Genomic DNA, 144,179 nt, shown 5'->3' on the forward strand with positions numbered 1-144,179 from the left:
TGATGCTCGTCATTTGGTTTTGCCGCAACAAAAGTTAAAAATAAAGATCTGTCCAACCTGTATTCATTGGGACATCCGATCAAACGAGTTCGCTCACTGCTATATTTGCCAAAACGGAGTGGTTAAAAAAATAGTAGTGGCGGTGCACGATAATCCCCTTGATACTAGGTAGAGATTGGTCTGATAAAAACTGCGGCAAAACTAATCGCTATCCCTACAAAAACACTAGGTCTTGTTATGGATGCTGATTCTGCATCATCAGCTACCTCCACGCCTTGTACACAGCCGGTAGGGGAGCAGAATGTGGACTTATAGAATGACGTGGAAATTGGCCGGACTGTCGCAGAGCAATACGTCATCTCCAAGCGCTGCACCGGCTCGGTCTGAAACCACGCTCCTTGAGGTCCCCTCAGTCGTCTACAATTTCAGTTTAGACAGACACCGGCTTCATTTAAAAGGGAGCAATGGAATGATGACTCCTGTAAATTTGCAAAAAATGCAGTTGTCTTAGTAGATGGCCAGCGCACAACCCATTCCATGCCACAACGTCCCCATTTTGTATTAAATAATGACCTTTTATATCGGGTGGCAGATCATGAAGGAGTGGTAAGGTCACTGCTCTTAGTTCTATGGACTTACCGGTGACAAGTCTGTGAACTAGCTCATTCCTACCTCCTGGGAGCCCATCTGGGCCCCGAGAAAACATTAGAGCGAATTAAGCTCCGATTTTTTTGGCCAGGGATTAATGAGGAGGTCCGCTGTTTTTAATGTCCTGCCCGGAATGTCAATTATGGTAGATTCCTAGGAAGGACCATGCTCCTTTAATCCCTTTACCCCTAATTGATGTCCCATTTGAGCGTATCGGGGTTGACCTGGTGGGACCCCTAGAACCTTCAGCCAGAGTACATAAATATATAATGGTCCTGGTGGATTATGCTACTCGATATCCTGAAGCTGTTCCATTACGTTCAGCCACTTCCAAAAATATCGCACGGGAGTTAGTAGGAGTATTTGCGCGAGTCGGAATCCCTAAAGAAATCCTGACGGATCAAGGGACTCCATTTACCTCTGAGACGTTCAGGGAGACAGCTAAGTTACTTAAAATAAAACATTTAAAGACCTCTGTATATCATCCTCAAACAGATGGTGTAGTCGAGAGGTTTATTCAAACTCTTAAACAGATGTTACGCAAAGTAGTCAATGAGGACATATGAAGTCATATGAAGTTAAGGAGAGGAAGGGTCTGGTCGATTATTTAGTTATCCAACCTAATCGTTGACCTAAAGAGCGGATTAATCATGTCAATCTGCTGAAACCATAGAAGGAAAGGGATCCCGATCCCTCCTCCGGACAGCCCTGCTTGCTCTTCACTCATAAATTACACCTTAACTTCGGTGATAATTTGACTCGCCAACAACAACAGGAGCTCGAAGCAGTTATCCTGTCTGTCCCAGAGGTAGTGAGTGAAATTCCTGGACGATTCTCCCAGATTGCGCATGACATAGTGACGAAACCAGGGGTTATAGTCAGGGAATGCCCATATCGGATTCACGAAGCAAAAAAGGCAGGAGTGGAGTTAGAGATCGAACGAATGCTGGATCTAGGTTTGATAGAGGAAAGTTTTAGTCCCTGGTCCAGTCCAATCGTGTTGGTCAAAAAGCCGGACGGAAGATGGAGGTTTTGCAATGACTTCCGTCGGCTTAACCAAGTCTCCCAATTCAACGCCTATCTGATGCCACGAGTGGATGACCTCCTGGAGCAGCTAGGACATGCCAAAAATTTGACTATTCTTGATATGACAAAGGGGTACTGGCAGGTTCCCTTAACGGACTCCGCAAAGGAAAAGACTGCATTTAGCAACTCCTAGTGGACATTGTCAGGATTGTGTACTTCCATTCGGATTACATGGGGCGCCCGCTACCTTCCAACGTCTGGTGGACAAAGTGCTCCGACAATATTATTCGTACAGTGCTGCCTACTTGGATGACGTTGTCATTTATTCCAGCACATGGAAGGAACATCTACTGCAGGTTGGGGCTGTATTACGGGCACTAGCGAATTCCGGACTTCGTATTAATCCAAAGAAATGCTATTTTGGATTGGTCGAAGCCAAATATTTAGGTTACCTAGTGGGCTGGGGTTACGGTCAAACCACAACGCTCCAAAATAGATGCCATTATGAATTGGCCTCATCCGATAACTAAGTGGCAGGTACAAGCATTTCTCGGCTTAGCGGGTTACTATTATTGGTTTGTACGCCAGTTTTCCGAGAGAGCAACGCCCTTGACAAAACTGACAAAGAAGGGGAAACCTAATCACGTGGTTTGGGATGATAATACTGACGCTGCATTTATTGACCTTAAGTAGGCCCTTACGTCAGCTGCTATTTTGAAGGCACCTGACTTTACATTGCCTTTCATTCTCCAGACGGATGCTTTGGACACATGTCTTGGTGCCGTGCTGAGCCAAAGTGTCGATGGAGTGGAACACCCCGTGATGTACCTGAGTCGGAAACTGTTGGACCGAGAGACCAGGTATGCAGCAGTGGAGCGGGAGGCCTTGGCAATTAAATGGGCAATTACGCAGCTGAGGTACTACCTCCTGGGTCGGGAATTCACCCTGGTGACTGACCATGCACCATTACAGTGGATGGCGTTACACCGGGACTTGAATCCACGAGTCACGAGGTGGTTTTTGGACCTACAACCTTATGTTTTTGGTTGTTTATCGTCGAGGTCTGCTGCAGGCCAATGCTGATGCCTTTTCCCGGTGCAACGACCTCACGAGCAGGTACGCCCGACCCGATGGGTCTGGGCTGAGGGGGGGGTCCTGTTTCGGCACCCAGACTGACATCACTTCCTGTCCTGGCACCCAGACTGACGTCACTTCCGGGTTACAAGACATAAAAGCCTCCATCTTGGCTACTTCAAACAGTTCAGTGTGGAACTCGAATACACAGCATCGCTGTAACCAAAATAATTCTTTGCAGCTAGGAACAATATACGGGTGGCTGCCCCAATTTTTTGAAAGTTTTGAGACTCGTTCTTTTACAATATATATAAACATTTTTGATGTTCATTGTATATTTTTTATGATTTAACAGTTATATACTGTAGATTTTAATTCTAAGTAAAGTAAAAGCTTCGCCACCACCTGCTTGTAAGGAAAATCTATTCTCTATAAACAACCTAAATTTAAAGAGCAAAACCTAAAGTTTAGCAAAAATGAAAACCAAAAAAAAAATTACACTTAGGCTGGAGAAAAAAAATAAAATTTGCAGGGTTTCTAATGCCAAAAAAGACCGCCCAGTCTCCACTGGGCATTCTACCTAACATAAATGCTCTCAAATCAGTCCTTTTGGTTTTCAGGTTTCATATGATAGTATTTGATGATGTTGGTTTCATGGACAGACATGACACCCACCTTCAGTCCATCAACACAGTCAGCTGCATGGTGCCTTGATCAGGTGGTGGTTTGAAAGATCACCACTACAGAAGAACAGGAAAAGACAGCAGAGGATAACAGAGATTAATATGGATTGTAGATTCCTGAAGAATATGATAATTCTATGTCCATATAATCTATCAGGAATACTACTAAAATGCAGCTATGAAACACACCACAATAAAATAATTGGTTTTTAGAAGGTTTTTAAAATGATCCACAATACTGTCCTGGATAATTTTTATAGTATTTTTGGTGCATAACAGCAAAAGGACACTTCATTACTTCTTTTAAGCTTGGCTCTTTGAATTATAAACAGACCACCATTCGAAGATCTAAGGTTACAACTTGGATTGTAGAGGGTAGGCATTCCAAAATATAGGACGGAGCAAGACTATTTGTAAACCTTTAGTAGTATTTTAAAATCAATTGCGAAGGACACGGGTAACTAAATTAATGACACTAAAACTGGTGAGATGTGCTCAATTTTTCTTTTCCTAATTAAGATTCTGGGTGCTGTATTCTGCACTAATTGCAGCTGATTGATGTCTTTCGTAGGTAGACCTGTTAAGAGTGCACTACAGTAATCTAGTCGATTAGAAATAAAAGCATGAACTAATTTTTCAGGGTCTTGTAAAGTTATAAGAGGTCTAACTTTTGCTATAAGCCTTACATGAAAAATGCAGACCTAGTAATTACTTTAAAGTTTAGGTCAGAGTCAATAATTATCCCTAAATTCTTTACATCCATCTTGACTTTTAAACCTAAGGGATCAATTTTATTTCTAATACCTTCACTATATCCATTTTTGCCAATCACTAAGATTTCTGTTTTCTCTTTATTTAGCTTGAGAAATTTACTATTACCGTATCGGCCCGAATTTATCACGATCCATTCATTTTTCATAAAAGAATTCAAAGAATTCCGCCGTCGTAGTGATAAACCGTTCCATTTCGTCATTCTTTTACACCAACCCATACTTGCTTTAAAGTCCGTTTTAGGGATGTTTAAATTAGCATCCTCTTCTAACGCTTTAAATTTTATAACTTCACAGGATATTGGGAATCCTTCATTTCGCTTTTCTATTACGAATTTTACCACTTACTGCTCAACTTCTTTAAACCTTCCTATTTTGGGTCCACTAAAAGATTTTCTTGAGGAATTTGCATTCATATATTTCGTTAAATCTTTTCTCCAGAGATGGACGTTTACTTCTGGAACTCCGTATTTCCTTGAAGCTCTCATGTTGTTCATTCTCTCTGCCTCGTTTGCAACCATAATCTTAAAATTCATATCCTAGGTTCTCCTGGTACCTTTATTTATTTGTCTCGTTGATGAGCCTTTTTTCTCAACACTACTAGTATAACTCGCACTCATTTTTTATGGGCAATAAAGAACCCGCCGCTAGAGCAAACATGCAAATTACTACTATAACAGTTGCGAGAGACGTGGACTACACTTATCTGTGAATCATAGACACAATAGCCACTTGCTGGAAGCCAGCGATTCCAACGGAGCTAGAAACTCTCGTGCAGTCTCATGTACTTGAACCGATCCGAACTATACCGAACGCTGCACGCGCGACCAACATGCAGGTCGGTCGGAGGCATAGGCGTACTAATAAGAAGAGTTGTTACATTGAATTGCCTAGTCCTCGAATTTAACGCGAGTCCACTTTTGAATGGGAAATACTTAGTCAAAAAAGGTTGCGTTGTATTCGGGCCAATACAGTAATCCATTCAGAAATACAAGTAAAACATTGGATCAGTGAGCCAAGAGTGTCAGGGATTGTGGTAGCTCTTCCGCCTTCTGCTTTGAGATAATCTGACCTAATGGAAGCATGCAGATTGAAAAACGAAGCAAACCCAGAATACATCCTTGTGGTACACCATATACAATATCATGGATCTCCTTCGTACAATCACAACAACTAACAAAGAATTTCTACCTGTCAAGTAAAACTGAAACCAATTTAAGACTGCTTCTCATTGTCTAAGGTGATTTTTAAGAATATTGTGATCTTTGGTGTCAAATGCTACACTGAAGTCAGAGAAAATAAGAACAGATATACGACTTCTGTCCGCATTACCCCGCAAATCATTTACTACTTTAACCAGTGCAGGAATAGAATGACAATGGTCATGTCACAGAAATTTCCATTCTATCAATAAACTTATAACAATAATAATATATAAAAAAATATACTATTTTATTAATTAAATTAATAATTACTCACATGTAATGTAAAACCATTTAATAAACATAATTTTAATATTGTTAAAGGAAGCAAAAAAATTACATGATGGGATCATCCAGTCAATGATGCCCACAACACATACTCAGCAACTATCTAATAATTAACAATAATTCTTTACATTTATATAGCTCTATTCTCACTACTCAAAGTGATTTACATAGTGAATGGGGAGCCACTTCAATCACCACTAATGTGCAGCATCCACCAGTATGATAAGATAGCAACCATTTTGTACCAGCATGGTCACCACACCTTAGCTGTTAGGAGGTGAAGGGGTGAGATACAGTTAGCCATTTAAGCCATTTAGAGACAGGGAATGACTAGGGGGCCAGAATGACTAGGCTGGGGTGGTGGGCAATTTAGCCACAACATAAAGATACACCTTACTCTTTACAAAATATGCTGAGGGATCTTTTATGACTGCAGACAGTCAACCTCGATTTTATGTCTCATTCAAAGGATGATGCCATTTTTACAGCACAATGTCCCCATCACTGCACTGGGGTATTTGGATCTACATTGAAACCACACTATAAGTGTTCCCTGCTGACCTCAACAATACCTCTTCCAGCAGCAACCAAAGCTTTTCCTGGTTGGTCTCCCATCCAGGTATTGGCTGGTCCCAAACATGCTTAGCTTATCTGACTCTACAAAATACTTCAACAATATTTGGGTCCTCTAAGGTTACAAATGAAGCACATGCAATGAAAACAAACAGACTGATTGAAAAATTATTATACACAAAAGTAAGTACTGTAATTTAACTTTATGCTTAAAAATAACTGAATGAAGTTTAGGCAATAGTTGGGTGTCTTCAACCAATCATAAAACCTATATCATGAACCTCAAAAAGTGATAAGCTGTATATATATGTTGCATAGAAATGACGCAGCATCCCAGTACACTAATTTTATGAATTTTTTCTTACCAAGGACTGTCCTAACAAGCAACCATAGATTGTTACACAGATGTTAGCACATATTCTCCCCACATGCACATATTATTTTATGCAGAACTTTTGCCCAACATTAGACTCCTTTCAGACTCAAGAATATCACATACACTTAATAAAGCTCTATCCCAGACAAAATGTAAGAATAATAATTACTATAACTATCCCATTTGAATGAAAAAAACATAAAGGTACTGATATTCAAAACAATCTTCAAACAACTAAATGTTTACTAAATTCTAATAAATCTGCTATTTTTAAATTTCCTGTAAGCATATGTTTTGTATTGAAATAAAAATTTGTCAGGATTATACGTTTTTCACACTTTTGACTGATGTTAGGGGCAAGGCCATAGTGATGCTCCATACTTCATACTAGCATCTCTTTTTAAAGGTTATTAGGAAGTTCAGAAAACAGACAGAAGGTAAGAAAGACATTTAAGAAGATGTAAAAATAGCATTCTTATAAAAAAAATAGGCTGAAGTAAATAGAAAGGTGTTAACAATTTCATCATTTTTTGTTGCTGGAGATAAAATCAAATGTCTATTAGTCCCATTGTTAAAGGTTTTTGTAAATCTTTTCCACATGTTATTGCAAATTTCCTTATTTGTAACCTCTGTAATTAGTAGGTCCATAAATGAATATATACTTTACCACGTATCATGTATATTCACCCTACCTCTGGGTGCTTGCAATCCCACTTTACAGCCAAAATAGTTTACATGTAGAAGCAGTATTTTGTAAATTAACATTACAATAATTTTTATTATATTCCTTTATTCCTTCCCCAGTTTCATTTCATTATTTAAAGTGTTGTGGGATTTGGTCACAATGTAGATGACATTCTGTTCCTTTATTAAATGGAATCTCATTCTCTCTAGATGCAAATCACAATTCTTTTCTAAAAGGGCAATGCTGCCTTTGTTCATTGGCATGAGAGAAATGTTAAGCACCTGTTTTATCAGAGTGCTTCATCAAAAATTCTCCTGGTATCTGCAGGTTCCTCATTTTCACAAATGTCTCCATTATGATGTCTTATAATATTGCATGTGCTATTGTACGATCTAAGACATATCAATAAGTGTGATTTGCAGTTTTTAAACAGATTTTATTTGCAAAATGTAAAGAATAGCAAAAAGGCTTGTAATCATAAAGCATTATAGAATGAGTAAAAAAACACTTGAGTAACATGTTGTTTCTACCAAGCTTCTTCCAAAGTTTGATGGTATTTAGATTCAGAATTTGTCTCTGTCCCATGAGGCAAATGGTGAATTCCATGCTAAAAGTTCTGTAATTTTGAAAATTAGTAGAAATAAGAAGAAAATATTTATTTTAAATGTTTGCAGGATGCCAGGTATTAATGTTATTTACAGTAATCTAAGTAAGCTACAGATCATTTTAAATGTAGTATTCAGATTTTCTCTCCTCTTTAATATATACCAACTTTAACAAAGGCAAGGAAACACAGATTGTCACATATGTGAGCTTGGGAGATAACTTCAATGCTCATCTAATGGTGATTCCACCCAAAGTCGAAGGTTGGCACTGATGCCTAATGCTTTTTCTCTACTTTCTTCTGCAGGCGTGACAACTGGCGACAGAAAGATGAGTGACATTAAATCCGGTCCCCTGAAACCACCTCTATTGTGGACATTTGTCTGAAAAGACATGATCACTTCCTTTTCAATCTGCTTTATTTTTTTACCAATTATACAGTGTAAGAAAGCACAAAGAAATTCATAAAGGTTCTGTGGCACCTGTAGGCAAACTCTGTATCCTGTAAATAGCGCAAAAGGCGCAAACAAATGTGTGTTAACGCTGCAAGACTAATCCTGGTGAATCAGTCGAACCTCCCGAGGATGGTGTTTATTCCGGTTATGATGGTTTCTTAGAGGAAGAGGCGGTTAGAGGTGGGTTGACTCCAGACTCCAGAAGTGACGTCATGGATGTCGGCACATCAATCTTCTTTTCTGCAGAGGGGAAATAGGAACAGAAACCATTATTGCTAGGGGCCCTCGGTGGCCTGGGTAATATTATTATCTAACCTTGTTCTCCAAGCGTATGCACATGACAACAGGATCACTGGCTTATGCACCAACCCTTTATGATCTCTTTTGCCTACACTGGTATATTTAGGAGGATTTCCAACTGGTGAATGTTAGAATAAGTGCAACTAACCCTTTTGGTAGATATCCTAATAGAGATGGTGAAGGCTTTGTGGGCTCAGGTGGGCAACCAATAGACTCAACTCCCTGAGTCGTGAGCAACATGGATGTCTCTCTGTGAAGAAAAAGCATTATGGCCCTAATTATACAGCTTTGCCCAAAGGAGCTACCTGTCACCACTGGGAACACACAGAGTGGGCACACATACTTTATTGAGGAGGCAGCTGGAGACTATGATCAGCTCAAAGCTGAGATCCTTGCCTTCTACACTGTGACTGCAAACCAGTGTACTCCCAAGCATTTGAGCCATGGGTGAAGCTTGGACATTGGCTCAAACAATTGGTCAAAACCGCAGAGAATATGGTTGACATTGTCACTCACAACTATCTTATGAATGCTTTCCCTGAGTCTCACACCTGTCAAATCCACAGGCAAGTGCTGAAGTACTTATCAATAGCACCTGATGACTCCGACTCTTTCGATACGCTAACACAATGTCTTACTGGTATTTCTGAATGGATGAATAGTAATTTTCTCAAACTAAATAAAGAGAAAACTGAAATTTTAGTAATTGGCAATAGTGGATTCAATGAGGTTATCAGAAATAAACTTGATGCACTAGGATTAAAAGTTAAGACGGAAGTAAAAAATTTAGGGGTAACCGTTGACTGTAATCTGAATTTTAAATCATATATTAATCAGACCACTAGGACAGCATTTTTTCACTTAAGAAACATAGCTAAAGTTAGACCTCTTATATCATTGAAAGATGCTGAGAAATTAATTCACGCTTTTGTTTTCAGTAGACTAGATTACTGTAACGCACTCCTCTCAGAACTACCCAAAAAAGACATCAATCACTTGCAACGAGTGCAGAATGCAGCTGCTAGAATCCTAACTGGGAAAAGAAAATCCGAACACATTTCTCCAGTTTTGATGTCACTACACTGGTTGCCTGTGTCATTCAGGATTGACTTTAAAATACTGCTTATGGTTTATAAAGCCTTAAATAATCTCGCTCCATCTTATATATCGGAATGCCTGACACGTTATATTCCAAATCGTAACCTTAGATCTTCAAATGAGTGTCTCCTTATAATTCCAAAAGCTAAACTTAAAAGAAGTGGTGAGGCGGCCTTCTGCTGTTATGCACCTAAAATCTGGAATAGCCTGCCGATAGGAATTCGCCAGGCAAATACAGTAGAGCACTTTAAAACACTGCTGAAAACACATTACTTTAACATGGCCTTTCTATAACTTCACTTTAACTTAATACTGATACTCTGTATGTTCAATTCTTCATAATAACTATTCACAGTGGCTCCAAAATCCATACTGACCCCTACTCTCTCTTCTGTTTCTTTTTCCGGTTTCTTTGTGGTGGCGGCCTGCGCCACCACCACCTACTCAAAGCATCATGATGCACCAACATTGATGGACTGAAAGCCAGAAGTCTATGTGACCATCATCATCAGGTCCTTCCATGAAAACCCTAAATACAAAGTGGACTGTTTGACTTATGTTAGGTAGATTGCCCAGAGGGGACTGGGCGGTCTCGTGGTCTGGAACCCCTACAGATTTTATTTTTTTCTCAGGCCTTTGGAGTTTTTTTTTGTTTTTTCTGTCCACCCTGGCCATCGGACCTTACTTATTCTATGTTAATTAATGTTGACTTATGTTTATTTTTTATTTTCTATTCATTTTATAAAGCACTTTGAGCTACATTTTTTTGTATGAATATGTGCTATATAAATAAATGTTGATTGATTGATTGAAGAACATGGACTCACTTATTGAAACCGTCAAGGAACTCAAACTGATCTTGTAAGTCAAGCATTCAGAACACCCCAAAAATCACAAAGCAACAAGCCCAAGAACAAATTCCCACCTCTTTTGTGCTGTTTCAAGTGTGGGGAGGTGGATCACATCATCCCAAGTTGTCCACACCTAAATTTACAGATGGAGTGCAGATGGGCCCAGGGAGGAAGGTGTTGTGCTTTTGCTAACCGTCTCTCCTGTCCATGAACTGCTCTCACTGCTATGAACTCCTAGACCAGTCTTAGATTTATTCATGGAGAATTTTGTGTTGTATCACTCTACCACTTGCGTGTCATGATGTATAGCCCTCCTTTTTCAGTCATACTGGAGGGTGACTCGGCCAAAAGAAACAGCTGGGAAGTACAACATCCAACTGTAAACACAATGGGCCTAACCATGGATGGGGAAATCCCACTCCAATCTGTCTGCACACCAATGTATTAACCTGCCTCGAGAGAGGGCTAACATGGCCACCCAATACGAGGTAGGTGAAGTCCCGTTATCACATTCTGATGCCTCTACAGAGGTAACAGACAAGACATTATGGGTTGAAATTATGCCCCAGAAGGCTGTGGGCGATACTCTTTCTGAATTACATTTTCAGTTCTAGCAGTTGTTGGCCTCCTTTAAACAGACACAATGTAATAATGATTTCCTTTAATTTGCCAAGAATGCAGTTGTTCTTGTGGATGGGTAAAGAAATTCACACGCCGTGCCACAAGGGTTGCATTTTGTCATTAAAAACTATTTGTAATACAGTATCAAGTCTCTATGGGGTTCTCACCCTTAGAATTATTATATGGTAGACCACCCTGGGGCCTATTAAACATTCAAAAAGATGGTTGGGAGAAAGAGGTCTTCACTTCCACTATTATTCTGAAATATATTGTGCATACAAGCAACAGATTTGATAAAGTCAACCCATTTTAAAAGAGAACTTGGAATGTGCACAAACAACACAGACCCAGTTATATAATCATGACTTAACCCTCCAAGAGTTCAATCCCAACAATTGAGCCATGGTACATGGTACATCTTGAACCCTAAATTACTGTCACATTGGAGGGACCCTATTAGATCAAATCGAGGAAAGACTTGGTGCATCGACCAGCCAGGCAGATTTATCATGCCAACTTACTGAAGCAGGAACCTAAAATAAAACTGGAAGAAACAGAAACCTGGTTAGCCACAGTCTGTCTTTGCCCATACAGAACACCTGAATTTCAGCACTTATTTGATGACACAACAATGACATGAGCTGGAATCAGCCACCCAGTCCATCCTGAAAATAGTGGCTAAAAAACCAGGAAGGAGCTCTCTGGTTGCATACAACATTGTTACTGACCTGGGAGTAGTTGTCAGAGAATATCCATATCGACTTCCGGAGGCACAGTGAATGGAAGTGGAGCTTGAGATCAGGCGAATTCTAGACCTTTGTGTTGAGGAGAGTTTTAGTCCCTGGTCTAGTCCTGTCATCTTGGTTCCAAGTTCGATGGCAGTTAGGCTTTTGCAATGACTTCCACCGGCTTAATGAAGTCTCCTGATTGAATGCATTCCCTTGATTGAAAAAGGAAAAGACCACTTCAGTACCCCTAGCAGACGCTGGCAGTACTGTGTCTTCCCATTTGGATAAGGCCCCACAATTCCTTTAGTGTCACCTACCGGCATGATGTTATCTATTCCAGCGCATTGCAAGAGCATGTGTAGTATATTCAAGCTATGCTATCACACTATGTGAAGTGTAACACTTCAGATAAACCCAAAAAAATGTTTCTTCAAGCTAATCGAGGCCAAATATTTGGGCTACATGGTGAAGGGAGAGATGGTTTGAACAAAGTGATCCAACGTTACCGCCATTTTATATTGGCCTCATCTGCAAGCAAAGTGGCAAGAGCAGGCTTAGTTAGGACTGGCAGGGTATTATAGTTGATTTGTCCCTCACCTTTCTGATAAGTCCACACCTTTGACTAACCTAATAAAAAAAGCACAGTGAATTGAGATGATGAAAAATAGGTTGCATTTTGTAACCTAAAGCAGGCCCTCACATCAGTACCTATTCTGATGATTCCTGCCTTTTTTCTCCCTTTTATCTTCCAGACTGATGCTTCAGAAACAGGTCTAGGTGCAGTGCTGATTCAAAGCGTTGATGGCGCTGAACACCCAATGATGTACCTGATCTGGAAACATTTGGACCAGGAGACCAAGTGTGCCACAGTGGAATGAGAAACCTTGGCAATTAAATGCGCCATCCAACAGGTGATGTGCTACTTTCTCAGCCGAGAGTTCACTCTTGTCACTGACCATGTAACCCTACAGTGAATGACTTTTCAAGAGGATTCAAATCCTCACATAACTAGGTAGTTTTTGGACATCCTGCTGTTTAAGCTCAATGTTCAACAGTGCCATGGCCAATGTCAACGTCAGTGCTGTCTCTACTATATATGACCTGTTGGGAGCTTGGGAGACAACTTCATGGTTCTCCTAATGGTAATTCAACCCCATGTCAAGGGTTGGCACTGTTGCCTAATGCCTCTCATTTCTTCTGCAAACCTAACAACCAGCAATGGGAAGATAAGTGAAATCACTTCTGTGATCTGGTCCCCTGAACCTGCCTCTTCCACCTTATTAGCCTCTTAACCAGCTCCACTGCCATCTTGCTTCAGTCGAAAAGACATTACCAATTTTCTGTCAATATGCTTTTTTATTTTCCTGCCAATAATGCAGGGATCACTGGCTGGTGTCTGAACCTTTTATGATATTTTTATCTTAAAAGATAAAGATTAAGGCTGATGAAACCTGTTTAGTCTTGAGTAGAGGAGACTGCACCAGGACCTAGTTCAGATCTTTAAAATTTTCAAAGGCTTTGAGATCCAGCAGAATTCTTTCAACTAAACAGTGAATCATGTAGTTGAGGACAATAGTAGAAATTAAAGAGAACTGCATTTACAACTGAAGCCATGTTGCTCTGCTTTGCTCAAAGAGTTGAAGGAATCTGGAACAAACTACCAAGACATGTACATGTACCTTGACAGATATGTAAGTATATGAATGACATATTGGGACAGCTTATCTATTAGCTAAGGTGCTGGGAGAAAAAACTTTGTCTAAGCTAGCAGTAAGGTGGGAAAATTCAGCACACAAGATCACTGTCGAACACAACAAATGCACTTTGGCGAACTTCACAGATCAACACTATTTAAGTTATGTCTTCATGCAATTAAAAAATTAAGGCTCTCCAAGTTCCTTCTTGACAGAGACCCATAGTCACATAAAACCAGCATGATTATACATGGGCTTTTCAAGTTAGTAAATTAACACACTCCATATTTAAAGAGCAGGTGTTTTTTTCTGCAGTCAGATAATCTTTTTATATATATATATTGTGTTGCCTACTTTAAATATATTACCTTTCTTTGTATAAAACTGGTGCAAGCCAATAAATGAACTCATTCTCTAGAAAGGTGTTACTGTTCAGAGTCCTTAGTTTTTCAACTGAGTTCATAATGACTTAACACACTGAAGTAAACCACTGTGGGATTTCACATCATCCTTATAACGATATAAATTATATACAAAATTATGACGTTTTTCATATTTTTTTCCACTGAACAATTACTATCCTTGTTCTATAAAACCATATAATTAAATGTAAAAATTACAGTGGTGTGAAAAACTATTTGCCCCCTTGCTGATTTCATATTCCTTTTCATGTTTGTCACACAAAATGTTTCTGATCATCAAACACATTTAACCATTAGTCAAATATAACACAAGTAAACACAAAATGCAGTTTTTAAATGATGGTTTTTATTATTTAGGAGAAAAAAATCCAAACCTACATGGCCCGGTGTGAAAAAGTAATTGCCCCCTGAACCTAATAACTGGTTGGGCCACCCTTAGCAGCAATGACTGCAATCAAGCGTTTGCGATAACTTGCAATGAGTCTTTTACAGCGCTCTGGAGGAATTTTGTCCCACTCATCTTTGCAGAATTGTTGTAATTCAGCTTTATTTGAGGGTTTTCTAGCATGAACCGCCTTTTTAAGGTCATGCCATAGCATCTTAATTGGATTCAGGTCAGGACTTTGACTAGGCCACTCCAAAGTCTTCATTTTGTTTTTCTTCAGCCATTCAGAGGTGGATTTGCTGGTGTGTTTTGGGTCATTGTCCTGTTGCAGCACCCAAGATCGCTTCAGCTTGAGTTGACGAACAGATGGCCGGACATTCTCCTTCAGGATTTTTTGGTAGACAGTAGAATTCATGGTTCCATCTATCACAGCAAGCCTTCCAGGTTCTGAAGCAGCAAAACAACCCCAGACCATCACACTACCACCACCATATTTTACTGTTGGTATGATGTTCTTTTTCTGAAATGCTGTGTTCCTTTTACGCCAGATGTAACGGGACATTTGCCTTCCAAAAAGTTCAACTTTTGTCTCATCAGTCCACAAGGTATTTTCTCAAAAGTCTTGGCAATCATTGAGATGTTTCTTAGCAAAATTGAGACGAGCCCTAATGTTCTTTTTGCTTAACAGTGGTTTGGTCTTGGAAATCTGCCATGCAGGCCGTTTTTGCCCAGTCTCTTTCTTATGGTGGAGTCGTGAACACTGACCTTAATTGAGGTAAGTGAGGCCTGCAGTTCTTTAGACGTTGTCCTGGGGTCTTTGTGACCTCTCGGATGAGTCGCTCTCTGCGCTCTTGGGGTAATTTTGGTTGACCGCCACTCCTGGGAAGGTTCACCACTGTTCCATGTTTTGGCCATTTGTGGATAATGGCTCTCACTGTGGTTCGCTGGAGTCCCAAAGCTTTAGAAGTGGCTTTATAACCTTTACCAGACTGATAGATCTCAATTACTTCTGTTCTCATTTGTTCCTGAATTTCTTTGGATCTTGACATGATGTCTAGCTTTTGAGGTGCTTTTGGTCTACTTCTCTGTGTCAGGCAGCTCCTATTTAAGTGATTTCTTGATTGAAACAGGTGTGGCAGTAATCAGGCCTGGGGGTGGCTACGGAAATTGAACTCAGGTGTGATACACCACAGTTAGGTTATTTTTTAACAAGGGGGCAATTACTTTTTCACACAGGGCCATGTAGGTTTGGATTTTTTCTCCCTAAATAATAAAAACCATCATTTAAAAACTGCATTTTGTGTTTACTTGTGTTATATTTGACTAATGGTTAAATGTGTTTGATGATCAGAAACATTTTGAGTGACAAACATACAAAAGAATAAGAAATCAGGAAGGGGCAAATAGTTTTTCACACCACTGTATATGAATTATTTTCAAACACAAAACAGATAATTACAATTAATTATTTCTAATGAATTACAAACATGCTTAATTTTCTTATTTTGGCTCTTACAGTTGGCTTGACCAAAGGATAATTGCAGGTGTTATTGGAGGAGTCAAACTGAAAGAATTCTATTGTATTGACTCTGGACAGAATTTTTTATGTTGTTGTCTCAACAAAAGAAGGGCCAGACTTTGATGGCCAATGACAAGTACAAAGCATAGGAGGCATTGTAATTTTTTAGAAACAACTAGAATTCCTGTCTCTTTCATATTCATGTCATTTCAGTCATTTTAAAAGACGTTATTTTGACTGCTAAGGCAAAGAAATGAATATTAGGCATGTCTAATACCCATTACTTATGGTACTGTATAAAAATAGGTCTAATGAAAGCATAATTGCACAAAATTGTTGCTAGAAGAGAGAGAATTGCAATTTATATTATAATAAAATTCCATAACAGTGGCTATATAGGAATGCAGATGCAAATTCATATCAAGAAATGGTCTCTTTAAACAGATTTTATACACAACAACAACAACAACATTTATTTATATAGCACATTTTCATACAAAACAGTAGCTCAAAGTGCTTTACACATTAAAGAATAGAAAAATGAAAGACATAATTATAAAAAATAAATCAACATTAACATCGAATAAGAGTAAGGTTCAATGGCCAGGGGACAGAAAAACAAAAACTCCAGACGGCTGGAGAAAAATAAAATCTGTAGGGATTCCAGACCATGATACCGCCCAGTCCCCTCTGGGCGTTCTACCTAACATAAATGAAACAGTCCTCTTTGGATTTAGGGTTCTCACGGAAGGGCTTGATGATGATGATGGTCACGTAGACTTCTTCCTTTTAATCCGTCCATCATTGTTGGAGCATCATGAAGCTTTGAGTAGGTGGAGGTGGCGCAGGCCACCACCACAAAGAAACCGGAAAAAGAAACAGAAAAGAGAGTAGGGGTCAGTACCGATTTTAGAGCCACCATGAATAGTTGTTATGATGAATTGAACATACAGAGTATCAGGATTAAGTTAAATTACGATTAAAATGAAGTTATAAAAAGGCCATGTTAAAGTAATGTGTTTTCAGCAGTGTTTTAAAGTGCTCTACTGTATCAGCCTGGCGAATTCCTATTGGCAGGCTATTCCAGATTTTAGGTGCATAACAGCAGAAGGCCGCCTCACCACTTCTTTTAAGTTTTGTTCTTGGAATTCTAAGGAGACACTCATTTGAGGATCTGAGGTTACGATTTGGAATATAAGGTGTCAGACATTCCGATATATAAGATGGGGAGATTATTTAAGGCTTTATAAACCATAAGCAGAATTTTAAAGTCAATTCTGAATGACACAGGTAACCAGTGTAGTGACATCAAAACTGGAGTAATGTGTTCTGATTTTCTTTTCCTAGTTAGGATTCTAGCAGCTGCATTCTGCACTAGTTGCAAACGATTTATATCTTTTTTGGGTAGTCCTGAGAGGAGTGCGTTACAGTAATCTAGTCGACTGAAAACAAACGCGTGAACTAATTTCTCAGCATCTTTCAGTGATATAAGAGGTCTAACTTTACTTATGTTTCTTAAGTGAAAAATGCTGTCCTAATGATCTGATTAATATGTGATTTAAAATTCAGATTACAGTCAACAATCACCCCTAAGCTTTTTACCTCCGTCTTGACTTTTAATCCTAATGTATCCAGTTTATTTCTAATAGCCTCATTGTATCCATTATTGCTGATCACTAAAATTTCAGTTTTCTCTTTATTTAACTTGAGAAAATTACTATTCATCCATTCTGAGATACTAGTCAGACATTGTGTTAGTGAATCAATAGAATCAGGGTCATCAGGTGCTATTGATAAGTACAGCTGTGTGTCATCAGCATAGCTGTGGTAGCTCACGTTGTGCCCTGAGATAATCTGACCTAACGGAAGCATGTAGATTGAGAATAACAGCGGACCCAGGATAGAGCCTTGTGGAACACCATATTGGATATCATGTGTCTTGAGTTGTAATTCCCACAACTAACAAAATATTTTCTCCCTGTCAGGTAGGATTCAAACCAATTTAAGACACTGCCAGAGAGGCCCACCCATTGACTAAGGCGATTTCTAAGAATGTTGTGATCAATGGTGTCAAATGCAGCACTCAGATCTAAGAGGATGAGAACAGATAAATGGCCTCTGTCTGCATTTACCCGCAAGTCATTTACTACTTTAACGAGTGCAGTTTCTGTGCTGTGATTTGTTCTAAAACCTGACTGAAATTTATCAAGAATAGCATGTTTATTTAGGTGGTCATTTAACTGCATAATGACTGCCTTCTCTAGAACTTTACTTAAGAAGGGCAGGTTAGAGATGGGTCTAAAATTTTCAAGAGCGAGGGTCAAGATTATGTTTCTTAAGTAGGGGTTTAACTACAGCAGTCTTAAGACAGTCTGGGAAGACCCCAGTATCTAGTGACGAATTTACTATGTCAAGAACATTATCAATTAGCACGCCTGATACTTCTTTGAAAAACCTTGTTGGTATCGGGTCAAGGACGAGGTGGAGGGTTTTAATTGAGATATTATTTTTGTAAATCAGGTAAATCTATCCTAGTGAAAGAGTTTAATTTGTTTATAACAGGATGTTGGGGTTTAGGGGATCCTTAGTGTTGGGGAGATATACTATGTTATTTCTAATATCATTAATTTTTGATTGAAAATACAGCGACAGCCTCACAGGTTTCACTGGAAGCACTTAGGAGGCATTCCTTTGAGCTACCTGGGTTTAGTAGGTGATCAATTGTTGAAAATAAGACTCTAGGATTACTAGCATTGTTATTTATAATATTAGAGAAATAGCAGCGTCTCTCAAGACGGACAGTGTTATTGTATTCTGTTATTTTGACTTTTAATATTTCATGGTGGATAGTAAGTTTAGTCTTCCTCCATTGACGCTCAGCTCTACGGCATGTTCTCTTTAAATCAGACACTCTTTGGGTCTTCCATGGTATACAATGCTAGAAGATTTTTTCACTGTCTTTTCAGGTGCAACTATGTCAACAGCAGCTCTCACTTTAGAATTAAATCTTTCCACCTTACTATTTACATTGTCCTCGCTATTATATCTGGCACTATAAACGGACTGATTGCTTAAAATGTTTGTAAGTTTTAAAGCTGCTGCGAATCAAAGAAGCGTTTTTAACAATATGCTTCTCATGAGTGTTTTTATCATTATTTCTATATTAAAAAGTAGAAGAAAATGGTCTGATAGACCAATATCAATGATCTGTTTTATATCAACTTTCAGTCCTTTAGTAATCACTAAGTCTAATGTATGACCTGCTTTATGTGTAGGCTGATTTATGAGTTGTCTCAAATCAAAAGAATCCAGGAGGTTCATAAATTCTTTTACTTTTAGATCACACTGATTATCTATATGAAAATTAAAGTCGCCAACTATTAGGAGTGTGTCATAGTTAGTAATTAAAATTGACATTAAGTCAGAGAATTCCTCAAAAAACGACGCGTTATATTTAGGAGGTCTATACACGGATAGTATTAGAACTTGAGAATCTCCATGAATAACAACGGCGAGATACTCAAAGGACTTGAACTTACCAAAACTGACATCTTTACATTTTAATCGCTCGAGTAAATGTTAGCCAATCCGCCCCTTTTCCCTGGCGGTTTGAATGAGTAAAACTGTAATCCGGAGGCAGATTCGATTAAAACTGACGCGCATCTGAATTCAGCCATGTTTCATTTAGTGCAATAAGATCTATTTTTATCACTAATAAGATCGTTGATAAAAACGTTTTGTTAGTTAAAGCTCTGACATTTAATAGTGCCATATTTAATGTTTGGAGGTGCAGAGATGAGTACTATGTGCGTTATTGTTATTTGGAATAGGAACTAAATTATTATTATTAGCGCTCTGTGTATATTTTTGTTTAATCTGTGATCTGTTTTATAGTTTTAATACATTGTTCCTCTAAAATAGTGATTTTAATTAGATTATTGGAGTTTATGCCGTATTTCCTAGGTTTTCTACGTGCATTGAGATTGCTTATTACAGTATTAATGGTGTGAACTTTAACGGAAGACTCTATTAAACATTCATCATGTCCTGGCACAGCAGTATTATTTCGGAAGGGGTTAAGAGCAGAGATAGATAGTCAAGAAAAACGAATTACCTTCGATATGTTTTCGGAGAGGACCCGGCGCGAAACTGTTCGGATGCAGGCCATCACGCTTGAAGAGACGCGCCTTTCCAAAAGAGATTCCAATTGTTGATGAAGCCGACATCCTTCTTCTTGCAGAAACCCTGTAGCCAGTTGTTCAACCCTAGCAGACGACTGTAGTACTCGTTGGATCGTCTGACGAGAGGTAGTGGACCCGAAACGAAGATCTTTGCCGATGGGGTCCTCTCCTTCGTGTCTCTAATCAGAGCTGCGAAGTCAGCCTTCAGGATTTCTGATTGTCGGTGCCTTATATCGTTTACGCCGGCATGCAAGACGATTGATCCAACTGCCCTCTCCTTGTGTTTCTGTAGACTGCTGGCGACGTTTCATTACATCTCGGACACGAGCACCGGGAAAACAAGAAACAAACGATTTTGCATTAGGGCATGCGACATTAAGGTTTCTAACGATGGAATCACCTACCACTAATACATCACCAGGTGCTGAAGGCGAAATGGGGACGCGGAGAGGGTCAAACCGGTTCTGAGATAAAATGCTCGCCTGTGCCGATGGAGGTGCTCTGGCCTTGAACCCCCGCCTGCATAGCTGAAATCCACCGAGGTCAGCAGCGGCGTCGCTCCTACGAGACGCGGGGTGAGGTCGGCACAACGCGGGGTTGATGTTTCGCCGGTTCCAGATGGCAAGGACGGTTTATCCAACAGCCGGGCCTTCAGATTTCTCAGGTATTTCCGTCGGGACAGGAGTTTCTGAATCTTTTCATCAAGTGCTTGGAGTTCCTCAATTACGATTTCAACGCGAGTTACCCCACTGTCGGCCATTTTCTACTTCGTGCCCTAGGAGAAATGAGAGAGAGAGAGAGGTTAGAGAGAACCACCTGAAGACCCATAGTAATTATTATTAATTATAGTAATTATCACAGTTACAGCATATCAAATAAGGCCTTTAGCCACTTCTAGCTAAACTTTTGATTATAGACAACACATTAATGGCCAATTTGTGCACAAGGAAGAACAAGCCAATGCAGTCTGCTCCCTGGGTCTATAAGGTTACTGAAAAAGCATCAGTGTCAGGCATAGATCCCTACTAAAGTGTCTTGCTGCAAGCAGGGATGGCTGTAAATACTGTATGCATGTGCCCAAAGTTGAGATGGAGGATGTAAGCTTTTTTGCCTTTCAAACTCACAGACCCAGGCCAACATAAAACTGTGCCTTTCAGAACCTCAGAGAAAAAAAAATCTACAAACTGTGTGACTAACTTAAAGAAATATTTTCAGACATCATATGTTTCAGGTGAGATAAAACGACTGATTATTCCCCATCATTTTCATTAATTGATGGTTAAATGTTTTATTGTCCAAAGTCAACGCTAATGAAAGTTTGCTTTGCTTTCTCTTGCCTTAAATATTTCTGGACATTTTTTTCCAGAAATAAACTCCATAAGTCACGAATAATATAAAAGTGATATGTAATTTTAAGTATATATGTAGTTTGTTCAGATTTATCCTTTTCACATTTACATGCATTCACAGAGTTCCAATCCTGGACACAGATAGGCCTTACCATGAAGAGGCAGCTTGGACTGGTTCTCCACATTGTTTGAGGTCACTGCTTGGAGCATAACAGGAGCATATTTTGTTTCCGATACATATGTGCAGATGCTTCATACTTTCTTCTTCCATCAAGAAGAAAAATGTACACTGTACATAGTAATAAATCTTTTATTATTATTTCACAGTGTGTCCTATGTTTTCTGATGAAAAGCTTTTTTAAAGCTTGTTTTAAGAACATTGCAGGGCACATAGATAATTTACATGCATGATTAGCCATTAGGTGCTTAGCTTGCATTGCACAGTGATTAGTGTTATATATCTAGCATTGCTCATAATACTGCAAGTTTTTTTTTGTTGAATTTTTTAAAAACATGCAGGATGGAAATCTTGTAGTGTTTTTCAACCTTTGTGGCTTTGGGGCCTGTTTTTACCTTTTTAAGTCCACTAATGACCCACAAACACAAATGGAAACAATTGAAACAACTGTAAGTGGAAGAAACAAGTGTGGATATAGACAGGGAAAAATACAGCATTGCACTGTGGGAAGGCTTTGGTTTCAATGCATCTCAGTATCTGAAATGGCATTTTTTTCTCGTGTGCCTGCAACCCAGTGATGTCCACATCATTAACTATCTTACAACAGGCATGTGTTAAAGTTATGCTACAATTCTGTGATGTTACACTGGCCTCAGAAACCATTATAGAAAAAACGTTTCCAACGGCAAATTTCCAGGAAAATATTTGGAGAACAAGGTCAACAGCAAACACAGCATATGCGTTGCAAAAATCTTTAGAGAATTGTGACAATCAATACTAATTAGGACTATCTAGTCTTTATTCTAAGCTCTAATAAAAAAAGCTTTAAGAAGCCAGGGGACTATCATATTGTAAGAAAGACTGTCCACATGACAGACAAACTTACACACATCTATGAATGCCATTTTGCATTCTCAGTAAACCTAGAAGTCTGATTTTGTGAAACTGAAAAAAAATAAGTAAATGAAAATACATACGATAAAGTAAAGAACATTTACAGACTTGGATACTAATTCTTCTTTAAATACAATGTTATGCTACATAACCATTAGTGCAATACAGCATTAATTTAATAACAATTTTAACACATATATATTAATAATTTAGAATAAATAATTTATATATTAATAATATATTAAAAACAAAAAGATTTTTGTAGCAATTACTGAGGTATCTAACTTAGAATATGTAAATGAATCAGTAGTTTAAGGCATAACCAAATATGCACATGATACTAAAATTTACTAGTTTGTCTTTGCACATTATAGTCAATATTGACATATTTATTTATTTATAATATGATAGCAGTGAGACATTTCTGAACACAATGTTGCCTACTAAGATTAGTGACCTTGTCTTGTGGTGTTGTGATGTAAAATAAGGGTATGTATAATCTTTATTTAATAAGTAGCATTTGAAGGAAGAAGATGAATAAAGAAATCAAACTAATAAGACTGGTTAACAAGAAGTAAATTAAAAGGTAAATCTCTCTCTCACTAAATAAAGTTTCAGTGTGATTATTGGTAGTTTGGGTTTTGGGTCTGCTTTTAAGCATTGTATTGCTTCTTGCAATAAAAAACAACACACTTGTCATGATTGTCATGTTTATTTTATTTTGCATTATCTTTTTGTTTTTTCCTAGTATTGTTGTTTAATTTCAGGAGTTTGCATTAAGGAGAATTCATTTATGTCATAACTTAAATATTTAATATTTTTCACATCTCACTTTTTGTTGTTCATTGGCACCATTGTGTTGCTGCTCCATTGATATATGACATCATGACCCATTGCTGGATGGGTGGCCCAAGATTTCACACTATGCGATGACATCAAGGCAACAAGTCAAAAGTTGGAGCCGCATATTTACCAGTGTCCAAGCAGTGGTCTCCAACTCCGATCCCAGAGGGCCACAGTGGTTACAGGTTTTCATTACAGCCCTTTTCTTAATTGATGACCAGTTTTTGCTGCTAATTAACTCCTTTTTCTTTCATTTTAATTAACTTGTTTTTAAGATTTGTTCCCCTGAATTTCTTCATCTTTCCTCTGAATTGCTTTGTTTCTTTCTTTAAATGACACTCAAACAGAAATGAAATGTGAGTGAGCAAACAGAAGACAAACTCAGTCAAGGTCTCAACCTCCAACTAATTTTACTCCAACCAGTTGTTTAATTAGGTGCTGATTCTTGTTGTTACATACATCCGTTCTTTAATTTCATGACTTGTTGCTGCTCTCCTTGTGCAATAGCATACATTTCTGAAATTATTGATTTTCTTTTTTCTAAGAGCACTGTTAAAATATTTTGGGGACCTGAGCAGATCAACATTCCTGAGACCTTCATTTTACTTTCTTTTCAGATATTGCACAACGAACACAATTTGCTGGTCATGTTTTGCCTCATTTTGTATCTCATTATTGTTTGGCTGCTAATTAAGGAAAAGGAAACAATTAAAAGGGGTCTGAGTCTTTAAGGGCAAGTCATTTAAAATTAATTCATAGAAGTTAATTAGCAGATAAAAACAGGTCACTATTTAAGAAAAGGGTTAGAATGAAAACCTGCAGCCACTGCAGCCCTTCAGGACCCCTGACCCAGAGTTGGGGACCCCTGATTTAGAGATTACATATTAGGATTTCAAAAAAGATATAGGAATCTTTTCAGGATTTGAATTTAAGAATGATTAATGAAATACAAGCATGTCTAGTTATTAGGATCTGGTGCCAGATCTTTGGTCTCCCTAACCTTTGTTATTTGTTCTCATCTCCTGGTCTCTCCCTCATAAATATACTCCATTTTTTTTTTTTTTTTTGACAGATAATAGTTAATAATGTTAAGAGGGGAGGCCTTGTCATCATTTGATTTATTTTATCAAATGTGGTCTAGAAACCTCTATTATGAAAAATAAAATGCAGTTTTAGATATGTATGATTGAATGATTGAGGTTTTAGACTTCCCATTTAATATTTGATTTTAAATTGTTAAAAATTGACAGTAAATTCCAGTTATTTTCTTTGCCCAGCTATTTTCTTTGGTTACTGAGAAGGGGAGACCATGATCCCCTTTCCCCAGACACTTTCCTATAATTTTGCATGGTACAGAAGTAAGACCTATTGATATGTAATTTCTACAATCCTATTTGTGTCCCTTCTTGAAGATTGGAGTCACATTTGCAACTTTCCAGTCCTCAGGTACTTCTCCTTTCTCAAGCGACTGTTTAAATGAGGCTAATAAAGTTTATAGACACCTTTCATTTATTTTAATAGAATTAGTAAAATCCCATCGAGTCTAGGGGTTTTATTAGTCTTTAACGTACTGAGGGCTTGAAACACATCTGTCTCTTAGATTTTTCTGTGAAGTCAAGAGTTTGTTTTTATTTCTGCATGAGGCATTCTATTTGTTTTTGCCTTTAAAAAACTACTTGTGTGAAACATTTGTTCTGTTCATTTTCTGTTTCCTACTTATTTTCAATTATTTCTCCTTATGTGTCCCTGAGGTTTCTTAAATTCCCTTTTATAATTTTTTTCCTAGAGTTGTGCTCAAAACAGTGCTTGCTATTTGTTTTGGCTCCACTGGCAATTTCTTTTTTTCAGGTTCACTTTGGACCTTTCTTGCTGTGTTGTGCAGTATTCCTCTAAATCAGAATTATTTCTCTATTCTTTAATGTTCTTGTGTGGTGATTTGTAACATGCAGATGAATAATTAATTGTTGCAAAAAGCTAGAGTTTCTGTGAAAGTGTATCATAAAAAGATATTTTTTATATTTGGTATCCCCCATAAACAGACATTTCTTTTTGAAGAATATATACATTGTGACTGCTATGTCACATTTCTTCCTATATAGGTGATATAGTAATTTTTTTTTGCTAATAAAGAAACCAGTTTTAGGTTTTCTTAATAGTTATAGTAATGCCAGACATTTGCCTACTTCAGAAGGAAGACATCCTCTCTTTCAGTTTGTAACCCACAGATAACCGTCTTGTGGACAGTGAGAAATAACTGAAACATAATATATAAACCATTCTTCGTCAAGTTTCTGACCCAGAGTTTACGGCAAACTTGTGAAATTGTTCCCCATATCATTATAAAAGAGGTCAAGACTTCCTGTACTATGAAGCCTCCCACTGAAGAAAAACTAGATCTGCTCCAGAGAAAGCTTTGCCAAAATTGGAATATATTAGACAATGTACTTATTCTTTAAGCAATCTTCATTTGTCTTGTTTGTTGGTGTAACCAATTCCTCATTTCAGTAACTTACGCATGCATTGTACTGTACATGCTGTCTTTGGTAGTTGTATACCACCACACGTTTAATCACCAGATGAGTTAGTTCCTTTTAAAACAGACATGAGATCTGGCCAATTAAATGCCTTATGATTGAGAAGTTTATAAGTTTGTGAACAAGTGTGCTGGCTGTGTATGTTTGCTTTGACCATGTATGGAGAATGTGAAAAAATTGCTACAAGTGAAAAATGTAGCCCTCAGCCAAAGAAAAAAAAGACTAGTATATCCAACTATGAAAGAGAACGTGATTTTGTAAATTATAGTACAGCAGTCAGTGACATGCTGTGTATTATGGTTTGCTTTGTAAAGTGCCTTAGCTGATGAATAAATAATAACAATAATACTAGCATGTTACTCTTTAAAAAAGAATTGGATCTGAAATTGAAATTGAAGTGTAATTTTATGTTTTGAAGAAGAACACACTGCCTTAAATAGAGATGGTAAAGAAGATAGAAGCAGCAGTTCAACCTTAAATTACACCTGTCGTGTTTGTGGTTGTAGGTGTTATCACATGATTAGCTTGATCAGCAATCCCATAATCCATAGCACATATTTGAGAAATGATTTGTAAAAGAAATCCTTTCTTGTTTTAAGGGATTAATATTGGTTTTGTACAAGAGTTCTGCACCGCTAATTAAAGAAGTCCAATTTTAATTGGCACTCCTTCATAGTCAGTATTAAGAATAAAACTGAAAAGTGATAATTGTCTTGGTGCTTTCTAAATGTTGTCTGCCTTGAAATTATAAAACTAAATACACACCCCTGCTTATAATAATGTCTGTCCCAGGAGGCTGAATTTTATTAAAAATATATGTTCAAAGCATGTTCAAAATTAAATAAATCTGCAGGGCTAAAATTCCTTGTGAGAAGTTTGAGGGAATAATATGTACTGGATCAAGTAAACAATACTGCTTTACTGGCAGTTTAGAAATATCACAAGAAAGAGAGTAATCTCTCTATTATAATAAAAAAAATCTTGGGACGAGACGTGACTTTTTAAAAGACTTTTTGGAATGAAGTCCCGTGAGACGTAGACTTTTAACATGAGATTCTTTCAAGTCATGCCATGCTTACAACCTTTGGAAGCAAGTCCCCCAAAATGGTGACTTTTGCTTTTAGATTCTTTCAAGTCACACCCTACTTACAACCATTTTCAAACAAGACCACAGTCATCTAACCTCTCAGTTGTGTGAATGCTTTTGCCAGACACACTTCCTGCGCTCTCAGCTCTTATAAGGTTTTATCAGGACAATAATTTTATATGTTTTAGACAAGTCAATGACTAAGCAAAGAAGAAAGAGCAGGGAAAAACATTAGAAAAAGTCGGGTAATTTATCAGAGATAAACGATATTCACTCACAGGCAGATATACGTTGTGTTGTCACGATGTAAGTCTAAACACGGAATCAAAATTCAATGCGATCTTGAAGAAAAGTTAATTCTAAATATTGCTTTTACTGAAGTTTTAAAGTAAAAGTGAAAATAATGCATATGCAACAATTCCCATGAAAATAACAATCTCTTTAAATTGTATATCCAGTTAACCAAACCCGGGGGTGGGCGAACAAAGCAAGCAGGGAACACAGCCCCCTTGTCCTTCAACAAATTAATTTTCATAACATGGTTGTCTGGTGTCACACATGTTCTCCAGGGGGATCACATTCCTGGCATTTCCTCTGGTCAGAGCTCAATAAAAAGATGCATCACCATTAGAAAATGTCTCATTCAGACCAGGGCCTTATACAGAATGGGACTCCAACGTGACCTGAAGAAGAATTCCCACCAGAGAAAACCTTGCAGGCAGTTATAGCCTGTACTTTCAGTTGTGCCCTTGTCCAATGTTTTTTTCTCTTTGCTTTGTTTTTCAAGAGATTACACTAGTTTTATGCAATGAGGAATTGGAGCCTCTGCCAAAATTAACCTTAATTTTGACTTATTGACTTATTTAACCATTAACATCTTTTGATTTTTTTTTTTTACAAAATAATAATTTAATAAATGATTTGAACACTTTATTTATACATTTTTAAAAACCTGTGGATAATGCTCTTAATTGGCTATCCTATACCAAAGTCATCTGTTTAGAGCTCCATATTCTATTACTCTGTTTAACATGACTTGTTCTTTGTCAGTATTTACCAGTAAGTATACTAACCTACCCTTCCTAAATATGGCATTTTAACTATGCTACGTCAGTCAATCTCATCTACAGTTTCAAAAAAATAGTAAACCATTACTATACTACAATTAGACCTGAATTCAGCTTTAGTTGATGAAAACTCAACCTAAAGTTATGCTTACTGTTAAAGGTAGATCACATCTCTTTTGAGCAAAGGCAAATTTAGTGTTCTATTACTGAACTGTATCTGCAGCTCAAGCTGTTATTGATTCTTAACCAATAACTTTTAAGATCATTTGACATGGCTTCTGGCAGCCTAAAACTCATTTTAGAAACTGATGATTTTTATTTTAATGTGAGCATTTTTTTAACTCCTGCATAAATGAGATGTTATTTTTCCTTTAGCTCTTTTTGTGCAGCTTGGCACCTTGTGAATAAAGAGCTCTTCAAAGTAATTGATTGATTTCAGTGGTTGTGGCTACATCCCACAATGTTGCTTTGTGGGTTTGCACTGGCCATCCCTGCAAATGTTTCTCTGATGGGTGGTTTACAAGTGATGGTGCAGGCTAGCTCCACATTACCAGTTGCACCCAGGAGTCTCTTGAACCTGCTACCATTGATAATGTAACCAAGGGATGAGCCAGGCAAATGAGGACACTCACAAAACAAGGGTTTCTGCAAATGTGCTAAAGCACTTTTATTAAAACAATCACAAACAAAACAGCATTCAAAATAAATAGTGCAGTACTTCAAGTTCAATAAATAAATAATCCATTAAAATAGTGCTCATGGAGGTCAAAAACAAGTCCTACAAATAATCTTTTAAAAATGAAATTAAAACTCGAGGCAAGAGTCTACCCTTTAAAAACAAGTCCCAGTGCTTCACTTTAAAATCAACATCTCCCCGGCTTACCTTGTTTAGATCCCGCAGCCTGGAGAGACGTCAAACAAACAGGCACAGTCAACCTTCTGCCACAGGTCTGGGTCCCTGCTGTCTAATGGCTCCCAGCTGGGCTTCCAATCCAAACCTCCTTCTCTACCAAGACTTGGGTCCCTGTAGCCATCTGTAGCCCTGACAGGTGACTACAAGGTGGTATCCAAGCATCCCTAACTCCCACTGCCTTCCCGGACTTAACGCAAGAGCGAGTTCTAGGTCACACTCACACTAGTTCCCTGGTCACTCACCTAGAATGACCTTCCCTTCTCCAGCTCCTGAGCGTTGACCGTACACTTCCACAAGGGACTCACCTCAAGGCTGCCTGTCTCTTCATCCTCTCACTCATACACTGGCTTTCTCCTGTTCCTACGCTTCTGTCCATCCTTTTCTTTAACCTCCGTTCTTTCTGTTCCTTTTTCTTTTCATTTTTCTCTCTTCCCTTTCTGTCTCATACAGGCTTCTTCTATACTCTGCTGGCACATTTGAGGCACAAGCGTAAGGAGCTGCCTTCACCTTGGCATCATTGAGATGCCTGACTGATCTTCCCGCCTCCACATGTGTATGCAGCGCGGTCAGCCAAGTACCTCAATTAGACGCAGAGTGAAAGGCACTCACACACACCTGTACCCATGTGGCATCTGCAACTTCTTGGGGCATGATTATTTATTTAAAATTAGCCACCTATTTTTAAGCTGATGACCTGCTATGCCATAACAATCAGCTGAGGTCTGCAAGGCAAAGCAAGATTCTCCGATGAATACTAGTATACTGCTACACATGATAAAGTCTACAATGAGCAGAAAGAAAAGGATGAAAAAATACAGCCCTGCAGAACACCACTGTTCATTCCAATAACGGGTGGTACAACTGTTCTCCTTGACTTGGCACCAAGACATAAAGTACAGACTTCAGGGGCCTGTACAAAATGTTGTGTTTGCAAATTTCCATGCTCACATTGAGATGTATAAAAACTAAACCAGTGTCAAAGCAGTGTTACTGTTTTTGTGTTGTTTCCTTTTCTTTTTTAGATTTGCATCCATGATGCAGGCTTTGTCAAATACATCATAATTAATTGAATATCTTTTACAGATTTAAGGCACTTGATTGTTATTATTGTCTAACAATATAATGGTGCACTGAATGGCCAAACTATCATGGCTGCTTTAGCGTTGTTAGAAGACATTGCAAATGGAAGAATTAGAAGAGAGCACGTATTTAGCAATCATTCTGATTTCTTGTCCCATTATGATGATTGACTTCTAACTTGATTTAGAATTTCAAGGCCTAGCCTCTTAGAGTTGTGTGGGGCTGGCTTTGCTTAGGCAGACTTTGAGGAACTGTACTCTAGCTGTTCCTTTGAAAGCTGTGTTCACCATCAGGTTTTTAACCACAGGAGCTTTTCAACATGAATGGCTGACTGATTGGGTATTTCTCAGTCATCACTGGGTTGCGCCATGCCAGCTTTATGGGATCGTATTATCCGCTTGTCTTCCAAATATATAAGATTTTCGTACCCTGTGGTTGAACAGGCAAACATCATAGCTCAATTCGCAGCTATGTCTGGTTTTCCCAATGTAATTGGAGCAGTCAACTGCGCATACGTTGCTAAATACCTTCAGAGAATGAATTTGCCTATGTAAATAGAAAGCATTTTTACGCTATTAATGTGCTGCTGTATAGTCCACAGAAAGTGTGTCACATTGTGTACCTGAAGAGATGCGGTATGATGAACCTGCTCCTGACTCACCAAATGATCAGCCAAATTGGACTGCACTACAACTTTGTTTGAATGTAATTATTAGAATGTAAAAACAGGTAATCAGATGCAGCATTTATTTCAATATCATATAGTACAACCCTTATATTCCTTAGTTCATTGGTCACATCTCTTACAGCATCCACTATTGCATTTTATGACTCCAGAACAGCGTCCGTTAGCACACGGCTAGATGGTCTCCTGGCAGTTTCTGAGGCCAGAGGTGTGTGAACAGACAGCTCCCAAAGATGTGCTGGGCATAGCAGCACCATCATTGCTTCAAGTCACATATCCAGCACAGGAGTCAGTTTTTGAAATATTGTTTGAAACAGAATAAATAGTAATTACTACCACATCTGTTGCCTGCATGTTTGTCTTATTAAAGATGCAAATTACAAGTAAGGATAATGGCAAGCGAAAAAAATTAAAACTCACCTTCACCCATGGTGATGTCAGAATCCCCCTCGCCCGCTTGCAAAATGCCAGTCATTAGTGTCTTGCCAATTATTGCAGCAACTCGCTACCTAAATGATGTGAGCCCCTGAATTCCACTATCTCCTCCAGTGGTGTTGACACTAAGAAAATGGGCTGTGACTCTTCTTTTCACGGACTTTGATATCTAACCACTTCTTATTTATTTCAGGCACTGTGTGAATTACTGAACTTGTATTTTTGAGTGCCTTCAACACTCTATGCTTCTCAATAAATTTCCTTTTGTTGCTTATACCACTGCTTAAGCCACCAAATAGTATGTTTTTTTCCTTGCCTCCACTTTGCACTTGCTATAATTCTTTTTTACACGTGCTTTTGCCATTGTCTTTTAACAGAACATTGAATGTAGGGGGCTATTTGTATTGATTTGCATATTCAAATAGGTGAAATTCTGGGAGGAGTCGGGTTGGGGCTGTAGGCACATGCATGTACATTAAAATTCACATTGATTGGGATTCACAGTATAAAAGGAAAATGCGTAGAACTTTTCTTACATACAGTGTTATGCATCTGAATCTTTTTGTGCGTACTCACATTTCTAGTTTTGTTCATATGCCATGTTTTAGTTTGAATTCTATGCAAGGCATTAAACATGAGGCCCCAGATGTTGACAAAAATGCTTTGTAATGCTTTGCTATACATATGGGTGATAAGCCACATTGACTCCCTCAGTATGCTGTCAAAGGATTTCTTGAAGTCCACTATATTGATCACCAGCGATTTCTAAACCTCATCAGTCTTCTCAAGGATGATACATTGGGTGAAAATCTGATCATTGCATAACTGACATATCAGAACCTTGCTTGATCTTTACTCAAACTTTTCTCAACCTTAAATAAATAAACAGTTAAAGAGAAAACAGAGATTTAGGTCATTTTCAAACCGTGATCTTGCCCATTTTGAAAGTAATGTCCTGTAATCAATGTGACTCATGATCACTACATAGTGATCCTCTTAAGATTATACTTTAGTAACTCAACCTATATGGCATGTAATACTCAGAACTATGGAGATGGAATAAGGGTAAATGAAAGAGGTCAGAAATACTTTCATTTCTCATTTTGATGTCAAGAATAATAGTCAAAATACTATAAAAAAAAATATTAAATGTATCAATTTTTTCCTTGTCTGAAATATTCTGTTAATATTTGTCTAGAAAGTAACACTCAAAATGATTTCTGAGACCAGCCTCTTTTCATCCCTAGGCACAATTTTACCTTTCAGGTTTTTTAAAAGTGGCATCATGGTGATTTTGCATAATTTTTTCATCTTTGAAAACAGCTTTGAAAAGTGTCTCTTTTCTTGGATGTCTTGATTTTTGCACCCTTGCAAAAGGGAACTTGTTCTTTCATATTTACTGGTAATCTGTCTTGTAAGTCTACTCATTCCATTTCCCATCAACATTCCTAGTATCCAGGTCTGAGACATTAATTCTTGTATATCATGTATCAGATCTTCTTTACCTTTAAAATAAATTTGCTTTTCTAATATTCTTTTTAGTTAATTGCTTTAGATGGGCCTGAAGAAGAGGGCTTTTAATCCTTGAAACACATTGCACACCCCCAACCCCACCCCCATTGAAAAGGTCAAGTGTTATTATAAAGCTAAGGAAGGGACATTCACTCCTCAGAAGATGCAAAGGACACCTACTACGTATATATTGAATGACTCAGGCGCCATTGAGAGTGGCAGCCTTTCCAGCAGCTCCGTGTATGACTTTATCTTTCTACCTTTTTCTCTATTTTCTCTATTTCACTGATCACTCCTACCACTTTCTTTTATGTGGAGTCGTTCCCTGGACACTTTTTACTACTATTTTACTACTTGGACGTGGATGTTTACACGCTGAGACTGGTCTATTCAGGTAGTCAACTTCAAGTACTGAGAACAAAGGCCTGTGCCGGTGTGGTTCCCCATTTTCCCGACGAGGTAAAATGGTCGTATCATGGCAGCAGAGCCGGTGCTAACCTAAAAGTGAGGCTATCGAGAAAGTGGCGATACAAGCCTTTGGTGCCTTCTGTGATCCTGGGAAATGTGAACTTACTACCAAATAAGATCGACAAACTGGCTGCGCTGGTGACAAATGTCAGGACCAACAGAGAATGCAGTTTGTTGTGTTTTAAGTGAAACGTGGCTAACAACTAACATCCCAGATGCTAACATGGAGCTACCCGGGTTTAGCACAGTTAGAGCGGACAGAGACACAAATTCCTGCGGGAAGCGTAAAGGAGGAGGACTCGCTCTCTATGTGAATACAAGGTGGTGCAACTCTGGACATGTAAACATCAAAATCTCCACTTGCTGCAGGGAGATCGAACTGTTGGCTTTTTTTTTTTTTTATTAATTTTATTACAATCCATACAAAGCAATCAAGATTTTACAAAAAGAGAAATTGAATTAAGAACAGATCAATCCCCACCCCTGAGAGAGAGAGAGAGCAAGCCAAATAACGTTAAATTTAAGGCTTGTAAACATACCTAATTTAAAAAAAAAAAAATTTCTCTGTGCTTTATGAACTTATTTTAAAATATTACTGATTAGATCCTGCCATGTTTTGAAAAAGGTCTGTACAGATCCTCTAACTGAGTATTTGATTTTTTCCAATTTCAAATAATATAACACATCGGTTTCCCACTGACTTAAAAGAGGAGAGTTTGGATTCTTCCAGTTTATCAGAATGAGTCTGCGTGCCAAAAGTGTAGTGAATGCAATCACAATTAGTTTGTCTTTCTCCACTTTAAACCCCTCTGGAAGAACCCCAAACACAGCTGTTAATGGCTTAGGAGGGATTGTGAGTCCAAGGCTGTCTGACAGGTAATTAAAAATTTTTGTCCAGAATAATGTTAATTTGGTGCAGGCCCAGAACATGTGATCCAGTGAGGCTGGGACTTGGTTGCAACACTCGCAGGTTGGATCATGCCCTGGAAACAGTTTGGAGAGTTTTAGTCGAGACAGATGTGCTCGATATATAATTTTGAGTTGTATAATTGTATGCTTTGCACATATGGAGCTTGAGTGAATTCTCTGCATTGCTACTTTCAACTCCTTTTCTGATATATTAATTGAGAGGTCTTCTTCCCAGTGTACTCTTGGATCTTTGAAAGGGAGGGATTGTAAAAGGATTTTATATATTGTAGAGATGGAGTCTAACTCCTTGAAATTGAGCAATAATTTTTCCAGCATGGTTGAGGGTGCAAGATGAGGAAAATCTGGAAGGTTCTGTTTAACAAAGTTCCTGATTTGAAGATAGTGAAAGAAATGTGTAGCTGGAATGTTAAATTTGGAATGTAATTTTTCATAGGATGCAAAGACGAAGAACTGTTGGCTTTAAGTCTGCGTCCCTATTACTTGCCCAGAGAGTTTTGGACACGTCATTGTTGTTATTGTTTACATCCCTCCTCTGGGGGACGTGGAGATAACGGGTGACATCATCCATTCCACTGTTGCTATACTACAAGCGAAGCACCCCAAGGCACTTGTGCTAATCACTGGAGACTTTAACCATGTGACACTGGACAAAACATTACCTGCCATCTCCCAGTATGTAGATTGTAACACCCGGGGAAATAGGACTGCTGACCTACTGTATGCAAACGTTAAAGACGCATACAGCGCCACCCCACTGCTTGCGCTTGGGAAAGCAGATCATAATCTGGTTCTGTCTGCTTCAGCCTCACTACAAACCAAGAGGGAGATACTTACAACCACACGCTCATTCAGGAAGTGGTCCCCTGAGGCATAGCAGGTTCTGAGAGACTGCTTTGGAACTGTGGACTAGGATATCCTACAGGTATCATATAGTAAGAACATTTAGGAGGTTGTTGACTGCACTACTGACTACATTAACTTCTGTATGGACATTGTTGTTCCAGTAAGAACAGTACGCTGCTATGCTAACAACTCCTACTTGGACAGAGGCAGTGGTGCTGTAACAATTATGTTTCTGGACTTCTCTAGCGCCTTCAACACCATCCAACCTCTGCTCCTTAGGGACAAGCTGACAGAGATGGGAGTAGATTCATACCTGGTGGCATAGAATCGTGGACTGTCTTACACAGAGACCTCAGTATGTGCGTCTGTGACATTGTGAGCAGCAACACAGGAGCGCTGCAGGGGACTGTACAACTCGGAGTCCTGCCATGTGCAAAAGTTCACTGATGACACTGCTATCATGGGCTGCATCAGGAGTGGGCAGGAGGAGGAGTATAGGAAGCTACGCAAGGACTTTGTTAAATGGTGCGACTCAAACCACCTACAACTGAACACCAGCAAAACCAAGGAGCTGGTGGTGGATTTTAGGAGGCTCAGGCACCTCATGGACCCCGTGATCATCAGAGATGACTGTGTGCAGAGGGTGCAGACGTATAAATATCTGGGAGTGCAGCTGGATGGTAAATTGGACTGGACTGCCAATACTGATGCTCTGTGCAAGAGAGGACAGAGCCAACTATACTTCCTTAGAAGGCTGGTGTCTTTCAACATCTGCAATAAGGTGCTGCACGTGTTCTATCAGACGGTTGTGGCGAGCGCCTTCTTCTACGCGGTGGTGTGCTGGGAAGGCAGCATAAATAAGAGGGATGCCTCACACCTAGACAAACTGGTGAGGAAGGCAGGCTCTATTGTAAGCACGGAACTGAACAGTTGGACATCCATGGCAGAGCGATGGGCGCTAAGCAGGCTCCTGGCAATCATGGAGAATCCACAGCATCAACTGAACAGTATCATCTCCAGACAGAGGAGTAGCTTCAGCGACAGACTGCTGTCACTGTCCTGCTCCACTGACAGACTGAGGAGATTGTTCCTCCCCCATACTATCGACTCTTCAATTCCACCCTTGGGTAAACATTAATATTATACAAAATATTGTATTTTATACCTGCATTTTTATCACTCTTTAATTTAATATTGTTTTTTATCAGTATGCTGCTGCTGGTGCATGTGAATTTCCCCTTGGGATTAATAAAGTATCTATCTATTTTTCATCTGTATTTTTCAATAAAACATTTTCATTTATTTGTTGGTCAGTTTATTTTTTTACTTAAGTTTTACTTGATTCATTGGTATTGATAACTATTGTGTCTTAACATTCCAACCCTTCTTTGTTGCTCTGTTTTTATTGTTGCATATACATTTATTTTCATTATATCTTTTTGTGTTTTCCAGTACTTTTGCACTGTTTCTTTTGTTGCACTTACAAATTGATTTTGAAAAAACTTTTTTATTCTGTTTTTCAAGATTGCATTTTTATTTTAAAGATTTTAAAATGTTTCAGAATTTTTTTAATTCAATTGATTTAGCAAAAAGGTGGAACATCATAAGTCATCACTTATGTGAAAATGGCCGCCTTTTCTCTTTAGTGGTACTTTAAGAACAAAGACTCTAACCTTTATGGGGAGTTCTCTTTGTACCATTTTGAGAAAATCTGTATCAAGCTGATCCTGGGAGTCACATTATGCAACTCATAACACTTTTTACATCAATGCTCACTTACAAAATTAAAACATACTGTATTAAGATGATTTAATGTCCTATGGCTCAAATCTACAGGATTAAAGCAAAATCTCAAATTCATAATAAAGCTTTATAATTTAAAATTCCTTCGATATTTCTATACAGTATTACTTGAACATGTTAGTAATGGAGTAATCTGAAAACAGTTCATTCAACAAAGTATTTGCATCATTCTTTTAAATTCTATTCCCAGTAGTTGTTTGTGTGGAGTTTGCATGTTCTCTAGTTTCAATTCCATATCCCCTATGACCTTGGTTACCTTATTTCCTGTGCCAAAACAGAGGACACAAAAATATAAAATTTATGTGGGTGGTCTTATATAAGAGCATTTGCCTCCTTTGGAATGTTTCTCCATTTAAGTGCAGAGGACCTGGGGGTTGGTACTTCCACAAAAACCCAGACAAACTAACAGTTTTGCAAAAACCATTAGCACACACAGATAAGCATCTAAAAGATGATATTTCTGGGTGTTTCCTTTTAGGAGAAATATAGTTCCCAAGTTGGAATAAGTTATTTTGCAATTGTGGCGTTTTAAGTAACCGAAAACTATATTGATATGATATTAAAAGGCGATATCTCTCCCATAGTGATACGGCGGTAAAAATCACATAAGAGAAAATAACTTAGCTTTCTTTAATGATGATTTACACGACATTACAGATGAGGAAGCCAAATATCATGACAATACCAATGTGGGATCTTGATCTATACAGTCTGCCATTTTTCGTCGCTGTGCTGGAAGGCTTTTCAGGATAAATGACGATATCAGCCATCCATCCGTCGGCTTCAAAGTATTTGGCTGCTGTCCAAGCCTTTTTATGTTGTCTTCTCCACGTGCAGGCCCTTGCGTCAGCAAATAATCCATTTCTAAACAAGGAAAGAAGATCCCGTGCTCACTTCCAACAGAGGAAAAAATAGCATACACCTGTGTTTAGGCAGCCTACACATTCCTCAAGCTGTCACCGTTCATCTTGTCCTATGCTTGGCTAAGCACTTCTAAATGCTGAGAGCCCTTTTGGCCTGGCCTGTATATGTGAATAGATTATAAAATAATTTCTTTTACAGAGAACAGTGACATTAAACTTACATTCTTATTACACCTGGGAAACCTGGACGTCTGGTAATCCTACCTATGACATGCAGGATAGGATAACTGGTGACTAAATTCCTGGGCATAGATGTCATCTTGCATGTGCCCTACAATGGACTGGCACCCTGTTCTGGGTTGTTTCCTGTCTTGTATCCAGTGCTGCTGGGATACACTTTAATGAATATTCCACTGAAAGTTATATATTTTTATATATTACTTACCTCGTGTACTGTAGTTTGTAGTGATGATTGAGAAACATGTTTAATGTCATGTTTTCATGGAGAATGGAGACTTGTGTTGCATAATCCACATGTCAGTTTGAAGATAGGACACTTGACTAATGAATGTAGGGGAAGAGACTTGTCTTCAATTCAAAAGCACAATTTCTTTTAAACGGGCTTCCGGTTTGTGGACTATTACCATTGTCCAGAGGGATTTAGTTAACAGTTTGTTAGGAAAAAAAGCTTTTTGTTTTGCATATTGTGTGCACACAAATGGAAGACTCAACGTGTGAATTATTCAACACAAGTAATGGGAGATTGTGTCATGGACATTTTTGGTATTGTTTGTGTTATTTGTTGTGTCCAGTGTTAGTCTCCATAGGCTCCCATTCTATCAGAAATGTTAACGCTGTTCTTTATAAAAACTTGAGATCAAATTTTTTCTCAGGTATTACTTCAAACCACATGTGGTACATAACATATTAAAAACTATGAATTGGATTAAGTGGGTTTGATTGGGTTGTAAAGTTCCAGAAAGTGTGTCTCTCCTAAACTATGGTTTTAATTAGTAAGAGGTTGTATAACACAGTGCGATTTTTTATTACTTATTAGCTCTGTGTTGTAGATGAGTGTGAGGTTTTTATTTATTAGGGTTAGGTTTTTATTTATTTATTTATTTATTTTTAATTTTATTGAAATCACACAACATTCCATACAAACAAATTGATTTTTACAAAAATAGGATTGAAAACAAATAAACCCCCACTTCTGAGAAAGAGAGCATGGCCAGCAAAGTAAAACTTAAAGCTAGTAAAAATGAGTAAATAGATTAATTAATAAGTGAATAAGTAAGATAAATGGAGAAGAAAAAGAAATGGGAAGAGAATCTGCTTCCTCAGTACTTTAAAAGCTTATTCTAAAATGTTATTGATTAGATCCTGGCAGGTCTTTAAAAAGTTCTGCACAGATCCTCTAAGTGACTTTTGATTTTTTCCAATTTGAAATAGTATAAAACATCAGTTACCCACTGACTTAAAAGAGGAGAGTTAAGATTCTTCACATGAGCAAGATAAGTCTACGTGCCAATAGTGTAGTAAAGGTAATTACAATTTGTTTGTCCTTCTCCACTTTATGCCCATCTGGGAGTACAACAAACACAGCTGTTAATGGGTTAGGAGGGACTATGACACCAAGGCTGTCTGAAAGGCATTTAAAAATTTTTGTCCAGAATGATGCTAATTTGGTGCAGGCCAAAAACATGTGACTCAGTGAGGCTGGAACTTGATTGCAACGTTTGCAGGTTGGATGTTGCTCTGGACCCATTTTGGACAATTTTAAATGAGACAGATTTGCTCGATATATAATTTTGAGTTGAATAATTGTATGCTCTGCACATATGGAGCTCTAGTGAATTCTCTGCATTGCTGTTTTCCACTCATTTATATTGAGTGAAAGATCCTTTTCCCAGTGTCCTACTGGATCTTTGAAAGTGAGAGACTGTAAAATGGTTTTATATATTGCAGAAATGCTGTCTGAGAATATTTTTTCCAGCATAGAGGGAGGTTGGAGGTGAGGAAAAGTGGGCAGGCTCTGTTTAACAAAATTTCTAATTTGGAGGTAGTGAAAGAAATGTGATGCTGGAAAGTTAAATTTGGAATGTAATTGTTTGTAGGATGCAAAAACGTTGTCTATGTACAGATCTCTTAAGTGATTTAATCCCAAATGTTTTCCAGATATTAAAAACTGCATATGTTTGCGAGGGTGGAAAATGGTGATTCTCATGCAGAGGTGCCACAAATAAAAGCTTCTCTGTTTCAAAATATTTCCTACATTGGTTCCATATTCAGATTGAGAGAAGCACAATTGGGTTGTTGGGTTGCAATAACTTGTATTTATTGGGGCACAAAGCAAGGAATATAAATAAGTACTGCAGGATTTTATTTCTATTGCATACTTTGTATGTTCATCTATCGTGTCCATGTCCAGGTTTTTATAGCTCTTCATGTTTTCTGCCCAGTAATAAAATTAAAAGTTAGGTTGAGCCATGCCACCTTCTTCCTTTGGTCTTTGTAGGGTCGCTCTTTGGATACGTGATTTGAATTCCAAATAAATTAGGTTATGGTTGAATTTACTTTCTTAAAAAAATGATTTACTAATGTATATTGGAATGTTTTGAAATAAAAATAGAAGCTTCAGAAGGATATTCATCTTAACAGTGTTAATTCTTCCAGCTTAAGTGAGATGAACTGTTGACCATCTATCCAAGTCTTTCTTAATTTTTTCCATACAGATGGCGAAATTTTGTTGATAAAGAGCTTTATGTTTACTTGTGATGTTTACCTCTAGGTATTTAAACTGATATTCAATGACAAAAGGGAAGGTGTCCAATCTAATATTGTGTGATGAGAATTCACTGGAAAGAGCACACTTTTATTCAAATTAATTCTGAGACCAGAAGTCTTTTGAAATTCTGTTAAGAGTTGTTAGGACTGCAGGCACAGTATTTTGTGGATCTGATATATACAGTACCATATTTTCTGTTCAAGTCCTTCTCTGATAATCCTCTTTACCTCATAAGCATTTCAACAGTGAACTGCCAGTGGCTCAATGGTGATTGCGAAAAGCAGTTGTGATAAGGGGCATCCGTGTCTGGTACCATGTTGTAGTTTAAAGTAGTCTGAATTACTGTTGTTAATACAAATTAAAGCTTCTGAATTGGTATACAGTAGTTTGACCCATGCATCCAACGATAATAAAATCTCTTGGGTGTTTGACTTTGTGGGTGAATATATTACATTAAAAAGGTGTTGAAGATTGGAAACTGCATGTTGGCCTTTAATATTTAATAAATTTAGTTTGATCTTGTGATATTACCGAAGGCAGCACTTTCTCCGTCCTTCTAGCTAGGACTTTGGAGAGTATCTTAACAGCATTATTCAGAAGTGAAATTGGTCTGTATGATGCACATTGTAATAAGTCCTTATTTTGTTTCGAAAAGGCAGTGATTAATTCTTGGCAAAAAGTTTGAGGTAGAATTTTTTTGTCTACAGCTTCCGTGAATGTTGCTAATAGAAGGGGAGCTAGCTGAGTGTGGAATTTCTTATAAAATTTCCCACTCTGAAGTGACTTAATAGCATCTAGTAATTCTGATAGTGCCAAAGGTTTATCCAATTCATCTGCACTGAGAGTATCTATTTGTGGTATCTGTAATGCATCCAGAAATGCTTTAGATTGTGTGTTGTCTTCTTTAAACACAGTAGAATATAAGGACATGTAGTAGTCTCTAAATGTGTGCATTATATTTTTAGGATCAATGATTTTGCCTCCGTGTTGGTGATTGCTGGGACTGCATTACGAACTACTTTTTGAATTTGTTGAGCTAAGATCTTATTAGCTTTCTCTCCATGTTCATAGTAATGATGTCTTGAATTAAAAATGAGTGTGACGATGTGGGTTCCACTCCATGCTCCAGTCTTGCTTCTGGGAGCTCTGAACCCGACACCGTCGGTTATGTTACAGATGAGCTGGACAGTAAGGCACAACAATGAAGCAAGGGGATGGTGAAAAAGTGCAAAGTGCTTTTATTAAAACAACAAAACTCAAAACAGTGTTCAAATGAATAGTGCTTTAGAAAATCTTCAAATAAATAATCCAATAAAACGCTGTGAATTGTGGAGGTTAAAAACACGCTAGAAAAAATCCTTTAAAAACAATGAGGTTAAAACAATGGCTGGAAGCAGTCTTTTAAAACAAATCCCGGTGCCTTTCTATTGGTGACTCCCCTGCTTCTCCTGTCCAGGCTATGCACCAGGGGAGCCACCCTACCTGCAACTGACCTTCTTACAGCCTTCTACCGCTGGTTTGTTCGCCTCGCCGATCCCTGGCTCCAGTGGGCTTCACCTGACTGTGACTTGGGCTCCCCAGCCTGAGTCCTGCTGCCTTCCCAGCCTTATGCGGCAAGCCATCCTCCTTCCAGGTAACTCCCACTCCTCAATATTGCTCAGCAGAAGCAACCACTACTTTCTGCTCCCGGGGTGCTGGCCAAACACCCAGGCTCACCGTTCAGCTGCAGGTGCTCTCAACTACAAGCACCTTCACTCATTCATGCACCAGCTTTCTCCTCCCTACTTCCTGTCCCTTCATCCATTTTTTCTTTCTCCCTCCCTAGCCACCTTGCGCTTCTATTTTTTACAGGGACGTGGATCAGGTGTGGCAATTAGCAGCTCCCGCACTTAAGCCAGGACCGCCCGCATCACAAATTTACCCTGAACCACTCCGGCCACACATACCACGCCCCCTATCTAAGACACGAGTGTGGTGACTATTTATTTTAAAAGTGGCCTTTTGGATTTGAGCTGTAGACCCGCTTCACCACAATGAGTTGTTCAGTTTCTTTAGTTTTGAAGAGGTTGAGTTCTGAATACAAAGCCTGTCTTTTCTTGTAAAGAACCTCACTTGGACACCTGGCATGTTCTTGATCTATTCTAGTAATTTCACTGGTTAGCTCTGATACCTTCTTGGTTTCTAATTTATTTCTGTGGGAAAGATATGAGATAATTTGTCCTCTTAAGAAGGCCTTCAGGGTTTCCCAGAGTATTCCTGCAGAGACCTCTGAGGATGTATTTGTCTCTAGTAAAAAACTGATTTGTTGTTTGTGTCGGGATTTTAGCATAGGACAGAGGAATCAAACAGAAAAAAGGGGGCAAAAAAGGAGCTAATGGTTTTGTAGAGCTAGATCGTGCTGGTTTGGTGAGAAACTGCTCCACTGAGTGATTGCAAGAGTGGAGGAGGTCTGAGTGAAAGGTACACAGAAAGAGAGAGAGAGAGAGTTAAAGGAGGCAAGGTCTGGTGACCAGGAGCTCATCAGACTTATTGCTGAAGCACCAATGGAAGCAAGGATAGGGTGCTGGATCGTCGAATGAGGCAAGAACTCACTGGCCTCAGGGAAATGTGGCTAGGAGTCTGATGAGTTTGTGGTCACTAGAGTGCTAATGGAGGCAAGCATGGGGGCACTGGAGTGCAGATTGAGATGAGTGTCAGTGGCCATAAGGATAGCTGAGCCTAGGTGGCAAGATGAATGAGAACTCATAATTTTGATTTGTTTTTTTGGACTTGAGTTTTCTTTTAGCCTTGGTTTTACAGTATAAATGAACTTTTATTGGATTATTTATATTAAGAAGCACACCATTTTGTTTTGAAAACTGGAAATTTTTTTAGGAATAAAATTACTATTGCACTTTGCACCATACTCTTGTTGTGTTATAAGTCCTCATTGCTCTGGTTTATCTCAGTACATGACTATTGATGGCCCTAGGTTCAAGAGTGACAGGGACAGTTGCTCTAGCCAACCTGTACCGTCACATGACTTTGTTAACTCTTACAGTTTGGTTTTACAAAAAAGTATGTTTGTTGTATTATATAACTTCTTTTGTAATGCATAGGTTTATAACAAATAAAATTTTAATTAAAAAAGACAATGTATGTATTAACATATAATGTGCAATTTAATCTGCCAATTTTGAACCTTTTTTTTTTTAAATCAATATGTACAATGATTTTTTGGCCAATATAAACATCAGGCTTCATTTTTTTTTTACCCATCATTGTATTGATTTATTACTTTTATAACATTCAGAATAAGCACCAACACTGTTGTGTTTGTGATGAATTGTTAAATTGCTGTTTTTTTCATCTAAGGACATAAGCTGCCCAGTTTGAAAGTCAGCTATCTGTAATTTCAGTTTTTAAGATCACATAAGAAAAAAAAATAACAGGGCACAAAAAACAAACAGAATACGCTATAATTTTGTGCTTAATCTTCAGTTTGATGATGTAAGTCTTTAGAAGGTGAATTTAATTGTACATTTCATGGCAAAACAGTAGTAATAAGTTGTACAAAGGACAGAGAAGAATGATAAACTATGGGTGGAAAATTCAACAATGATCACATTTTTTCCGAAGCCTGCTGCTCTCTTGTTCAAAGAAAAACCCCCCGAAGCTTCCTTATTAACCATACTGAATGATCTGCAGTTCTCTTCATTTCAGATTTAAGAAGAAATTGCTGTTCAATTAATACTTTTGTTAAATTTGATGAAGATTTTAAAGGAATGGAGTTTTTAAGATGTGTTTTGGATTATTTTATAATATAATTTTGCAAAAATATAATGTTTTCTTAAATCTATATAAACCACTTTGGGGTCTTTCTGTTCTACACACATCATTTGTTGCATTCAGATTGTATTGAACATATCTACTAGAAGTCCTGGTGTGCACAAAGCTTTCAGTACATATTATATAAGTATGCATACATAATGTTTGAACAAACTTCAGATGGTAGCATTAGTATAAATTTCAGTATTCAATATTTCAGTATGACATAACATGTTAACTGTTAATAATTTGCAACTGTCTCTTAACAGATACTGTATACTTTATTAACTGTTGTGAAAGAATCAGTTTCAACACACTGCAAAGGTTTGGGGCAGCCACCCGTATATTTTCCCTGGCTGCAAAAGGTTTAAAGAAAACAAGGAGGTGTTGTTTGGTTGAGTTCCAGGATTGAACTGAACTGATTTGGAAAGATGGAAGTTTTATATGCTGTGAAACAGAAGTAATGTCATTTGACCGGAAAAGGAAGGGATGTGAGTCTGGGTGCTAGAACAGGAGTGACATCAGTCTGGGCGCCGGAACCGGAAGTGACATCAGTCTGGGCACTGGAACCGGAAGTAAAGTTAAACCAGGCACTTTTCCCCATATTTGGTCTGCAGGAAATAGGTTTAGAGCACCCTGCCACCCCCAGGGTAATTACCTTTACTTGGTCCACTCAGCTTGCTACTAGTTGCACGTGTGTGACACTGTGTGTTTCTTAAATTTAAAAAAATCTAGGAATCTGGCCTTTTTCCTAAATATTTTTCTGTCATAATTGTAAATTTTCCAGGATATGTCTTGACAACTCAATGTACTGTAGAAGCTTCACACAAACACTGACCTCATAACTTGTTCTGTGTCTGTATAGGTTTGTCCATCTATTTGTCTTTTAATTGTGTTAATTTAGTTTGTCATTTTCTATCACTCTCTATGTTGAGCCCAATAGACCCAGAGCCACCCAGTGCTGCAGGTGACAGAGTTACTACTTATGGCCTATTTAAGGCCTTAGCAGGGCCCCAGGTGGCGGTATTTCCTAAGTGTCCTGACTCAGCAGTAAAACAGATAACTAGTTTCTTGAGTTAATCCTGGAGATGCACACAAAAGGAGTTTGCATGTTCTCCCCGTGTCTGCATGGGTTTCCTCCGGGCACTCCGGTTTCCTCCCACAGTCCAAAGACATGCAGGTTAGGTGGATTGGCGATTCTAAATTGTGCTTGGTGTGTGTTTGTGTGTGTCCTGCGGTGGGTTGGCGCTCTGCCTAGGATTGGTTCCTGCCTTGTACCCTGTGTTCGGATTCAGCAGGTTGGAAAATGGATGGATTCTTATGTTAATACAAGGTTTTATTCTTTGCCTTCTGTCTATTTTCCATTTTATCTGTTGTTTTTGAAGCATTATTTTTAGTGTGTTTTTTGTTTTTATGTAGCTTTGGTTAATGATGCAATGTTAATTTATTGTTAGAATTTAAATGGTGTATTCAAGGTGTTTAAACATATTCCTTGAGGTGTGTAGGTGGAACCACAAGAGACAGGTCCACCTTGATATCACTGATCCTGGGACAGCCCTCCGTTTTTATATTCTGGTGGAAGAGATGGTTCCAGTGATGCATTATCGAGAATTGTGGAGCTAGCATTAAGTAAGTACTATTCTGATTTACAGGTTTGTGTATTTTTCTTTTTGCTTTAATTTTGGACTCTCATTCTTTGGTTTGTGAAGTGATCTTGTCTGCCTTTCCAGGCATATTCCTTTTTGGATTAATTTGTACTTTTTCCTGTTTTGCCATTTTTGAGCTTTGTTTTTTATACAAATAAATGCTTAATTTCTAGAGATTTTTCATCTGCTTTTTCATTCAAGTTTTTTATAGTTTCTCCTCACACATGAAGGGCATTCTTGAGTATTTTGAATATTTAAGATTTTTTTTTTTACTTTTAAAGCCAGTTCCCAATTGTGAACCTAGGAATGCCTAAAACTTGCCTATTGCCTTTTTGGGTATGACACAGTGGGGTAAGGCTTATTTCGAGAGGCAGATTTAGTGAGGTTCTGGTCTGACCTGTTTGTTTTTGAAGCCTTAACATCTTTTTCATTATCTTGGGGTGCAGAATAGTTTTTCCTTTTTAATTTTTTTTTTCACATTAGAGCACCAAAACCAGTTGGTACGTCCCTACATTTGGTGGTACTGGTAGAGACATTAGGGGGAAGAAAGAAGAGTTTACTACAGAAATTGATTGCTCCGAAGAGAAGACCAGCTTAAGGCACTAGATACCCAGATGAAGGTGAAAAGAGCAAGAGGACACCAGGTTTGATGTTCGAATATACTTAACCAATGCTTACCAGTCAATGGAAAATGAAATATAGCACTTCTGCCAAAATATTCCACTAATACCTACAGGGACAGGAAAGGTTGCAGTATGAGTTCCTGAAACAGAAACAATTAGGGATACCAGTGCTATATCAATTACAGCAACTGTGGTTGGGTATTGAGTGGCATTGACAATTAATAGTTGAAAGCTGCTCTTTATGCTAAACTATCTGTCCTCTGTAGCTCTGCCTGTGTAGCAGTAAAACAGGACAAACTTTAAAAATCAATAAAAAAACAAGTTTAGCTCTTTATGCTAAACTATCAACACCAGTCTGATTTTATTATGATGCATATTGCATATTTTCTGTTAGGCCAATAAACTTAATGTCACTGCTGAAATACTACTGTTTCCATAAGGCATGTCATATATTAAAAGGAATTTGCTACTTTGAAAGCTCAGCCAACGATAAACAAAAATTCAAAGAATTAAGACGGGTTCCAAAACTTTTTCATATGACTCTGTTTGTTTTGTATTGCTTTTTGTCTGGTGTTTCTGGTACATACTGTATGTTACATTGACAATAACAAACATAATTATTATTACAAACATAAGTAATTAAGTTTTAAGAGGTAAGTGGTCTGGGAAATTAAGTCATTAGTATGGGCAAAATAAAGAATACGCAATGTAAAAGCAGAAAAAACAGAAAGAATAAACTTCATCTGAAAAAAATAATAATAAAACATATTTTTTAGAAATCCTGGCTCCTAAATATCCTTTGCCTAAAAAGAGTTTTGGAACAAAATTTTTAGAATTTGCCTTTTAATCCAACACAACACACAAAGAAATGCATTCTTATGGGTGTGTAATAGTAATAATACTTATTCCCCAGGCTGCAGTGTATGTATACATTAGCTGTTTGGTCATACCATCTTCTTTGATCCTTGTTTGCTTGAATGATGTGTTGAAGAACCATTTTAGACAACATCACTATCTTTTTCCTCCTCTTTAAAAGTTATATACTTCTCCCAGAGTTACAGATAAAAAATTAAGTTCCCTGATATTAGAGCTGCATAAAAGCTGTTGTTATTTGTCTGGCTTTTATCTGATGAAGAGGAAAAGCCTAAGGGTATCATGAAGTATGGTCACAAATTACTAGAATTTATTGAATACTAGCCTGACTTTTCTGTAAGGGCTAAATTATGTCTATGGTTATTCTCTCAAAAGGCACATCCATCACAAGCAAAAGCATTAAAGAAGATTTAAATGTTTCCCTACCCTGGACTTTATATCACTGTACAAAACAGGCTAGTAAAACAATTTTGCTGTTCTTTTAAAAGGTTTCGCAATACCTAAACGTTGTGCTCAAGGTATACTATTAACCAATTCCAATACATTCTTCTCTTTGAGGCAACATTAGTTGTTCTTGACCCTCCTTTTGCCGATATATACTGTAAACCTCTTTTCAACAAAAACCTCTTGTTTGTGTAGAAGCTCCCCAATTCTGCTTCTACTCTTTCCACTTCTGAAAAAATTTGACAGTAATTTCCTAAAATATTATCATGTCTTTGCAGTTGTCCAAGACCATGGAATACCTCTCAACAAACTTTCATGGCTACCTGTTTCTTAATGACATTTCTGTCTTTGACTATAGCGCAGTTTTTCATTTGTTTCATGCTGCTTGTCTTCTCTAGTTTTTTTTTTTTCTTTTTTCTGGTTCTGGCTCTATTTTTATATTGAATCAAAAGCTACTACTACTTCAAGGAGCAATTGAATCTTCTTGTTTTTTATTCTGTGACCTAGTACACACCATGTGACAGGATTTTAGGACATACAATAGCTCAACTAACAAGGAGTAATTGTTCTGATATCAATACGTATGGAGTCAAATTTCAAATTTATTCCATTGATCTGTTGGCACTAAATTCTTATGAATTAAGATCTAAGTGCTCCTTGTATTGGGTAATGCACCTACTACTTCTTGAATCATTATATTTTGAATCACCATTTTAACTCTTTTACTTCCCACAGATCTGTCCCTTGGTTAGGCACACAACATAACTGAACTGACTTAGATACAGTAAAGCTATGTATGGGTTTAATATGCTCCTCTTGACCACAGTTAGCTATAGGATTATTAATGGATTCATAAATTTGACCACATGGATTTAATGCTGCTATATAGAAGTGCCAACTTGTGGAGGCAAAGGAAAAACAAAACTTTTACATGTGTTTATTAGAGGAGAAGGTGGTTAAGAACTGACAGCAATATCCACTGAAGGCAGGACTTCCGGTGTAGTATGCATTATTGACTGGACTGGAGCAAAAATTAACAAATATCAAAGACAATAACATTACCCAGAGGGAGAAGAAGTAAAAGAATCAAATTAAATCAGATCAGATCAGCATCTATTATGGCCATAAAAGAAAGTGGAGCTTCAGACAAACCACTTCATCTACATGCCAAATAGGAAATTCATTTAGTTGACCACAGATGTGCTCGTCAAGGTTTTATTTTTATGGCACAGTGAGGACTGTTAAAACATTTTACAGGGGAAAGGTGCTATATTAATAAAATGCATTTTCATTATTATTATTCATAACAATATTATACCCAAAATCTGTTTCAGTCAATCGAACTGTTAAAATCTGGACTATTGGGAGTGGTCACAATGTAATTACTCTATGATTGTTTGCACTGTGGTATTTTTTTTTGTATGGGGAGCATTTCTGCCTAAAAGTCATTACTAGAATGTTTGTTTCTTTTTAAATTATCTACTATATAATAAAACGCTACTGTCTGTGTACTGTATATCCATTTACTTAAGAAGCTTTTTTTAGGCATTTTTTAAAAGATGAGCATACACATATGAACAATTTCTTCATAGAGACTGACCAGGAAGAGGAGGAAAAACACAATCAGTGTTTCCCAAGAATCAAAGAACATGGCTCCTTACATCTCCTGTGTTTAATTAAAAATGCAGTCATGCTAACTATGAGAGGCTGTGGGCCGAGGGGAGGGAAGAGCGTGACGTCAGGAGTGGGGATTCCGTTCGAATTGGTCAACCTCTGGCCACGTTTTGGAGTGTATCTTGCCTCCGCTTAGCTAGTGATACTTGTTTGTTTATTGATTTTTAAAGTTTGTCCTGTTTCACTACTACATAGGTGGAGCCACAGGGGACAGATTGTTTAGCATAAACAGCAGCTTTCACCTATCAATTGTCAATGCCACTCAATACCCAACCACAGTTGCTGTAATTGATATAGCACTGGTATCCCTAATTGTTTTTATTTCAGGAACTCATACTGCAACCTTTCCTGCCCCTGTAGGTAATAGTGGAATATTTTGGCAAAAGTGCTATATTTCATTTTCCATTGACTGGTAAGCATTGGTTAAGTATGTTCAACATCAAACCTGGTTTCCTCTTGCACCTTTCGCCTTCTTCTGGGTATCTAGTGCCTTAAGCTGGTCTTCTCTTTGGAGCAATCAATTTCTGTAGTAAACTCTTCTTTCTTCCCCCTAATGTCTCTACCAGTACCACCAAATGTAGAGAGGTACCAACTGGTTATGGTGCTCTAATGTGAAAAAAAAATAAATTAAAAGGCAAAACTATTCTGTGACACAAGATAATGAAAAAGTTAAGGCTTCAAAAACAAACAGGTCAGACCAGAACCTCACCAAATCAGCCTCTCAAAATAAGCCTTACCTCACACAGTCATACCCGAAAAAAAGCAATAGGCAAGTTTTAGGCATTCCTAGGTTCACAATTGGGAACTGGCTTTAAAAGTAAAAAAAAAAAAAGCAAAAAAAACCTTTAAATATTCAAAATACTCAAGAATGCCCTTCATGGGTGAGTAGAAACTGTAAAAACTTGACTTGAATGAAAAGGCTGATGAAAAATCTCTAGAAATGAAGAATTTATTTGTATAAACAAATAAAGCTCAACAATGGCAGTTACGAGTACATGCATTCAAATCAGCAAAATTACAAGGGCACCCAAATTTTTGTACAGCCAGTTTTTCACATTTGATTTAATTTCATACAACTAAATACCGCTTCACTAAAAATCTTTGTTCAGAAAACACCCCAGTCAGTACTCAGATGTTCCTAGAAAATGAAAGACATACCACTGTTATCTTTTTGTTGAAAGTAGAGTAAATTATTATGCAGGCTGAGAGGGGTTCCCAAACTTTTTCATATGACTGTATGTGTGTGTGTGTGTGTGTGGGTGCTTGTACGTATGTGTGTGTGTGTGAGTGTATCTGGACACTTGACTTATCTGATTGGTCAGTTTGGCTTTGTTGGATCAGTGGAACAGAGTTAAAAAGGAGTTAAAATGGATCATTTCAATGACAAAAAAGCAAATAGCATAAAGCGATGTTGGGTCACTAAATATTATTGAGGTGCAATAAGAGTTTCCATCAAAGACAGGAAGTATTCACAAAAATACAAATGATATTTTCTTAGGGTATAATTGATGATAGTCAAAAAAGAGACAAAAGGTGAGTAAGGTGCATTGAAATAGCAATCAAGAGAGGAGGCATCAAACAAGATATGTTGAGACACCAAAGGATACCATGGAAAGGTGTTCATGCAACACAAAAGATGCACATAGCTCAGGAGATATCTAATATCAAATATTTTAAAATATATTTTATTACCTTCTTTGACAGATAATGTAGCAAGTATAATATATTCATCTGTGTGCCACTAAATTTACATTAAATCATTGTTTGTGTTATATTTCAAGGATGAGAGGCAGCAATTGGCCTGATTTCATTGTCTGAGTTTTGTTCCTTACAGGGTTCAACAAAACTTCAATGTGCTTTTGAAGAGAATAAATAAACTCTGCTGCCCATTTCAACCTACCCTGAAAGGTATTTAAACCTGTATGTATCAGCTGAGGTGGAATGGCTACTTTCCAACCTCTCCAGTAACCTTAGTCACTTTTCACCTCTCTCGTCTCTCTTTCTCAATCTGCCCAAACTCCCGTGTTCAACTTAATTAAGTGGTCATTTGTAAAGAAAAAAAAACATTTACAGGAATAAATATTACTTTTTAATCATGAACAACTGGAGTTTTAAGAAAATTAAACTATTTTAGAAAATCATATCAAGTTCAATAAGTACAGAATGCCATGTCTATGCCTTGCCATATTTATATGAGCATTAAAACTGTCTGTTAGGATTATTATATCATAAATCATAGCTTATAAATTACTAGCCTCGGTACAGGTTTAATAATAAAATAATTTTAAAATATTTGCTATCTCTTGCCCTCTGTGTACTTTCAGCACATTTCCTCTGTTTTCATATGTCTGAACCACTCTTCACCGGCACTCTCTTTCTCAAGCACATTCCCGTAAAGACTGCTTCTCAGACTTAGGCATTATTTTCGAGGAAACTTTCTCCCCTCATGTCCAGTTTTATCTTTTCTGACTTTGATGACCACCCTCTCAGCATGTGGTTTTACTGCTTCTCGTATGTCTCACACTCACACTTGCATCACTGAAATCAAGCTGAGCAGTCACACCAATGTCAGATTCACCTGTGAGATTGCTCTGAGGAGCTGTACACAGAGACCTTGGTGTTTTATTGTATAGTAGCTGAAATACCCAGCATTGCCCTGGAGGAAAATAAAAGGTCTTTTTTTTTATTTAATTGTTTGAGAAAAACATAATTAAAAAAATACAACTTTAAAAATAAAAATAAATTAACAAACAATAAACCTGGGTTTGCCTCCCGGGTCCTCCCTGCGTGGAGTTTGCATGTTCTCCCCATGTCTGCGTGGGTTTTCTGTGGTGAGCTGGCGCCCTGCCTGGGGTTTGTTTCCTACCTTGTGCCCTGTGTTGGCTGGGATTGGCTCCAGCAGACACATGTGACCCAGTAGTTAGGATATAGCGGGTTGGATAATGGATGGATGGATAAAGACTCACTAATGTGCTTGTCTTGTGGTGTTGCATGTATATTATCATTCAGTTGACACTCGGATCCGGCCAACTGTATTTAATTTGAAAAGCAACAGGAAAGTGCTGGTGCTCAAACATAAAGAATGCTGGCAGTCATCTAAAGTTCGCCCTTGTGTTTTTTTTAATTGTTTGAGAAAAACATAATAAAAAAACACAACGTTAAAAATAAAAATAAATTAAGAAACAAAGACTCACTAATGTGTTTATCTTGCGGTGTTGTATGTATGTTATCATTCAGTTGACACTCGGATCCGGCCAACTCTATTTAATTTGAAAAGCAACAGGGCCACGGTGCTGCTCAAAAATAAATAATGCTGGCAGTCGCCTGGGGCCTCATGTATAAACGGTGCGCATGCACAGAAATGTTACGTAAGAACGTTTCCACGTTCAAATCTCGATGTATAAAACCTAAACTTGGCGTAAAGCCACGCACATTTCCATGGTATCTCATAGCCTGTTGTACGCAAGTTCTCTGCTCGGTTTTAAAGACCCAGTGTCACAGCAGTGCTACTGTTCCTGTGTGGTTATGCTTTCTTTTCCTGACGCGGTTTTATAAATACAATGAAATTAACAGCATAATATTTATTAGTTTAATGTAGCTGATTGTAATTAACCAGTAACAATATAATGGTCCACAGAATGGTCAAACTATTCTAAATACCATAACTGCTTTAGCGTTGTTACTCTCACTGCACCTTCTCCTTCTTTCAGATGCTCCCATTAGGGGTTGCCATCTTTTTCCGTATTACTCTCACTGCACCACTCAGGGCAGCTGAACGGAAAGAGAATTATCAGTATACAGCATCAAGCACATGCTGCCTCAGCCATGCTTCCTTTTTGAACTGCTTCTCACACTGCAAACCTTTCAAACCTTTCCTGTACGGATCTCGCAGTTCAGAAAAAGTTTCATCCCAAGAGCTGTAAACGCACTCAATCAGTCCATCAACTGCTCCTTGTAGAACTGTCTGTAATTATAAGTACAATCACCTCACTGTAAACAATATTGCACAACCTGAGCCACTTTATAAAGCGTGTATTTACCCATGATGACAATATAATTTTTAAGATGAAATGCAGCAAAATATATTTATTATATTATACAGATAAAACTTTAACTTAATTTAAATAATCTATATTGTTAATAATTAAAGGACACGGTGTTGCTATGCTAGCAAGGATCTGGCGCTCCACTGACGATTTTTCCTCCTGCCTTGCACTGTATGCTTCACTGGAACTAGTGTGAAGGATAGAATAATTAAACATGTACTACGAAGATATTTCAATGTTACTTAAAAGTTTTGAAGAATCAATGTTATAAGCTTACAGATGGCTTAACGTTTATTACAGAGCTGATTGTGTGGAGATCGGTTACTTGGAGAAAGAAAAGGAAGGACAGGAATTGGAGGTTAGTATGTTTGAAAGAGACAGTACTGCAGGGGTGGCCTTAGGGATGTGCAAACTGTGCACCTGCACAGGGCCGCCAAGCCAATATATATTGAATATAAAAGAGAAAGAGAAAATAACGACACAGCTAAAAACGCAGCAGCCAATTTCGGCAACAGTTAAACGCTGGTGTCATGAGCACAAGGCGGCTATGTAGTGTCCGCCATGGACGTGGCCATCCGCCGCACATGAGATACCATATTGACATTGGCGGGCGAAGGGGCCACCAATTCTTTCTAGGCCATGAGCCTAGAGATCCCCCCAGAGTACTGCTGCAATAAATTATTTTATTGAAGGTCGCACGCTACCGTGTTTCCATGTTTAATAACGTGCTTTAACTCCTATCATCATGAAATTTATATCACGTATACAGTATATCTCAGTATTTTAGTTATTCAGAGAGCTGTAATATCATGAATGTAATGGATTTGGTGTCTCATTGGAGGAAGAGAAAGCCGGTTTAAGGACGTAGTAATTCACACACATTAAGCACATAGAAGAACACGTACAAAACAAAGCACTATTTTAATTATGATGTGATTTGAGAAACTGGTTAATTAAACGATTTTAAAATGAAGTTTATGATGTTCTACTTTAATGAAAAAATAAACTACGTGATTAAAGTGGACATTTTGAGATTAAGGTTGACATATTTCATGCTTTTTCCCCACTGTGTGCCTTTTTTTTCCTCTATATCCTAATAAGCTTCCATATGACACTTAGATGGTGGGATATGACTCGCCTTTTCACAGCTACTTTGATATCTGACAACTTCTTTTTTATTTCGGGCACTGTGCAACTTTGTGAACTTGAGCTTTCGAGTTTCTCCGAGACGCTATGTCAGTCGATCAGCTTCCTTTTGTTGTTTATACCAATAGACAAACAGATTCCTACATCTGAATTTTTATGTGTGTAAGCACATTTCGGCTTTTGTGCTTACATCATGTTATAGTGTGAGTTCTATGCACGGCGTTATGCATGAGGCCCCTTGTATATACTAACTGTGTAAGCCCGTGATGTTAAAAGCACGGGATCCTAGAAAGTATTTAATTCGTCAGAACTACTCTGAGCATCTTTCTGCTTGAAGAATTCATGTTTGCCGAAGTGCTTACATCATTTGTGCATTAACAGCTAAGCGACTGGCTTTCCTAGGAAGTTTCCTTTTGCCAATGCACTGGCCTCGCTTCATATCCTCGGAGCTTGAACCCTCACCCTGACTCTACATCTCACTTCTGGGCCGGACAGACACACACATTTGCATGTGTAGAACTCTATTTAATTTCAAAAGCATCAGGGGTGCGATGGCGCTCAAACATAAAGAATCCTGGCAGTTGCCTCCAGTTAACACTCTGATGGTCATTCTGAGTGTCATCTGGATGATAACATGCATACAAGACCGTAAGATCAACCCCCATCCTACCCAGAAGTGGGTGGGTTACAGCTGATTTCACCCTACAGTATTTTTAGTCGACTAATGAGGAACATGTGCACCTAGTTTCATGAAAATTGCTCCAGCCGTTCAGACATGATGCTGGAACATACATACACACATTGACTTTTCTATATATAGATTACATCAGTGGTGGGCAATGTCAGTCCTGGAAAGCCGGAGTGGCTGCAGGCTTTCAATCCAACTCAATTGCTTAATTAGAAACCAGTCTCAGACCTTATTTAATTTTATGGCTTGTTAGTCTGTAATGTTAGGTTCTTAAATATCACAGATTTTTTTCCCTTCCAAGGATATCATTGAAATGATTTGAAGCCTAATATAGATAATTTTCAGTCTGTTACATTTTTTTTTAAGTGTTTTATTAAACCAAATAGCACATGATGAATCCACACAGGTGTAAATGGAAACAAGTTAGATGGAGAACTGCTGATTCCTTTGTAATTTACATCTTATTGCTAATAAGGACCCACTAAAAAAAGTGAATGCAGCCGCTTAAGACTGAACTAAGCAATTAAGGGAGGAGAACCTTAACAAGCAAGATCACTAATATAAAAATGTTACGTGAGCAATAAGTGCTTCATCAGCAATAATTGGCTTCTCATTAGGTTGGAAAAAAAGGGTTGGAACAAAAACATTTGCCCACCCCTGTATTACATTAAATAGCAATCCTAGCCATATTTCCCCAACATCTGTGCTCAAGTATGTTTTAATAAATCAATATACTATTTCACCTAAGACCTTCTGCCTTCTAGCTTTTTTTGAGAACTTACAAGCAACCAATTAATTCTACTCAGATAAAATAATGTCCCTTTAGTTTAGAAGGCTATTATACCTTTGCTTCAATAGGCACAGGTGTGTCCCTTCCTGCAGTTAAGCCCATAACTTTGCATTTTTCATCCTTAATTGGCTATAGAAATATACAAAAGGGTCTTACCTGCTGAGCTACCTTATAACATTGTTTTTTGTTTCTTGATTTCAGTGCATTTTATTTTATAAACACTGTGTGCTATTACACCAATGAATATTTCATCTAGTATAAATATACGCACGTTTTTCACTTTGCTGTACAGGCTATGAGTGAGGTTTAATTGTCATTATGATGCCAATGATGAATGTCACTCAACACTATCCCATTGGTTAGTTGCATTTTATCGTATTTTAAAATAGTGTCCACTAATTAGCATGACATACAGATTAAACTAGTGGCCTGTAATTTCATGGTGATAATGTTGCCTTTTAACAAAGCAATAGCCTGTCCATCAGTTGTTACAAAATTGACATGTTTTTGACTTTCCAATAAATAATTGTTGAAGTATATAACCAACCTTCTTGTCTCCGCAATAGTTTGTTCTATCCATCCATCCACCCATCCATCCATTTTCCAACCCCCTGAATCCGAACACAGGGTCACGGGGGTCTGCTGGAGCCAATCCCAGCCAACACAGGGCACAAGGCAGGAACCAATCCTGGGCAGGGTGCCAGCCCACCGCAGAGTTTGTTCTATGTAATCTCAAAATTGTATAATTATAAAACATCTCCCTATTTCTATTGGAATATTTGAAACACTGGTTCAAATAGTTGAAGCAATATGTTTGGTATAAGCAACATTTCCAAGGTAAAAGGATATTTTCTGTATTAGCCCATTGAAATTGCTAGTCAGCATGAAAATGGAGCTCTGACATGGTTAGTTGCTCTAGTATTGTGCTAAATTAGTTATCTGGTTGTTGTGAATTTTTTTTTCAATCTCTTGTTTATCTGGAAAGGAAAAAACAGATGGCTGTGACTCATTATTGGTCTTTCACATTTCTGATATAACAACAATTTTATTTTATAGATTTCCTAATACATATTTAAAGAAAATAATAAAACAAAGTCATCACTTTGATATTTGCAATACTTTTTTTCTGAATATATGTTAATTTTTGCGCAAATGTTTTCTTCTGTTGCTCTCCTGCAGAGAGCACACAATTATTAAAAAGCTTTAACGGCAGTTTAATAACTTGGAAAAGGGCTTCCATTATTCAGATTGTTCTCATAATAGGTAAGAAGGTTTTTGTTTTCCAGCAAGACTCATTATCCATGCTGTCTTCAACATCAGAGGTGAACAGGTGTTAGCCCATTGTAATTTGAAGGAATTCTCATAACAGTTGAACGTCCTGGTAGATATTCAGTATATATGACCAAGAAAAAACAAAATGTTATGTAATTTATGCTGTAAAAATCTTTCTTGTATTTTTAAGAGAGTTCAATGCTTGCAATATACAGTATGTGCATATCTTACAAAATCTACAGAATATTCTGTATAAAAATCAGTTTATTGCAATATATAACTATATCTATAGTATTAAGGGGTGGCCATTCTGGGTATTTAAGATCTGATGAATCCATTACCAAAATAATGACAAGGAAGCCAAGATATAAAAAGGTGTCAATATATAATAAAATTGAACAATAGATAATTGAAGATAAGATAATTGAACCTTTGTCTATTAGCTGGGCTGATCTGGTCACTTTCCAAATTCTTCATTAACATCAAAACACTCCTTTCTTTGTCTCTCTCTTTTCCTGTCATGCACACATGACTTTAGCATTTTCCTCCTGTCTTTAATCCTTTGGGCTTACTGTATATGGGTCCCTGGTATCCAAGAATAGAACATAAAATAAACCCCTACAACCCTTAATTCTGAGAATACTTCACAGGCATTTAAACCCATTTTTACCACATGGTCTACTTGCTACACTCTTCTTTTAACTCCAGACTTATAAAACGTGGCAAAAAAGATTCTGCTTGGGTCTTTTCTGGCAACTAGAAAGACATTTTGTTGACTACAGATAGACCAGGCAAGAGCTTCCGGTAATGGCCTATGGTATCCACAAAACCCTAAGCTCTCAACACAATACCAAAGGCAGATCTACCATCAGGGCATTCTGAGTGTGCGCCCAGGGGCCTGTAATAACAAGGGACTTTTTCAGCAAGGTCCCCCAGCTTGAAGAAACAATCAGGTATCCATGAGTCGAAATGATCAAGGGGACTTTGAAGCAGTCATGTCTTGCACCAAAATCAAAAGTGAAAAATGATATACTGCATTAAATGACCTGGTCTCCACATGCTGCTTTGTTAAAATTATGATCAACTCTCTGTTAAGGAGCCAAGTCACTCAGGAGCATGTGGGAGTCTTAAACTGGCCTTGATCAGATTACCTAGTATCTAAAATTCTAAGGAAAAAGACCATGTTTCCTTTCTAGCGGCCATTCTTTATTATTGTCATTATTTACTTGCAGTTCCCTTCATCCTTTCTTTATTTGTTAATTATTTTCCTCCTATTTTTCAAAACATTTAATCTGGGAGGATACGGCATACAATTATTGTTATATCCTCAGATGTTCTGCAAATTACGGCAGTCACTTCAGGCATAGTAAAACCTCAGTACTTTGCTGGTAGACTCAATGACAAAGAAACAAAACTGTGATGTTAAATCATTGTAATAGCTATGCTGTAAAGGCCCTGTCATATAATCCTAATTTTTCCAGTGATTTTCAGTTGCAGAATTCATTTACTTAATCTTAACAATTCAGAGGCATTCATGGTATGCTCCTACAACCAGCAGTCATGTAGTCTGACACACTTAGAAGCTCTGACCAGACTGCCACTCTATCCAACAAAATCAAACCTTGTCATAGGTTGCATGGACGGGCTTGTGTTTAAGTTGACAACCAATAAACACTCAGTCATAATTACATTGTATGCTTTGGATTAAACAATATCTCCATAGCAGTCAATGGGGTAGTTTTGGAAACTGAGGTATGCAATGTTGCAATAAGTAAATTCCCTAATTTATAAGAGATGAGGCAAGTTGTGTTTCTGATAGAGATGTCTGAATGACACAAAAGAGTTTTTCCCTATGTACAGTATATCTGTAGTATCAATACCTTAATGTAGTGCACAGAAAATTAAATTACTTATTTTATTAAAGGCTATGAGATTTATCATATGCTTTAAATGGTTATGTTGGCATGTTTCTGATTTTGTTTTACTATATTTACAGAGATGTTAAATATATACAAACATTCTGTATAAATGTATTTAAGCTCACACCAGGAATATCAAATACTATATGAACTGCAGAAAAAGTCCCTTAGAAATATAACTAACCAGAGAGAAACTAGAAAACAAGATTAGAGCTAAAGACTATGTATAAAACCTTTTTCATCACCATATAATTTGCGGGAATATTCAGGTCTTCCTCCCTTGGATCACACAAACAGAAGAGAGGCTTGTCAGTCCGATGTTTCTTTCAAGTTTTACATGCAATGATCGAATGGAAAAAACAGCTGAGCTGCAGCTTAATTTACTGTACCGGGAAAGCATTTCTTCAGCACCAGTGCTGTCAGGAAGCATATTACTGGCAGTCAGAAAAAGTAGAGAGCTTTCAATACTTTGAACATGTGAAAATGTGCTGGAAGGTTTTCTTGGAATTCTGCCATTTGTCATGTCCTGCGGTCTCTAGTCATATAATCTGACATCTTCAGACAATGAGATCAGCAACAACTAACTTAATGTCTGACACTCCCTTCACACAGAAGTTATGTAATATGCCACTGGTTTAGGCAAACAAGTGAGAAGCAGCATTTTATTAACATATTATTTACAAACAGCCTAATATAAAATACAAATCCATTGTGAAAAGGAGATACACCAAAGTAAAAGAGTTGGGGTACCACCTTGGGGACAGCTCTATCGGAAACACAATTTGCCTCATTCTCTTACAAATCATAGATTTTTCTTATTACAACTATCTATATCTGTTTCCAAAATTACCCCATTGACTACTATAGAAACATTATTTATAACTTAATCTCTGATAAAAATTAAAAACCTGGTTATAATTTATCAACAGAACACATTTACACTACCTTAAAAACAACATGGTAGGAAAGAAATGATTCTTCTAATCACATACAGAAGCACTCTTCAAATGCTACATTTCTTTAAATTTGTTTTGCACATTATTTAATATAATATATATTTATACAAATTGAAAACCTTTATCAGCTCAGGCTTTATACAAACTATTCAGCATTAGTTCACATCACCATTAGAGGTGATTTTAGGGACCCTTTTACCTTAAACTTTGGACCTACGAATATAAGCTGAGCAAACATGGGGAGACAAATCCATCAAGATCTTTTGGATAGATAATAACTGAGTTATCCTAACATCTCAATTTTGCTTGATTCAATGTCACTCGATGATATGCACTATGAAAAGAAATAAGTATACCCCTTTGCACTTTTCAGGTATATATTTACAGAGAAAACACTGCAGCCTTTGGTGTTTTAAACTGAGCTCTAATGCTATTCCTAAAAGGGAAAAGCCGGAAGAAGTTCTGTTAAGTAGTCTGCAATTACTTTTTTTGCTTCTCTAGTCTTAAGAAATAATTGTAAACTCTAATATAAATTTGGGCTCAACAATATATATCATCACATGAGATAAACACCAGACTAATGTGATAAAAAACAAACTGTAAAGGAAATAAAATCAGTAAAGTAAATTAATACGGCACAAGAAAAACACAACAGAAAACTGCAACAAATGCTAATCAAAACTCAAAGAGCAGCATCAGGTTATTTAAAAATAGGATCAGTAAAGATCTACTCTACCTTCCACTCTCCAGCTTGTTTTTAGAGAAAAGGTGTCTGCAAAAATATCAGAAACCAAAGACATTCAAGCAGAAAACAACCAGCCAGATGTGCACCAACACACAACAGTGCATAAAATTCAAATCCAATACAGTGATGTCACAGCACACTGACTAACACAGAAAGACAGAAACAACAAAAATGATGAGCACAGAAGCAACAATGAAGCCTCACACTCAGACTCTACTGGAAATGTACAAGTCCCTTACTAATTTGAAACCTTAATAGACACTCATCCACTAACTGGCCTTTCTGGTATCTTCTTAGATGTGAAACTAGTCTGTAATGCTTAAATTCCAAAATCACCAACTAATCTTGCTCAGTCAGGAGTCCCCTTTGCTATAATCTACTCTACTGTTCATGCCAAATGGACGTGTTATACTCTCAGAAACTGGAAAATATCCATTTTGAAAAAAAAAAAAACAACTTTTGGGTGATCCCTAAACACTGCAAAAGATTTCCACCTAAATGCACACTGTATTTTAAATTGCTTAATGTTTGCCAATGTATGAAAAGGATTCCAGGCTTGTATAATGTTCGTTATAAAATATAAACAATAAAAATAGTCTTTTCAATGGATATGATCAATTATTGGGCATTCAAATAGTCTAAAGCCTTAGTTTGAGGAAATGCAGCATAAAAAACACTATCATAGAATTACATACAAAGCAGAACATTTAAACTGACAAGTGGCTATTGTTTTTTGACAGTTTCAATTCTTAGACAGAGAAAGCTGTTTGAATAGCTCTGCTTGAAATGATGAGCTTTCTAAAGAGGATAATGCTTTCAGACACATACAAAACAAGAGGGAGAGCAATTCTTTAAACATGCTTGTTTACAGCAGTGATAGAAAATCAATCAAGGATCGTGTTTGGCCCCATCTAGAATATGAAGTTGCCTACATTCATTAAAAATTGCAAGTCACATTAACACCAGTCAATAAACAACTGTCTCTTGTAATTAGTGGGTTCCAAATCAATTGAAAACACATTCTAAGATCAAAATGAAAAGAGATTTGTTGATTTTTATTTCAAGCAGTTTACTACATTGTTTTACCCCTAAGAAAGTGAGGCAATACTTCACCAACACTCTACTTTTCAAGTTATTATCACTACGTGAATAGGAATGTGTTGTAAAAGTTTACTGTACTTGAAAAATCTATAACATGGGTTAATATTTCTTGTATCTGAATACATAACTGAGAAAATGAAGAATTTGCATAAAAAACAAGCCTGCAGGTCCTCCCATCCCATCCTAACACTCTTTTTCTCTCATATTTTCCAATTTTGCAAACTGATCTTCCACAGGAGCTGAATTATCCTGACCCTTTTATGATCTCCTTCTGTCAACAACCTTACCTACACAAACTTCCCAGCTGCAGCGCACTTTACAGATGACATCCACATTCCTTGCCGAGAAGTTTGACCTGTAACAGGAGACACTGTATCACTTGCAAATATGTTGCCAACAATAAATTTAAAGTGCATTTAACATTGAAGTAAGGAAGCACTTCTTTACGCAAAGAATTACAGGACGCTGGAACAAACTCCCAAGACATGAAGCTGAAGCAGAAACCTTGAAAACCTTTATGAAGAAACTGGATGAGAAATTGTGACAGATTAGCTATTAGCTTAACAAATGGGCTTGGTGGTCTGAATGATCAAATTTCTCATGTATCTTATGTATATTATTGTATCTGGTCCCTGTGGTAAATTCAGTATTAAAAAATAGGTGTCTTACCTATCTTAAAATCTTAAGTACTGCATTTCTTGTACAAAGTGTCCATAGGTGAAACAGGGAGTATGTTCAAGTCATTAAAACCAAGGACTTTACAAAACTTCCCACCTTTTGCTCATAGCCACACTGATCTCCCTATTTGTGTTATTTCATGGTGCTTTAAAGACACTTTTAAAGAAAAACAGAAGAAGCTAAACCCATTCTCACCCAGGGATCTCTCGCTTCATCTCCTCTAATGGTAGTGTTTTCACACCTATTCTCCTTTTCTCTTTTCATCCACCATGACTTTCTTCCCTCCTTCCTCTTCTATACTCTAAACTATACACATTAAATTACTAATAATACTCAATCTCCATAAATATTTTATTTATATATATATAATGAAAAAACTATGGTTTGTGAGCCATTTCAGCACTCGGGTATGCAGACCTCTGGATAATGTCAACAAACACCACAATGACAGGACCAGTTTATTTGAAAGTGTTGAAGAACAAACTTCCAAAATTTTTGGCAATACATGATACAACTTATTTTCAGCAGGATAGGGTGCCATGTCACACAAACAAGACAATGAAGGCATGGTTCACATCAGCTAGGTATCAGTTGTTAGATCAATTCACCAGACCTCAATCCAATCGAAAATGCATGCATGTGTGATGGTATGGGTCGGCACCACACTCCCAGTTGATCTAGGAAGCCTCTTGAACCCACTACCGCCAACAACATGATCCAGCGAATGAGGATATAACACATATACAGTACATAGCAACAGGTAAGTGCATAAAAATACCAAAGTGCTTTGGTGCTTTATTGAAAAAATTCAAAAACAGTGTCCAAATAAATAGTGCAGTGCTCAAAATGTTCATTCAAGAAACAATCTAATAAAAAGAAGTGAACTGTGGAGGTTAAAAATCCATTAAATAATCCAATAAAATGAGGTTAAAATCTCACAGGCAGGGAGATTTTTTTTAATACTCAGTCCTCGGTGCAACTCAATTACCCTGGCATTCCACGGGTCCGAATTCTTGCTGTGCCATAGCAGCCAGCAGGGCTCCCCAATCCCAACTAAAGCGCGGGTCCTTACTGTCCATGGCTCCATCAGCAAAACTACCACTCAGACTTTCTGACTCCTGCTGCCTTCTTGTACTTCTGCAGCGAGCCACCTGCACTACCAGGTCCCTCCATCTCCCTAAATCACTCAGCTGGAGCGATCCTGTACGACAACCCCTGAGCAGTAACCTCCTACTGTCTGGAGCAGCTCTCCTCCTACCTGCATGCCTCCTTGTCCGCTCAGTTTTTCTTGCTTGCTTCTGCACCGGCTTTCCCTCAGATCTTCTTGCCTGCTTCTCTTTCCTTCCTTTAACCTCTGCTCAATGGAAATTCCCCTTTTGTTTCTTGTCCTTTTCTTGTGCCATTCTGTGGGTGCAGTGCCTCAATCACACACTGCAGAAAGCTGATGAAGCAATTGAGACTAACTGCACCATTCATGCGCTGGTGCATCTCACCCCAATTACTTCACCAGCCTCCCACAGCTGCAGCTGCGTGAGCACGCACACTCACAAAGATCGAGCCAGCCAATTAATTATTTATTTAAATATCTGCAGGCCTTTTTCTAAGCTGCTGGACCTGCTATACCACAGGGTGACAATGAAGAATGCCATTTCTGAAATGCACCCAACAACAATAGAACAGCTGAAACAAAAGATTAAACAAGAGCAAATTGAAAGAATTACCTTTGGCTGCATTTATTCTACTTTCATTTATTTTTTGCTATTGAATACTTCAATATATGTCAACCTCAATGTTGTGTTCACAAACATTTTCACCTGACCATATATGTTACCTGCATTTTTTTTCTCAGTTGCACTCCTGATGAAGGCTATACAGCTGAAACATTGTGTTGCTAACCTTTTTTCCTTTTCAGTCATGGATAACCTTTAACCTTTTTCTAATATAGACTAATATGCATCTATTAAAAAGAAATATCAGAACATCTTGCAGATAGAAATTACTGGATAACCTTTTTTCATAATTCCTTTGGATTCATAACAATTGAAAAATTTTTTTTTTTCTAAATTGAATTTTTCCAAACTGAACCTTAAAGTTTTTAAAATGTACGCACCATTTCTGTTGACTTTGCAATTGATTTGACAAATAATACAAACATTTACCACTTAACTGTGGTATGAACCAACACGACTTTTGACTTGAATTAGGACTAAATAACTCAAGATTTCCACAAGGTCTGTGTTCCTGAGCTCCACACACAAAAGTACTAGCTGGTTTTCAAAGTATTTTAGTACCCAACAATATGTAGTGGCCAATTGTTTTAGTCTATAAATCATAACTAAAGACACATATGTGGATGGCAAATAACACAACTCTGACATTGATCAAAATGAGGATAAATTTATTTTCTCTCTATCAGCACATTCAAACAGATGGAGGGAGAGCATTCACATTTCTATTGGGACTTCAAGTCTGATACTTTTGTATGTACAGTGCATTTAATTTTTCTTTTAGTCACAGTCTTAAATTGGTTTAAATGAGCTCAGTAAATGTAAAGGAGATATTTATTTTTGACAGTTTTTAATGTATCACTACTTATAGCATGACAAAAATATGCTAGCAGATTGCCAGCATTGACAAAAGTTGCATTGTTAATTATAAAACTATAAACAGTTTATCAATCTGCAAATTGTAAGCTTGCTCTGCTGCAATAACTAAAGCCTAGATGGATGGTAAAAGTTAATAAATGCTTTAAGGAAATTCACATGTGAAAGTAGTTGCAAAGCAAGAAATGTTTTCGGCAGACAGTAAAAAGCCCCTCAGAGAGTTGATCTTAGTGCTTAATGTAACACACAATATTTAAGTTAATCTCACGTGGTTATTAAAAATGTTTGGTAAATAAAATATTCAGATTAACCTTGAGTGAAAAATGTTTCTGCTTTTCATATCAGCATCTTGTGCAGAGAAGATTACAAAGCAGAACGCTGCTTGCTGTTTTGTGGATTTAAAGTGCTATGTCCTGTGAAGAGATGCCTGGCATGCAAAAGATTGTTGGGGGTTAGGGCACAGGTGGAAAACAGGAGAGAGCCATCTTGCAATAGGCCTCTATAAAAGAGAGAGACAGAGCGAGAATGAGATATGCTGGCCGAGAAATAAGTTACTTAACATATCCCTCTGGGAAGGCAGCAGTCATTAGGCTGCTCAATAGAGGGGAAAGGAAGCCAAATAACTGTTGGAAGGCTCTGAGGTGACAGCTGCTAGTGGGCAGAATATAGTTGTTGCTTTAAGGGAATGGGCAGCTGAACATCTGTATTCGAAATAGGCAACTGAAGGCTAATTGATGCAGGAGACAAAAGACATAAGCAAAACATAACTTGGAGAAAGGTTCAGGGTTGTAAGAGAGAAAGTGAGATCCAACATGATAAAGGAAGTGTTAGGTTGTACATTGTAGGTTTGCAAGAGAGTGAGTAACCCTACTCAGTATACTGGGGTTCAACGCAGAATAGGAAGACTCAGAATAGGAGAATTCAGAATAGTTTATTTGCTGTGTTTTTTTTTTTGTTTTGTTTTTTTTGAGAACCATAATACTTTTTAATATAAAATAATGGAATTTTCCAAGTGAACCTTCCACCACTGAGAGTTATTCACAGCTGCAAGGATGAAGTAACTTGAAAGTTGAAAGGCAGCCACCTAAGTACAGTATGTTGTGCCCTGAAGGGGAAAATGCATGGGGAAACAGTATAGCAAAGAGATGATGATTCAGGAGTAACAGTAAAAGGTTTAAAAAAAATAAACATGAGGTAAAAATTGGAGAAATCCAAACAACATAAGCAGGATAGCTAATGCCTTCATCTGAGGCATCTATTATGAAGTGGCCACTTATCATTTTGGGACTGCAGGTGCTATATTGAAAACAAGCTGCAATCTGCTTAAATAACTAGTCTGTGCGCAAATGGACTGCGATGACATGTAAATGAACTCTTTGGACACAGAGCAGCGCTGTGAAACTCTGTGAACAGCAATGCTTTGTGTAACACAGCACTGGGAATCTGACAATGATTTTTGCTTTTGTTTTAATCCAATATGTTTCATGTACTTACCTTTGTCTTATATATCTACGCGTGGATGTGTGTGTGTCTGTCTAGTCCAGAAGTGACAGGTGAAGATAAAGTCGGGGTAAGGACTCCACGCCTGAGGAAACAAAAAACTCGCTTAACAGCTAATAACACAAGCAAGGCCAGCACATCAGCAAAACAAAACCTCAGAAGAACGACAAAGTCACTTACCTGCTAACATCGGCAAAACGGTATTTCTTCTACTTTTCCTCCCAAGTGATGCAAATACATCAGCAAAATGAAACCTCCTAGAGGAGAGATGCCCGGAGTAGTTCCTTTCAATTACCTGACATCTTGACATTTCATTGTTTTTTTCTGATAATTTCAATAGCTTCTAGGACCCCGGGCTTTTTACAGCATGGGCTTACACTGCTAATATGTTATATAAGTCTTTGCACACTTTCTTTCATTGTTATTTAAATTTATAACTCATATTATAGTCTTAGGTTAGAAAGACCAAACGTGGGAATGCTATTTTTGTAAAAGGAACTGGAAAAAAATCAGATGAAGCAATCTTGACAAGATATACATACTGTAGTTATCTTCACATACTTTGTGATTGAAGCGTCTTGCCAGAGCTGTCCATCACTAGAGTAGCTAGTCAATTAGAGTTGTGGTCAGCATTACTGACTGGCATTTTAGGTATATGAAGTGTGACAATTTAATTCCAGGAATGAACCTGTAGAAAAAATTTGTGCATATCTAGAGGCTACCGTCACCTTCAAAGTAATCTCCTTCAGCAGCTATGCACTTAGTTATATGACATTGCCATTGGCAGAAACACACCTGGAACTTTTCGGAATAGCCATGAGTTCCTTTGTCACGTTATGCTGGATGTCAAAAAATGTCTGAACATCTGTGTCCTTTTAGTAAGAGGTTTTATTTTTTGGAAGAGCCTGAAATCACAAGGGATATTTCAGAAGTCAGGTGAATAAGTTGTATGATCCAATTGGTATTTGATTTCTTAGCTAGGAAGTCACAAACATGGAGCGCCTCATGGATGGGGGCATTGCAATAATGGATGATCCTTTTCTAGTGTTGTCATTCACATCTTCTCTTGGACCTCTTATGTCACTTTTAACAGCTCCAACATTTCAGTAGCACTTTGTAACACAGGTGACACTACAGAGCCTTTCTAGGAAATAAATTGCAACACTTAGTATAATGTATTATATGATATCTTCAGAATTAACTACACATGTGCCAACTTTTGATGATTACAATATTTTAATAGGAAATCCAAAGATATACAAAAAAATACTTCTACTTGAAAATGAGCACAAGACCAGAGGCCTCATGTATAAACGGTGCGTACGCACAGAAATGTTGTGTAAGAACGTTTCCACGTTCAAATCGCGATGTATAAAACCTACACTTGGCGTAAAGCCACGTGGATTTCCACGGCACATACCCTGTCGTACGCAAGTTCTCCACTTGGTTTTGTAGACTGGTGGCACCCAGCGTCAAAGCAGTGCTACTGTTCCTGTGTGGTTACCCATTCTTTTTCAGATCCACATCCCTGATGCAGTTTTATAAATACACTGAAATTAACCACATATTGTTTATTAGTTTAATGCATCTGACCAGTAACAATATAATGGTCAACAGAATAGTCAAACTATTCTAAATACCATAGCTGCTTTACTCTCACTGCACCTTCTTCTTTTTCTTTCAGCTGCTCCCATTAGGGGTTTTCCGTATTACTCTCACTGCACCACTCGGAGTATTTATATCACTGTATCTGAGTGGGGAATCAAAGATCTACAGAAGCTGAGAAAGAGAATTATCGGTATATAGCATCAAGCACACGCTGCCTCAGCCATGCTGTCTATTGAACTGCTTTCACACGGCAAACGTTTCAAAGCCTTTCCTGTGCGGACCTCATGGTTCAGAAAGAGTTTCATCCCAAGAACTATAAACGCACTCAATCAAGTGCTCCTTGTAGAATTATTTGTACTTATAAGTAGAATTACCTCACTGTAAACTTGTACTACAGTTATAATATTGCAAAACCTGAGCCACTTTATAAAGTGCGTATTTACATATGATGACGATATCATTTTTAAGATGAAACGCAGCATAATATGTTTATTATATTATACAGATAAAACTTTAACTTAATTTAAAAATGGTGCCAAAGTGCTAGCTAGAAGCTTACGCTACATTCACAGATTGTTCCTGCCTTGCGCTGTATTCTTACTGGGACTTGCGCGACACTGGAAGGATAGATGGATAGAATAATTAAACACGTACTACGAAGATATTTCAATGTTCCTTAAAAGGTTTGAAGAATCGGCGTTCTAAGCTTACCGATGGCTTAATGTCTATTACAGAGCTGATTGTGTGGCGATTGGGTATTTGGGGAAAGAAAAGTAAGGACAGGAATTGGGGGTTAGTATATTTTAAAGAGACAGTACTGCTGCAATAAATTATTTCATTGAAGGTCATGCACGGCACATTATGCATCTTGCGTGAGACATGAACAATCACTGCGCCACTGTGTTCCCATGTTTAATAACATGCTTTAACTCCTGTCATCATGATAATTATATCACGTATACATCTCAGTATTTTAATTATTCCGAGAGCTGTAATATCACAAATGTAATGATCCTGTGTCCTGTCAGAGGAAGAGAAAGCCGGTTTAAGAAGCACGTAGTGATTCACACACACACAATTTAGTTACGATGGAATTTGAGAAACTAATAAATTAAACAATTCTAAGATGGAGTTTATGATATTCTACTTTAATGACAAAATAAACTATTAATATAATATGAAACAAACGTAATTAAAGTGGAAATTTTGAGATTAAAGTTGACATTTCATGTTTTTTTCCCACTGTGTGCTTATTTTTTTTGTCTGTACCCTAATAAGCTTTCATATGACATTCAGATGGTGGGTTATGACTCGCCTTTTCATGGCGACTTTGCTATCTGACAACTTTTTTATTTCGGGCACTGTGCGTCTTTCTGAACTTGAGCTTTCGAGTTTCTCCGGCACTCTGTCACACAATCAACTTCATTTTGTTGTTTATATCACTGTTTATACCAACAAATAGTACGTTTTTCCTTGCCTCCACTTGGTATTTGCTGAAATTCTTATATTTTCCCCCATGCTTTTCCCATTGTCTTTTCACAGAACGCTGAGCCTAAGGGCTATTTATATTGATTTGCTTATTCAAAGAGTCGTAATTCTGGGAGGAGTTGGGCGGGACAGCAGGCGCGTGCATGAGCGTTACTTTTCACACTGACTGGGATTTATGTAGTGGAAGAACGTGGAAGTTGCCGAACGCACAGATTTAAGCATCTGGATTTTTTTGTGCGCAAGCACATTTCAGCTTTTGTGCTTACGTCATGTTATAGTTGGAATTCTACGCACGCCGTTATGCATGAGGCCCCTGGACAGAATTGAAGACCTCTTGCTAAATCAAGTTTGCACAAACATTTTACAATGGTGACAATCTCTAAACGTTTATTGCATCTTTATGCTGTTTTCGGTTCTCCCAGTATTCAACAGAAATTTGTTTTAGCTCTCAAGGGTTTAATTTTCCCAATAGCAGATTTCAATCAGATTTATGTCTGGACCCATCTCTGGTCAGTTTATCTCAGTCCATTTGCCCTTTTAACTGTTCTTTTGTGCTTTTGGATTTGTGTTTTGAGTCATTGTACTGCTGCAAAACCCCTGATCTTCAAGACATGCATAGGTTTCTGATACTGGGTAGCATTCTGCAATAAAATGCTTTGGTAATCCTATAATTTCATATTTTCCATAATACTGTACATTCAAGATCATCTGCATCAGAGGCAGCAAAGCATTTACATAATGTTATGGAGCTTCCACCATATATAATTGTAGCTAAAGCGTATTTTTCTTTTTAAGTATAATTTCATAGCTTTTAAACAAATCACTGATCAGCATTGCCAGAGTTTCACATTTGTTTCATAATTCCACAGAACATTTCCCCTAAAGGATTTTGGTTTCACTTGGTAGGTTCAGTAACGATCAGTTGTGCCTGTCTATTTTTACCTTTCAAAAATGTGTTCTTCCTTTGCCTTCACCCATATAGTCTATCTCAGTTTAATGTTTAGCATGTGGTGCAGGGTGAAGCCATCATTTCAGATGGCTCCATTCCATTCCAGATCACTCCAGGTGAGCTTTAAGCTCTTTGGATGTTTTATGTGGTGTTTCTTTCAACAGTGTGCAGTACCCTTCAAAGACTTTATCTCTTTCCACCACATCCTGGGAGGCTTTTGACAATTTAATGAGCGGCACACTTAATAGTTGTTATTTCATCCTTTCTTGGTTTCCTGACTAAGTTGTAATTTTTTTAGCATCTTATTGCAGCACCATTTTCAATATTGACAGACGGTGCCTCAGCAACATTGGCCGTTGCTGAGGCAACCTCCCAAAAGTCCCCTGGAGCATGCTCACATGACATCATCATAGTGAACCTTTACAAAGGAAATTAATGCATTATTTAGGTGTCTGTGTTTTGGATAAAACTAAAATATTTTCTTGGTATTTTCTTTCTTGGTTTTCTGACTTACATTCCAGTTTACAATTCAGATTCTTGTCTCATGTTTCTGGCTTGGTAAAATATCAGTGTTACAATTTGGTTTTAAACCCAGCGCATACTGTTGCTTTGTTCTCGTTTCATCTTCCGGTCACAAAATAAAAAATCATTCCTCTTCAGCAGAACATGGAGTAATTGCAAGATAAAGATTGCCATTTCCTAATTAAGACTTCTTCTACAAGAGATCTGAACCTCTACCACTGTAAACAAATACTGCAACTTCAATATGCCTTACTGCAGGAATGTGATGACATCACACACCTGCATGTTCAGAAGCTAATAGGCATTATATGTCGCAGGTTTCAAGCAGAATATATTTATTAATATATACGGTGTATTTATTTATATTGTCAAGCACATTAACTTAGTAGACAACTTCAGGGCTCTGATAAGGTAAACAATAACATTCCAAGCACAGAATGGTACTGTTGGTAACGTCCTCTCATTTTTCACCTGCATTTCAGAGCCTCACCAGGTGGATGAAATGTCACCTCAGTTTTGATTCCACCAATGAAGCCCCTCCCCTTCTGGGCTGGCACTATAAGAATCACAAAGCCATACATTTCAAAGAATCATCATTCCATAGCCCTCTCTTAAAGGAGGCTGGCAGTTGTTTAAAAGAATCCTGCAACTGTGCTAGAGGATTGGGATTGACTAGAGCAGAGGTTACCTCCCGGGATGGCACTTCAGATGAAGGTGATGCCAGGAGATCCTCAGCTTCACACAGAGTGGCCATTCCCTTGGCTCCTCTTTTTTTGTGGTAAGCATAATGTGGAGGTATTCTGAGACAAGGTTTCCCCCATCTGTCACTAGGCCTACGTCTTCCTAGGCTAAAAGTGGAGTTCTTCCAGTACTGCTGTTAGCCCTGTCCCACCTCAGTACTACAAGATACCGAGGGCTGTGATTCACAGCCACCTTAATTCTGCAGGTTTTCCTCAAGTAAATAACGACACAGGATGCAGACCTATACCATAAGGTTTCCCCATAGATACAGGTAAGACTGGTCTTTCCTAGAATCTGTTGTTGCAGAAAAATGCTTCAACACTCAACAATTAAAATGCTGCACTGAAGTCTGCTAAATCAGTGACAGTAGCCATTGATCAGCACCTTACCAATAAAAGGCAATATGACAGGGTTAGCGACTATTAAAGCACAATATCTTAATATCTTAGTTCATCCAAATTACATTGGCTAATTCTGTGGAGGGCAGACTGGAGTGATGTTTTTGGATTCATCACACATGCAACAGAGAATGGGAGGCTACAATCTTTCTTTTAGTCAAGCCCCATTCTCACGGGTTTTGTTTTTTTATGTCTTTTGTTCAGTTTTCTCCTCGTTGTTCTCACAGAGCATCGTCGTTCAATGTCTTTCAAGGGCCTCAATAAGACTGTCCATGTTTGTCCACTTCGGCTGGCATTCCTGCCCAGCAAGATTCTCTGGGTGTGTATTAATAAAATTATTGCAGGACGTGACCTCTACTGCCTTTTCAGTCAGATTCTCCCACTGCCGCAACCACTGGGTTAACTTACCCCAGATGTCAAAGGTTTGATCCCAGCCAGGATGTTTGATTCTGAAAAGCTACTCTCTGCAAGATTGTGCCAGTTGATTGCCCATCAATCCATATCTTGCCAATACAAATTTCAGTTACATGGATGTGTTTTGTTCATCTAGATAATAATAGGCTTTCTGCACCATCCCCGCTAGAGTCCTGGGCATCATGCATGATGCCGTGCATAAAATCCACACTAAAACATGGCATAGGGACAAAAGTGGAAATGTGCATACAGAAAAAAAAATTCAGATGCACAAAACCATGCGTAAACCAACTTCCATGTACTTCATCTCCATAAATCTCAGTCAGCCTGAAAAGTAATGAATGTGCACACACCTGCCATCCCATCCCAACTCCCCCCAGAATTTTACATATTTTAATATGCAAATCATTATAAATATCACCTTCTGTTCAGTGTTTGGTTAAAAGACAATGGCAAAAGCATCTGGAAAAAATTTTCAGTGAATGCGAACTGGAGGCAATGGAAAAACTTACTATTTGTTAGTTTAAGCAATGGTATAAACAATAAAAGGAAGCTGATCAAGTGATACAGAGTGGCGGAGAAACTCGAAAGTTCAAGTTCAGAAAGTCGCTCAGAAGTGGTCAGATATCAAAGTCTCTGCGAAAAGGCGAGTCGCAGTCCACCTTCTGAGTGTCACACGGAAGGGTATTAGGGTACAGAGAAATGAAAAAAATAAGGACACAATGGAAAAATAAGGTAGAAATGTCCACTTTAATCTTGCAGTTTATTTTGTCATTAAAGTAGAATTTCATAAACTTCATCTTAAAATCAATGTTTAATTTACTAGAGTTTCTCAGATTCCACTGTAACTAAAGTAGCACGTTAAATGCTTCATAATGTATGTGTTCTGCTATGTGCTCTATGATTGTGAACCACTACATGCTCCATAAACGGGCTTTTATTTATCCCAACAGCACACAGAATACATTACATTCATGATATTACAGCTCTTTGAACAATTTAAATGCTAAGATGTATACTTGATATCATTGTCATGATGAAATTTATTAAACCATGCATTAAACATAGGGAACAGTGGTGAAGTGGTAGCAATGAGCTGATGCCCTGTCCAGAGATTGTTCCTGTCTATCGCAAGATGCTTGCTGGGACATGTGTGACCCTCGATGAAATAATTTATTGTAGCAGTACTACTCTTTCAAACATACCAACCCCCAATTCCTGTCTTTCCTGTTCTTTCTCAACATAACCAATCGCCACACAATAAGCTCTGTAATAAATGTCAAACCATCTGTAAGCTTACAACACCGATTCTTCAAAACATTTAAGGAACATTGAAATATGTTCATAGTAGGAGAAGACAGGGCAAATTGTCTCAAGTTTCACTTGGTCAGCTGTGGATGGGTCAGATATAAAGTTATTGCCAAGCAAAGGCCTGTATTGATTAGGTAAATTACCATTAAACAGATACGAAATAACAAGCATTATCAACAGAGATACTTAGTATGTAATAAACTAATGAATAGTTAAAGCTGTCATCAAGTAGGCCTTTAGAACATACCAACTACTACAGACTAACTCAGTTGCAACAGCATCATGTTCCTGTAATAAAACACAATTTTACAGTCATAGGCTGCTCACTCTTACAGGTCTAGTCCAGGCCTATGTCAGCGCCATAGTTGCACAGCAATTCATAAAGAAACTTAAACTGCTTGCTGCTTCTGGCAGTTCCACCAACGCGAATAGGGGCAGGCAACTTCATGATGATATCAGTGATATCATGCTCCCATATTTCATTCTTTTCCAGGAAGATGAAAATGAAGTCTTATTTTGGCAGAATTCAACGCATGAAGATGGTCTTGACCTCCTCCTCCTCACTGTAGATTTCCATGATTCTGCCAACATATAGCTTCTGACTTTTCTTTCCTGCCACAGAAAATTAAATTGTTGTTACTAGCCAACATTGTCGCAGGCAGTTTCGCATATTGCAACACATGGCACCATGGGGTGGACTGTCTGTGTCTGTCAAACTACTTTGGCCCTTTACACCTTTCGTCTAGCTCTAATGTTAACAAGATTAAAAAGGCAGAGTTCTTAAAATGCTGCAGTTAGCCACTTGTCAAAAGGTAACAGAAAATTGGAATTAAGGCACTTGCAGAATTTTAGATTAACCAAATGTAAAACTTGCCTGTGAATTTTACCAGGATATGATCATCAATCTGAAGGTTACCAATGTCTGGGCAGAGATTTTCTTCTAAATTCCACATAACAGACATTGTCGTCAGACTGTTCCATATCCTTTTCCATCTGTTGCGATAGGCCTACTTCCTTGTCTGAGTCATCACTTGAGTTTTCATCAATGTTTGCTGCTTTTTCAACATCATCAGATTTCTTCATTTGTTTTAGACTTCTTTTTTCTCCTTTGCCACCGTTTTCAGTCTTACCAGCGGACTTTCTACTTTTTTTTAGACTCAATTGCAATCTGATTCTTGACAGGTGCATCTTTTCTTCTCTTCCTTGAATTGTCTCCGGACACTGCCTTTGCAAATGGGCGGACATCTTCAGGTGATACAATAACTGGCTGGACAGCGTTGGATGTTCCTGGAGTCAGATTATTTCTCAGTTCACAGTGTGCTTCACCAACACTGACGGGAGTTGCTGTCAGATCACCTGTTGAGGTTAGTGGGCGGTCACTGACAGTAGATGGCATGAAGTCTAAATCCGTAAAGACATTTCGGTCAAATGGGTATATTCCAGTGCAACGAAATCCGGCTGTAACATTGTCACATGGGCTGGGTATATTGTCTCACACATGTGACAACATGTCCCAATAGAGGTCAGTACATTTCGGTTTTCAGCAGCACCAATGTAGTTAACGTAAACAACTAGCGCATTGCACAAAAAATCCAGGATTCAAAGATCTTCAAATCAGGGCTTGGAAAAGTTGCCTTTCTCATTGACAAAAATATGAGTTTTAATCTGTGATGTAACTAACAATCCTACTGTTTACCCGACTGTCTGCTACTCATTTCTGTATTGTTTACACACTTTCCAGTGATGTCAGCACACCATAGATAAAGAAACCTTTGCTAGACAACCCTTGAGACAACATACCTCTGAGACAACCTGCCCCGTCTTCCCCTACATGTGTAATTATTCCATCCATCTATTCATCCAGGGTCACGCCAGCCCCAGCAAGTATACAGCGTGATGCAGGAACAATCCCTGGACAGAGAACAGCACATTGCTACTACTGCACCATCGTGCCCACACATTTAATTATTAACAGTATATATTATTTAAATGAAGTTAAAAATGTATCTGCATGATGTAATATATATACTTTAATGCATTTCATCTTAAAAATATCAAGAGCTCTAGCTCTTGGAAATCTAAATCAACTTAGAAGTCATCATCATCTGTAAATACTCGCTGCCTTCAATTGAATTGAATTCCTTTATTGTTATTGTATGGTACAATGAGATTCAATATGTTAATCCTCCATAAACTTATGTTCCTATAAAATCATAAACAATAATAATAATACAATGACAAATATACAATATGAAAACATAAGTACAATATAAATGTAAATATAATGTAGATAGTGCAAATGGTTCATAAAGTGGCTCAGTTTGTGCAATATTACAACTGTAGTACAAGTTTAAAGTGAGGTAATTGTAATTCTACGTACAAACAGTTCTACCAGGAGCACTTGATGGACTGATTGATTGTGTTTATAGTTCTTGGGATGAAACTGTTTCTAAACCTCGAGGTCCCTACAGGAAAGGCTCTGAAGTGTTTGCCAAATGGGAGAGTTCAAATAGACTGTGTGCATGGCTGAGGCAGTGTGTGCTATAAATATTGTCCAAGGTAGATGCTGTATCCCAATAATCCTCTGCGCTCTCAACACAAACTGCCGTAGAGCATTCCGATCAGCTGCTGTACAGCTATTCCACACTCAGATACAGTGGGTTTAAATACTCTGAGTGGTAAACTGAGAGTAACAACACTAAAGCAGCTATGGTATTTGGAATAGTTTGGCCATTCCATGGACCATTATATTGTTACAGGTTGATTACAATTAGATGTCTTAAATTTATAAATGATATGTAGTTAATTTCAGTGCATTTGATAAAGCCGTGACAGGGATGTGAATCTAAAAAAAAAAAGGGAAACCACACAGGAAAAGTAGCATTGCTTTGACACTGGGTGCAGCCAGTTTGTAAAACCGAGCACAAATCGTAAATACTCAATGTGTTGTGCTGCCATGAGAATGTGCCTGGCTTTATGCCAAGTTTAGTTTTTACTTATCATGATGTGAGCATGGAAACAGGCATATGCACCATTTATACATGAGGCCCCTGGTTTGCAACCTGGATCCAAAGGACTTGAACCTGTACAGTTAGGGCAACTGCCAATATTTTTAGGTTGACTGGCCCTGTCATTTTCCTATCCAAATCCTGCTGATTATGCCACTGTAGACAAGAGTCAGAATAAAAAAATTGAAAGACCAGCCAGTGATACTAACATAATTGCTGGTAAAAAAAAAAACCAAAAAACAACTTTTCTCAACAATGAAAGAAAGAAGACCTCTTCAGAGACACAAGTTTCATAAGTTGACTGTCCTCATGATGGCAGTGTTGCAGTTTATATGGCTTCAGTTGACCTTACAAAGCAGGCTAAGAGGCAGAACCGGACGTAACCTCACTGATCCTCCTCAGTATTCAAAGATTCTGGTCTGTAGATGAAAAAGAACAGGATGTAAATAACAGTGCCTCTCAACCCAGGGTGGTATTATTGATAAAACACTAGTTGCACATGCATGACAATCTATACTAATAAAAGGCAAAGCCCTCACTCACTCACTCACTCACTCACTCACTCACTCATTCACTCACTCACTCACTCACTCACTGACTCATCACTAATTCTCCAACTTCCCGTGTGGGTGGAAGGCTGAAATTTGGCAGGTTCATTCCTTACAGCTTCCTTACAAAAGTTGGGCAGGTTTTATATCGAAATTCTACGCGTAATGGTCATAACTGGAAGCAGTTTTTCTCCATTTACTGTAATGGAGATGAGCTTCAACGCCGTGGGGGCGGAGTTTCGTGTGACATCATCACGCCTCCCACGTAATCACGCAGTACATAGAAAACCAGGAAGACCTCAAAAAAGCGCTCAAGAAAACATGCATTATATAATTGAGAAGGCAGCGAAACAATAAGAAGCGAGCGAGTAACATATACAACCATGAGTTCTGCTACTTCGGAAACAAAGCACGATGTAAACCTACACTTTAAATTAAGTTCATAGACAGGCTGCCGCTGGCGTTTGTAATTTAGTGCCTGCCCATATAAGGCCGTCCGTCAGCGGCAATCCAATAGCAAACTGCCACGGGTAAATATTCACGGGTGAAGGACTGTGCTTATGGAGAGGAAGATGTGATGGTCAGGGTGGTGTTTGACACAAACTCAGCGAAACTGCGAGAGAAAGTTTTAAGTGCCAGGACTAAGGTAACATTAAATAAAGCTATGGACATAGCACGAGATGGCACCAGCACAGCTGGGAACCTTCGATGCAAGTACACCGAGTGGCTCACGTGAACTGGCGCAGTGCACAGATAAAAGCAACAGTTCCAAAGAGCTGAACAAAACCGAATTACACAATTGAAAAGGCAGCAAAAATATGAAGCGTCTGATAAGCATATTCATAAATGCAGCTACTGTGGAAACAAAGCACACGGTGGAAAAAGTCAATGTCCCGCTAAAGGAAGACAGTGTAAAAAACCTGTGCATGCAGTGTGTCAGGTCTCAGATAAAGAAGAAGACGAGCTGTTTATTGATGCAGTAAGAAACGAATCGATGAATGAAACCTGTCATCTTTACAACGATTGACAAACACGGAATGTAACTTGAACACAACACATCCTACAAATACGAACCTGATTGAAAGAAATAATGATAATCAAATCCTTGATGACAGCAACACTCAGTAACACTCACAAAACAAATACTGTATATTGACAGTCATGTTACGTTATTTTTAAAATGTTCCCTTTTCTTTTCTACCTTTTTAACACACTACTTCTCCGCTGCGATCGCTGGTATATATATATGTATATATATATATCCCGCTCTACAAACTCGAATAATGGATACTTTATTCGCCATCAATGATTGTTTTGGTAAAGCCATACTCAGTGTATTCATTAGATGAACGGTAAAAAGTAAGAGCGAGGGAGGATGACTCATTGAGGCATGCAGGCTGTAGTCGCGTCAACTCTATCTGAATTGCGCGATCACATTTGAAAAATATATCTTTTCAAGTTCTATTTAGTCCATATGTGTCAAACTCAAGGGCAGGCCACATCCGCCCGGCGTAATTATATCCGCCCGAGATCATTTTATATACTGTATTATTGTTATTAAAGCCGGGTATATGAAGCGCTGGTAACACAATAAACTACAGATCCCATAATGCAGCGCTTCAGCTGCCTTGCCAACACTTACCGCTTACTAGAGTTATTGCGCACTGAGTTTGCACGGCGCTTTGGTGACTTTGAAGAACAAAAAGTCCGTCTACATGCGGCTCGAACCTTGTGCATGTTTGGTAGCACATATCTGTGTGAGAAGCTCTTCTCAGTGATAAAGACTAACAAAACAGCACACAGGAGTCGCCTCACTGATGAGCACCTGCAATCCATCCTGAGAATCTCCACAACACAGAACCTCACACCAAACATAAACGAACTTGTTGCCAAAATAAGATGCCAGGCGTCCTGCTCTAAAATGACATATGAGCAAAGACAATTGAATGATTTGATTTGTTATTGCACGTAAGAGCGGAGTCAACCGTTTAACAAACAGCGTATTGCACTGATACTGAAATAGCTGTGTGTGTATATATGTAGATATGTATGTATATATATATATATGTATTTGTGTGTATATATGTGTGTGTATGTATGTATATGTGTGTATATATGTGTGTGTATATATGTAGATATATATGTATGTATATATGTGTATATGTATAGATATGTATATATATATATATGTTTATGTGTGTGTGTAAATATATATATATATATATATATATATATGACAACAACACTCATCACTGACATATATATGAATACACACAAAATTATTTCATTTGTAGAATATATCTATTTCATTTGTAGAATATATCTATTATATATACGCTATAGTTAACGTAAAGACAGTTCCACATCTGTTATAAAACTTAATGACCTATTTGGTTGAGTTTATGTGTTTCATCCTTCATCTTTTTGGTCCCAGTGAATTTATGCAGGGTGTCATCTTTAAGCATCTAAAGGGACAGATGACTCTGTTAGCAGGGGATATCAGACTTGACGACTGCAGCTGCTGATCTTATCGCCTGAGTATGTCAGATTGCTTGACTAGAAATTACACCCTTTGCTGATAGCCTATAACTTTACAAGTAAGATGAGTTCAGCATCAATCTCTTTCCTGTTTTCTTTTTTCTATTCTGTTGTTTCTTTTTTTGTTTTTGTACTTTCTTTTTCTCAGTTCCAAAATGACTGTGTTCCTTATTCCTCTTAGCTACATTATATACATTTTACTTCTGGGTAAGCGCTCATTGTTTGTAATCTCTCACAAGTTCACACCTACCTATTTGATTTTGTTGGAACGAGTTGCAGAGTGGTTGCATTGAGTTGCTACATATGTCAGATTACTCAATTGGTCATGGGAGCATGTCATGTGTGCCCCATTGTCTAAGATTATGTAAATTAAGTAGGCAACTGAAAACCAATGGAAGAAATATGCAATGTGACAGAAGCACTTTGGGTTGACAGAAGGATTATCTCCTTGTCCATTATGAAAACCCCCAACCCTTTACCTGCAACTGGGGTTGTCCTTTCTTATCACACTACAAAAGACATCTGGACAATATGGACTGGGACAAAGGTCCTCACCAAGCCAGATTTTAGACATGATCATCATCATGCTAAGTGATGTAAATATTACTGTAATATAACATCAATAACAAATTATTCATGACAAGAACCAGCCCAATCCTGTGTGCACTGTGTATTTGCTTATTGTTTTGTAGGCAGAGATTTGTGCCTCTAGAGTCAGTTCATGCTTTTATTCTTTTCCTTGATGGTGCAAATTAAATGAAAGCTGTAAATTTTCATTTATATTAGCATTTTCTAGCAAAGTTTTTCACAATGTTGTTTTTTATATGGAACTAGACAAGGCAGTTCAGTGTTTGAATAAGTGTTTTATAATGTTTTATACCTTCAAGAAAGTTTATAGCTTAAGATCCTATAAGAAGTCAAATTAAAGTATACAAGTATTTGTGGCAAGAACCACCTCTGATAAGCTCTTAGAACTGTATAACTGCCATCTGAGGGAATCAAAATTGTTTTATCCAGTAAAGCTCCATAAGAAATATAAACAGTGCCACACATGCACATCCACATGCTATATAACGCCTGGGAAGAGTGTTGAAGAAAAGTCTCAGTGTTGAAGAAAAGTCTCAATGCCTGGAAAACACACAACAAACATGTTAGAGTTTGTGATGGGATATATTGTATAGAGCCCTTCATAATTTTTGGGACAAAGACACGTTTTCCCTTGATTTACCCTTCTGCACCACAATTTAAAATTTTAAATCAAACAATTCAGACATTATTAATATTATTAAAGTGCACATTGCATACTTACCTAAGAACCTAAGGTTATTTGCATATATTTCAGTCACACCATGTAGAAATTACTTAGGCTTGCTTCTACCCACTGGAGTCTGTAGTTGCCGTTGTTCAACATGAGGACAAGAGCTGTGCCAGTGAAAGTCAAATGAGCAATTATGGGGCTGAAAGACAAGAATAAATCCATTGGAGACATCAGTGAAACCTTAGGCTTACTTAAATCAACTGTCTGGAATATCGTTAAGAAGAAACAACTAACTGGTGAGCTCAATAATCGCAAATCAACTGGTAGGCCAACGAATATTTTCACTGCTGATGACAGAAGAATCAGAAAGAGTCTTCAAGAGGCAGATGTGTATGTGTCAGAGACAACAATCTGCAGAAGATTTCATGAAGAAAAATACAGAGGCCACACTGCAAGATGCAAACCACTAGTTAGCCACAAAAACAGAACAGTTTTAGTTTAGGTTAGTTTGCAAAAAAGTAATTAAAAGAGCCTTCAGAATTCTGGTAAAAGGTCTTGTGGACAGAAAAGATAGAGATGAACTTGTATCAGAGTGATGGCAAGAGCAAAATCTTGAGAAGAAAAGGAATTGCCCAAGATCCAAAGCATACCACCTTATCTGTTAAACATGGTGGTGGGGGTGTTATGGCTTGGGCATGAATGGCTGCCACAGGTACTGGCACACTTCTCTTTATTGATGATGTAACTGCTGACAGCAGTTGCACAATGACTTCTGAGGTGTATAGAAACATCTTATCTGCTTGGGTTCCAGTAAATGCCTCCTTGGACAGCACTTCATCCTACAGCAAGATAATGATCCCAAACATAGGACTAAGGCAACACAGGAGTTTTCCAACGCTAAAAAAATAGAAAATTTCCAAATGGCCAAGCCAGTACAGTGGTACCTCGGTATACGTCTGCTTTGGAATAAGTCCAACTTGGTATACGTCCTGTTTGGCCACGAAAAATTTTACTTGGTATACGACCTTTGTTTGGAATACGACTTGCGTGCTAACCTTGTTTACCTCTCTTGAGACAAAGCCACAACTGCCCACGAGCGTTAGTGCGCCAGTTGCTAGCATTCAGTGAACAACCCGCGCTATAACTCTCTGTGAACTTTCACGTGTGTGATATAGCGGGTCCTGTCAAAGTCCAGCTTTAAAATAAATAATCACCGCGCTTGCAGCTTGGTGAGGGGGCGTGATGGTTATGTGGCTGAAGGTTGTCAGGACGATTCGCAATGTGGCCGTTTCTCACCAAAGTGCACTTGTGAGGGACCGTCCGCATTCATGATTGTTCCTGGGCCTGCTTATCTTGATAAACAGAAGCACGAGTCGGCTAGAAGGGGAGGAAAAAGAAAGAACGGACGGGAAGTTGAGTGAGTGAGAGAGAGAGAGTGAGCGAACGAAGCAGCTGCAAGTAGGGCGACTCCCCTGTTGGGAAGCAGGGGGGCCGTCAGGTAAAAAGGCACCGGGCTTCTTCTTGGTTTTTTTTTAAAGAATGCTTCCTGCTCTGTTTTAACTTTGTTGTTTTTAAGAAGACTTTTTTCCATTGTTTTTAACCTCCACGTTTCACTTCTGATTTTATGGATTATTTATTGGAACTTTGGAGACTGCAGTTTAATTTGAACACCTTGTTTTGTTAATTGTTTTAATAAAAGCACTTTGCACTTTTTCACCATCCCCTTGCTTTGTTGTTACCGATGAGGTCAGCAGTGAGGCCCATTACCGACGGTGTAGGTTTCAAGGGCTCCCTGGCAGCAGATGGGAGCATACAGCAAACCTGCATTGTCACAATTTGATTTTGTATTTTTTTCATGTAAATTTGAATTGATTGTTGAAAAGTATGAAGGTGGCATGCGTATCCGGGACATGGCTGTTGCATACCGTTTGCTGAGAACGACTGTATCTACGATTGTGAAAAACAAAGATGTTATTAAAAAGTAAAGTGAGGTAAAATTTTCATTTATTTCATCTAATTGCTTTTGTATTTATGTATTTTAGTATTAAGCAGTGTTTAAATTATTTTATTCAACCCCATCAATGTATAATATGCCAATAGCAATAGGATTTTTTTTTCATGGGAATGGATTAATCATTTTCCCATTATTTCTTATGGGAAAAATTTGTTTGGTATACGTCCTGTTTGGTATAAGTCAAAGGGTCTGGAACGAATTAAGGACGTATACCGAGGTTCCACTGTAATTCAATTTAAATCCAATTCAACTTGCCTTCCATATGCTGAAGAGAAAGCTTCAGGGGACAAACCACCCAAATAAGCAGGAGCTGAAGATGGCTGCATTAGAGGCTTGGCTGAGCATCACCAGAGAAGTTCCTCAGCACCTGGTGATATTTACGAATCACAGACATCAAGCAGACATTACATGCAAGGAATATGTAACAGAGGACTAAATATGACTACTTTAATATACCTGCCATTGCAATGTGTCAAACATTATGGTGCCCTGCAATGGGGGAACCATGTACAAAAGGTGTTGTCATTTCTACACGACTGAAAAGTATGCAAATACTCTTAAATTAAAGTCTGCAATGTGCACTTTAATTATGGCTGAATTGTTTGATTTGTAAATATAAACTGTGGAGCAAAGGAGTAAATCAAACGAAAAATGTGTGTTTGTCCCAAATATAATGGAAGACACTGTAGTACTACGAAGATATTGGTGCACCTATGCAGAGTATTATAGGCCTGGATACATTTAGTTGTTTTTTTTTTCTGCATGTTAAATTCACCACATACATTGATTTTAAATAGAAGGAAAATACTGTCCACATAATGTATGTCTGTGGCATTTCTTAAAAGAAATTAATCTCCACCTCAATTTGAAGAATGCAATTTGCTGAATTAGATGTGCATAATTAGGTTGCTGTGATGTGGAATAAAAAGATTTTAGTTTTATGCTTATATTAAAGCTTATAATAGAATTGTATTTCATAGCTGCCACTTTGTGTGACATTTACAGTAGAACACTCAGCAAATTTCTTTTGTTATTTTGTTTATTGCTCTTCAGGAAATTCTCCCCACTCTGTAATGGATTTTCCACAATGCATTGCTATTTTGTCATAAGTGTAGTTTTGTGGAGTTTGTATCCAAAAAGAATTGTGACAGTTTTATCAGTTTAATAGTGACACATGTAACAGATAGGGGGTGCTATCACTCCCTTGAACCCTCGGACAATACGTCAGACACCAGATAAAAGTCCAAATTTTGACTTTATTAATAATCAACAGTCCACAAAGCACCATCCTTTCCGCAATACTCATAAATAATAACCAATACACTACAATAAACCAATCCACCACGCCCAGACGTGTTGCCACCCTTCCACCCAGCTCAGCTCGCCTTCTGGGAGTTCCCACAGTCCTTTTATAGTCCATGACCCGGAAGTGCTTCTGAACCTGCAGTCCATGTGACTTCCTAGCACTTCCAGGTCAGATCAAAACTCTTCTTTTCTTCGTCAGCCCGGAAGCACTTTATTTCTTCCGTCCTCGTGACCTGTAAGTACTTTCGGGCGGTATGAAAACCAAATGTCTCTGTGTCTCCCTGCAGCGTCCCTTGATGGCCCCGACGTTATCCAGCAGGGCTGTGTATTTAAACTCCATAGTCCATGATGCCCTGCTGGAATTCGGGGCATCTCCACGTTGCAGGGAGGGCTCCATCTGGCGGCTTGGGGAACTTGGCCGGGATGACTGGCCAGCCATAGACCACACACAATATTTATAAATTTCACTTTAAAGTCTAAGGGTCTGGTGGTTGGATTCCTGGATTCTTTGTACCACTAATATTGAATTGATATGCTGTCTGTAAATTCATTCAGTCAGTTATAGTAACTCTTACATGTATTTCGTGCTTAGTACTAGTTCACATTGAAAGTTAGCAACAAGCTCTAACCAGGAGTTTCATATTTCCCTTTCATTTACTTAATACCACAAATAAAAAAAGACATCTTCCACTGCCATAAGCCACTGCCATCTTCCTCACATATGAAAACAAATTCAAGAACTCAGTGGACAGTAGGAACAAGTTAAGTGAAAGAGAAAACCTTTGCATGCTTTTGTGGCCTACTTAGGTGCAACTAATTCAAAACATTTGAACTAAAACACAACCGTAAAACTTTACTTTAGATTTCTATTAAAAGCAGCTACTATTAGTCTCTGCATATTTTATATTAAGAAATATACATTGTTACTGGAAATAATCCGATTTGAAACATGTTATTGTCATTTTGCATGGTTTACAGCTCTAACACTAGAATCCCTGAAGCCTACTGAAAAGTCCTTAAAGCTGTGCCACCTTAAATTCCTTTGCACCTCAGCATCTTTGTTTTGCAAATGTCTCAATCAGCACTGGCAGCAAGCAGTCTGCTCACTCACTTGCCACCGACGCAGCAGAAGTCAGATGCAAAAGTCTGTTTATCTGGGTGTGAGATGTCTGGAACCGTATAGGGTAAATAATATATTGTTATTTTCAATACATACATATAGTGGGTATTACAGAGTCAAATCAAACAAATGTTTTTATTATATAATAGTAATAATAATAGCAGCTCACTTCTCAAAACGGTAAATGCGGTGAAGACCCAGGATCAAATCTGCAAACTCTTGATTTAGAAACAGCCATTCTTACCTCTACCCCAGCCATGTCTATGTTGTGTCAATTGATATTAGTGTTTTGGAGTTAGACATTGACAGCAACATGTAAATTGAATAATTTCTTTTTCTTTGGTTATATTCTTGAATAAAAGTGCACTTGTTTTGTTATACCTTTTGTGAAAGTGTTTATTTAATATTTGGACTTCAGTCTTCACACATTATATACTTCATGTCAGCATTTTGTCAATTAATACTTGTCACACACGTGTGCATGGGGGGCAGCTGAAGGGCTTAGAAAATACTGATTATACATCTGCCCAGGGGGGAGCGGGGTACGCTGACGCTCTTTCTGAGTTCTCTGCAGGTCTTACCTGGGAAATCCCACCAGGAGCCGCCATTTCCAGGAAGGACACATCACTTCCGGTTACGGCCCCAAGGATAAGGTCACTTCCTGTTCCGGCCCCAAGGATGATGTCACTTCCAGCTCCGGCCAAGAGGATGACATCACTTCCGCCCTCTGTACTATAAAGCCCACTGCCTTTGCTCTGGCAGGCAGTTCTGTTTTGGACTCTGTTGTGTAAACTTGACTATGATGTCTCAAGTACGTTTGCAGCCAGGAAACCGAATTAAATGGGTGGCTGCCCCAAACCTTTTCACGCCTCAGTGGCGTAGTCGGCAGGATGGTGTCCCTGAAGAACCCGGGACACGACCTTACAAGGAACCAGGTGGGTGAGTACCGGGGCCGAGTTTCGGGGCAGGGAGTGCGCCGGGGGGTCAGGAAGGACGCGGTGCAGGCTCTGCTCCACGAGTATAACCCGGGGCTAACAACCCATCTTGTGGAGAAGGTAGAGGGGACCCACAGGCGTGGGCTGGCCTCTGGGGAACACACACGAGTAGCTCAGTATGCTCTCCTGGGCAGGAAAGCCGAGCCGCCCATCGGGACAAAGGTCCCTGTTAATGATGGGTTATCCCCAGGCCAGCAGGTAAAAGAAATATTAAACTGGGAGTTTAACCCAAGTAAAGGGTTGTCAGAGCAGGCTATGGCTCTCTGGCAACAGGTGGGGCAGTGGCTACGGCCATTTGATTAAACCCCTTACAAATAGTACAGCAAGTGGCCTGTTTTTTGCTGTTACAACACCTACCCCAGGACTTTGCCCAGCCGGCCTGGGGCGACTTTCATTCAATGGACGAGCTACTACAGCTCCTTAAAACACCAAGGCCGGCTGTGAAACCTGGGAGGGCAGAACAGCTGCTTTGTGGACTACCCGGGAGTTATGTCCCACTGAAGCAGTCCCCTCCACGCAATCCAGAGCTTGTTCCGAAGTCGCCGGACCGTCTGGCCTGCGACCTGTAGGGGAATAAGGCGGACCGTAGGGGACAAGGGCGGGGTTGTTTGTGTGCCCTTAGCAATCCCCTGGCAGATAAACATACGGGGAGCTTCTAGTTAATGGACACAAAGTAACAGCCCTATTTGATTCCGGCAGTAACGTGTCTGTCGTTGCTTTCGCCGCTTTGTGCTACCGCAACAATGGATTAAAAAAAGACCAGTCTAAAATGTATACACGGAGATATCCGCGTACGTACAAACCGCCCGGTGTTACGTATGTCTCGGAGGAACCCTTCGACTACTTACGTGGCGGTGCACCGGATCCTCCGTTTCCGTAATCCTCGGGCGGACTGGTCTAATAGCAACAGCAGTAGCCTAAAAGCATTCCCTGAAAACTTATGGCCTCGTTATAGATGACAAAGACTCATCTCAAGCTGCTTCCACACCGTGTAATCAGCCGACAGGGAGTGGGGCGGTAGGCCAAGAGAATGACGAAGCACTCCCGGACCGTCGGGGCTGCTACGTCATCCACCAGCGCCCCGGCAGCGAGGGAGGAATCTCCGCCCCTTGAGGTCAGACCAGACCCACTCTCTGAATTGCACTTTCAGTTTAAAGCAACTCCGGCTTCTTTCAAGAGAGACAGTGGAATGGCGACTCTCTGAAACACATAAAGAATGCAGTGGTTCTCGTTAACGCCAACGCACTCATCAGCCCATGCCACAGGGACCTCACTTTGTCATGATAATGATTTGTTGTATCGGGTCGCTGAACATGAGGGGAAGGTCCGGAAGTTGTTGCTAGTCCCGCTGACCTACCGGCGCAGGTTTGCGAGTTAGCACACTCCCACCTTCTTGGAGGCCATCTCGGCTCCGATAAAACATTAGAGCGAATTAAGCTCCGTTTTTTGGCGGGGATTAATGAGGAGGTTAGCGCTTTTGCTTTCCTGTCCGGAGTGTCAACTGCGGCAAATTCCTAGGAGGACCGTGCTCCTCTGGTCCCCTTCCCTTATTGACGTTCCTTTGACAGGATTGGGGTTGACATAGTAGGACCCTAGAACCCTCAGCCGAGGATATAAATATATACTGTCCTCGTGGATTATGCAACCCGATTCCCTGAAGCCGTTCCATTGCGCCGCTACCACAAAAATATTGCACGGAACTAGTAGGAGTCTTTTCGCGGTGGGCATTCCTAGAGAAGTCCTGACGGACCAAGGAACGCCTTTACCTCGGAAACGTTCAAGGAGACTGCCAAGTTACTGAAAATAAAGCATTTAAAGACCTCGTGTATCATCCTCAAACCGATGGGCTAGTGGAGAGATTTAACCAAACTCTCAAGCAAATGCTACGTAAGGTAGTCAGCAAGGATGGGAGGAATTGGGACCAACTCCTCCCCTTGTCCTCTTTGCCTACGGGAAGTTCCTCAAGCCTCTACGGGTTCTCTCCTTTGAATTACTATACGGAAGACAACCCGGGGTTATTAGATATTTTAAAAGAGGGTTGGGAAGGGGAGGCACAGCCCTCCACTAATATTTTGGAATATATCGCCCAATTGCGCGATAGATTTGATGCAATAAGACCGATTCTAAAAGTCATATAGAGGAGGCACAATCAGCACAGGCCCGCCTTTATGACCGTGGCACGACTCTCCGGAGTTCCAACCGGGGATCGCGTCATGGTATTGGTACCTACTTCTCACTCTAAACTGCTCGCACATTGGCTAGGCCCCTACGAAATTAAGGAGAGGAAGGGATTGGTCGACTATTTGGTGAAACAGCCCAATCGCCGACCAGCTGAGCGAGTATATCATGTAAACCTGCTGAAACCGTGGAAGGAGAGGGATCCCGATCCTCCTCCGGACAGCCCTGCTCTCTCTTGCTGAAGTAAGTTCCCTTAATTTCGGAGCAGCTATCTCCCAGACAGAAAAGGAGCTCGAAGCAGCTATCCGCCCGTCCCAGAGGTGGTAAGTGAACAGCCAGGTCGGACCTCTCTGATTGCGCATCGACATATTGACTGACCGGGGTGATCGTCCGTGGCGACCCTACAGACTCCGGAGGCAAAGAAAGTAGAAGTGGAACTGGAAATCAAGCGAATGCTGGCACTAGGAGTAATCGAGGAAAGTAGTAGTCCCTGGTCCAGTCCCATCGTCTTGATTGCTAAGCCTGACGGCAGTTGGAGGTTTTGCAATGACTTCCGTCGGCTCAACCAAGTTTCCGATTTGATGCTTATCCCATGCCTCGCGTGGATGACCTCCTCGAGACTGGGACCAGCCAAATTCTTGACTACACTTGACATGACAAAGGGTACTGGCAGGTTCCTTTAACGGAGTCCGCGAAGGAAAAAACCGCGTTTAGCACTCCTAGCGGACACTGGCAGTATCGTGTCCTTCCATTCGGTTACACGGGCTGCGACTTTTCAGCGCCTGGTGGACAAAGTGCTCCGCCCCATAACTCGTTCTGTGCTGCCTATCTGGATGACGCGTCATCTATTCCAGCACCTGGAAGGAACACATACAGCAGGTCACAGCAGTATTACGGACATTGGGAGGCGGGCTCGGATCAACCCCAAGAAATGTTTCTTGGGTTGAGAAGCCAAATATTTGGGCTACCTAGTGGGCGGGGTACTGTGAGGCCACAGTGTTCCAAGTTGCAAGCCATAATGGCCTGGCCCGTCCGCAAACCAAGCGGCAAGTCCAATCCTTTCTCGGTTTGGCGGGTACTACCGCCGGTTTGTGCCTCTTCTCCGAGAGGCGCCCTTGACCGATTTGACAAAGAAAAGAGCTCCCAATACGGTGGTATGGTCTGATAAAGCGGGGCTGCATTCAGTGACTTAAAAAGGGCTCTGACTTCAGCACCTATCTTAATCTCCCCTAACTTCTCTCTCCCTTTTGTCCTCCAGACGGACGCTTCGGACACAGGCTTGGGAGCCGTGTTGAGCCAAAGCGTCGACGGTGTTGAACACCCGTTATGTACCTGAGCGGAAACTGTTGGACAGGAGACCAGGTACGCGGCGGTGGAGAAAGAGGCTCTGGCGATCAAATGGGCGGTGACTCAGCTGCGGTACTACCTCTTGGGTGCGTGTTCACTCTGGTGACGGATCATGCACCTCTGAAGTGGATGGCCCTTCACAGGGAGTCGAATCCACGAGTCACAAGGTGGTTTCTTGACCTGCAGCAGTACAAGTATACGCTTGTTCATCGTCAGGGGTCTCTTCATGCCAACGCCGATGCCCTCTCCGGCCCACGACCTCTCGGTGCAGGTCGCCCGACCCACGGGTCTGGGCTGAGGGGAGTCTTGTCACACACGTGTGCATGGGGCAGCTGAAGGGCTTAGAAATACTGTTTATACATCTGCCCAGGGGCGGGTACGCTGACGCTCTTTCTGAGTTCTCTGCAGGTCTTACCCGGGAAATCCCACCAGGAGCCGCCATTTCCAGGAAGGACACATCACTTCCAGTTCCGGCCCCAAGGATAAGGTCACTTCCTGTTCCGGCCCCAAGGATGATGTTACTTCCAGCTCTGGCCCAGAGGACGACATCACTTCCGCCCTCTGTACTATAAAGCCCACTGCCTTTGCTCTGGCAGGCAGTTCTGTTTTGGACTCTGTTGTGTAAACTTGACTATGATGTCTCAAGTACGTTTGCAGCCAGGAAACCGAATTAAACGGGTGGCTGCCCCAAACCTTTTCACGCCTCAAGTCTCAACTTATTACATACTATAAAATGAAAAAAGTTTCTGTTTTAGTTATGTTTTCAATATTTCTTACCTCCTATTTTCTGTCATCCTACATTTATCCAGATTGTTGAAGATACAAAACGCACATGAAATGTATGTATTCCAAATAAAGATACCTTATTTATCCTATAGAATTTCAGACACCTCACACCCAGATAAACAGACTTGAGTTCTGAGAATTTTGCATCTGACTTCTGCTGCATTGGTGGAGGATGGGTTAGTAGGCTACTTGCTGCTTGTGCTGATTGATACGTATGCAAAACAAAGATGCTGATGAAGAGATGGCCTAGAATTAAGAATATTTTCGATGGCTTCAGGGATTCTAGTGTAAAATGAATTAATTGTCTTGCTCAAAGTTCTCATATTGACTTATGATAGGGTGAGAAGATGTCCCACATTTACACATGCCTTTTATATTCCATATCACGGTATGCAATGCCATCCCAGACCATGAGTGTGCACCATCATTAATACGTTCTTGTTCTCTTTCCTCATCGATAGTCCTGAAGCATTTAGACCACTGATGTCACTTCTGCTTCCGCCTTATCCACAACCTGCCTCTTCCTGACCACCAAAATAAAAAGAGCTAAGCCACCAAAGTCCCTTTTCATTCTGAACCAGAAGACTGCCCTGCACACAACATCTGATATACATCTGATACCACAAATGAGACTGTTCTATGTATAAGAATTCCCACATCTCTGGTATTCTTTGTAAAGCTGGAATGAAACATTTGGCCAGTCCAGTCTTTTTGCAGCCAGAACTGATCCTTGCTTAGTCAGTAGGTCTCCTGTAGAAATACTATTTTAGAGTTTAGACCTGTTAGGTGAGAAAATACTTTCTTTCTCTTTAATTCGTGATTCAGGCTCTCTTTCTCTCCCCCTCCCCTTATCCCCCCACGTGAGGCTGGACCCCACTTCACAAAGTCCCAGTCCTCTGACATACCTAGAGACAGAGCATGTCTAAAACAAAACAAGCCCCCTAGCATGCAGTGTTTGAGGATTAAAAAGTAGAGATATCTATTGCCGATAAAGTCTAAATACTATAAGCATAAAATATAATCTTCAACAGTCTTGAAATATTAAGACAGTAAACCCATGGAATAGTGTTAAAAAATGCCCATGGATAAGCATAGTAAACCCTAATGCTATAACCCTAACAATAAACCAATGGTATGATGTTAAACAGTCTCCTTTGGAATAGTTAAAAAAAAAAACACTTTAATTTCTTCCACACATACGCGTGTAATTTTAATTAAAACATTAACAAAAAGTGGCCGAGAAGAGAAAAGGATGTATAATTATGTTACCCGTATTGTTGCAAGTAGATCAGACAGCAGGTAATATCTTCTTGCCATGCCATGACCGGATGCGACTCACGCTCATATTTCAAAAAAGTATTGGGATCAGCTTTCTTAATTCCTTTTCTGCTTCTTCCATGGAGGAGAAGATGTAATATTTGTCTTGAATATCCACTTTCTGTTTGGGAAACAAGAGGCTGTATCTGATATCGGCTTTCCGTTACTGCTGTTTAATGTTGCAAAAACCTGCACTTTAGTAGCTGTTGAGGGTGAGAAATCAAGGAAAATATGAATGTAGTTATTTTCAAATATAATCTATTGTTTCTGTCTGAGAAGTACCATTACATTAAGCTTAAATTGTAATCTCTCGAAGCAGACAATTAGAGTCCTAGGTTTAGAGGTATTTGATCCACGTATGCGATAAGCTGCTGCTATCTCGGTATCTGATTTAAAGTCCTCTCCAATTATTTTTGAGAATAGTTCAGCTATGAGTTTCACTGGGTTCATTATTTTTTAAAGGCTGCATCAAAATGATTTTATATATACGTTTTTCCAAGTCTTTATTATCTTTATTTATCCTTATTATTAGCTCTTGTAGTTCCAGCTGCAGCTTCTCATTTGTCTTGAGCAAGCCATTTATTTCTTTCTTCATATTTTTCTGAATGTCTTTCTTGAGCTCATTTATGGCCGTGGCCACTGTTGCGATCATTTCCTTTAGTTCGGACAAATTATTTCGGCTTTCGTGCTCTGTGGGTGAAGTGGCAACCCCTGTTACAGCCGATGCTTCCGGCTCGCAAGGAGTAGATGAATGCACGGACTGTAAGGCCATTTCCAGTTTCAAGTGATCTTCTGGAATCGGCGAGCTATCATGACCTGCATCACTTGCACCTTCGCTCCCATTTCCACTCTCGACAGGAGATAATGTGGTGGAGCGGGGTCCTGGGAAGTCTGTGCTTTCGCCTGCCTGTTCCAGGTCAGTGTCTGAAAGGCCGTACCTTGTACTTGGGCTTGATGCTTGTCTAGTTTTGGTTGTAGTTTTAGGTTTCTTTCTGACCCCCTTTCTTGTTACTCATGTTTAAATGCTGTAGTAGAAACTCCTCGGGTTGTGTAAAAACAGGATACCTCAGGATAATAAAAATAAGAGAAAAAATAAAACTGCTGCAACGGAGCTCCACTTAAAACGTCCATCTCCCGTAATGGACAAGACCAAACTTTTAATGTATCTCAGACCAAGAAGGGACCTGGCCTGTTTCGAAAGCTTGCATATTGTAATCTGTTCAGTTAGCAAATAAAAGGTGTAATTTTGCTTCACTTTTCATTGTATCCATAATCGTTAACCAGTACAACACCCTACTACTACTGTTTTTAATGCAAATCCAGACGTTTAGAGGGTAACTGCTGTGTGCCAGTATCATAAAAAATGGCAGTGATGCTAAGTGTTGCAAATAACAATGACTACAGAATGGCAAAAAAACAACAAACAAAACAGTGGTGTGATTCTCCTACCTAGAAATAACACAGAGGCAGGTGGGAATGTATGAGATCATAAGATAATCACTTAAACCCAAATAGAAACTATATTCATTGTCTACTGTCAAAGTTCAAGATTAGCATACTAAAACCAAAACAACTATCAAGTTTTATCTGAAATCTCAGATGCCAGGAAGTACACTGTGCTGACCTTTGTACCGTAGCACTATTGAGTCACAGGTCATGACCTCTGTGACCATTTCTTTCCCTTCGCACAATGTTGGTGCCCATAAAAAATTGTCAACAGAAAAGTTACAAAAATAATTTAACAACCTTTAAGCTAACTCAAAACAAAAAGGAAATATTGGTTCAGGTATTGCTAAGTAACCAGAGGAAAAGACATAGTCAAAATGGATAGAAAGTGGATCAAAAAATGGTAGATCAAAAAGCCCAAGAACTAAAATCAAATGCTAGACAGGAAACAGAATTGGTTCAAAGGCAAAAAGTTAAAATCAAGAGAGAGAGCAGATTAGGAAATTTACATTTTTTTGGAACTGAGACGGGGAAATAAGGCAAGATGATGACATTTTATCAAATCTCATAATTGGCAAGATGTCATGACCTTCAATTCAATTGATTCTGATGAAACAATTAACATTGATTTATATACTTAGATTGGTAAATGTTTGGCTATAGATGAAAATGAGCCTGAGATGAGTTACCTCTTCAGGCTAATGCAGCTACAGGCTGATGACTATCCTGATTTTAACTGATTGCTAGCAGAGAGGAAGTACATGTTTCAAAACATAATTAACAAGCTGATTCACCTGATTTTGCTTGACCGTCTGAGAAAGGTTCTGTTATCCATTCAAGGTGGGGTTCATACCATATTTGCTGATGAATCTACTGATATAATAAACAAGGAATAGCTGGTGATTTTGTTTCGCTAGTTAGATGACATATAAACCATTCACAAAGACTTCCAAATTTCCTAAAACTGATGCTTCAACAACATACACTGTACTCAATGACTTTTGACACACTGCAATTTATTGCCTGGTTTATAAATGAACCATGCATATGTTTGTGTAACAAACCCGTCTGGTCACTTGTGGGGTGTTGCAACAATATTTAAATTGAAGAATCCAGTGGCCATTCAGGTGGTTAATATTGCTTACCTTGTGCCTACAAGACACAGAGAAACAAATCTTGTACAATTTGCGATGCTCTACATTTTATGTTATATGTGACACACTTCATCAAGTAGTCTTCAAAGTGAAATCACCCATTTCAGACATTGAAGAATGAAATGAATGCAGGCCATCAGAACATGCAAAACCTCTGTCCAAGTTAATGGACAGGGGAAAACTGCTGCAATGAAATTGGTAATCAATAACTACTCTGTGCATGCTACTCTAATGACAGAAATCAGCGAAGTATCACGCGATGGATGTGGCAGGAAGGCTGGGGGTATTTTGGCCGTGCATAACAAATGCAACAATTTTGTTTTAGTCCGTGCCTTGCACAATGCTTATTTCCTCCAACTGAAGAACTGACCAAGACATTACAATCTGCTAGCATAACACTCCAGGAAGCACAAAGAGCAGTTTCACTGACACTTAAGTTTATTAAGCAGCAGAGATCAGATCATTCATTTTAGAACTCCTTCAGGTCAGTAACTGAAGCTTCCAAGGATCTCCTAAACACTCCTAAAGTGCTTAGGTACCACAGAAACCCAAAAAGATTTGAAAATGGAGGTTAGAAGCATACATTCCAAAGCCCTGTCAGTTAGTATATGACACAGTACTTTCTGTTTTTTAAAGTACTGTCTTGGATTTACTGGATTGTGAACTTCCTCACTGTTTTGATCAGAAAGCCTTTAAAATGGTAACAGATTTGGAAAAACGTATAGTTACCATTTGCACTATAACTAAAATAAAATAAAAAATGTATTCTAAAAAAATACTCTGTTACAGTGTGAAGCTCCAAAAAGCACACAAGGCATAAGGAATATACCAGCAAAACAAGGAAATCCAAGCAAACAAAGTCCCAATACAGAATCCAAGGCATATTCCAATAAACAGAGCATGGGTTCAAAATATCCAAAAAATCACAAGCACAGAAAAAAATCGCAATAACACCAAACACTCCTAGCAGAGGCTTAGAAACAAATACATAAAACGGAAAAAATATTGCAAATCATATACAAAATAAATATTAACACATACGAACAAAACAAAAATGTACAACAGTACAACAAAGACACAAAACAAGCATTGGAACCCCAGTCAAGGGAGGAACCCTGGCTAAGATATGACAGAAGCAAACAGCTACCAAGTAAAGCCACCCAACTATAAACCATTCTCACCACTGTAAGTGCCACTTGGGGTGGATGGGCACCCCAACCAGGAGAGGGGATGGTTCCTTACCCAGATGGGAGTAATAGAAGACAGACAAATATCCCGGCCAAGGGAGAGAAAGATGCCAGACCTGAAAAAGACTTCTTAGGAGGACACACTTCCTTGTCCAGGTGAGTCAGAGCTGGGAGGAAGACGAGCAACACTTGCCTGGATGAGGGCAATATGGTGGAAAGAGGAGAGATAATTTGGAGGAAAGATAACTGTGTTGTTTGCTTCATTTGTGAGGTATTGTGTAATAAAATACCATTTATTTGTACCCAGGACTGTCCTGGTGTGTTTGTGTTTGGGCTTCTCTGGCGGCCCCTAGCTTTCATACCACCTATATGCTCAGAAATATTTTATATCCTAAAGTAGATTGTACCATGAATATTAAAATGCATTAATTACTAAATTAAAACAAATATGCTAAATTCTAGAAAAATAATACAGCAACAATTTATTTTTTGTACATCTCAATATCACACAAAGAATGCCATAGTGGACTCTAATAAGCTCTGTTTTTGACAGCCCTCCAGCTTTGACTGTCTAATAAGACAAGAAAAAAACTCCCAAAAAACCCTTGCAGGGAAAAAAATGGAAGAAACCTTGCAAAGTGTAATTTAGGGAGAGACCCCCTTCCTGGTAGGTTGGGTGTGGATTGGGTGTCAAAAAATGGGGTAGATAAAAAACACAAAACAGAATACAGGTGATCCTCTTTACAGAGTTAGATGGCCAATCCACCATTGCCACATCAGAAATTTGATGCAGTTATACCAACTATTTTGTTCTTGCACATCACTCCTCACCAAGTGCAGGCCCAAAACACCAGGGACCTCATGTATAAACGATGCGTACGCACAGAAATGTTGCATAAGAACGTTTCCACGTTCAAATCGCGACGTATAAAACCTAAACTTGGCGTAAAGCCACGCACATTTCCATGGTACCTCATACCCTGTTGTATGCAAGTTCTCCACTCGGGTTTTGCAGACTGGCGGCACCGACCGTCAAAGCAGTGCTACTGTTCCTGTGTGGTTACCCTTTCTTTCTTAGATGCACATTCCTGACGCAGCTTTATAAATACACTGAAACTAACTGCGTATTGTTTATTAGTGTAATGCATCTGATTGTAATTATCTTGTAACAATATAATGGTCCAGGGAATAGCCATAGTATTCCAAATACCATAACTACTTTAGCGTTGTTACTCTCACTGAACCTTTTTTTTCTGCTTTCAGCTGCTCCCCTTAGAGGTTGCCACAGCGGATCATCTTTTTCCATATTACTCTCACTGCACCACTCAAAGGATTTATATCACTGTATCTGAGTGAATCACAGCAGCAGCTGATTGGAAAGAGAATTATCGGGATACAGAATCAAGCACACGCTGCCTCAGTCATGGCAAAACGCTTCAGAGTCTTTCCTGTACGGACCTCGCGGTTCAGAAACAGTTTCAACCCAAGAAGTATAAACGCACTCAATCAATTGCTCCTTGTAGAACTGTTTATACTTATAAGTACAATTACCTCACTGTAAACTTGCACTTCAGTTATAATATTGCACCACCTGCGCCACTTTATAAAGCGCGTATTTACATATGATGACGATATCATTTTTAAGATGAAATGCAGCAAAATATGTTGATTATATTATACAGATAAAACTAACTTCATTTAAATAATCTGTATTGTAAATAATTAAACATGTGAGGCGCTAGCTAGTTCACAGATTGATCCCGATTGATTGCTGTATGCTGGAAGGATAGATGAATAGAATAATTAAACACATACTATGAAGATATTTCAATGTTCCTTAAAAGTTTTGAAGAATCGTCGTTGTAAGCTTACAGATGGCTTAACATCTATTACAGAGCTGATTGTGTGGTGATTGGGTATTTGGAGAAAGAAAAGTAAGGACAGGAATTAGAGGTTAGTACGTTTGAAAGAGACAGTACTGCCACCATGTTCCCATGTTTAATAACATGCTTTCATTCCTATCATCATTAAAAAGATATCACGTATACATCTCAGTATTTTAATTATTTAGACAGCTGTAATACCATGAATGTAATGGATTCTGTGTCCTGTCGGAGAAAGAAAAAGCCGGTTTAAGAAGCACGTAGTGATTCACACACAGAACACAAAGAAGATCAAATAAAAAAAAAGCATTTAACGTGTTACTTTAGTTATGATGGGATTTGAGAAACTAGTAAATTAATCGATTTTAAGATGAAGTTTATGATGTTCTACTTTAATGACAAAATAAACTACGTGATTAAAGTGGAAATTTCGAGATTAAAGTTGACATTTACTGCTTTTTTCCCCACTGTGTGCCAATTTTTTTTTCTCTGTATCCTAACAAGATTTTATACAATACTCAGACGTTGGGCTACAACTCGCCTTTTCACGGCGACTTGGATATGTGACAACTTCGTTTTTTTATTTCGGGTACTGTGCGACTTTGTGGAATTGAGCTTTTGATTTTCTCCAACACTCTGTCACTCGATCAAGTTCCTTTTGTTGATTATACCACTGTTTAAACCAAAAATAGTATGTTTTTCCTTGCCTCCACTTGGTATTCGTTGAAATTCTTATATTTTCCCCCCGTGCTTTTCCCATAGTCTTTTCACAGAAGGCTGAGCTTAAGGGCTATTTATATTGATTTGCATATTCATAGAGGCGTAATTCTGGGAGGAGTTGGAGTGGGACAGAAGGCGCGTGCAGGAGCGTTACTTTTTACGCTGACCGGGATTTATGTAGCGGAAGAACGTGGAAGTTGGAGTACACACAGATTCCTGCATCTGGATTTTTCTGTGTGTAAGCACATTTCAGCTTTTGAGCTTACGTCATGTTATAGTGCGAATTCAATGCACGGCGTTATGCATGAGGCCCCAGGACACAAAAAGAAAGAAATAACAAAGAAAAAAATTTCCCACAAACAAACAAAATGACATATTTTCATGCAATTGCTCCCAGATCTGCATACAGCTAAGAATCTCAATTGCGATTACTGATCTTAGCACACCCTTTTAACCAGCGGGGCTAGGTGATAAAGCTGTCTGTGGTATTAAAGATGCACTTTTGTACTCATTGCAGAGGGTGTGACTGTGTAAACTCCTAAATCACTTCAGGGAAATTTGGCATAAAGGGTGTCCAAGCCATAAAGCTGTTCTGAAAAGAAACAAAACACAGTGTTTGTCCCTACCAAACCTCTAAATGTAGGCCGATAAAGGGAAATAATGAGAGGTCTTACTGGGGATTCTTTAAGGGCTACCTTTGTTTATGTCACTAAGATTGAATCAGATACTTAACATAGATCAGAAAAGCAGAATTTCTGAGCTGTTATTAAAAGAAAAAATGTTGCCAATAAGACACTCCCACACATGCATTAAAATACAGTAGGTGTTATGTGCAAGGAGACCTTCACAAGCATATCACAATAAAGCAACAATGTTGGTAGCTTTGTAGGCTTAAGAGTGTTACCTGTGACAAGCAAGTAGGCACAACAAGGAAATAAATGATAAAAGATTGCACAAAATCACCTAAACAGGTTGTTTAATTAGATGCCAAACCTCTCCAAAATGCATTACACTTCTGATCACTACTAATGGCCTTTACCACATAATGGCCAGGAGAGATCTTCATAAACCTACAAGTTTCTGAATTGTTTGAGAAGCACACAATATTCCACAGATATTCCTTAATTTTATCTACAATTTCTCTTTGGCCTGAAATATGAATGGAAGTCATACTAAGCAGTTTCATCCTAACCTTTCAGCTGCTCTCTAATCTGCCTTTTTCCAGTTCCTCTACCTGGGAGTTTCTGTCGTGGCAAAAAATTCATCATCAGAAGGCTTTTTACCTAAAAATAAAGGCTATTAGGACTCGAGATAGACAGACAGAGTTTGAAGGCTTTATTGCAATAAATCAACAACACGGACTCAACCCAATTCGGCCGAATGAGATTGAGCCCCGAACATTACAGCAATTGAAGTTTTTATAACTTATCATTTTGACCTCGTTCGATTAGCTCATTCTGCATCTGGTTTTACTGTCCATTATTCCTCTTGGTGTCTGTTCGGCTTATTTTGATTGGTCTAAGACTGTGAGGATGGCTTCCTCTTATCATCTTTGGGCTTTACTTATGTCATTTCCTATCTTTTCTGACCTCGCTCGAATGAACTCTCTTGCCCATCTTCTCTGACTCCCTTCTACTCCTGTCCGGCCGAACCTTGAGTTTCCATGGAAACCCTCATTATCTCCTTACTTTCCTATCACTGGCCCCCTCGTGGTATTCTTATTTTTCTATGCTGTTCCCATTTTCTCTAACTGGCCAAGGCGTCAATTCCATATATGGGTTTCCGCTGATCATTTTCTTTCTTAAACCTTCCAAACTTTTTTATAATAGTGACCTGAAGCTTAAGCTTTAATTAAAAAGAAGTATAGTATGTTCTTTCATTTAATCATTGCTTGGCATGCTTGATTTGTCTTAATTTCTACACTAAAGTTAATTTCTAATATATTCTTCTAATATTTTTGCTAATGCCTGAATTTACTAAGATTTTCTCTTCATGCATTATGTCAGCGTGACTTTGCTTACAGCAAAAGCCTTTTGTTGCCTTTCTGCTGATTCATCAACCCAGCTGGTTTTCGATACACGTTATTCAGAGTCATCTTCTCTGTGTTATCGCTTCATAGCCTTTCTCAAACTCTTATCTTGTCCGAAGCTGGTTTTGATGTGTCAATTTCTGTTCTTTCCTAGACTAGATATTTTGCTGTAAGCTTAAAAAATAATGCAATATAACTGATTTTTAGTTAACTATTTGCTCAATCTATCATATTTGCTCAACATTCTAATTTATGCTTAATCTTAATATTTTAGAAGCTTTTAATTACTTTTTATGGCTCTGTATGTTAATTTGCTATTCTCTATGTTAATATAAAAATTTTCCTTCTACATTTCTTACAAGGCTCATGTATTTGATTTTTGTATTTTTCCCTGTCCTATTAGTTCGGCGTTCTGGGACAACATAGAAAAAAAAGGGCGAAGCCAGTACAGTAGCAGTTTGTGGATACTTTATAAAGTTTTACATGTAACAAATGATTCTGATAACTGATTTCTTACATAAGAAATCATATCTCAATCACACCTTGTATTACCAATCAGAGTGAGAAAAACAACTTTTATTGAATGTGACTGACTGGTAAATTTTGCATAATGCAGACTGATGAATGCCCCTCAAGCTGATGCTCCCTCTAGGATAAGGGAACTGGGGGCAAGTTCCTCCACTTCTCTGAGTAAGAAAGAATAAAGAATTTGAAAATCAAAAGTGAAGGCCTGCTGTTGCTTGGTATAGGCATCCCTCAGCTGATGACAATCAAAACTGTTCAGTGTTCCCAGGAAAGAAGCAGGAGATACAATACAATACAATTTATTTTTGTATTGCCCAAAATCACACAAGAAGTGCTGCAATAGAATTTAACAGGCCCTGCCTCTTGACAGCCCCCCCAGCTTTGACTCTCTAAGAAAACAAGGAAAACTCCCAAAAAACCCTTGTAGGGAAAAAATGGAAGAAACCTTGGGAAAGGCAGTTCAAAAAGAGACCCCTTTCCAGGTAGGTTGGGCATGCAGTGGGTGTCAAAAAGAAAGAGGTCTATACAATACAATACACAGAACAGAAAAAAACCCTTAATAGAGTATAAAAAATTACCAGTATGGAGCAGAAGTTAAAAGTAGACGATGTCACATAATATGATTTGGATTTGCTTAGAGTCCTGAAAACCTCAGCCATTAAGTTGCCTCCCCCATCTACCCATTTCACAGTTGAAACAGCGCTGGGCCAGAAAATTCAATGAAAGGACCCCTCAACCCCACAATTCCTGCAATCCTCCATCAGGGATGACTTTACCTTAGGCAGGCAAAACAACTTGGCAAGTGGGCCATGGCACCAAGTGCCACATTTGAGTACTGAGAACAGAAACAGAATAGGTGAGGGTTAGTAACAAATTACAACTATCATGTTACTTATATTTTAGTGCTAATGACTAACAACAGAGATGCAGTCTGTACAGTTAATCAGCATCTCTAGTCAAGATATGCTAAAATGAAGTAGTGAGTCTTCAGCCGGGATTTAAAAGCTGAGACCGAAGGGGCATCTCTTCTAGCAAGAAGACCATTTCACAGTTCAGGGGCCCTGTAACTAAAAGCTCAACCTCCCACTGTTATTTTATTAATTCTTGGAATCATAAGCAGACCGGCATCTTGAGATCTTAATGTGCGTTCTGGTTTGTAAGTTCAGACAAGTAAGCTGGACCTTGGCCATTTAATGCTTTATATGTTAAAAGGAAGATTTTGAAATCTGCTCTAAACTTAACCAGGAGCCAGTGTAAGGATTTAAGAACTGGAGTGATGTGTTCGTATTTTCCTGTTCTTGTAATAATTTTTGCAGCAGCATTTTGGATTAACTGGAGGCTGTTTAAAGAACAGTTTCAACATCCAGTGAACACCGCATTGCAGTAGTGGATCCTGCTAGAAATAAATGCATGAATGAATTTCTCAGAATCCTGCTTATTTAGAAAACGCCTTCATTTCCCAACATTTTTAAGATGGAAGAAACATGATTTGGACAACTTTGTAATGTGCACTTTAAATGACATGCTAGAGTCAAAGATAACTCCTAGATTGCGGGCTGATTCAATAAAATTAATGGTGATTCCAATTGAGTTAAATGATGACAAAATATTGTTGTGATCAGCGTCATTCCCTGCAACAATTAACATCTCTGTTTTATCAGTGTGTAAAGTTAGGTAGTACTCATCCATCCACACCTTTAATCCACTAATTCACACAACTAATTAAAGACAACTTTGGAGAAACTTCATTTGATCTAAATGAAAGGTATAACTGAGATATGAAGTTTGAAGCAGGAGACATGTAGTAAAGATAAACAAGATTACGGTGCAAATGCATTACACAGCACTAGAGGAATTTTTAAAAATGCCATGCAGAATACTACAATACATGCAGCACTACTGAAAGTACCAGTCCAGACAAACACCAAGTCATATAGGGGATTAATCCACCTGATAGCACGTCTGTAAGTTACACTGGACAGCAAACTGCTTAGTTCAATTAAGCTCAAAAGGCTTTGCTGCCGATTTTCATTTGTCCTCAGAATGTGAACCTTCTCATTTCAGTGTCCAACAAGCAGTTGTTGATACATTCCACTTGATCAGATATCACTTTTCCATTGTTGTAGTGTCCTGGTGAAATCTTTCTCCATGTTTGTTACTGAAAACCAACATTAGCAGTTGAAGTGTGAATGCAGAAAATGAATCTTTAGCGTCATGTTACTCTTCATGGTTTTGTATGCTTGAAGCATGTTGCCAACCAGCTGGATATAGTTTGGCACTCTGTAGTTACAAAGAAAATTTTCAACAACATCCTTGAATACCTTCCATGTGATTTTCTCCACTGATCTCCACAGGTCGTTAAACTGCTTATCATTGATGATGAGTCTGATTTATGGAAAAATGAAAATGCCTTCTTTAACCTTGACAATAGTCATTCATGGACACATCTAAAATAATGAGATCATTCACTTTCCTTGTTCATTGCTTTCATACAATTCTTCATCAGTCCAATTTTTTTATGAAGATAAGGCAAAAATATATTTGTTTTGTCAACAAATGGTTTATATGCCACGCTTTTTTGCCTGGGAACCAGATGCTTACGGAGTGTTTTGTTCTTCTTGATGTAATGAGACTTGTTAACACAGCAGTCCCTTTCGCAAATGAAACAGTGCCACTATTTCTAGATGACTGCAGATGTTCCAGCTGAAGTAGTTGTACTGTATGTGTATACTTGTAATATGTGAGGAAACCAAAAAATAGACAATTGCAATAAATAGGAAATTCATGATAGGAAGGTAACTTTTGAGAGCAGCAGGCCAAAATCCACCCAGACATATTCAGGATGGAAAACCTTCATTTTCCTATTCTATTTATAAATGTCATGAACATTTGACAAAAGAATCTAATCCTTTCATTACTTATTTTTTACTAGAAAAAATAATAATGGCTGTTTTAGAGATTATTTACATTATATCTAGTACTGAATACTTAAGACACACAAAAATCTTTATAGAAGTTAACCTGGAACAGCAATTGTGGCTTCATCTTTAATTTTATTACCTCACTTATGCAAATGTGCCATTCTATAATAAAGAAGCCTCTTGTTATTGAAGAAACTTTAGTGTTTCAAGTCAAAGGTCTCCTTTATTCATAGATGCCTTTTCCATCTCAGACAGCCTTATCTGTAATCCCATTCCTAACACCTCATGCCTTTTAAATTACAGTAATTTTAATGAAAGCAGAAAAAGATGCAGTGCCATGCACTCATTATACAGGCATTTCTCTGTAATAAAATCCTTGGTATTAGTCCTTTCTCCTTTGTTAAACCATCTTTTGTTTTTATTGCTGTAATGCATTCAAGGAGATTACCCTGGTAAATGCATCTTTACCTTTTTTCTAATAAACTGTATGAAAATAAATACAGGGTTGAAGAAAAGAAACTATGAAAGTAGAATTGCAATATTCTAATTTATAATGTAAAGAACCCTGAACTTTGAAATATTTCTGTATATTTAACAATGAGAAAATAATTGTATGAAAATAGATGTTTTTTAAGATATTATCGCTAGAGATCTACATTATGCTTTGTGTACGTTTTTTATGGCAGGTGTAAGCATTTTCAGTTTGAGGCAGTGGCGGAGACTAGTTATTGGAAGCAGTGGTTTCACTATGATGTAGATTAGTGCTTTTTATAGGACATCTGTGAGGAGTTTATACATTCCACTATTCTTATGGGCTTTCTTTGGGAAGTTTGTTTACTTCAACTGTCAGAAGACATGTCTTCAAGTTCATTTTTTATTCTAAGATATGCTGTATATGATTGGCTCTGCCTGCCCAGAAGTGAAGTGCAAGTTCATACCTTACTCTCTTTACTTGTTTAAGCATGCTTCTGCTCTCCATAACCCTTTAACCTAAAAGCTGGTTCAGATCACAACATAAGTTTTAGCAAATACTGGATGCACTTTGAAATATGAAGATGAGCACAGTCCTGTCCAAAGTTTTTATGCATAGTGTATTGGAGTACTCAGTCAGGACCAGGATTTTAGGCTAAACTGGACATGAAAGGACAGCTGTTGGACTTACCTACAAGGTCCTGAAAACAAAAATGTTGCACGTTGTTGAATCTTGAGGTCTGCTTTGAGAAACTGGAACAAGGTATTGAGATTAAAAAAAAGAATGAGATGAATAATTTGAAGAGTAAACTCAGTTCTTCTGGGGCTCAATTCGATGACCAGAAGGATATGTTCCAAAGAAGGTGGGGACCTCTTCAACTAGTGACTACAGACCTGTGCCACTTATGTCTCACATCATGAAGACCTTTGAGAGACTGGTCCTGGACTATATGAGCCCTGTTGTGGTAGACCACCTGGACCCGCAGCAGTTTGCCTATCAGAACAAATTACAGTCTAGGATACAATTATCCACAAGGTTTATTCTCATCTGGATAAAGTTGGCAGCAGTGTGAGGATTCTTTTTTTTTGATCCAGTGCCTTCAGTACCATCCAGCCATCCTTGTTAAGAGGTAAGCTCAGCGATGTGCGGGTGGATAGGCCTTTGTTGTCCTGAATAATGGGCTGTCAGACAGACTTCAGTTTGTGAGGCTCAACAACAACAACAACAACATTTATTTATATAGCACATTTTCATACAAACAGTAGCTCAAAGTGCTTTACATATTAAAGAATAGAAAAATGAAAGACACAATTATAAAACTAAATAAATCAACATTAACATCGAATAAGAGTAAGGTTCAATGGCCAGGGGGGACAGAAAAAACAAAAAAACTCCAGACGGCTGGAGAAAAATAAAATCTGTAGGGATTCCAGACCATGATACCGCCCAGTCCCCTCTGGGCATTCTACCTAACATAAATGAAACAGTCCTCTTTGGATTTAGGGTTCTCACGGAAGGGCTTGATGATGATGATGGTCACGTAGACTTCTTCCTTTTAATCCGTCCATCATTGTTGGAGCATCATGAAGCTTTGAGTAGGTGGAGGTGGTGCAGGCCACCACCACAAAGAAACCGGAAAAAGAAACAGAAAAGAGAGTAGGGGTCAGTACCGATTTTAGAGCCACCATGAATAGTTGTTATGATGAATTGAACATACAGAGTATCAGGATTAAGTTAAATTACGATTAAAATGAAGTTATAAAAAGGCCATGTTAAAGTAATGTGTTTTCAGCAGTGTTCTAAAGTGCTCTACTGTATCAGCCTGGCGAATTCCTATTGGCAGGCTATTCCAGATTTTAGGTGCATAACAGGTGAAGGCCGCCTCACCACTTCTTTTAAGTTTTGTTCTTGGAATTCTAAGGAGACACTCATTTGAGGATCTGAGGTTACGATTTGGAATATAAGGTGTCAGACATTCCGATATATAAGATGGGGCGAGATTATTCAAGGCTTTATAAACCATAAGCAGAATTTTAAAGTCAATTTTAAAGTCAATGACTCTGTCTCTGATCCGGATATGAGCAACACTGGCAGCAGCACAAGGAACACTCCTGTCTCCTTTTCTCGTCACTCTGCACACCTCTGACTATAAATATAACACCAGGTCATGTCACTTGCAGAGATTCTCAGATGACTCTGCACTTATGGAGTGTATTGATAAGGGGAATGAAACAGAGCATAGGAGTGAAGCGTAGAGCCATATTTTTAGGTGAAGTAAGAATTGTCTGCAACTAAACGTCAGAAAAACCAACTAGTTATTGACTTTCACCGCACCAAACAGCTTCAACGTCCGGTCACTATTCAAGAAGTGAATGTAGAGGTGGTACACTCCTACAGGTACTTGAGGCTCCACATCAAAGACAGGTTGGACTAGTCTTATAACACAGTGGAACTAAATAAGAAAAGGCAGAGCAGGCTCTATTTTCTTAGCAGACTGTGTTCCTTTATCACTGGAATTATCAAAGCCTACCAAAAAAACTCAATCCCGGCCCACCTTAAATTCCTTCGCACCTCTCCATCAGCATCTTTTGAGTTGTAAATGTGTCGATCAGCACAAGCAACATGCAGCCTGCTATCCCAATCCCCCACCACTGCAGCTCAAGTCGCATAGAAGACTCTTAGTGCTAAAGTGGTTTATCTGGGAGTGAGGTGCCTAGAATTGTAGAGGGTAAATAATATATTGTTTTTTGGAACACATGCATTTCATGTGTGTTCCATGTCTACAACGATCTATGCAAACACATCGCTAAAACAGAAACGTTTTTCATACATACATTTCATGTGTATTCCATGTCAAGAACAATCTATGTAAACACATCGCTAAAACAGAAACGTTTTTCATATTTTAGTAATAATTGACAAAATGTAGACATGAAGTGTATAATGTGTGAAGACTGAAGTCCAAATATCAAATAAACACTTTCACAAAAGGGTACAAGTATAACAAAATAAGTGCGCTTTTATTCAAGTATATAACTTAAGAAAAGAAGTTGCCTTAGGGTAAGTCAATGACATGACTGCTTGGGTGACGCAGTGGTAAAAACTGCTGACTCCCATTCAAGAGGTTGCTGGTGTGATATTGGCTGCCTCCCAAATTTACCATTTTGAGTAGTGAGCTGCTCTTATTGTTAATATTATACAATAAATACATACATTTGATTTGTGTCTGTAACAGTAGGCACAGGACACACATGAAAAGCATGTATTCCAAATGACAGTAATTTATTTACCCTCACTAACAAAATAAACCAATTGTGCACTGAGAATCTTGTTTGTGACTTGAGCTGCAGCGGGGGGTGTGGGTATGGAATGGGATAGTAGGCTGCTTGCTGCTTGTGCTAATCGACACATTTGCAACACAAAAGACGCTGACACGAGAGGTGCGAAGGGATTTAAGGTTGGCCGGGATTACAAGTTTTTTGTAGGCTTCTGTAACTTTTTTGTTAATGTGGGAAGTGACATAATTCATATATTCTATAAATCTCTACTGACCGGGGCAATTTTCTATACTATGGTGTGCTGGGCTGATAGCATCACTTCAAGAGAGGTCCATTGAATCAACAAGCTAATTAAAAGGGCAAGCTCAGTAATGGTGAAACTCTAGATCCATGGTAGGTAGTAACAAAGGAGAGAGTTAAAACAAAACTGAGTTCCATTATAAACAGTGATGCACATCCTCTCTCTGACACACCAACACAGAGTACTTTCAGCCAATAAAAAATTCAAAAGAAGTGTGTCAAGAAATGCTAAGGGGGCTCCTTTATACCAACAGCAATATACCTGCATAATGTCCCACTGTGATAGTGATGGCCAAGTCAGAAGGTTTTCTTTCTTTTTAATATTGTTCCTTGTTTTATGTCAGTTAGTTTAGTTTGGTGTGTATTCACACTATAGTGTGTGTGTATATATGTTTATTTATATATTTTATTTTTTGCATTTTATTTATTTACTTAAAGAGCTTCCATAAAAAGTAGAATTTCCCCTGGAAACAAATAATGTCCTATCTGTATATTTATCTATATGTTAACATCTTATGTGGAACAGCTGGAACATGTGATAGATTCAACAGATGAATGGGTATCAATCATAGAAAATAAATGTGAATCTCTTCAAAATGAAATAACAAAATTGAAAAGCATAGCTAAAAGGAAAACATCTTTGTCTTCTTGGTATACCAGAAGGTTTTAAAAGGGCATTTGGCAATCCAGCTAAATTTATTTCAGAATTAAAAAAAAAAATCTCTGGTAATGCTATTATTGAGAGTCTGTTACTGCATGCAAGAGAAAAGGGAGATATCCATTCTGAGGGCAAACAAATCTAAACTTTTCTGTCACAACTGCTAAAAAGAGAGCCACCTAGAAGATTAAACAGAAGCTGCATGAAGCAGGCATTAGGTATGGCATGCCTAACTGCCAAATTGAGGGTTCTTAATGCTGACCACTCATACACATTTAATGCTCCTGAAAAAGCTGGGAAAAAACTTTGTAATCACTTCCTTTTTATCTTCAACCCTGAATAGGTTCCGAAAATGAACTGGTTTGAAATATAAATGAGTTCAGTGGTAAAGCTTGAAAATATTTACGTAACTTATACCTATAGATTTCTAATACTAGTTCAGAAAAGTACTTCTTAATATAACTTGCAAAAGTATATACCCCTGTATTGTAAATGCAATTATGCTTTTCAGGTTTATTTATGCTTATTAATCCTACTTTAACTTTGAGTCCTATGTTCTCATTTATGAGATTTTATTGATATTGATATGCTGTGCTTTTTATTTGGTTCTTATAATGAACTATTTTTGACTATTATTATGTTTATTACTTTTTTAATTGTCTTCTTCAGCTCCCTCTTTTAAATTTTTGCTATTTTTTATTTATTTGTCTTTGTTTATGTAACATTTCAATATTCTTTATTTTCATTATTTATCATTTATTATTAACTTATCATTATTCATTTCTATGATGTTGTTAATTTGACCAGTACTATTACTGTTATCAATTCAGTGATTGTTATTACAAACCGGATTCCAAAAAAGTTGGGACACTAAACAAATTGTGAATAAAAACTGAATGCAATGATGTGGAGATGGCAAATGTCAATATTTTATTTGTAATAGAACGTAGATGACAGATCAAACGTTTAATCCGAGTAAATGTATCATTTTAAAGGAAAAATATGTTGATTCAAAATTTCACGGTGTCAACAAATCCCAAAAAAGGTGGGACAAGTAGCAAGAAGAGGCTGGAAAAAGTAAATTTGAGCATAACGAAGAGCTGGAAGACCAATAAACACTAATTAGGTCAATTGGCAACATGATTGGGTATAAAAAGAGCTTCTCAGAGTGGCAGTGTCTCTCAGAAGCCAAGATGGGTAGAGGATCACCAATTCCTACAATGTTGCGCAGAAAGATAGTGGAGCAATATCAGAAAGGTGTTACCCATGAAAAATTGCAAAGACTTTGCATCTATCATCATCAACTGTGCATAACATCATCCGAAGATTCAGAGAATCTGGAACAATCTCTGTGCGTATGGGTCAAGGCCGTAAAACCATGCTGGATGCCCATGATCTCCGGGCCCTTAAACGACACTGCACCACAAACAGGAATGCTACTGTAAAGGAAATCACAGAATAGGCTCAGGAATACTTCCAGAAACCATTGTCAGTGAACACAATCCACCGTGCCATCCGCCGTTGCCAGCTGAAACTCTACAGTGCAAAGAAGAAGCCATTTCTAAGCAAGATCCACAAGCTCAGGCATTGTCACTGGGCCAGGGATCATTTAAAATAGAGTGTGGCAAAATGGAAGACTGTTCTGTGGTCAGATGAGTCACGATTTGAAGTCCTTTTCGGAAATCTGGGACGCCATGTCATCCGGACCAAAGAGGACAAGGACAACCCAAGTTGTTATCAACGCTCAGTTCAGAAGCCTGCATCTCTGATGGTATGGGGTTGCATGAGTGTGTGTGGCATGGGCAGCTTGCATGTCTGGAAAGGCACCATCAATGCAGAAAAATATATTCAGGTTCTAGAACAACATATGCTCCCATCCAGATGTCATCTCTTTCAGGGAAGACCCTGCATTTTTCAACAAGATAATGCCAGACCACATTCTGCATCAATCACAACATCATGGCTGCGTAGGAGAAGGATCTGGGTACTGAAATGGCCAGTCTGCAGTCCAGATCTTTCACCTATAGAGAACATTTGGCGCATCATAAAGAGGAAGGTGCGACAAAGAAGGCCCAAGACGATTGAACAGTTAGAGGCCTGTATTAGACAAGAATGGGAGAGCATTCCTATTTCTAAACTTGAGAAACTGGTCTCCTCGGTCCCCAGACGTCTGTTGAGTGTTGTAAGAAGAAGGGGAGATGCCACACAGTGGTGAAAATGGCCTTGTCCCAACTTTTTTGGGATTTGTTGACACCATGAAATTCTGAATCAACATATTTTTCCCTTAAAATGATATTTTCTCAGTTTAAACTTTTGTTCCGTGATTTATGTTCTATTCTGAATAAAATATTAGAAGTTGGCACCTCCACATCATTGCATTCAGTTTTTATTCACAATTTGTATAGTGTCCCAACTTTTTTGGAATCCGGTTGTAATATTAGTATCAATATTGGTATTGGTATCACCATTATTGTATTATTTAGTTTTATTGGTATTATTTACATTATTATTAGTGACTCTACTAACAGTTACTCTAATCTACTGACTGTTTTATTAGGAGTTGTCCTTTCTAAGTAATTATTTATCACTGCTGTTAGGGGTAACCATGTGTCACACTGTCTGTCTTGTCAGAGAAATGGAACTATGAAGAGTCTGATCTTTGTCTTGTTTGGGGAGATGAAAATAAGGTAGGGTGAGGTGGAAACAGAAGGCATGCTATACACATTACTAACATTATCTTCTATTTCCCTTACAGTAAAATCAACAGTGCAGATTGCAGAACACTGTGATTTATGGTGAGGCTATACATCCCAAATAGTCCTATCTCATTTGATGTTAAGTACAATATGTGTAAATATGTCATTTTTATTTTCATTAGGAAAATGAACTCTAGCAAAAAATACCACAGAATACTGATTGTTCATTAAAGTTAATAAATTAGAATGTTAAAGGTCTGAATCATGAGCTTAAAAGAAAATAAGTGCTCTTACATCTTAGCTCCATGAGACCAGATATATTATTTCTTCAAAGGACACATCTAACAACTAGGGACCAATGTCAATTAAAAAGGAAGTGGAATGAACAAGTATTTAATTCCAACTTTAACAATATAGCACAAGGTGTAGGAATTTTGATCCATCGGGCAATCCCTTTTATAGCCTCTGAGACATTAGCAGATTCTGAAGCTTGTTACATTATAGTGATGTAGAAATTAAATGAATCTGTTAACATACTGTATGTGCACTGAATTCTGAGGATTAAGAATGTATGGTCAAAAGTTTAGCATCAATTCCTAATCTGAGTTTGCACAAATGCATGTTAATAGGGGATTTTCATTGCATACTAGACACTATTTAGCTTTATCTAAAGCTGCTGCAATAATTTTAAACTTCATAAAGGATCATAATCTCTTGGACTCATGGACATTTCTCTACCCTTAATTCGAGAGGATATTCATTCCTTTCCACAGTACATTATAGTTATTCCCAAGCTGACTATTTCCTGATTGGCAGCAACCTCATAAACCTTGCAAATATAATACAATTGTTATTTCTGATCATGCTTTCCTCATATTGGAATTGAAATCACCAGGCACTATTGATACAACAAACAGCTGACATCTGAATCCTTTAATTTAAAGAGATGATGACTTTATTAAATACCTCTCAGACTGATTTTTTTTTTACATAGACTAATGAAAAATCCAGAGATATCAGCAGGGACACTTTGGGAGGCCTTGAATGTGTTTCTGGGGGAACAAATTATATCATTCATATCTCATAAAAATCAAACAAAACTAAACAGACTTCAGAATAAATTACTGAGATTTCTAGCATTGACAAAGTATACACACACACCCCCCAAGACACACTGTATAAATAACATGTATTATTATTGTTACTATACAGAAATGCCCATCACAACAAAGAGAATGAGATTGTTTGACTAGAAAAATAAATATATATTTTCACCTTCTAAAACTCCCTCTGTGAATTCATCTATATTGATACTTTTATAAAGCCCAAGAAATGTCTGTTATCACTGTGATTCTTTTAATATTAATTTTTTAATTAACTCTTGGTACCTTGTTTGTCCTTTCTATATTTCATTTAATATCATGACAATGCTATTACTTCCATTTAATTCTTAATAAATTACATGAAATACACAGGTATCATTTCAGATTAACGAGATTTTCTCAGTAAATGAGCCATTAATACAGTGTGTAAAAATCTGAAGCTACCAATTCTTGGTGATGAAGGGGCATAGGATTATGAAGATTGGCTCTATGTGATCAAATTCCTCTTATTAGTTCAGTTTGGTCTCTTTCCCGAAAGAACTAAAGGTCACAATATTTGTAGCACAGAAGATTCTTCACTCATCAATAGCTGCAAAGAGAACAATAGCAAGTGCCCATGGCGGTCAGCATAATAATATATGCCTGGTGGAATGTGGGTAAAAATTATTAGAAAAAACATAGCATGTGAATCTGGACTCTTGTGGTTAGTAGGCAGCTGCACTAACAATTGTGCTACTGTGTTGCATTTAATCAATAATGGTTTTGATATACATATTTATATAATTATACTTTTTATTCCAATAAAGCTGCTCAGCTTAGCAGCCTAATTGTACTGATTTATCATTAAATGACCTACAATTGTTAAGTCACATTAAAAGCCTAAAAGCCTTCAGGTAGTTAATAAATGACAGTATCTACAATAATTAAAACTTCACAGAGGCTCAATTTACTCTGCCATTATAAACTCATACAAAACAAATTAATTCAAATCTGTCATTGCCTGACTTTGTTATTCATAATATGCCATTTGTTTTCCAAAATGGAAAAAAGGCATTATACGTCTGATTCATTTATTTCAAAATGATCTCCCTCTCCATTTTAAAGGTTTCCAATACATGTTTGATGTATCTTCTTGTCAGTAGGCACTTTGAATGCAGCCAAGAATGAGTGTAAAAATAAAATTAAATGGTAAGGGTTTCTATTAAGAAACCATCACCATTAACAAAGGCCAGTCTGGACAACCATTAAAGTAAAACAGCCCACTCTAAAATGCATTTTCTGTAGTAAGTTCATAAACACATAATGACAGTGTCAATAGCAAAAAGAAAAATGGGCCACTGTGTCCTGTCTTTACTAATAAACCACTTACTTTCAGTGGACTCTGCTTGGAACACTTCATTTACATTTACTGTATCAGTTCATATTTAGGTATATAATTCTTAATGCAAAAGAATCTTTAGGAATCAGAGAAGTCTTGGATTACTGATATTTGAGCATAAAATTTTAGAATATTTAAATTTATTTTTAAACAACTAGGTACATATAGTAGTGTTTTAAAATCTTTTATCCCTTAGCAGAAATTAGAAATTGATATCATAGATTTTGTTTTTTTTTCTCAGCAACGTTGATAGCATTGTTAGTAATTACAATGAATATGTTCTGTAGTAAACAAAAGTATTAATTTCTGAAAAACCCTATTTATATTTAATCGTTAATGCCATTGCATGTTTCTCATTAACAGTTGTAAAATAGTTCAGTATCCAACTATTAGTGGCCCCGTGAATGTCCTCTCCTCAACAGTGTATCATACCATTTTATTTAATAACCCGAAATTGGAATTTTCCTACTTTGTTTTACTTAGAATTAAACCTACTAGGAGAGATAAGACTTCATTTTATTGAGAAAAATAAAACAAAATAACTTGCTAACAAGGAAAAAAGGAATTCAAAATTCCATTCTGATCTGAACAGTCCTGTTTTTGTTTTTCTAGGTAGAGCATCTATTAATATTAAATATCATAAGCTGTAACAAATCACAAACACATTACTAACTAAAACCCACAGTAACATTGATAAGTTCAAAATTGTTAGTACAGTTAGACTCTAAATATATATATATATATATATATATATATATATATATATATATATATATATATATGTGTGTGTGTAGATATATCCAAATCAATCTATCATTATCAATCTATATATCAGAACAGATCTTTCCAAATTACTGTATATATAAATCTCAATCAACACATATACAGTGGTGTGAAAAACTATTTGCCCCCTTCCTGATTTCTTATTCTTTTGCATGTTTTTCACACAAAATGTTTCTGATCATCAAACACAGTTAACCATTAGTCAAATATAACACAAGTAAACACAAAATGCAGTTTTTAAATGATGGTTTTATTATTTAGGGAAAAAAAATCCAAACCTACATGGCCTTGTGTGAAAAAGTAATTGCCCCCTTGTTAAAAATAACCTAACTGTGGTGTATCACACCTGAGTTCAATTTCCGTAGCCACCTCCCAGGCCTGATTACTGCCACACCTGTTTCAATCAAGAAATCACTTAAATATGAGCTGCCTGACACAGAGAAGTAGACCAAAAGCACCTCAAAAGCTAGACATCATGCCAAGATCCAAAGAAATTCAGGAACAAATGAGAACAGAAGTAATTGAGATCTATCAGTCTGGTAAAGGTTATAAAGCCATTTCTAAAGCTTTGGTACTCCAGCGAACCACAGTGAGAGCCATTATCCACAAATGGCAAAAACATGGAACAGTGGTGAACCTTCCCAGGAGTGGCCAGCTGACCAAAATTACCCCAAGAGCGCAGAGATGACTCATCTGAGAGGTCACAAAAGACCCCAGGACAACGTCTAAACAACTGCAGGCCTCACTTGCCTCAATTAAGGTCAGTGTTCACGACTCCACCATAAAAAAGAGACTGGGTAAAAACGGCCTGCATGGCAGATTTCCAAGACGCAAAACCACTGTTAAGCAAAAGAACATTAGGGCTCGTCTCAATTTTGCTAAGAAACATCTCAATGATTGCCAAGACTTTTGGGAAAATACCTTGTGGACTGATGAGACAAAAGTTGAACTTTTTGGAAGGCAAATGTCCCGTTACATCTGGCGTAAAAGGAACACAGCATTTCAGAAAAAGAACATCATACCAACAGTAAAATATGGTGGTGGTAGTGTGATGGTCTGGGGTTGTTTTGCTGCTTCAGGACCTGGAAGGCTTGCTGTGATAGATGGAACCATGAATTCTACTGTCTACCAAAAAAATCCTGAAGAAGAATGTCTGACCATCTGTTCGTCAACTCAAGCCGAAGCGATCTTGGGTGCTGCAACAGGACAATGACCCAAAACACACCAGCAAATCCACCTCTGAAAGGCTGAAGAAAAACAAAATGAAGACTTTGGAGTGGCCTAGTCAAAGTCCTGACCTGAATCCAATTGAGATGCTATGGCATGACCTTAAAAAGGCGGTTCATGCTAGAAAATCCTCAAATAAAGCTTAATTACAACAATTCTGCAAAGATGAGTGGGCCAAAATTCCTCCAGAGCGCTGTAAAAGACTCATTGCAAGTTATCGCAAACGCTTGATTGCAGTTATTGCTGCTAAGGGTGGCCCAACCAGTTATTAGGTTCAGGGGGTAATTACTTTTTCACACAGGGCCGTGTAGGTTTGGATTTTTTTTTTCTCCCTAAATAATAAAAACCATCATTTAAAAACTGCATTTTGTGTTTACTTGTATTATATTTGACTAATGGTTAAATGTGTTTGATGATCAGAAACATTTTGTGTGACAAACATGCAAAAGAATAAGAAATCAGGAAGGGGGCAAATAGTTTTTCACAACACTGTAGTGTATATACCTGAACCAATAAATATATACAGTATATATACTAGCTGTATAAGCCCATGCTGTAAAAAGCCCAGGCTCCTAGAAACTATTGAAATTGTCAGAAAAAAAATTGAAATGCAGAGTAGGTGGTTTCATTTTGTGGATGTGCTCATCCCGCTTCTCTATCAGCAGCTAAGTGAGTTTCTATCTTGTTTGTCTATCCTTAGTAGTTTGACTTTGGTGACAGAGTCGCTTTCTTTCAGCTTCATCCTGTAGCTTCGTACATCTTTCTTTTTCCGACTTGTTAACTTGGGGCCGCCTTGCCGGCTCTTTGAGCTTCATGCTGTAGCCTTGCACTTCCAGGCCAGCCAGACAGACACACACACTTCCATGTGTAGATGTTTATATATAAGGTATATATTGCAGACACCTGGGGGTGCTGTTGCCCCATGAACCCACCAGACAGAAACTCCGGACACAAGTTTAAAAGCAATAAAGAATATTTTGCTTCTTCTATAGTGTCTCCAAAGCACCACATCCACCACAATAAACATGAATCAAACTCCACAATACAATGCAATTCTCCTCCACACCTCCCACAAAGCTCTGTCACACTCCCTCCCAACTCCGGCTCGCTTGCTGGGTATTCCATAGTCCTTTATACAGTTCTTGACCTGGAAGTGCTTCTCCTCTTCTGTTCATGTGACTTGTCAACACTTCCGGATCAGATGGAGAATTACATTTTTCTTCAGCCCGGAAGTATGTCTGTCCTTCCATTCCCATGACTTCAAGGCTTTATGGAAAGTATAAAACTTGTGTCTCCTGGCGGCACCCACGGTACCCAGCAGAGCTGTGAAGCTGAACTACAAATTCCATGATGCCCTGCAGGAATCCGGGGCACTCTACACTGTAGGGAACACGCCATCTGGCATAACAGTGTCCCTGAGTAGGTGCCTTCCCCCATCTTTCTTTTCTTACAGGTGTCTCAACCCAGCCGTCCGCCACAATATATATATGGATAGTGAATTCTGAACAAACAATAGGATATCTTTGAAACCTTAACCAAAGTGTGGAATTTAAAACTGAAAAAGCATGTTGAAATGTCATTAATTCAGTAGTAGATTTTACTCTTAAATTAAAAAAATCTGTTGCTTAGGTTCAATTACATGTGTCTTTTATTTCTTAATAATTCATAAAGCCTTGGATTAACATGAAGTGTAAAAGTCTACAAGGCTGACTTTAAAGGATGTCACTTTATTTGTTATTAAAAATACTACTTAGGTCAAAATTATTTACAATTCAAACTTCTTGAATTCTTTATTAATTAATTAATTTTGAACATTCCAAGCATAAACATAATGCATTACCATAAAAGCCGACTGAGACAGGGTTCATTCCAGGTATTGTACAATGTGTATTGCAGATGGCTCAAGAGAGTGCCACTTGAAGTTTGCCATAATTAACTTAGCTACATCTGGAGCTTCTTTCTAAGATTCTAATAGTAGCAGCAGCAGCCAGCATGCCAGTAGATGGAAAAATGTAAACAAAAATATCATGATGTATTTCTCAAGACAGAAAGAACTAAGAGTTACTACTAAGGTTAGTATCCCTTGCACAGTCCTAGTAGCATTCTATTCTCCAACCCACTTAATCCACATCAGGTCCAATGGGGCTGGATTCTGTTCTGGGTGCAGACAATCTCTGTTCTGGGTGCCAGTCCATAATAGGTCACACTCCTGTACATATCCACACTGAGGAAAATTAAAATTACCAATGAACTGTGCATGCACTGCATAGGCAATAATTGCAACAGAAATCCATGTGGAAGCAGTACTAAATACTGCTCCTTTGTGCCTCCCCAACATTTTGTTATAATCTTTAGCCGGTTACAGTTTCCTTTGTTGAAAAATGTGTACACCAAATTCATACAAAATTACATTTTCTGAAGTGCCATTCTTTGTCCATCCTCACAAAAAGTAAAGACAGCTTATGATTAACATTCCTGTAAAAGAGTTTTAATATAGGCTTGGAGTTCATTTGCCTTGAAGGTTTTTATTTGCCATCAACACTTTTTCAAATAATCACCAGCCAAATTATTTCAAAATAAACAGATTATTTTCCTCCTCCACTCCCAGTTCAGTGCTGCCCAGTGCCTCTAATTCTCTGACTCATCCAGGTGAAGTGGCAGTCTCATCTTAAACTGGACCCAGGAATGCTTCCTGTGCCACAAGGTGTACCCTTGGAAGCACTTTCTGGTCAAATGGAAAACAGGAAGGTCCTCCTCCAATAGCACCCACTATAGTTTTAACAAACTTAATTAATTCATATGATATTGAAACGATCACAGTAACAAGCAAATACAACTCAGAGGTCCTGGAGTTTTCTGTGTTTTACATGGAGTCTTTGTTCCATAACAAACAGTGCCCTGTAAAAAATTAAGAGAAAGCTTTCCCCACCAATCAGTATGTCTCCTGCCACTTATGTTCCTTTTTTCTCTATAGCACAAGCACTCCTGCATATTGTCTTCTGACTCTCTACTCAAAACTTCCTTCTGCCACACATTCCTTTTTCTCCTAACTTCTCCTGTCACTCATCTCCTAAGAGTAGTGTCCGCCCCTTACAGAACAGAAGCTCTTCACCCAGTTGAATTACTTAAAGCATTCATTACACACTTTCTGTACCCTAACAGTATATTATAAGCTGTCTGCATGTCACAATATGTTAACAAAACATGTTACATAATTAAAAAGAAAATTACAATACAGAAGAACATTACTACAGCATAACATTACTGTTAGTTGTTTCCATTTTTTTAAATTTTGTTGCCATCTTTCAATGTTGTTCTTCCTATACATGAAGCACTTTCACCATTTTGTAAATGTTTAATAATTTCAATTTTTTGTGACAGTTCCAAAACCACACGCATTTATAAGACTTAACTATTTATAATAGATTAATTATAACAAAATAGAAAAGGTACAAAATGCTATTAAAAATGAAGGTACATAATTGACACTGTGATTTCAGAATGCGGCATGACACGTGGTGCTGGGGAAGAATATAACGTACAACCACAAGAGAGAGTTGTTCCAATATCCATAGCTTGCATGTACCGGACGGCAATAGTAGTACAGTAATACAGTAGGTAGACGCTGGCAGGTGCCTTTTTTTTTGTGCCCTGATGGTTAACAGAGACTGACAGTTAGTATAAATTGCTCAAAAAATTAAAGGAACACTTTGAAAACACATCAGATCTCAATGGGAAAAAAGATGATTTGTATATCTATAGTGATATGTGAATGTGTTAGCAACGAAAGGATGCCACATCGTTGATGGAAATGAAAATTATCAACCTACAGAAAGCTGAACTCAAGTTACACCCTGAAAATCAAAATGAAAAAAGATGCGACAGGCTAGTCCATTTTGCCAATGTTTCATTACAGCAACTCAAAATCGTACTCAGTAGTTTGCATGGCCCCCACGTGCTTGTATACATGCCTGACAACGTCGGGGCATGCTCCTGAGACAACGGATGGTGTCCTGGGGATCTCCTCCCAGATTCTGGACCAGGGCATCACTGAGCTCCTGGACAGGTTGAGGCACAACTTAGTGGTGTCAGATGGACCAAAAAATAATGTTCCAGAGGTGTTCTATTGGATTTAGGTCAAGCGAGAATGGAGGCCAGTCACTTGTTTGGTTTCCATTCATCCTCCAGGAACTGCCTGCCATACTCTCTCCACAGGCAGGTCATTTTCATGCACCAGGAGGAACAAAGGATCCACTGCGTCAGCATAGGGTGTGACAATGGGTCCAAGGATTTCATACCTAATGAGAGTCAAGGGGCCATTGCCTAGCCTGTAGAGGTTTGTGCTTCCCTCCATGGATATGCTTCCCCAGACCAGCACTGACCTAACACCAAATCGGTCATGTTGAATGATGTTACAGGCAGCATAACCAGAACCTTTCACGTGTGCTCCGGGTGAACCTGCTCTCATCTGTGAAAAGCACAGTGTGCCAGTGGTGGACCTGTCAATTCTGGTATTCTATGGCAAATGCCAATCAAGCTCCACGGTTCCAGGCAGTGAGCACAGGGCCCACTAGAGGACATCGGGCCCTCATGCCACCCTCATAAAGTCTGTTTCTGATCGTTTGGTCAGAGACATTCACACCAGTGGCCTGCTGGAGGTGATTTTGTAGGGCTCTGGCAGTGCTCATCCTGTTCCTCCTTGCCCAAAGGAGCAGATACCAGTTCTGCTGATGGGTTAAGGACATTCTATGGTCTTGTCCAGCTCTCCTAGAGTAGCTGCCTGTCTCCTGGAATCTCCTCCATGCCCTTGAGACTGTGCTGGGAGACACAGCAAACCTTCTGGCAATGGCATATATTGATGTGCCATCTTGGAGAACCTCTGTAGGGTCCAGGTATCGGCTCATGCTACTAGTAGTGACACTGACTGTAGCCAAATGCAAAACTAGTGAAAAAACATTCAGAAAAGATGAGTAGGGAAAAATGTCAGTGGCCACCACCTGTTAAACCATTCCTGTTTTGGGGGTAGTCTTATTGTTGCCCCTCTGGCGCACCTGTTGTTAATTTCATTAACACTAAAGCAGCTGAAACTGATTAGCAACCCCCTCTGCTACTTAACTGACTCACCATCTATCTTATTGACTTCTTGTTCTCTTTATGTCGTTCTCTTCCAGCAAACTGTGCAATCTTTGCTTTTCCCCCCTATTCTTACTGCATTGTTCTCTTCTAGTTTCCTCCTTCCAGCTTATGACCTACTCGGAGATCTTCTTTAAATTTTCCATTACAGCAATATGTGACAACCCAATCATGGGAAAGGTCATTCTAGAGACCTACTATTAAAAACAGCTATAAGTGCATTTTTTTAATTCAAAACAGCACAATCAAGCACACAAAGACCTCTAATGCATCAATTGAAAATGGTAGTTAAGAAATATATACATCACAATCCCACTGTGAAAGCTAAGGGGACTCAATGAACCCTAAACCCAAGACACAACTGTACAACAATTCAACCAGTGGCCTCTTTTTCCTTTCTCTTTCCCTTTGTTCTCTCTGTACTGCTACTCCTCCAGGAGAGTGTTTCCTGTCTTTGCTTCCGACTAGACAAAGCAATGAAGTCACTTTTATGAAGTTCCAGGTCTTGGCCTGTTGGTAGCACTTCTGGGCCAAACCGAATAACTCCCTGCAGCACCCCTTAGTGGGAACCACGGACACCAGCAGGGCTGTGCTACCAGACTATAGGTCCCTGCATTCCCAGTGGGTATCCAAACAGGTACTGTTATCCAGAGCTGCTTCCACCTAGCGTATGAGGGGAGACAATTATCAGGAATTATCGCTCTCCCCTGTCCTTCCATGTTATGGGCATCCTGTACCTTCACACCACTTGATCCTACATGATTACATTTTTTTTAACCCAAATTTATAGCTTGCAATTATTGTAAACATCAGACACATTTAAAAAAGAAGAAGGAACTCTACAGTGAACACAGTAGACCAAGCACTTCCAGTTCAGTCAGTAGGCCCCCTGAGGCTGAAGGTTTTCATCCCAACCAATTTCATTGTTTAATTCAACTAATTCATTAAGGTTATTTCCAGTTTCTACATTGTCTTGTGTCAATCCACAAATTATACATTGGTAACCCTAACTCATTACAGGATGAATTGATTTGTGTGTCTGACAGGAATTAATTAGTTTTTCATTATTTTTATCTTGCTTTGTAGTATTGTTTATACTTTTGATTTGTACAAATGACTGACAGTCATAGACGGAGTATGCACAGCTAATCAGCAGCACTAATCTGAGTATGCTATACTGGAGTAGTGAGGTGTCAGCCTGATACAAACGCTGAGAGTGAAGGAATTTCTCTTTTACAGTACAAGCAGACAGACTGCTCCATAGCCTGGGTACTGTAACTAAAAGTTCAGCTTTGCAGTGTTATTTTATTAATCCTTAAAATATTTAATAGACTGGCATCCAGTTCGCATGTAATGAAAAGTTCAGGGATGTTCTCCAAAAGCATCATTAACGCTAAGAGTATCGTAAACTTCATCATAAGATTAATCTTTAATTTGAGTGTTTCTTAAAAGTACTAAATCCTTCATAATCTACGTGCTCCTCATCCTAGTCGTTAATCGCTCCATGCGTCTTTCTGATGCACTGACAATAGCCATGGCCAGTGACCGACAAACAAAATACATTAAATTGAAATTATGGCATCTCTCTGAACATTTATTCAGAAGATTTATTTTTAGAATGCATCATTTTCATGATGAAATGCATTAAAGCATTTATTGTGTTACATTTTATTTGTAAGATGTTATATTGATTTGAATAATTTATACTTTTAATATTTACAAATTTAGGGATTGATATTTCTATGTTCTTTAAAAGTTTTGAAGACTCTGTGTTCTAAGGTTGCAGATACGTTTGCTCTTAATCAAGTGTTTATTGTGTTGTTTATTGTGTTGTGGAAAAAAATGGGGAAAAAAAAGGAAAGCAAAGAATTGAGGATTGAGGCGTTTGGATAGGCAGAATACGGCTGCAATAAAGAAAACCAACCCAGAATAACATGTATTGAATTTTGTGTTTGTTTTTTTGACCACCACTTTATGAACCCAGTATTTATACATTATTAAAATTAAACCAGAGGGCTGTCACTGATACCCATTCATACATCCAACCTCTTGAAGCCTATTTACACCTGCCATAAAGGATCTCTGCATTAAATATGTGATTTTGCAGTAACTAAGGGTTTTTTATATATAGTTTGGCAAAGTAGCCTGGGAGTACCCACAGTGTCTTCAATGAGTCAGTTTGACAGTGTGAAAAGGGAAGAGATGGAGAGTTTGTTGGTTGAAGGCAGAGGGGTGTAAGCAGGTATTCCCATCATGCTTGAATGCTGACAACTGTAACTAACCCTCAGGTGGCACCCAAGACATTCTCACCAGGCTGTACAAGTGGTGACCATGTTTCCGAAAGAGAGTAAAATAGCTTGTGATGTCCAGGCTTATTTTTTCATCCATTTATTCATCTATCTAGTTTCTTAACCCACTTATGCAGGACCGGATCTCAGTGAACCAGGAGCAAACATCGGGCACAAGGCAGGAACAACACCTGGACAGGTTACAGTCCATCACAGGGTTCACACACACACACACACCCACACGTACACATAGAATAAGGAAAATTTAAAAACATCAATTCACCTAACCTGCATCTTGACAGAAGAAGGAAGCCAAAGCTCCCAGAGGAAACTTGAGTGGGGAGAAATTTCAAACTCCTTGCACGGAATGCCTGAGTCTCCTTGTGTTATCAATGTTATTCTCACTGCTGGAAAGGGTACTGTTTGTCTTGGTAAATCATAATTCTCTGCTGTTATCTAAAAGAAAAGGCTTGTTTTATTTATCTATAAAAATGTGATTTTTTATGGTGTGTCTCCATCATTTTTCTGTGTTAATTTTGGAAACAGTAAATGTTCAGTTTTGTACTAATTCATACATTTTTCTTTTTTATATCATTGTATTGTAATATTATGTCTACTCCATATTACTTTTCACAATTTTTTTTTACTTTTGTAGAAGGAGGATTAAAGCATCACCTTATAATGGAAGTATTACCAATTGACTGTTTTTTAATTGACTATTGATGTTTTTTGATGGCAGCTTTGAGGGATTAACTAAATAGTACTTTATGCTTGTTTGTAAAGTGGCTGCTTAAGAAGGGTTTTGGAAAAGCATGAAAAAGAAGCTCGTACAATAAGTTCATGCATTGAAAAGTTGTTCATTAATCACCAAGATTGATCATTTTCGGAAAGCACACCCCAGACAGGTAAGTAGGGCGTTGATTATTTAAAGATTCACATACAAGAAGCAAAGGACTTAAATAACAGAAGTTATGTGCTTGTATTTTCTAGTTCTAGTAATGATTATTTCAGTAGAATTGTGAAAAAAAAAACAGTTTATATTGACATTCCACAACTATTGTATTACCAACTAATGTTAATACATTTGGAAAAACAATAGTGTAAAAAGGGCTAATGAGCAGTTTCCACTTCCATTGTCATTGGCTTTTACAGTAAGTCTGACATGCCTGTAGTGATAAGATTAATGAACTGCACCTACATTCATTTTTTTAAATCAATTTTAATTTTATTTTCAAAAAGCAGAACATTACAATGGCATACTACTCAATCAAACAAATAATAATAACATAACAGATGAAATAATTTACTTAAAAATCAATTCAGAGAAAATAAAAGAAAAATAGACCAACAAAAGCAAAAGAAGGTTCAACTCACACCCAAGAGACAAAGAAAAAGAAGAGAGCAAAAAAAAGTAACTTTTTTGGACTGGGAATCAGTTGAGCAAGATGCCTGCTAGTAGTGCAGTATGATCTATTATAACCAATTTATCACTAAGCATTTTAATGCCATCCAGGAGTACACTACATAACACTGTTAGAGAACACAGAAAGAGTGAACACAATTTGTAGGCTTGACTAGGTTCAGTATAATTATAACTTTATGAAGCTTTTCCCATGGCAATAACAGGGGGCCTCATGGCTTAGTAGACACTAAAACCGATCTTAAAGCCAACCTCTCACCCACTCCATAGATGTGTGCCAATGTCTGTTGATTTCAAATGGGTACATCATGACTGAACCCATCTCCTTGATGACATTTACAAATCATGGGTTCATGCACCCAACACTGCTTAGGGGCGATATGTACTCTTGTACCCTTGAGCTGGCCCTGAATGTCATCATGATTTCCAAAGAAACTTCAGAACATCACCACTAAACTATTACTTTGTGGCTCAGGGTACCATAAAATCGTGCCATCATTTATTATCAAATGTGGCGTCCTACTCCTTGCAGGGTGTGAAAGTAGGATGCTTTATAAGTACCTCTCATGTCCTACTTTGAGGTAGGACAAATTCTTAGGCATACGTTTAGTGTAATTCCACAGCACAATACAGTGACAAAGCTCAGTTCTCTTCTTCCTCTTCTCTTCCGTCTCTTTCTTTCTCTCTCTGTCCACCTCCACTCCTCCTGGCAAGCTTTATCCTCCACCTCCCAACTCTGACTCCCAGAGCAGTTGCAGCTGGCTCCTTTTATAGGGCACCCAAAAGTGCTCCTGGTGTCCGGTGGCCTTCTTCCAGCAGCACTTCTGAGTATGGAAAAGTGCTGCAACAAAGGGCTCAGTAGTACCTGCAGCACCCCTGATGGTGACCCCAGAACCCAACAGGGCTGCTCCAAACTCCAACTCCCAAGGAGCCCTGAGGCAGTCCAAGTCACTGCTGCAAACCAGGGGAGCTGCCATCTAGCATTCTTGGAGAGGTAATGCCCTGAATATACTTTCTACCCTGGTCCTTCCACTATATAGGCATCCCTGTGAATAAGAGCCCCAGCTGTCCACCATAGCTTATATAATCATTATCATTAGTTGTTATTGAATAACAAAGACAGATTAACATTTATAATATAAAGGTACAAATATAATAAATATCAATTTAAATAATATTTAATTATTTTTATGTGTATGATATTTCTGTTGATTCTGTGTGTTATATTTTGTCAAAGTCAGATCATGAAGCCAGTTCAGGATGAGAAGAATATCTTTATTAACAAATACATGGAAAGAGATGACTGACTTACAGATGCTAGTAACATTTCCTAAATACACTTGTCAATTATCGAAGGACATAATTACTTTCACATCTCATATCCTTGCTATACATCCTTTCTGTATTCTATACCTACTGAATATAGTCCTTTCTATATCTATGCATTATCTTTACTTGTAACAAGAATAAGGTAGTTCTTTCAAAACAATCTAAAATCATCTGCCATGTGATTTTTAGCTTGAGCAAAGCAATCATATATGCAGAAATGGGCAGGCTTAAGAGAAGGTCAGGATAAATTTATAAAATGCTAAGAGTGCATTGCTGATCAATTTTCTGTCACTTATACAGCTTATACAGGTTCATTTTTGTGAATTTCCCCTTGGGATTAATAAAGTATCTATCTATCTATCTATCTATCTATCTATCTATCTATCTATCTATCTATCTATCTATCTATCTATCTATCTATCTATCTATCTATCTATCTATTTTAATATAGCCCGAACACAGTTGATTGTGATAATTGATAAAAATCTCTGCAATAAAAAACAGTATAGTAAGCACACAGAGATAAATCCAATTCATACTGTAATAATTTGTACATATTTGGAAGTCAAAGAAAATTGGCACAGAAGAAATGGAAAAAAATGATCTGAGAGTCTAAGTGACATACACAGCAAGCTGACGTTAAGAAAATGATGGAAGATGTACAGATTTCTTCCTAATATGGATGTACTAAAATAACATATAGGAGAAGTCAACTAGGGTTCAGGTAGCTCTGAGGCTAACGATCTCCACTGGTATCAGGAAGGTTGCTGGTTCATGCCCCATTAGTTCCAGGAGGGATCCTACTCCACTGGGCCCTTGAGTAAGGTCCTTAACCTGAAAATTGCTCCAGGGGCACTGAACAATGATTGACCGCCAAAGGTCATTTGAAAGGACAATACCCATCAGGGATTAAAGAAGTATATCAAATCAAAAAAAAAATCCACCCAATACTCACACCTTTAAATAAAAACAATGCTTTTAGGAGGTGTACAATAAGATTTTCTGTAAATAAATCCAACACTTCACATCTAAAGCACTACCCAAACATTTAGACAAACATAAAACACATCACCTTTATTGCCGTGAATGTGAAGTGTGATAAAATGAAATTCTAATTTAAATTTAATTCTAATTAAAGAAACAGACAGAAGGGAAAAACATACACTTGAATTCAGCTTAGTCAGTAACACATTGTCTCAGCATAAGCTCTGTAGAGTCTTCCTGTCTGCTGATAAAGCGTAAAATTCAAAGTTAAAATAGTCTACATCATTACCTTCATAATGGTCTTAATTTACATTTGCCTATTTCAAAGTTGCAAACTCAAATATAAAAATCACAGTGTAGTGATGTGGTCAATGTGCCCACAATAGCCAAATTAAATTAAGAAAACCTTCACACCACCATTTTCTCTTTATTTTTGTAATACTCTTGGTTTTTAAAAAGAATTGTTAAAATAGAACTAGAAGCTGTAGCAGACCCTCAGCCCTATAGATAAGTTTGTGATATGTTGTCATACATGTGCAAGTAGGAGACAACTAAAGGGACTGAATAATGATAATTCCACATCCAACCAGGGGGCGGCAGGGTGCTCTAACTGTCTTTCTTGATCCCTTGCAGACTATTCTCGGGAAATCCTGCATGGTTTCAGCGTCTTCAATAATGTCACTTCTGGTTTCTGGCAACTCTGATGACGCCACTTCTGGTCCCACCTCTGATGATGTCACATCCTGTTCCGGCCCGATAATGTATTTTCCTACACTGGCCTTTAAAGCTGCTATCTTGTCTCCATACTGGCAGTTTAGTTGTGAACTGCAATCTGTAAAATATATTAACCTTTTGCAGTCAGGACATAATATATGGACGGCTGCCCCAAACCTTTCTTTGACGTCTTTTTGTGATTATTGTGACAATGTTACATGTGATTGTTTACTTGTTTATCATCTGGTAATATAACTTCAAGAAAGGCTCACCACATCAAAATACTAAATGAAAGGGCCAGCTCAGTAAAGGGACACAATCTGGATCCTCTGGAAGTAGTAGGGAATCAGAGAATTAAAACAAAACTTACTGCCTTTATGAACATTGCTGCCCTTCCTCTCGTTGACACATTGACACTGAGGACTTTCAGCAGATGTTTCATTCAGCAGAAGTTTGTCATGAAACGCTACTGGGGCTCCTCTATACCAACAGCAATACGTCTGCCTAAAGCCTTCTTTCCTTTTAGTCATTCTAGTGTATTTAGCCAATGGGTGTGTAAATATATTTATCTATTTATGTATTATTTAATGAGCTCCTGTATAAAGCCAAATTTCCCCCTGGGGACAAATAAAGTTTTATCTATAGTGCATCCGGAAAGTATTCACAGCGTATAACTTTTTTCCACATTTTGTTATGTTACAGCCTTATTCCAAAGTTGATTAAATTCATTTTTTTCCTCAGAATTCTACACACAACACCCCATAATGACAATGGGAAAAAAGTTTACTTGAAGTTTTTACAAATTTATTAAAAACTAGCAAAATAGCAGCGGAGAAGTAGTGCATTAAAGAAGTTATTAAAAAAAAAGGAAACTTTTAAAAATAACGTAACATGATTTTCAATGTAATTGTTATGAGTGTTGCTGCCATCAAGGATTTAATTATCATTATTTCCTTCAATCAGGTTCGTATTTGGAGGACGTGTTGTGTTCAAGTTACATTCCATGCTTGTCAACTGTTGTAAAGATAACAGGTTTCATTCATCGAAGTGTTCACTGACCAAATCGCTTCTCGTGAATCTAAGATGTTTAACAGGCATTCCCGGTATTAACTTGTGGATTTGCCTTGCGAGTATTTAGCAACAGCGTCTCTATGAACTTGTGGATTTGCCTGCGAGTATTTAGTGACAGCTTGTCTATTAACTTGTGGATTTTTCTTCGAGTATTTGGCGGCAGTGTCACGAAGTTGTTTTCATCTAGCTGCATCAGAAAATGTACCACGGCGTTTGACATGCCTCCTTTTTACTGTTTTCTCACAGCTTGGATTGCTGCTGTCATAATCGGTTTGAGTTTCATGGTTTGTTTCAGTTATGTTAGTATTTGCAGGACTTGTGTTGAAGTGACATTCGGCATCTGTCAAGCGTTGTAAAGCATACAACCAACTTCATCGATAACTTTGCATCCAGCTTTTGAGAGTTTAAACATTCATAAACATCAAAGTGTCCACTACTGAAATCGTCACCTGTGAATCTAAAATGTTTAAGAGGCATTGGCGGTTGTCCAAAGGTGTAAAATATTTGGCCATTTCGGTAAACTTGAAAGCAACAACCAAACAATTCAGCGGCAGCCATCACCTAACATGCAGAAGCATAAGTGAAGGGCTTAAGTATTTCACTCTTATAGTGCCCCTGTGTAGTATAATTATCTCCTGTACCATCATCAGTCCACACCTTGAACCTGTCCCAGTCATTCAATACATAAGACGCAATGTTCCTCCGGATATCAAGATTGAGAATGATATGGCCGTCCAATATGTAACACAGAGAATGGAAAAGGCAGGAGGCATCTCCAGGCATGGTAACCACTCGGTAAGTGACAGTTCTTTGATCAATGGTGATCACCTCGATAGACATCTCACAACCCAAATCGCTACTCGTGAATCTAAGATGTTTAACAGGCATTCCTGGTATTAACTTGTGGATTAGCCCACGAGTATTTAGCGGCAGCGTCTCTATGAACTTGTGCATTTGTCTGCAAGTATTTAGTGACAGCGTGTCTATTAGCTTGTGGATTTTTCTGCGAGTATTTGGTGGCAGCATCACAAAGTTGTTTCCATCTAGCTGCATCAGAAAATGTACCACAACGTCTGACACGCCTCCTTTTTACTGTTTTCTCAGAGCTTGGATTGCTGCTGATGGACGGCCTTATATAGGCAGGCAGCCAACTACGTGAGAGGCGTGGTGATGGGGGATGCAACTCCACCTCACATGGCTACCGAGCTGCAGGCTATGGATGTATATATGTACGTAAGTAGGATTCAGTTATGACCGATATGCGTTAGAATTTCAAAATGAAACCTGCTTAACTTTTGTAAGTAACCTGTAAGGAATGAGCCTGCCAAATTTCAGCCTTCCCTATACGGGAAGTTGGAGAATCAGTGATGAGTGAGTGAGTCAGTCAGTCAGTCAGTCAGTGAGGTCTTTGCCTTTTAGTAGTATAGATACAAAAACTGAGAAATCACATGTACATAATTATTCACAGCCTTTGCCATGAAGCTCAAAATTGAGCTCAGGTGCATCCTGTTTCCCCTTATCATCCTTGAGTTGTTTCTGCAGCTTAATTGGAGTCCATCTGTGGTAAATCCAGTTGATTGGACATGTATTGGAAAGGCACACACCTGTCTATATAAGGTTCCACAGTTGACAGTTCATGTCAGAGCACAAACCAAGCATGAAGTCAAAGGAATTGTCTGTAGACCTCAGAGACAGGATTGTCTTGAGGCACAAATCTGGGGAAGGTTACAGAAAAACTTCTGCTGCTTTGAAGGTCCTAATGAGCACAGTGGCCTCCATCATCCGTAAGTGGAAGAAGTTCAAAACCACCAGGACTGTTCCTAGATCTGGCCGGCCATCTAAACTGAGTGATCGGAGGAGAAGGGCCTTAGTCAGGGAGGTGACCAAGAACCTGATGGTCACTCTGTCAGAGCTCCAGAGGTCCTCTGTGGAGAAAGGAGAACCTTCCAGAAGAACAACCATCTCTGCAGCAATCCACCAATCAGACCTGTATGGTAGAGTGGCCAGAAGGAAGCCCCTTTTTAGTAAAAGGAACATGGTAACCTGCCTGGAGTTTGCCAAAATGCATCTGAAGGACTCTCAGACCATGAGAAACAAAATTCTCTGGTCTGATGAGACAAAGATTGAACTCTTTGGTGTAAATGCCACACGTCACGTTTGGAGGAAACCAGGCACCGCTCATCACCAGGCCAATACCATCCCTACAGTGATGCATGGTGGTGGCAGCATCATGGTGTGGGGATGTTTTTCAGCAGCAGGAACTGGGAGACTAGTCAGGATAAAGGGAAAGATGACTGCAGCAATGTACAGAGACATCCTGAATGAAAACCTGCTCCAGAGCGCTCTTGACCTCAGACTGGGGAGATGGTTCATCTTTCAGCAGGACATCGACCCTAAGCACACAGCCAAGATATCAAAGGATTGGCTTCAGGACAGCTCTGTGTACTTGAGTGGCCCAGCCAGAGCCCAGACTTAAATCCGATTGAACATCTCTGGAGAGATCTTAAAATGGCTGTGCACCGATGCTTCCCATCCAACCTGATGGAGCTTGAGAGGTACTGCAAAGAGGAATGAGCGAAACTGGCCAAGGATAGGTGTGCCAAGCTTGTGGCATCATATTCAAAAAGACTTGAGGCTGTAATTGCTGCCAAAGGTGCATCGACAAAGTATTGAGCAAAGGCTGTGAATACTTATGTACATGTGATTTCTCTGTTTTTTTTATTTTTAATAAATTTGCAAAAACCTCAAGTAAACTTTTTTCACGTTGTCATTATGGGGTGTTGTGTGTAGAATTCTGAGGAAAAAATGAATTTAATCCATTTTGGAATAAGACTGTAACATAGCAAAATGTGGAAAAAGTGATGCGCTGTGAATACTTTCTGGATGCACTCTATCTATCTATCTATCTATCTATCTATCTATCTATCTATCTATCTATCTATCTATCTAATGAACTGCTAGGCCAAGGGAAGGTGTAGCATCAGATAAATAGGTGAAGAGAGCTAGCTATTTCCTTGTGTCAGTAGCAGTGAACATGAGATAGAACGATACTAGCTATGAATCAAGACCAGACTACATTGTACAGTACTAAGATCAGATGATCCTTAGGTCTAAGTGTTATTGCAGTGAACAGCTGAACAAGATCAATACAAAGTGTTGTTTTTGCTTTGTGTTTCTCCTCAGCTGGTTGTTTGATTGCCCTTTAATGGTGACGTGATGGCAACGAATGTCTCACCCTCTCTTATTTAATGACATGCTACTACACATTTAAAAGGACAGAGCACAGGGAAAAAGTACATCCTCATGAAAGCAATACAATTGTAAAAAAGTAGCTGTGCTACTCATCTAAGACAGGCTGAAATCTAAGTAACCAATGTAGACCTTAGTATATTCAGTATGAACATTTTCAGTGCACTATCTATTTGAACATACTTTGTAATGCATATAGTGATAAAATGCATTGCATTTTTCATACCAACAGATGGTGCATCACAACAGCTACCACTGCTTTTATAAATCCTATAACAAATGGCATATAACAGAGGCATAGCAACCAGACATACACACAGATGCACACACACACACTTGTCCTTTTATAAGGTGGATAATTGTCACTTTTAAACTACATTAGATCAAAATGAGTGTTGCTGTTTTTATTGTAATTGTTATTCAATTTGAGTGTTTGAAAGGTCCTGAAAGACTGTACCTATATTGAAAGTAATAATGATGAAAGGTACAATTTATTAGAATCGTATCTGCAGCAGAATCATTTCTCTGTAACTCATGGGCAGATCTACCATCAGGATGACCTAAGTTTGTGCTCTGGGGCAATATACAAGAAAAAAGTAATCCCGGCATTTTTCAGCTTCAGCATTACCTCATTATTTTATGATTTTGGATCCATAAATGCTATCATTGTTTAATTTCATCATTTGGTCGGCTTCTAGCATTGGTAAGGGGCATGGCCTCTGAGGTTGTGACCCATGTCTAACTGAATCAACGGGATAAAAGAATGGCTTTGATTTCAAATCAAATAATTTGCAGATACCAAAACTCTAAAGAACCTGAAGTTTAACATTGTGCTCTTTTCTTTTGTGTACTTTTCTTTTGACCCTCTTGTTCTCTCTATCACAATTTTTGTCTCTCTCATTTTTTATACTGTTTGTTTTGTTTTGTTATTTACACACATCTTCCACTTTTGTTCAAAATGTTTATCTGCCAGTTTTATAGAAAAATTGCTCTTCCACTCAACATATATAAGCGGTTACTCATGCATTATATCGCTCCCTTTGATCAAATGTACGATTGATTGCTGGCTTAAATCTTCATGGGAGACCACCACTCAGCTCATTTAATTCTTATATGTGATATTCATAGATTGTAAATATATATATATGTGACACCCTAGGGCCTGTGTGGGTTTTCATGTAATTTTAATTAAGTAGATAATACTGAAGAGTTGATACTTGCTGTTGATTGTACACCCTGTCTTTCCTAATATCCAAATTAATCCAACAGTCACCAAAGCTATAAAGTACCTAGTCAGAGACAGGACAATATTTGGAAAAAATGTCTCACTGCAGCGCAAATGTCCCAGTAGAGCATAAGTTCTATATAATACATATTATGAGAGCTCTCATATCAGATCTGGAGAACATTCATAAAAATACCTTCATTAATGCGTTTACATACACACATAATGGGATTAAAGTGAATAACCTGGTCAAGGCAGAAAAATGATTTTTTTTTAAAACTGCATTTACATTGGTAAGTGATCTTCTGGAGTTTTCCTTTGTCACAACACTCCAATGTCATTAAACTGAGCAAAAAAGGGTTAAACGTCATCATCGGCCACTGTTAATTAGAAAATAAGCATGATGTCTGTGATCATTTTCTTCTGTTTTATAAATATGTTTAGCCATATTGACACTTTATTTATAGGTTTCTGTTACTAGATTCCACACAGCTCACTCTTTTCAGCTTGGCTCGATGACTGAGCCCTGCAAAGGACTCGGTACTTGTGCTTCTTGCCTTAGACCCAGTGGTGCTGAAATAATATCAATGCAGGTATTTTTACTTTAGTAACCTAAGCATTGTGCAAGGTTACTTGTTATTTTAAAAAGTCATCTGACTATGTAATGTGCTTGGTTAGCACTGTGTGTTCAGCTCATCAACATAAATTGATTTCTAAAATATTGAGACAGATTATTTAAACCAGGAGAAAGAATAATGTGACCACGTGAACATTTGCCTCTGAAAATGCATTTTGAGGATGCTTGCATCTGTCACTGCTGAAAGCATGTGGAAATCATATACATGTGCAGGCTGACAGAGTGCAGCAGATATGTGCAGACTATAAAACCCTTTACAGTAACCCAGTTAAGGATTTACATGCCCACATGATCAAGTTGTCCATGAATCTGCCGCGCTAACCCAAATAACTCTCTAACTGTAATAAGGGTTTACCTGGTACAGTATTTTAAAAATTAGGATTCTGTGAATAACTGGGTTATTGACGCACACATAAAATTTGTTTGATACTCTGAAGGAGTAGAAGCAGGAGGAGAGACAAGAAGAGAGGCAAAAAAAGCAAATGGCTTGTTTTATTATTTTGCTTGTGTACTTAGTTGGCTGTACAGCTGGGGAACAAAGTAAAGAGTTTCCTACAGCAAAATAAAAGCCTCTGCTGTGCTTGGAACTTGTGTCTGTGTCTGTCTGTGTCGGGTTTGGGGGCTGGTTCACCCTCTGGTAGCCACAATATAAATTATGGTTTCCATATTTTTATGGTATATTTGTGCTTTTTCATGTTCATAGCAGTCTGAATGATGCGTCCAGAATTCATTTTTTAACATTACCCACCATACTAAACTTGCTCACAAGGCAATCTATTTTAGTATGTAACTTTGTTCCCCTTCTATAACTCCAAGAAGCACACTAAACTGCACTTAGACTAAGACTTGGTCCTCTGCTAGTTCACACCTCTGGAGCACACTGCAACAGTGCTAAACCTGAAAGTTAGCCATTTTATTGTAAATACATACTAACTGCAGATCAGCACAGGATCATCCCGAACTCATAGTAACCTGCAACTGACCTTATAAGTAATGTTTGCTGCTCAGTTCCTTGCCTTGCATACACAAGGCAGGAGTATTTGACTGTTTTAACACAATCAGGTTACATAGCAAGTGTGTTCATTCACTAGGCTTTTCTTGCCATGTGATCTTCATTTGTTCCTTTGTGACAGCTGGTACCACCTCCAAATTATGTATACATGTATATAAACTGTGGAATAACAATTATAAATGAGTACTTAATTATACAGATACACTGTATTACACAGTAAGTACAAGGTAATAACACCTAGTTACTCTGTAATTACACTGATAATTACATGGCGAGTACAGTGTAATTAGGGACACAAAATTTAAAGTAATACCCAAACATTTTCTGTTTCTGCAGCCCTGATCTCAATGTGTGTTGTATGTTGATTTGTGTTTGCAAGTACAAGTTGTAAGAGAAAGCTGGCAACTCAGCCCGACTGGGATGCCCCAAGAATGGAAGGATGGGGGAAAGCAGCAACTTTTGGATGTTGCCTTCCCCCAGATGCTAGATGACAGCTCCCCTGGAGTGTAGCAGTGCCCCGGACCCACAGGGCATCCTGGGACTTGGAGTTTGGTAACTAAGTCCTGTTGGGTGCCGTGAGTGCCGCCTGGGGTGCTGTGGAAGGGAATCATGCTTCTCTTATAGCCCGGAAGTACTAGGAAGTCACAAGGACAGAAGCCCCAAAGTATTTCTTGGCTGATTAAAGAACTTGAATTCTTCATCTGACCCTGTAGTGTGGCAAGACAAATGTGAGGAAGAACTCACCACTTCACCCAACCACTTCTGGGTCAAGGACTATATAAAGGACTGCTGAAAACCCAGCAGGTGAGCCAGAATCGGGTGTAGGTGGACGAAGCTTGCTGGGAGGTGTGGAAGATAAAGAGAGAGAATTATATTGTTTATTCTGCTTGTGATTTACTTGTGTTATTGTAGCTGTGGTGCTTGGAGGGCACTGTACAAGAAGGAAAAGAAATTAAAGATCTTCTTGGTGCTTATACCTGGTGTCCAGAGTTGCTGTCTGTTGGGTTTAAAGGGGAAACTGTGCCACCTAGCATATACAAAGTTCAAGTTACAGCATAGACCCTGCTGGAAGAGTTGTGTCTTGTTTTGCTTTTTTTTTAAGACATATAGTAAGCAAATTGGACAAAACAGCAAGTGCAATTGGATAGAATATTTCAAGGATTGTGGCAGAGATGTATAGTTGTGTTCCTCAGGAGCTTAGTAAAAGAATTGTCAGAATCTCTTATATGGAGCACCATTAAACCTTTCATCAAAAGTAAATTGCTTATCAAAATCATAGGTCAAAATCTAAAAAAATTCTATGCCAAACTTTTCCCCTAATAGATTTTTTAAGTTGCTGGGACCCTAGTTTCTCAGAGGCCTTTACAAAATAAATGTCCCTTTCTCTATTCCAAGCCAAAAAGGATGGTTGAGGCAGGTTAAAGCCACACACAGCTGCTTTAGGCATCAATGGATTGATGTTCTCTGGCAGGAATGAAGTAAAGGAAAAGCAGTAATGAAGCTGCATTCTCCATCCATACCATTGTTTATGTCTCCGATACAGCTTTGTTTTTTGTTTAGTAGTTAGACACCTTCACTCCAATAATTTAGAGCTGGACAACATTCCATGGAACATTCTGTTGGATCACAACATAGCTGACTAAGTTTATTAAAAATTATAAAAAAGATACCTCCCAGTGTTCACTCTAATTCACCTCTCCCTGACAAACTTAATATCTTTTACAGAAGATCTGAAGACGAGTATCAACAATCTCTTTGCTCCTCCCATCTTGAAGTGGTTCTGACACCAATCACTTTTTTGCAAAAGTGTCACTCCTCTTCTTCTCTATCTGTTTCCAAGACTGAAGTGCAAAATGTCTGTCAGTCCTGATTCAGTCTCACCTACAACAACCAAACCCTGTATAAGCCAGCTCACTCCTCTCTTCACTGACATCTTTAGCCAGTGTTTTACTGTGCAGGGTCCTATGGTGACACTCTTTATTGTGTAGACCTTAAAGTAAAATATATTTTACAAATTACATAAAATATAAGTAAAATGTCTAAAATCCCGTACACTTACCACTCTGTAATCAGGTACATTAGCACCCCTTTCCCCCTTCCCTTCTACATCTATAACATCAAGCAATTACACAGAATATGTATTATTGATAAAAATGCACAAAAATCTTAAGGAAGCAGAATACTATGTGAATAGACCATTACAGCCTAATTAACAGTGCATCTCACGTCCATAGGCAGCTCTGTTCTTATATTTAGTCTAGCTTGTTTTGTAACCACATAGCCTTTGAATGGAGTATTGAAACAGACAACATGCCTATCTCAATATGGCTGCCAAGAAGGAGTTGTCTTTATCATGGTTTTCTGTTCTTGGCCAGAAAGTTAGAGCGAGGTAAAGGCAAGGTGACCAACTTTATACCATTCTTATCACATACTGTAGTACTGAATGGCCTGCAATTCAAACCCAGTCATACACAGTCATACTTTAGACCAATAGAATTAATTTACATGTCCCTTCCAGTCCAGTCACCGATGGAAGCACTCAGGTACAACATATCCCCCAGTTGCTTTGTTTAATCAGCTTACGGCATTCCTGTAGTGGAGGGCTTAAAGGCTCAGAGTCCAAGCACAGTAACTCTTACCAAACAGTTATGATTTATGCTCCATCTCCCTCACTATAAGTTTCACATTCTGAGTCAGTCCTAAACTTCAAAAATACCAAACTTATCCTTGAACTTCCCAAACCATTACTGTTAGTCTATTGTTTAAACAACAAAACTGAATTTGAACATTTGACCATTAGACCATTAGACCATAATGAACATTAGACCTTTTTCTCACAAAAATCTGAAAATATTTTTTCACTAAAAAGCACTCCCTTTTAATTAGACCTGATGTCTCATGGATTTTAGAATATATGTGCACAACAGCAGTTAGCAACCGTGCAGAAAAAAATAACACTTTGTACTCACAGTGTACACAAATGATAAAGACTAATAAGATGGTTGGTCATATAATAAGATCAGTAGAGCACAACTTGAAAATGGTTATGCTGAAGAAGTAAAATGTTCTTCCTTTGTCACATCTTGAATATTTTGTTAAATTTTGGGTACCATAATTCAAGAATGGTACAACAGCACAAGTGAAGGCCTTAGGATGAGATAATAAACTGTGGGGTATACTGTAAACTATAAGCAAGATGTTTTATCTTCTCATTTCAAATAAAAAGAAACTATGAGTTGATATGATTAAAGTGTTAAATATTTCGAAGGGTGTAAGTAAGTGGATGCAAACTGTAACTTTAAAGTACATTCTATAACAAGGACATAGAAGCATGGAGAGAAGCTCATTAAAGGAAAATGTTAAGTAAATGTCAGTATATATTTTTTATACAGAGAACCTTAAACTATGTGGAACAAATTACCAAGTAGTGTAGCTGAACAAAGCACACAGCGGACATTCGAATTTTAACATTTAAATCTCACCCAATAAAAACTTTGAATGATAGGAACTGATGTGCTGTATTGAGCTAAATGGGCTGTTATCAGAACTTAAAACTATTCATGGATGGATTATCAATGGATTACTTAAAAACAATGCAACCAATGATTCTGATGATGTACTGTGACAATGTACATTTGGAAATTAAAATGAATACTATTGCAGCAATTCATCTGTCTTTCAATGGTCTATAAGCAAGAAAAGTCGTAAGAAGACACTTTATGAAAATGCAAAACATTTAGTGAGTGGAGCAAATAACATGGCAAATAATTACTGCATAATCAATCAGCAAACACAATACAAAAGTTGAACCTTATAAAGAATACATATTGTACATTTTCTGTAAGACATAATGAAAAGTGAGGATGCAGCCAAAAAAACCCTAGGAGCAGCTAAAACAGGATAATAAGCAAACATGGTGCATCCTTTGTGACCATGCATATTACAATTAAAAAGATATTTTATTGATTGAAGTGCAAGGTATCAAGAAATATAATTAAAAAGGAATCTTTATGTAAATCTTGACCTCAGAAATACCACCATGGTGGTTTTGATCAGGTGCGGACAGAAGCCTGTCACCATGATGGCTGACACTGAGGCAAGGAATAATCTTGATGGAATTTACTATAGTTAGCAGATGGAGTAACCACCGTGAACTATGGCATTTACTACCACTGCATCTTTAATACATTACTACCTCTACTTAGGGAACAGTGATACATGTGTAACCTTGTATTACTTACCTTAAATAACATAATATTCTATTCTGGAGTTGTTTCTGCACAAGATCTTTTTGGTGAAGGAAGGTGTAAAAAGAAACAATCGAAGACGGGAGGTGGCTTGAATTGTTACTGTTGCTGTCTTATGTGAAAGAGAAAATGGATATAATGAATAATGTAATTTAATGAATAAACAACCTAGCCCTCCTGTCACACCATTGTGTTTTTCCTTACCTCAAGAGACTCAGAGGTTTAGACTGTTTCAGAAAAACAGGTTACACATTTTTTTCACGGTGTGAAGCCGGGTGTATAACGCTGCCCTAACCCCCGACAGAGACAGGCAGGACACGATTTTGCGACACAGCACTCGCTTTACTTACAATCCAGAACACAATGCTCACAGGGCAAAGCACAACATAGTCCCTTTGCCACTAGTCTTTCTGCCTCCACTCCTCTTCAAGAGCTTCTTCCACTTCCTCCCGACTCAGGCCATTGAGTGGTGGTGACTGGCTCCTTTTATAGTGCGTCCGGAAGGAGTCCAGGTGCCCAACGAGCTTCTTTCAGCAGCACTTCCAGGTGTGGCAGAAGTGCTGTCAAATACAGCCCTGCAAAAGTCCAGGGGCCTCATGTATAATGCCGTGCGTAGAACTCGCACTATAACATGGCGTAAGCACAAAAGCCGAAATGTGCTTACGCACAGAAAAATTCAGATGCAGGAATCTGTGCATACTCCAACTTCCACGTTCTTCCGCTACATAAATCCCGATCAGTGTGAAAAGTAACGCTCGTGCATGCGCTTTATGTAACGCCCCAACTCCTCCCAGAATTACGCCTCTTTGAATATGCAAATGAATATAAATCGCCCTTAAGCTCAGCCTTCTGTGAAAAGACAATGGGAAAAAGCATGGGGGGAAATATAAGATTTTCAGCGAATACCAAGTGGAGGCAAAGGAAAAACATACTATTTGTTCAAATAAACCGTGGTATAATCAACAAAAGGAAGTTGATCGAGTGACATAGTGTGTTGGAGAAACTTGAAAGCTCACGTTCACAAAATTGCACAGTGCCGGAAATAAAAAAGAAGTCACATATCAAAGTCGCTGTGAAAAGGCGAGTTGTAGCCCACTGTCTGAGTGTCATATGAAAGCTTATTAGGGTACAGAGAAAAAAAAGGCACACAGTGGGTAAAAAACACGAAATGTCAACTTCAATCTCGACATTTCCACTTTAATCACGTAGTTTATTTTGTCATTAAAGTAGAACATCATAAACTTCACCTTAAAATCGTTTAATTAACCAGTTTCTGAAATCACATCGTAATTAAAGTAGCACATTAAATGCTTTGTTTTGTATTTGATCTTCTATGTGCTCTATGTGTGTGAATCACTACTTGCTTCTTAAACCAGCTATCTTCCTCCAACTGATCACAGAATCCATTACATTCATGATATTACAGTTCTCTGAATAACTAAAATGCTGAGATGTATACGTGATATCATTTTCATGATGATAGGAGTTAAAGCACGTTACTAAACATGAGTTTCACGGCGCAGTGATTGTGTGCGACCTTCGATGAAATAATTTATTGCAGCAGTACTCAGGGGCGGCTCTAGGCTTGTGGTGGCACTGGGCAGAGGAAGAATCAGTGGCTCCTTCGCCCGCCAATGTCAATATGGTATCTTATGCACGGAGGATGGCCACGCCCGTTGCGGACACTGCATAGCCGCCTCGTGCTCATGACACAAGCATTTAACTTTTGCTGAAATTTGTTGCTGCGTTTTTAGCTGTGTTGTTATTTTCTCTTTCTGTTTTATATTCAATATATATTGGCGTAGCCACCACTGCAGTCCTTGCTTTTCTTTCCCTAAATACCCAATCACCACACAATCTACCACAAAACTATTACAGGTCTGTAATAGAAGTTAAGCCTTCTGTAAGCTTAGAGCGCCGATTCTTCAAAACATTTAAGGAACATTGAAATATCTTTGTAGTACATGGTTAATTATTCTATCCTTCACAACACTCTCAGTGAAGAATATAGATTATTTAAATGAAGTTAAAGTTTTATCTGTATAATAAAATAAACATATTTTGCTGCATTTCACCTTAAAAATGATATTGTCATCATATGTAAATACACGCTTTATAAAGTGGCTCAGGTTATGTGATATTATAACTGTAGTGCAAGTTTACAGTGGGGTGATTGTACTTATAAGTACAAACAGTTCTACAAGGAGCACTTGATTGAGTGCGTTTATAGTTCTTGGGATGAAACTGTTTCTGAACCGTGAGGTCTGTACAAGAAAGGCTTTGAAACATTTTGCCGTAGCTGAGACAGCGTCTACTTGAAGCTGTATACCGATAATTCTCTTTCCGATCAGCTGCTGCTGTGATTCACACTCAGATACAGTGATATAAATACTCCGAGTGGTGCAGTGAGAGTAATATGGAAAAAGATGATCCACTGTGGCAACTTCTAACAGGAGCAGCTGAAAGAAGAAGGTGCAGTTAGAGTAACAACGCTAAAGCAGTTATGGTATTTGGAATACTATGGCTATTCCCTGGACCATTATATTGTTACAAGTTAATTACAATAAGATGTGTTACACTAATAAACAATATGCGGTTAGTTTCAGTGTATTTATAAAGCTGCGTCAGGAAAATAAGGTGTAACCACAAAGGGAACAGTAACACTGCTTTGACACTGGGTGCCGCCAGTCTGCAAAACTGAGCGGAGAACTTGCGTACGACAAGGTATAAGGTACCGTGGAAAAGTGCGTGGCTTTACGCCAAGTGTAGGTTTTAATTTGAACGTGGAAAAGTTCTTACGCAACATTTCTGTGCATACGCACCGTTTATACATGAGGCCCCAGGTCCCCCCCTGGTGGTGGCCACAGACCCCATCAGGGTTGAGCTTCTATGAACCTGTAACCCCGCTGGAAGCATAGGGGGCTGCCCTCTGTTGGTTCAGGGGAGAAACGGTCTTGCAAATACTCTCTTCCCCATTCCTTCCATACTCAGGGTGTCCCAGCCAGGTAAGGGCTCTAGCCATCCGTCACAACAGTTACAGTACACTAATTGGTAGCTGTGTATTTTATGTGCTCAAGAAAACTGTTGCCAATGAAATTGGACAATGATATTTGCGGATGAAGTTGTGATCTGTAGCAAGAGTAGGGAAGAGATTGAGGAGACCCTGGAGGGGTGGAAATATGCTCTAGAGGGGAGAGGTCAGTAGGAACAAGATAGAATACATGTGTGTGAATGAGAGGGAGGTCAAAGAAATGGTGAGGATGCAGGGAGTAGAGCTGGCGAAGGTGGATGAGTTTAAATACTTGGGATCAACAGTACAGAGTAGCAGGGAGTGTGGAAGAGAGGTGAAGAAGAGAGTGCAGGCAGGGTGGAATGGGTGGAGAAGAATGCCAGGAGTGATTTCTGACATACAGTTATCAGCAAGATTGAAGGGGAAAGTCTACAGGATGGTAGTGAGACCAGCTTTGTTATATCGGTTGGAGATGGTGGCACTGACCAATAAACAGGAGATAGAGCTGGAGGTGGCAGAGTTAAAGATGCTAAGATTTGCTTTGGATGTGACGAGGATGGACAGGATTAGAAAAGAGTACATTAGAGGGTCAGCTCAGGTTGGACAGTTGGGAGACAAAGTCAGAGAGGTGAGATTGGGTTGGTTTGGACATGTGCAGAGGAGAGATGCTGGGTATACTGGGAAAAGGATGCTATGGATGGCGCTGCCAGGGAAGAGGAAAAGAGGATTGCCTAAGATGAGGTTTATGGATGTGGTGAGAGAGGACATGAAGATGGTAGGTGTGACAGAGCAAGATGCAGAGGAAAGGAAGATACGGAAAAAGATGATCTGCTGTGGCAACCCCTAACAGGAGAAGCCCAAAGAAGAAAACGAAGAAGAAGATTTATTTAATGCGCTTTTGTGAAAAGCCAAATTTTCCCTGGGACAAATAAAGTTCTGTACTATCAGTCTATCTGTTTGTGAGTAATATTACATCCAAATGCTGACTCCCAGGTTATTTTTTCTTTACATATCAGTGGAGGGATAAGAGGCAAAGCTTTCAGGCTTATGCAAGAAGTGATTTCAGTGCTCTTATGATAGTTCTTCGTCATGTCTACAGGTCAAAAGGTAGAAGGAGTCAGTTTGAGCCCCCCCCCTCCCCCCCACTTGCATGTGACTGATAATATACAGTACTTATATACTCTGAATGTGTATTTTTCAAAGATCATTAGACAGTGGGAAAATCTGTAAGGAACTGAAGTTAGCTAATGTTAAATAAATTCAGATAATCAGAGTCATGCATGATAGTGA

This window comes from Polypterus senegalus, chromosome 7 (assembly GCF_016835505.1).
Source record: "Polypterus senegalus isolate Bchr_013 chromosome 7, ASM1683550v1, whole genome shotgun sequence".
In the NCBI taxonomy this organism is placed as follows: Eukaryota; Metazoa; Chordata; class Cladistia; order Polypteriformes; family Polypteridae; genus Polypterus; species Polypterus senegalus.